At 41.7% G+C, this 144,179-nt stretch overlaps 1 protein-coding gene across 1 annotated transcript; it reads right to left on the reverse strand.

Annotated features, from left to right (window-relative positions):
* Positions 1-30,248: 30,248 nt before the first annotated feature.
* LOC124594355 (outer dynein arm-docking complex subunit 4-like) lies at positions 30,249-90,260 on the reverse strand. Its single transcript, XM_047132723.1, has 6 exons — positions 90,168-90,260; positions 75,402-75,674; positions 67,169-67,301; positions 46,545-46,694; positions 37,185-37,448; positions 30,249-30,397 (listed from the first exon to the last, which is right to left on the reverse strand). Exons 2-6 carry the CDS (start codon positions 75,564-75,566, stop codon positions 30,249-30,251), a joined length of 861 nt encoding a protein of 286 aa, XP_046988679.1. The 5' UTR covers positions 75,567-75,674; positions 90,168-90,260.
* Between the last annotated feature and the right edge of the window lie 53,919 nt (positions 90,261-144,179).

The raw sequence follows: 144,179 nt of genomic DNA on the forward strand, positions 1-144,179 counted from the left end.
GCCCATAGCTGGCCTTCCAGATCTGCACAATTGGAACATCATTACAAAATACCGTTATGTGCCAGTACCTAGCATGAGACCAGTAGTGAATCAAAATATGAGAATGCAGGCCTGGCACCTGAGAATGTCCAACAGCCTGATACAAGAGTGCAATTTATGTGCTATGAGTGGGAGTATCTGTACAGTATAATGGAGTACATTGAGAGGAGGTGACACATGAATATGAGCCATCCCATCCACCAATTGATATCCATATGGAAGGAAGGTGTCCATAGTCAATATGTATGGAGAAGCAGTGCTGGAATGAATGTCAGGAGACACACACATATTTACATCAAACACTCATGTGATATTAGTTCACGGGAACTGTACTGTGCATTAGTGATTGACAGACAGCGTGTCACTGGCATCCATATATCAGGGGTGCATTCTATGACTTTGTACACTATTTATGTAATCATATTGTAGATAAAAGTCAATTACAACAGAGTACAAATGCCTGTATTCATCTACTATCAAATCTGGCTACTGTTGTCCCCATAAGCATAAAATCTGTACAAGCAGAGTAATACTGGCATACTACCCGCATATATAATTGCTCCTACAAGGTTGAACAGAATTCAAGCTGAATTTAAGACATGCAGAAACCAATTATTTGCAAAATATTGTAGAACAGAATAACTGCAATGTATAAAAATAAATACGTAGTCATATATCCTACAAAACTGTTCTTATTTTCCCCCATCCTATTATTAAAATGTTTTATAGCTACACTTGGCTGGAGAGAAACTATAACAATGTTTCCAAAGACACATTTTAGTGTGTACATTGTGCAGCACAGCTGTCCCGTCCACACTTAGGTCATTAAACAAGCATTTAGCCAATGACCACTGGAAGTTGATATGTCCCAGGTAGCTGTCAAACAAGAGAAAATGCCACTGCCCACCTACACACACCATAGAGGGAGGGCTGCTCTGGTGGTAGCCAGTACTCAGATGTGAAATAAGAGATAATATAAGCTCTTAGCTATTTAGCAGACTGCTAAGTTGTGGTATCTATACAAATTTAAAAAAAAAAAATTAAGAAAGAAAGACACATTTTTTCATTTGTCAATTTAATGGGAGGTATTTATCTTTAGCAAAGATGATATGAAATAACTTTTTTAAAGTTGCATGCACTGTTGCTAATATACGTATTTACCGTGGTTAATAAAGTCATGTGTCATGTGAGAAACCTCGAAGGTTAAACATATTAAAATGCATAGCAACATTCCTCACTGCAAGATAGGCCTCACATGAGGAGAAGCTGCCCAACATGAAATTAACACAGTTTAATGTGACATTCAGTCCAGACAACAGCGGGAATCAGTGTGTCAGTGTGGGATGATGTTGGATCCTGCAACCAATTCAGTGATGATTTTCAAAAGTTCCCCACACAGTGATATCAAAATCATATTACCTCTGATTGAGCAATTCGCCTATGTGACACACCAATGCAAATTGCTGGTGTGTTCCACAGAAGTGCTCACTCTTCCTCACTGATCTGAGGACTACTTATGAACAATTAAACTGTTTACTAAGAGAGAGAGCACCTGTCTGCAAGAACACTTTATACTAGGTATGTGATGAAACGTGTTTTAAACTGTCAACAAAGCTGGCAAACATATGTCTACTGATTGTATGATAAAATATGCAGAAATCTATGGGAGTTAGCATGCAAAACTGTTCATCAATCGCAGGAAATCATCATGCAACATTACGATTCACGTAGAAATGCGTGAACAAACTGTGCCATATATAGGCACAGAACTGTGTTTGTATTTAAGTTTGTACATATAATCTGCTATATGTAAGAGTTTATAAATAAAAAATACAGGTATAGGTACATGTGTGTCCCCTATAAAATTCCCTGTATGCTAATCCAAACATGTAATTCTCACCAAGACTGAGGGGACAAAATAGCCCCGCCTTGTAGTAACTGACTCGTTCTGCAATGATATCAAAAACTGGAAGAAGAATCTACATCTACATGGATACTTTGCAAATCACATTTAAGTGCCTGGCAGAATAGATCACTCCTTCCTGCTATAATTATTGAACCATCTGACCATGGGAAGACTAATGTTTTTCTGTCATTGTTAAAACACACCCTGAGGGGGCCACTTTGAACACCCACCCACCCTTCCACCTACCCCCCTCCTCCCCCCCCCCCCCCCCCCCCCACCTCCACACACACACACACACATATATGAAAACCCTTGTTGCACCCAAAATACCAGCTATTATATGAAATTGTGCCTGACATCAATGGAGTAACCTGCCAGACATCCAGCAAAGGCAGTGATATTCCACTGCTTGAAGAAGTAAAGCCTAACAGTGTATTCATACTTGATAATGTTTCAGTGGAAACCTTGATCAAATACAGAACTATTATGGGTAAGATGCCATATGAAGGTTGATGTCTTTTTTTGTTAGCCAGACATGTTTCAGGATTTGAATGCAGCTGAGTTACGGATAATGCAAACATTATTATCATTTTAAAACTGTACAATATGAATTTAAAGCATACTTATGAAGCACTTGTAGATATTGACATAACATCCAATGAATTTATTACCACATGTGGTAACTGTTGGACTCGTAGGCAGTAAGGCATTATGGTTATCAATAAAATGACAAAATGAGTGACAGGCAACACAGACAAAACTTCCAGGAGTTTCTGTTTAACAGATAGTGCATCAGTAGTTAATTGTGTTTGTATATTGTAGACTGTGAACATATTTGCACTCATGCAATATGCACATTCTATGGCGATGGTGCACAGGCAAACAGTCATTTATATGTTTATAGAAAAACAGAAGCAACCAGCACGAGATTAACTTAATTGAATAGCATTATCAAGGCAGCAACTACAAAAAGTGAGATGCATGAATCCAATGTGTCACAGCTGAATGACAGACTCCAGTGGTGTGAGCCATATATCAAGGGAACAATTGGAGTAATGAACAGGTGTCTCAAAAACTCTATTGAATGTATCAACAAAATTCTTAAACATCATACTACAGAAATACAAGTATTGGGAGATGCTGTAGATCTCCATGAAGATAAAAAACAATATCAAGAAATATAAAAAGCACTCCTATAAATACCGCAGAATGAGAAGCTCAGGAAGAAAGGAGAAATCTTTCTGAGGTTAATCAATGAAGTAAATACAAAAGTTGCTATAACTGAGAAAACCTTGCATAGGACTGTATAAGATGCATACTGTTTTACCTGGCAAACTGGTCAGGAGTGATATTTGCAGTTTCCAAAGTGCTACAAACTAACACAGGAACTTAGATCTTAAAAGATGGCAACGGTGAAGAAATTTCTGGAAAATTTTACCTAGAAGAATAACTGAGAAAACCTTGCATAGTACTATCTATATAAGATGCATACTGTTTTACCTGGCAAACTGGTCAGGAGTGATATTTGCAGTTTCCAAAGTGCTACAAACTAACACAGGAGCTTAGATCTTAAAAGATGGCAATGGTGAAGAAATTTCTGGAAAATTTTACATAGAAGAATTACAAAGAAGCTCTGAACTTGTGTTTCTAATAGAATGTGTCATAAGATGTTGAGGGAACAATTAATGAAATGAGTCAGCTCTCCATCATCATACAACAGTTGGCCCCAGAGCAGGAGCATAACATAGTGCAAGGAAGTGCATCAGAGGGGATTGTTTCATGGTATTAGAGGGATTAATCTACTAGATAAGGCCTGCAAGGAATGTGTTTTATCATGCACTGGAAATCAAGGTTTGGCACAGTGTCATGCTGCTGATTGAATTCTAGCTGATAAAGCCAAGCAAATATATCAAAGAAGAGACATTGACATGGGACAACATATTGTGGCATTTGCAATTGATAAGGCAATGGGAAATGGATAGGTTGAATTTAGATATAGTGGAATTTATTGAAGTTTGGTGGCAGCAAGAACAGGACTTCTAGTCAGGTGAGCACAGGGTTATCAGTACAAAATCAGATAGAGGTAGTGCAGGAATAGGTTTAATAATAAATAAGAAAATAGGGATGTGGATAACCTACTATCATCAGTATTGTGAACACATTATTGTAGCCAAGACAGACATGACACCCACACCCACCTTGTGGTACAAGTCTGCATGCCAAATGGCTCCACAGATAATGAAGAGGTTGAAGAAAAGTATGATGGAATAACATAAATAATTCACATAGTTAAGTGAGATGAAAATTTAATTGTGATGGGGGACTGGTATTGATAGTAGGAGAAGCAAGAGAAGGAAAAATTGTTGGTGAATATGAACAAGGAGAAATGAATGAAAGAGGAATCATCACTAACTTTTGGTTTAAGACTCATTAAAGAAAGCTGTATATATACAAGAGACCTATAGACACTTCAAGGTTTGACATCAATTATATAATGGTAATAATGGTGAAACAGAAATTTTTGAACCAGATTTTAAATTGTAAGACATTTCCAGGTGCAGATGTGGACTCTGACCACAATTTATTGGTTATGAAATGTAAATTAAAACTAAATTGCAAAAAGGTAGGAAATTGAGGGGCTGGGACCTGGATAAGCTGAAAGAACTAGAGGCTGTTGAGCATTTCAGAGGGAGCATTAGGCAATGATTGACTAGAACTGAGGAAAGGAATACAGTGGAAGACAAATGGGTAGCTTTGTGAGATGAAATAAAGGCAGCAGAGGATCAAATAGGAAAAAGACAAGGCTTAGTAGAAATCTGTGGATAACACAAGAGATACTGAGTTTAACTGATGTAAAGAGAAAATATGAAAATGCAGAAAGTGAAGTGGGGGAAAGGGAATATGAATGTCTAAAACTGAGGTTAACAGGACATGCAAAATAGTTAAGCAGGACTATCTAGAGGACAAATGTAAGGATTTATAATCATATTTCACTAAGGGAGAGATGTATACAGCCTACAGGAAAATTAAAAGGTCTTTGGAGAAAAGTGAAACAGCTGTATGAATATTAAGAGCTCAGATGGAAAACCAGTCTTAAGCAAAGAAGGGGAGCTGAATGCTAGAAGGAGTATGTAGAAAGTCTATACAGGGGAGATGAACATATGTATTACAGAAAGGGAAGAGGTCATAGATAATAACAAGATGGGAGATATGATACTGTGACAAAACTTTGACATGGCAGTGAAAGACCTAAATCAAAATTAAGCCTCTGGAGTAGACAACATTCCATAAGAACTACTGATAGCCTTGGGAGAGTCAGCCATAACAAGGCTATTCTATCTGGTGTGCAAGATGTATAAGACAGGCAAACTACTTTCAGATTTAAAGAAGAATGTAATAATTTCAATACCAAAGAAAGCAGGTGCTGACAGGTATGAATGTTACCAAACTATCAGTTTAATAAGTTATCACTGCAAAATACTAACACAAATTCATTAAAGAAGAATAGAAAAACGGGTAGAAGCCAATCTCAGGGAAGATCATTTTGAATTCCAGAGAAATGTAGAAACATGCAATGCAATACTGGCCCTACAATGTATCTTAGATGGTAGATTAAGGAAAGGCAAACCCATGTTGACTGGAACACTCGCTTTGAAATTCTGAAAGTAGCAAAGATAAAATACAAGGAGTGAAAGACTACTTAAAACTTGTACAGAAATTGCACAGAAACCATATGGCAGATATAAGAATAGAGGGGCGGTGTTTGAGAAGGGAGTAAGACAGGGTTGCAGCCCATCCCTGATGTTACTCAAACAGTACATCGAGCAATTGGTAAAGGAAACCAAAGAAAGATTTGGAGTGGGAATTAAAGTTCAGGGAGAAGAAATAAAAGCTTTGAGGTCTGCCGATGACATTGTAATTCTGTCAGAAATAGCAAAGAACTGGGAAGAGCAGTGGAATGGAGCAGGCAGGAGGATCCAAGATGAACATCAATGTAAGTGAACTAGGGATAATGGTCTATAGCTAAATTAAATCAGGTAATGATGAGGAAATTAGTTTAGGAAACAAGATACTTAAAGTAGTAGAGGAGTTTTGTTATTTGAACAGAAAAATAACTGATGATGTCTGCAATAGCGAGGATGAAATGTATAGACTGGCAATAGCAAGAAAAGCATTCCTGAAGAAGAGAAATTTGCTAACAATGAATATAGATGTAAGTGTTAGGAAGCCTGAGAGTACTTGTGTGGAGTGTTGCCATGTATGGAAGTGAAACAGTGATGATGAATAGTTGAGACAAGAAGAGAATAGAAGCATTTGAAATGTATTGCTACAGAAGAATGCTCAAGATTAGATGGGTATATCACACAATTAATGAGGAGGTACTGAATAAAATTTAGTATTGGAGTGAATTATGAGTGTTTGTGTGTGTGGGTGGGTGGGGGGGGGGGGGCGGAGGGGATGAAAATTGTAGAGTAAGACTAAGAGGTTACTACAGAAAGCATATTCAGAAGGATGTAAATTGCAGTAGTTATTTGGAGATGAAGAGTCTTGCACAGGATTGAGCTGCATGGAGAGCTGCACCAAACCAGTCTTCCGACTGAAGGCCACAACAATAGGGCAGTGCATGCCAAACTTAAGCGAGGTACCGGGGTGAATTTTCCACATGTTACGAATACATCTCACCATACACTAAAGAAGCAGAAGAAAAAGCCTATGGCAAGTTTAAAAAAGTGTATCCAATCTGCAGTGGCAGTAGCAGCAGCTAAATGTGTCTTGAAGTAGAAAGGAGTAGGAAGAAGAAGACTTGTTAAAACGCCTAGTGTTCAGCCAATACATAAGACATGTAGTGGAATTATCCCATTTCTGGTTCCAGCACTCACAGGATTTCCAGGTCTTCCTGCAATATCTGAATATGTTAAAGAAAATACCATATAATACTTTGACTCATGTGGTGACTTATGTCCTCCCGAAGAATTACATCATTAGTTTGTCAACAGCTATGTTTTCTACAATTTTTTGGGTTACCAAGACTTCAGTTTCTCCAAATGATTGCATAAAACAAGCAGCATGAATGTCACCCCAGCAGTTGTGGTTTAAACATGATATAATGCACTCCACCATTAAAAGACAGATCATCTGTACCAACAGACTTTATCCAGGAACGTTCAATAGGACCACTGCTGGGTTTCTCAATTAATCAAGTTTTGGGGAACAATACTGACAAAGCAATGAATATATTACCAATTAGCGTGATCCATGTCAAGCGCAATATCACAGTAAATTTATATCCAAGCAACAGGTTAATATGTGGATTCCTCCATACAGTCATACCAGGAAATAAACTTACTGAGGTGCTGAGCAGACCATTATACTTCCCAGTGACTGTTCAGGCATTAGACCACCTCAAGTTGTTCATACTATGAGTGTGGGAATCTTAATTGATTTTCAAGGAAAAGAAACTGTGGTATGGCTTCACTTGAAGCAGGGGCAACATGTGTTTAAGGTATGAAACAGCTGTCAGTTTACCACTTTGCAACATAAGTGCAATGTGATAACATGGGAGAAGTCAGTTTCTTAAACTGATAGAACTGAAAGTGCAAAATGATGTCACTCAATATAACACCCCCAGTTCAGTATGATGAGTGGATCACTCGCCACGAGCCTTTCGCTTTGACGATGTTTGATAATGATCGCAAGACAAGGAGTCTCATTCAACACTCGAGATTTTGAGCACCAGTTTCCTATGCTTGGAAGAAACATTTATGTTGAATGATGGAAGCTGTACAGCAGTAGCATCATGACTTAAATGTAATGCCTTCACAAATGCCTTCACCTTCCTGTTTCAAGAAATAACATACAAACTTAATGGAATTGATGTCGACCCCTCAAGACACATTGGGAATCACATCAACCCTCAAAATATACATTCCTGCATCAACCTCAGACTTGAATTGTCTACAGAATGCGGAATGGGTCATAGACAGATTGTTAGGTGATCACTTCAGTGTATGTATCCTACTCAAAATGCTTATGAGATTCTTTGAAGATAACAGATGCATCATCATGAATGGTAAAAAAGCACTGATTCACTAGTTCAAAGTGTGATGGATAATAACTCAAACATTCAAGGAGCACAAGAAGAGAATAAAATTGTGTTGATTAAATTGGTGTGGAAAATGCACCATATTTCTATAACAGATGAGGAGTGTCTGAAATTTTGTGTATACTGACTGCACATAATCAACTACCACTAAATTTATGTTCATGGGAATGGTACAAATACTCACTTCTAACAATTAAATCCAGACAGGCATGGGCCATTAAAGCAGCATTTAAGCTAGAAATGCCTTGATTCATTACTCTGGCACTACAAATAGACAGGGAGGGAAATGTGAAAAAGGATTCCAGTATATTCGAGAATTGTAAGGTAACTAATATCAGTGTTTACCTGTCTTCTGTATTTTACCCATGGGATAATCTGAAGCTTTTTGAGATAGTGACAATATTGGTCTAATGTGTGACATGTATGCAAGGTTTTGCTGCTATTACTATTAGACTGATGGATTTAGATGCATGCTCAGGCCGTAGAAATTTAAGGAATTAGCTCCCATCATGATTTATTGCTCAAAACAAAATGAAAATCTAAAATCAGGGCTGATAGATATCCATACTGATTTTGAATCATAAGACAATCCCCCTCCATACACCTCAGTGTATGCATTTCTGCTGCATGATAAAATGTCTCAAATGACACTAACTGCAATTAAATTAATTATTGGTTGGTTTTCAGCTCCTGCTCTTATGTAAAGTTCTTTACATGGAAACAGTCAATGGTATTTAAACATAGAAGACTCTTGAAAAGAGCTTTTAACATCCATAGCTAGTGTGGTACACCATTTTTTCTTGAGATAATTTACTAAATGGCAAAAACATATCTTTCTTTTGAGTAATGCAGTGATATTACAACTTGCTGAAAAATGTCATTGGCTGCTTGTCGATGATGCTGAAAACTCCTGGTGAAATCTGAGTCTTACTGTATGTCAGTACTCACTCACTGTAGATCAGCCATAATCTGTTGATGATCTCTGATAGTGAAAAATGACAATGAAACAATGAAAAATGACAATGAAAAAGGATGGGAGGTGTGCAAGTAGGATTTCATTAAATACTTTTGGGAAGAGCTATAATCTTCTTTCAAATAAGCATTACCATTTGTGTAGGCTCATACCATCAATCCAGTTTGCATTAATCTGAATGATCTATAGGGCACTGCAGTACTTTGTATGATTGAGTCCCTACAAAATTCTGAACAGTTCCAATGTTATTTCTTGAGTATTATTGACTTAAACTTCCATTAAATCAGAAATTACACAATGGTGATGCACAACAATACTTTTGATTGACAACATACATTCTCTAATAAATCTACTGCTTTCTTTAACGTCTAGAATCCAAGTGAATGCCTCATTCAGTGTGCAGTTTTACATAATACCGCTGCAAGTCTGAAAACATTAAGCTTAGTCGCAGGAATTTCTCTTTGATTTTAAATTAGTATGTAAGTAATTTATTGGTTTTGTAAACAATTATGTTATTGTATCTTGATATGTGAGTTAAATTGTCTGAAAGTTCTAAACAGACATCACATACCTCATTCTGTGCTTTCTGAATGACATATATGAGGGGCAATCGAAAAGCTTCTAGCCTGAGATAGAGATAGTTTCTCCCACAAACAACACCACCTACTTTTATGGCCACCCTTTGTGGGTGTGAAAGTCAAATTTGGTGGCTCCAGCTTTGTTAGTTTTGCTGCTAGGATGTGTTGTATACCATAGCATATGCAAAACAGGGAATATCAAGAGAATCAATAAACATGTTGTGATTGAATATCTTCATTTGAAGGGAGTGACACCCAAAAAATTGTGGAGGACATGCGGAATACACTTAAGGACAGTGCTATGTCTTATGCAACAGTGAAAAACTGGGTGTCAGACTTCAAATGTGGAAGAACGAGTGCAGAAGATGCGCCAAGGAGTGGAAGGCCTGTCACCATTGCCACTAATGAAACAGCGACAGCAATTCATGATACGATTTTGCAGGCTCGTCGAACAACATTGCAGCACATAGAAACCACGTCTGGAATCTCCCATAGGCATGCTCATGACATTGTTATGGATATTTTGGGAATGCGGAAGTTTCATCTCAGTGGGTCCCAAAAGACTTGAATGCAGATCAGAGACAAGAACTGAGCGAGGTGGCGCAGTGGTTAGCACACTGGACTCGCATTCGGGAGGACAATGGTTCAATCCCGTCTCCGGCCATCCTGATTTAGGTTTTCCGTGATTTTCCTAAATCGCTTCAGGCAAATGCCGGGATGGTTCCTTTGAAAGGGCACAGCCGATTTCCTTCCCCATCCTTCCCTCACCCAAGCTTGTGCTCCATCTCTAATTACCTCGTTGTCAACAGGACGTTAAACACTAATCTCCTCCTCCTCCACCAGAGACAAGAGCATGTGCAGTTTTATGAAGAAATCATCTGCCAATCTGAAGCAGATGAAGATGGCTTTCTTGAAATGTATGTGACAATGGATGAAATGAGTTCACCACCTTGATCCTGAGACAAAACAACAGTCACAGCAATGGAAACATCCTTCATACCCCATCCCAAAAAAATTCTGGTTGCAAAAATCAGCCAGTAAGGTGACATCAGTCTTCTGGGTTGCTGAAGGGGTAATTATGGTGGATTACTTGCAAAATGGCATAACTATCAATGCATCATACTATTGCACCCTCATGCACCATTTGAGAGAAGAGATAAAGATAATAAGGCACAAAAAATTGGCGTGCGGAGTTCTCTTGCATCAGGACAATGCGCCAGCACACAAATCCCTTGCATTGTTGGAAACTCTGCATGGCTGCAGTTTCAAATTATTATGTCATCTTCCATATTCTCCAGATTTGGCCATCAGACCTTTTTCTTTTCTCAAACCTAAAAAAAGACCTCAGAGGACAATGATTTGACAATGTTGATGCAGTGATTTGCTGTGAATACTTCATTGGACTCGAAATCAAAGACCTATTATTTGAATGGTTTGCAAAAGTTATCTGAACGTGCCCACAAGAGTATTAGTGTACACGGGTATTATATTGAAAAGTAAACAGGTATTATGAAATTTCAGTCATTCTTTGTTTGTTATGCTAGAAATTGTTTGACTCCCCTTATGTAGTACAATGATATAATGATTATGTGATAAATTATTCCCCACCAACTGTATGTGTACTGTTACTTTTATAAAAGTGGAGGTGCTGCTTCACATCCGAGACATTTCATGACGGCACTTCAGATCAAGGACATCATCGCGGACACACAAGGCTTTTATGATGAGTGTGGACCATTTGTGTTTAAGGATATTGTATTCATCACATTCACGAATGCCGGATGTGTAATAACAACCTTCTCCACAGTCGTTGCTTTGTCCCAGTCATTCAAAACAGTAAAGTGTACCAAGACTCAAAAAAACATGGTATGTTTAATGCACATCCACCACAGAAACTGGTGGGTCAGTGATGGAATGGCATGCAGAAATATGGCAACATTGCTTTGATCACACAGACAGCACTGTTTATGTTGAGGGCAATGAGAAGATGTCCTAAATTTATGAAATCTTCAAGAATGCATTTATTCAGAATCTTGAAACATATATGTGTTCACCTTTTTGACAGCTCAAGAAAATATATTGTGAAGAAGACAAAATTGGTTTCATGTATGCTTTAGGTAATATACAAATTCTTTGAAGGTGGGTTACTAATAAATGAATGAGTTTTTTTATATGTAAGAAATCTTAGTATTTATTATTCAACTCCTCCTCTACTTACAGGCTTCATCACACTCTGCCTATGCAGTTTATCAAGGATGGGAGACATAATTTTAAATGTTTCTTTTATACAGTGCTGGAAGCGGCCAGAATTGATTGCTGCCTGCTACCAGCACACTGTCGGAGCCCCTCTGAATATGGCGAGATCACAATCATTTAATATGCGAACTGAGGTACACCCCTCATCATGGAAGTATACTTTCTTCATGTCTACCTTTTCTTATATGAATGAAGATATGCTCTTTGTAGAGCAGGCTGTCCGTGGCCACAGTGAGCTATTCATGGTTGCAGTGTGCCCGCCTTGCCCATACCCACACCATTGCTGGTTGGTTCATATTGCTTCCCACAGGCACGATCATCACACAGTGTAGGATAAGATAACAATGTGGCAATAAATATAATAATCTTTGAGTGGTGATGATAACAGTAAGATAACAGCATTGGTCTATCATCATATGATGCATTAGCTGGTAGCCACCTCCAACAATGTGTCTTGCTATGTCAGCATGTGCCATGCTCGCTGGTGCACACGACTGCATGATAGCTGGTGGTAATAAATGTAATACAGCATCCTTTGAACTGTGTCACCAACAACAAGGAAACACTGACCACTGCCTACTTGACTCCAAATATCACTTCTTCCCTGCAGGTTCATGCCTGATGCTTCTGTTCTTTTGGGTTTAAATAAGAGACACTTTGCCATGAGATACAACTTGAGTGCCAGTCTGCGATGAGATAACTTCTGAAAAGATGAAATGCCATGCTGTGGATGATGCTGCCACAGCAGGAGCTGGCAGTCATCCTTGATTTGGGGCAAATGAGGCTACACCTCATCTTTAATGCATAACAGTGAATTAGAAGACCCAATGGTGCTAATTAGTTTTTCAGAGGGTGACAGTTTGGTTCCATAATCATTAACAGACAACTTTTATGATGTAAATATGTCTCTCTCTATCTTTCTCCCTGTATGTGGGAATAACAATTATAACAATAATATGGCAACATAATACTTTTTTCTCATTGTTGTAGAATTTTTCAACAGACTTGCCAACCATGGGACTGGAGGAAGTACAGCTTGCACTGACCACGGCCCATGGGCCATATGCAGTGCACCATTGATTTGAAGAAGGCATACCACTGTTATTGTAGTTTTATAATTATCCCCTCCTGAAATGTAGAAAGTGGGTCCTTAGAGAACTTAGTTCTTTTGAACCCAGTTCAGCTGATGATGGGGCAGAAGAACACCAATTCAGAATAAGAACTTGTCTCATGGCAGAATATTTTCGAACTTGCGGCACTTACATAGTCACACCCCTAACTGACTGCAGCCTGCAGTACTAGCAAGTCTGTACACACCTGCCATACACCCTCACCTACATAAATGGTAATACACATAATAGCGTAGAATTATATGTGCTTATAAAATGTTATTTGTTCCCAAGAAGAGCTGGATATGATTATGATATGTGCAGTAGTGTTAATCCCATTTCAGGGATGAGATCCCAGGGTGTGACAGACACTCAAATATGTAAGTAATTTACATAAGAGTGCTATATATATATGCTTATGAAATATCATTCTAGGAGAGTTGGACAATAATACTGTGTTGTGCCATAAGGCAGAGGCACAAATCTCCACAGAGGGGCTCCTACATTAATGACTGCAGTGGTAATCGATATTTCTATGTACATTAGTAATTCACACGTGTGTGCCTTAGTTTGATATGCTCTTGTTTCTCTTCTAAGTGAGGGACAGATATGTAAGGGATAATGTATTCGTTCATTAAAGATATGCTAAAATATAAGTATGCAGATAATACTTACTAGGTGTCTTTTTTTCCTTTTCTAACTGCTCTTGATGGTGATGATGTTGTGAGGTCTAAATGGATTGATGTCAAATCTGCTCACATTGAGATGCCGAGCTGCATAAAATATTTGAATCTATTATTTGGCATGATGTTGATTATGTGAGGTCTGAACACACATTGAGATGAGTGTTGATGCTGAGCTGGATAAAATATTGAACTCTATTGCTCTGGTTAATGATGATGATGCTGGCTTTATGAACACCACATAAGTACTAGAAATTTTTATTATCACTGTTATTACTGATGTTTATGTATGTGTCTTATACACTGGCTACTTATCGATGGTCCCATTCCCCAAATCAACCAACCAACCAACTTATCAATGTTGCTTCTCCCTTCACAAAAGTATTGTGACCATCCAGTGGCGGGCTTACACCAACAACAAAATCATTGAAGATGTAACTGTCACCACCGCTGCGCCCAAGCCTGCCAATGTCTTGTTTGACTCCTACTGGTCTGCCATATTGGTACAGACTGTCAACATCAGTCATTTGCCACGGTCTGGACTACTACAACCAAGTTCCCAGTGCCCTGGCGACATCTCAACATCATTTGGGACCATTTTGATATCACCTAGGACCATTATCAGCATTGGATCTAGCAGCAGCACCCATGGCCCATTCTATTAATGATCACCAGGAAAACAGGACGCCTACATTGGACTACTCTGTGTTTGCTGGTGTTTAATGTGGGTCTGCCATCTTAGAAAGTGAGCTCCCCAAAATTGTCAGTGACCAGTAGCATCCTGCCATTAAATGCAACATTGTTCTATGAGAATATAGTAAGTGTGTTGAGGAAAAGATGACTGTCTACACCAGAGGGAAAATGAGTATGACTCAACTGCAGAGATTGGTTCGGAATTTTTTCCATGATTGTCAAGCTGGGTCATTTTCCCAAAATTCGGGAATGATGGTCTTGTAGGGCACTCAGTTATGTACTTTACCTTGATTTCTACTCACATGTTGTCTACAGTCCAGTAATTGGGAGGTCCAGCTTTATCCTTCTTCCAAAAGATTTTGCTGCTACACAGACATGTATTAATGTTCAGACTCTTGAAGATGTGGATGAATTTTGCTTTGCATGGTCGCTTCTGGCTGGTGATAGAAATCACAAGAATCATCCTCGTCTTACATACCGCACATCTAATGTGTTATAACTTCAGTGGCATACCCTGTTGAACTCCAGGATCTACGAAAATTTGAGCAGCAGAATGTGAACTATTCAGTTTATTTTTATGGGCTGGAGGTACATAAAGGCAAGCCAGAAGAAAACAAAAATGAAGAGTACACTGTGCAGAAGAAAGGTATAAAACATAAAGTAGTTGGATCCCTGTATTTTTCAAAATTAGCTGGGCAGTGCTTCAAACACATAGATTTATTTGTTGCTGTTCTCAGAGGGTGAGATGCAGCACTACATCTGGATCAAAAGTATGTCCCACCCACTTTCTACCCAGTAGAGTATGATCATAATTGGCATTTTTATCATAGATTCCTCAACTCATCTACTAAAAATGAGTATTTGGCATAACATCTAATTGATTGCTCTACCCAGAAAATGTTACGTATGTAAATGCCTATCGGAGCAAGAAATTTCATAAAGTTTAAGAATATCTACAACCAAACATTTGTCATTATGTGGATTTTGAGCGTTTCCTAAATCATCTGACACACTATGAAGGTGATCCCCCTGTCTCCAATAGTACCTTCACAGAATGAGACATACCATATGCATATGTATGCTCACTTGACTCAAGTCTTAACCAATCCAAATCACATGTCAGGAATAATCCTACATGATGGTTGGTTGCTGAGCTCAAAAAACTTGTGTGCCACTTTAATGTGATTTATCACAACAACATTCCCATGACCTCACCATGGGAGAATGATGCCTCATACAAGCAGGCACTTGATTGTCATATTTGTGGGCTGCCTTTGAACTGAAAAGCAGGAATTCCATGTTAAGACCACTTTTACCTAATGGAAAAGTTCTGCAGTGCTACACACAATGAAAGTAACTTGAGATACCATCTGCCATGACACAAACCCATTTTCTATCACAATTTTAATGGGTATGATGCTCACTTCCTTGTTGAGCACTTTGGTGATTTTAGGTTTAGATGTGATAGTGTTAGTGTCCTACCTGATAACACTGAAAAATACATCTTATTCTCCAGACAAGTCATCAAAAACATTATGCTTGTTTGTGTCACAACCTTTTATGCATGCAGCTCTCACAAAAATTGCTGAGACAATGTGTCAGAAGCTTGTGGACTTCACTAGAGTTGCACTTTCCGATGATGCAAAGTTTCAGCTTGTGATGAAGAAGGGGATCTTTCCTTATTAATTCCTGCTTTCAAAGGAGAGACTCAATGAAACCACTTTGCCCAGCATAGCCACATTAACCAGTAAACTTACACACGCTGTTCTAGTATATGTGGAGTATGTGCCTGCTGTGAATGTTTGACAGGGGTTCGACATCCGTACCTTAGGCGAATGTGCTTGACTAATTGTGGACATTGATGCACACTCACTTGAGGATATTTTCACAAAATTCCACAGCGTTTGCATTGGACATGTAAGTTACATGAAGGATCCTGCCTTCTAGTACACAATGGCAGGGCATTTGTAGTACACAATGTTGAAAAGTGTCTAACTATTGACCAATGTTGACATGCTGCTGTTTTTCAAACATGGGGTTCATGAGGGACTGTGCCAGTGTGTGCATGTTTACCCCAAGTTAAATAACCTGTGAATGAGTGAAGAGGAGTATGAGCCTTCAGGCGATTTGAGTTATATCTTAAACTTGCATGTAAACAACCTAAACAGGCATGCCATGCAGCAATCTCTGTTGACTGGAGGGTTCCAATGGCTGTCTGATAAGGAAACTGCCAGACTGGGTAAGTGCAAAGATGGGGCTGTGGATTCTGATGTATGATATGTTGTGTAGGCAGAACTAGCATTCCTATCCATTTGCATGTGTGCACAGTGACTTGCCACTCTGTCCGGAGTGACTAGGCTCGCATGATGATTCTCTCCCCAAGCTGATGATGACTTTGGGAATGAAGAGAGTTACATCATGCAATATAGAAATCTCCAGCAGTACCTCAATTTGGCAGTTGAGCTTATTAGAGTTACCTGTGCCATATCCTTGAAACAGTCATACTTTTTGAAGGAAAGTATACATGTCAGTACTGGAAAGAGGATTTTGTGATGTATGACTTTGAAAAGGATATTTAAAATTAATGAACAATTCCATTTTCAGGAAAACTATGGAAGATTTGAGAAAGCACGATAAAATTCATTGAGTTTACAGTTGGGATTGGTATTATGGCGCAAGAAATTGCATCACCAGGACAAATTTTACGTGGGCCACTATCTTCACTTGAGGGTAGTCAATCTGGAGATGGCTAAGGTTTCAGCAGAGTTCAAAAAACCTGTCTATGTCTGTACGTGTACAATGGATCTCTCCAAACTCTGCATTTACCACTATCTTTGTGAGATTGTGAAACCAAACTTCACTGATCCAAAGTTATTCTGCACTGAAGAGCCAAAGAAATTGGTATACCTGCCTAATATCGTGTAGGGCCCCTGTGAGCATGCAGAAGTGCCGCAACATGACATGGCATGGAATTGACTAATGTCTGACATACTGCTGGAGGGAACTGACACCATGAATCCTGCAGGGCTGTCCATAAATCCTTAAAGAGTACGAGGGGGTGGAGATCTCTTCTGAACAGCACATTGCACAGCATCCCAGATATGTTCAATAATGTGTATATGTGGGGAGTTTGGTGGCCAGTTGAAGTGTTTGGACTCAGAAAAGTGTTTCTGGAGTCACTCTATAGCAATCCTGGATGTGTGAGGTGTCGCATTGTCCTGCTGGGACTGCCCAAGTCCATCGGAATGCGCCATGGACATGAATGGATGCAGGTGATCAGACAGGTTGCTTACGTATGTGTCACCTGTCAGAGTCATATCTAGATGTGTCAGGGATCCAGTATCACTCCAACACCACATGCCCCACACCATTACAGTCCGCAGCTCGTGGTCGTGCGGTAGCGTTCACGCTTCCCGCGCCCAGGTTCGATTCCTGGTGGGGTCAGGGATTTTCTCTGCCTCGTGATGACTGGGTGCTGTGTGATGTCCTTAGGTTAGTTAGGTTTAAGTAGTTCTAAGTTCTAGGGGACTGATGACCATAGATGTTAAGCCCCATAGTGCTCAGAGCCCCACACCATTACAGAGCCTCCATCAGCTTGAACAGTCTCCTGCTGATATGCAAGGGTCCATAGATTCATGAGGTTGTCTCCATACCCATACACATCCATCCATTCAATACAATATGAAACAAGACTCGTCTGACCAGGTAACATTTTTCCACTCATCAACAGTCCAGTGGGTGTAATGGGCCCAGGCAAGGTATAAAGCTTTGTGTCGTGCAGTCATCAAGGGTACATGAGTGGTGGGTCTTCAACTCCAAAAGTCCATATTTATGATGTTTCATTGAATGGTTCACATGTTGACGCTTGTTGATGGTCCAGCATTGAAATCTGTGGCAATTTGGAAAAGGGTTGCACTTCTGTCATGTTGACCAATTCTCTTCAGTCATCGTTGGTCCTGTTCTTGCAGAATCTTCTTCCGGTCTCAGTGAAGTTGGAGATGTGTTGTTTTAATGGGATACACTCATGAAATGGTCGTATGGGAAAATTCACACTTCATTGCTGCCTTGGAGATGTTGTGCCCCATCGCTTGTGTGCTGATTACATCACCATGTTCAACCTCACTTAAATTTTGATAACCTGCCATTGTAGCGGCAGTAACTGATCTAGCAACTGCGCCAGATGCTTGTTGTATTATATAGGCATTGCTGATCACAGTGCCATATTCTGACTGTTTACATATCTCTGTATTTGAATACACATGCATATACCAGTTTCTTTGGCACTTCAGTGTATATGGATACAAACTGGTCCACCAAATGGGAGAAAGACTGCAATCCATAGGAAGTAATAAGGTACCATCATACCATCCCAATGCTTTTGATACATCTGGAAATGTGGATGATAATCCTTATGAAATTATACCTTAAAATAAGTAGGATTGTGGTTGGATGAAAGATGAGCTGAGTGGACTGCAGGTTGTGGATTTTGTGGCGCTCAGAAATGTACACATATTCTACAGACAAAGGCTACCCAAGGGTGTGCGTCATGTTGTGTCTGTGTCTCTACTAATTATCTCAATCTGTTCAATGGCAGTCTTTTGATCAGGAACCCACGTGATATTTTTATACTGTATTGTAGCTGAAAGTCAGTTCATCTGTGAGGATGGGATTGAGACCCTCTCATTCTCACACTATTCGCTTGACACTTGAGTGATAGTGAGAGAGTGTATGTGTATGTGTCAGCTTCCACACAATAATCTGTATGCACATACTCGTGTATACATTCTAAAAAAAGATACACTATGAAGGAACAGAAATCAGTACATGTAACACATTTGTAGACAAACAAATAATTACAATTTCAAAACAACTGGATGATTTATTCAAGAGACAGAGCTTCACAAATTGATCAAGTCAATAATGTGTTGGCTCACCTCTGGCCCTTATGCAAGCAGTTATCTGGCTTGTCATTCATTGAGGGAGTCGTTGGATGTGCTCCTGAGCATCTATCATGCCACATTCTGTCTAGTCAGTGTGTTAGATCATCTAAATCCTAAATGGTTGGGGGCACTGCTCAAAATGCACCAAATGTTCTCAATTGGAACAGTTCTGGTGACCTTGCTGGCCAAGGTAGGATTTGGTCAGCATGAAGAAAAGCAGTAGAAACTCTCACCTCGTGTAGAAGGATTATCTTTCTGAAATCCCAGGATGGCTTGCCATGAAGGGTAACATAATAGGGTGTGGAATATCATTGAATTACTGCTGTGCTGTAAGGGAGCTGTGGATGACAACCAAAGGGGCCACACTATTAAATGAAATAACCCCCCCTGACCGTGACTCCTGGTCGTCGGGCTGTTTGGGGGGTGACAGTGCTGATGGTATCCCACAACCGTATGGATCACCTCCAGACACTGGTCATTGGGTGTGGCATTTTGCTGACTGGAGTGGAATTGTCTTCATTGATGATTACCACTTCAGGCTGAGTCCCATCAACTTTACATGTCAATGCCAGACTGAATAGCTGCTTGCATAAGGGCCAGAGGTAGACCAATGCATTATTGACGTGCTCCATTTGTGAAGCTCTGTCTCTTGAATAAATCATACAATTTTTGTCAAATTTTAATCATTTGTTTGTTTGTGCGTGTATGACACATTTGGTGATTTCCGTCCCATTCAGGTAATTCTTTCACAGTGTGGTGTTTTTTTTTTTTTTTTGTCTTGTGCGTATTTTGTGTGCTATTTACATGTGTGTGTGTGTGTGTGTGTGTGTGTGTGTGTGTGTGTGTGTGTGTGTGTGTGTGTCATTTTACTCTTCATATGATACTTGTCATACCATTTAGTCTCATTCCCGTGTGTTAAAAAAAAACTGTATATGGAAGAAAATTGAATTGAATAATAAAAGAAGCATGTAAATATTCAAAAATAATGATTAAATGGAAGATGTAGTAGTATAAGCTACTAGTATTTCTCTGATTTATGTCTCTATTTGTATATAAGTTTTGTATTAAAGTAAAAAAATTAAAATATGTTGTAAATAAATTATTGTTAATAAACCAGATATTTGTTGTATGTCTGTTATGATTTACAAAGAAAGACGTTGGTTCTTTCACTATGAGGATACAAATGATGACTTGCTCGAGAGAGAGAGAGAGAGAGAGAGAGAGAGAGAGAGAGAGAGAGAAGGCAAATGAGGAGAGGGAGGGGTTGGGAAAGTTATGTTAATAATAAACCTGATATTAATCTGTTATCCATTAAAATATTACCTACACCCTGATCACAAAACAAATGTGGTACTCTCATGATGGAGTGCAGGGGCAGTGGGGGAGCCTATTTCTTATTAGCCAAGGGAAATGTTGTAGCAACCCAAGTGTAATTCTCTCTGTTCCCTATTGACTGTATCAATGTTGGCCTCTGTGAAGTTAAGTCATGTGCTGAAAATACAAATTTCATTTGAAGAACTATGTGAATATAAGAATTCATATTTGATGAAAAGTATGACAAGTATCATCTATACTAATATTATAAATGTGAAAGTAACTCTGTCTTTTACGCTTTCACGATTAAAACGCTGTACCAATTTTGATGAAATTTGGTATTTAGATAGCTTGAACACTGAGGAAGAACATAGGCTGCTTTAGAAAGTATATAGTACAATACATTTAGTGATTTGAAGAATATAATGTAAAAATGGAACAGTAATTGCTCTTTGAAAAAGCTGTGTACTCTTTCACTTTTGAACTCTATTATATTTGTGAAAATGCTTTTATTGTTTGCTGCAGTCTATGTCATATAATTCAATGTAATGAATACAATGCTTATATACCTCTCTACTTGTTTAATCTGTATTTCCGTACTAATATCAGTCACAAACCCATTGCACTTTAGCCACTGACCATCACCCTTATCTTACAACTTCTAAGATTTTTTAAATTTTTTTATTTACACACAAACTTCCATAGGACCAAATTTAGGAGCAAATCTTCATGGTAATGGGATGTGTCAGTACATGAAATTAGAACATAAAAGTATTAACAGATAAAAATAAAATGTTTATGTACCCATAATATTAGAGGGCTTATAATTTACATAAATAAGGGACAGGAGTGGCCCCAACACTGATCCCTGGGACAGCCCCCACTTAACTGTACTAGCATGCATCAACTGTTGGTGGTCCTGAGGTTAGCATTTTTTACCTTCACTGTGGAGTTCCATGTTTGATTCCTGACCAGACAGAATTTTTTCTGCTCACACCAGGATGTGTGTGTTGTCCTTGTCATATTTTACTATCATCCGCATGCATGTTGCACAAGTGGCATCAAATAAAAAGACTTACACCAAGTGCCCAAACTTCCTGAACAGAGTCTCCAGACTGATAAAGCCATACTCACTTTTCACTTAATTTTACTGACATGTGAGTATGAAATAAATAAGCAACAGCAAACAATTAGTTTTCAGCCATTTACTAAATGAAAACACAGACCAACAGACTGGAAATTTTGGATAAATGAATTCTGCCCCCTAAACTACTTAAGCCAACAAAAAGAGAAGTAGATATCAATGTTCTAGCATTGGCCTCCAGCTACTGACACCTAGGATGTGTTTTGTTCCTAACTTCTGTAACAATGTGGCAAGCTTATCTTCCTAATGGCCCAAATGTACCCCCCACAAGAATTGAACAGTTTATGGGCCACAGAAAACTTCTCTTTGGACACTGTGTAAAGATACCCACATTTTATGAGTACTCACCACAAGCAGTGCTTCTCCACAGATATGTGTAAGTAATTTCTAAATATAATTTTATTTATTTTCGCTAATAATATTGTATGTTTTTCACAAGGAATGATCAAAAATAATATTTTTGTGAATATGACAAATGAACAGATTTGTTTAACTAGTCAACTCAGATCTGCTTCCTTCAATTACTGTGTCTTAGCTTATAGTGACTAACAATGTTGGAAAACTATTACTCATGCTCTATATCACAATACTCCTTTTCCTCATGTATGCTTCACTGTTGAAGTCAGTACTTTGCACTGAATTTTGACATATGTTCACAAAACCTTCAGTTTTCACTTAATTTTTTAAGAAATTCAGTTCATTGTGGTTCATTAAATGTATACTAAAATCAGAACCTTAAATCATACCTCACACATTCTTTGTCATTTACGTATTAAATCCATGGTTTATTGAGTACTTGTACTTCAGTACTATGTGACAAACTTTTTATACATATAATAGAGGGAAACATTCCACGTGGGAAAAATATATCTAAAAACACAGATGATGTGACTTACTGAACGAAAGTGCTGGCAGGTCGATAGACACACAAACAAACACAAACATACACATGAAATTCAAGCTTTCGCAACAAACTGTTGCCTCATCAGGAAAGAGGGAAGGAGAGGGAAAGACGAAAGGATGTGGGTTTTAAGGGAGAGGGTAAGGAGTCATTCCAATCCCGCGAGTGGAAAGACTTACCTTAGGGGGAAAAAAGGACAGGTACACACTCTCGCGCACACACACACACATATCCATCCGCACATACACAGACACAAGCAGACTTTTTGTACAGTTACCTTAAACCAGCCCAACACACTTAATGCTTATGACTTTGAAAACGAGCCAGAATGCAAGATCTAATGGTAAAAACAGGTGATGTCACACAAGAAAAAGTATGCAGAGCAATTAAAACACTTAAAAACAATAAAGCAGCTGGTTTGGATGAAATCTAATCCAAAATGCTGAAATTTGGAGATTTGTACTTAATTCATAACCTACTAAACTGTACATTGACTGTCGGCAAATGAGGCAAGCTATGTAAGACTGGAGCCTGGCATCATCAATAAACTATCAAAGAAGAGAAATCTAAGCAAATGTACAATCTGAGAGATATCTGGCTTCTTTCAGTGTCAGGAAGAGCCTGTTGCCTCCTTGTTCTAAAAAGGACACAAGATGCAGTAGATTGCTGACTATGAGAAGAACAGGCTGGCTTTCAAAGTGGGAAGTCCTGCTCTGAACAAATATTTATCTTTGAGATGTAATATAACAATACATAGAATTTAACTCTCCTCTTTCTTGACTTTATATGTCTTGTCATCAAGCAACGGTGCAGAATTAGCTCAAGTATTTTATGGATATGAAAAGTTACTTATACTCTTGCTTTAGTAAAGACAGATAAATTTAAGAAATCTGGAATTTACAAAATTCATTTGTGGGTTTTGCAACTGTGTCTGTGTCTGCCAAACAATTAGGGACTTCGTGGCCAGGTGCAGAGAACATTCATACAGCAGGAACAGAGTTGGTGGTTGCTATTTAAGAGAGGACGTCCATATGATGCAAAGATATGAGAGTTTTGCATGTTGAACCTAATACATCTAACCATTACATCGTGCTTCTTCATGCATAGGACAGGTGTTCTCCATGCATCCTTTCAGTTTGGTGTGTTATACGACATCTCTATTCAAAAATCAAGCTCTCTCTGTTCCTTAGCTTTCTTGGATCGGTTTACTATGTCTGGGTCTTTCTAGGCTATTTATAAGTGACATAGTTCGCATTGCTTTCATTTATATACTCACATTTTCTCTATATTTATTTTACAACATGAGGTTTTCGAAAAACAGTCAAATCTACTATTTTTTAAAGGTAGTATAGTGATGGGCCAATTTGACCCAGGCTTGTGTTTGCCTCTATATCATTTTTAAATTTTTTTATCATTCTGTATTGGTTTTCTTTACATGAGGTATTTTTGTGATATAATAATTTTGTGTAATGTATATCTGTGTATTTTATGTGTAAATGTAATTTAATTGTTATTCTAGACCTTAAAGGAGAATTAGTATCAGCTCTTAATATCAATAACGCGGAGAGAGAGAGAGAGAGAGAGACAGAGAGAGCTGGAGGGCGGTGTAGGGATTTCAACAAAGGTCTAAGACAAAATTGTATTATGGGAAATGCTCACTAGTTTTACTGAGAAGAGAGTTGTTTATCGGTAAAAGAAGGAAGAGTTTTGATCATCGTGCTTTGCTAAAGATATAAGACAAAAACAGTGGTACTGAGAGATAAAGCAACATTTGTATTCCCGATATATTTATTCTGTGGCTTGTAACAACCAATAACGTACAAAGGAAGGTGAATTCGCAAGACGAGAAAATTGCAAGAGGAGGAAGAAGTAGAAGAGGGAAGATGTGGAAGAGAGAAGATATTGGGGAAGATTCATCACAGAAGACAGCACAGTATACTTTTAAAATATTTGAGTACATGTCACAGACAGCTGGTGTTAAACTGGAATAAATCAGCTATCGCAAAAATCATGGGACTGTTTTGTGGGTCGAGACAAGTACAGTGAACTCTTGTCATTGGTGCAGTAAACTGTATTGCATAGTTACATGCAGTCATAATTGGTATTGTATCTATGGGCAGAGTGTCAGATACTGTTTGGCTTTGAGAAGTACAAATCAAAGGGCGAGCTGTTTAGTAAGGGTATGTTAGTCAGCTGCCCATGGTTAATACTGAGTGATGTTTTCTACATTCAGCAGACAGTTGCTTCTTCTCACGTGAAAGTGATCTTTTCATGTTTTGACAGTGTGACTGTACTGTTTGGAGTAGACGTCTCAGAATTAATAGATTCTGGAGTTGCTCCATATGATTTATGGAATGTAGCATCGCTGTATTTGCTCCAGACCAGCGAGCAACGAGACAACGAAGTGTCAGCCCCAAGTTATTGCAACAGTCATCCCAGGTAGGGAGCAGCGAAAAGCACATCTATGCAGTCACATCGTCAGATATTAATTGACATTTGTCAACAAAAAATCCTGGGTATAAACATTTAAAGTGTGTCACTTTTATGTCAGCTTTTGATTTATCTCTTTAGTAACTCCCTCGCTGTAATTCAGCAGATTAAAATTACGTATGTGCCATAAATGATCACTTCAGTGCTAGAAATTCACATAATTTTTCACATAATGAAGTGTATTGACTTAGCGATTTACAAGGAAGACATTAGTTTTACTACTTCATTACTCTGCAGACGTTTCAAAACTGAAGTGTAAAGAATAATTTTTGTAAAATTATTGGAGGCAGATGGCTTCCTCACTTTATTGATACTTTGGAACACTGCCTACCCACATTCCCAGGGACATTTATTATCACATCAACACTTACTCTCAAATATTAGTATAAAGTTTATCTAATTGAGTGAATAACTTACATGTATTCGTTTTGAGTATGAGGTTTTTGTTTTGTGTCTGCAACTTTGGTCAAACGAGTTAATGGAGTACAGAGAAATGACAGATGTTTGTTTGCTTGTAGACACCTGTAGAATATGATGAATAGCTGGGCTACAGCAACATTAACTTTTCATAAAAGAGTCGTAGCCAAACAGTGACAGCAATAGGAACCAGGTAAAGGAAATTAGAAGCATTTATGACAATTACAGTATGGTTGTTATTTTATAAATACATGAAATTTCTTTGCTATACAGAATAAGGCTTTTTAGTTTTAATTTTGTAACAACCTTCTTCTTTACATCTAATTTTTATAAGTAATTGTTCTGTGCACTGCAATTTGATTCTGTCACTTTTTGCATAGCTTACATTGTCATGTGTCCGGTTACGTAACAGGCATTTGATCTACACTGTTCCCTGTGTTCCTAGTGCATTTGTGATACATCCTAATAAATTCACCAATAAAATTCAAGAATGCTTCCACTCTCGGGTGTCCATCATTATTTTTGGTGTCTTACACCTTTGCAAGTCAGCTGAATTGGATTTATTTTACGTAAATCTTAATTTACATTTATGCAATGATTTCATCTGTCTGTTACATATTACAGGACTTCCCACTACAGTGTACCTCATTTTTAAACAAGTGTGTCTATGATTTTAAATTTACTGAATGCGTTTTAACTTTGTTAGTTTCATTCATGGTAGTATTCTGTTTTGTTACTGTATAGTTGTTGGTGTACGCCAGCTGATCTTCACAGATTCTATTGTTCTTACATGTTTTGGGACATTATATTATGGCACCCTTGCCACCTACTCCTATTGGATTGGTAACATTGTTCCCTGTGATTTTTTGTTGGTAAGCCTGACTAGGCTCTCAACAACTTAAAGTTGTTTATCTTTTATAAATAGCCTATATGTAATTACCCTAATATTCTAATAGTTCTTAATGTGAGGCTTTGCACAGCATTGTGTTTTTCTCTGCTGTTTGGTCTTTGGTAACATATTTGTAAGTACTCTCAAGTTAATATTTTGTATTTTTACTTCATTATGTATTGGTGTTTAACGTTACTTGGAAAGCATACATTCCTCATAGATGCCTAGATTACTAGAAAACTCAGTGCTATATGAAATAGTCAGTGGTACCATGGCACCATCCATGAATATAGATGCCTCTCCCCTTTCATGATTTTTTCCCTCAACTATGAGCCCACACGGATGTTTGTGTCAGCTAGTACTAAGGATGAGTTTGTTGCTTTATATTTTTGACTCATTGTTTGAATGTTGTATTAACATAGTTTTTGATTTCCCCAGTACGCGGCTTTTGGCCCCTCCCATTTTCTCTATCCTATTATGCTATCGTCCCATTCCCTACTGGTCCTAATGGAAACATGTAAACTATGTATGCTATATGCAATGTTTTGTTTACATTTTTGGGTTTAATTTTAATGTTTAGGTCTTTCTGTACAATTTTCAATATTTTTGTTATCAAGCTGTTCATTTATTTCTATGAATACTAGTAAGGCCATCATATCCACACATCTTTTTCACCTGGTATCATTTTCTCATAGGTAGGCTTTTGTAATGGCAGCTTTCCAGCATTTGAGCACTGATGGTGTGGACATACATATATGATGACAGTAGTCTGTATCTAGGCTGTTTTGTGTGGTACGATTATTTTGTGAATATTTATGTAATACTTTCCGTATCATTATGCATAACAACTTTTGTAACTTATGCTTGTGCTTAAAACTTTATTTTTTTATCTGCCACATGCTTGGAAGATGGGGTGTGCCTGAAACACCTCGGTATAAACATATTTGAACAGATGACCAGCTCATTTTTAGTGACCCATTTATCATTGACATAATATGTGCTCTCAATTTTTTAAAAAAGCTTTTGACAGTATACATCAAGACTTTTTGTGGAACATTGTAACTGTATATGGAATTCCTGACCATCGCGCTGATGTTTCGGGAAACCTGTGCCTAGACTTGAGTTGCTGTATAAGAACAGAAGATGGGAAAATTCCTTTCTTTAGCATTCTGACAGGCATCAGACAAGGATGCATTTTGTCACCATTACTTTTCATATTAGTCATAGATTTCACGATGAGAAAACTCCAACATGAACGTAACTTGCAATGAGCAGTCTAGGTTTAGGAACTTGGATTTTTCTGATGACATCGTTCATCTGGGAGAAACACCTCGAAGTTTACAACTAATTTCTACTATATGGATGGAGTGACCAGTTCTGCAGGGCTAAAAATAAGTGGTTAAGACAAACACAATGTTTATAACAAGTGAAAATGTGTCTACTTAAACTGTACTACAGTTTTTGACTGATTTCGATCCCTCGGCAGCCTTGTCTATAATAATGGGGATGTAGATGCAGATATTGGGAGCAAAACTAGGAAAGATTCTATCGTCTTCCAACGAATGCGGTCTGTTTGGCAATTAGTCTCTGTAAGCAGGTCTACAAATCTTCGGCTGTACTTTAGTATGATCCTAGGGATGAACATATATGCACGTGAGATCTGAAAAATGCCAATAAAATCAGCACAGCAAAATGTTTTTCACCAGCGATGCTTGAGGTGAAATTCGATCAGTTATCACGATCACGTTTTAGATGATCATGTCTTGAGAAGTAGTAGTTAATACAGCCTACACAAAATCGTTGCTGAAAAAAGACTGAAGCTTGCAAGACATTCTATGCATTACAGATGGAATGATCTGTAAATCAGCACTGTCGTGGGAGCCAGTGGATGAATATATGAGAGTAGAGGAAGACCTCATTACAGCTCAAAACGAACTTTTGCAAAAGATCTCCGTTGCACGAATATGAAGTAGGAGTAGTTCACTGAAGGGGACTTGTTGCTCAATAACCTGCTTTGCGTTGGAGAAACTAAGTCCAAATAATTTGAAAGGTTCATGTAAGGAGGAAGCCACCTACTTTGCATGACGCAGGAACATTTTGTGAAAGGATTAAAAAGAATGAGTAATGTTATTAAATAGAGTTTAAATGTTAATCTGCAACTCTGAGAAAATTAAGTAAGTACTAAGAGCATTGTTAGCAAATATACAGAAGATATGTCAATTTTCAAGGTTCCTTCTTTAGAATTTTCGAAATTTAATAATTTTAATTTTCAAACAATGGAAAATCCAGGATAGAATGTAACAATGTTATGTAAGGATGTGCCGAGTCGCAGATAGGCACAACAAAAAGACTGTCAGAAAGTGAGCTTTCAGCCAACAAGGCCTTTGTCGAAATTAGACAAAACACACACACACACACACACACACACACACACACACACACACAAACGCAACTCACACACACATGACCAAAGCCTCTGGCTTGCACTGTTAGAGACTGTAGTCAGGTGTGTCCGTGTGTGTGTGTGTGTGTGTGTGTGTGTGTGTGTAACTTCAATAAGACGGCTTCAATAACGGTACAAAATTATGATGCATTCACACCTCTCCAACAGAATGAAGGACCCAAAAGAAAAAGCTTTGTTGTGGATGGTGGTCACCTGCTCCATAAGGTTGTTTGGAACATTTAAAAAAGGTCTGAAGTCTTCCGAATGAAACATGAAACCTATTTGAGAAAGCGCTACAGATCCGAAATCACAATTATATTCGATAACTATCCAATTGATGCTTTGCAAAGGGGAACAAAGTCTTCTGAACGGTCTTGTCTTCTAAAGACACAAGGCTCTTCACCACATACCATTTTCGATAAAGATACAAATGCTGCAGTTGCACAGGAGAAGTTTCTCGCAAATAAAAAAAAAAAAAAAAAAGAGCTGCTTGATTTTGATACTCATGAGGAAATTTGAGGATGGGGGTACTCCAGTGCTACAGGCACAGGCAGATGAAGATGTTACGACATTTGCGATATACGGTCGTGTGAAGCAGCACCCCAATCCACAACTGTGGTATGCGACAGACATACTGCTCCATATACATTCTTCATTTTCTGATGAATATCAACCGGTGTTTGTCCTCCTGTAGTGAAGAAAAGAATGACAGCACGCTGGATCGGTGGGATGATCACTATTGTCTCAACGATCGCGGTTATTTTGCATGAGTGACACACCGATGCATACCGATTCCACACTGAACGGCCTTCGAACGAAACTTTTTATCCGCTCCTTACAGTCAATTGACTATTATTTTGTTTCTGTCATTGTTAGAGTTTGTAACTATGAAAGTAAGCAGTAGTTTACATGAAAGTTGGAACTCTTTTTTCCTACAACAACAATAACAATAGTAACAACAGACATTATACTTTTGTTTAGTTAGTTTCTACAAGTAAAAAGTTACATGATCTGGTAAGAAAATAGGAGATGTTTCATTAATCACTCAGAGTTTTTCTGTATGCGCTGTACATCGACAATATTTGTTTTATATCTTTTATTGGTAGTTGCATTCAACAAACCTTTATCGTCTTCGTAAACACTTGCATAGTGGTGACAATTACACAGAAAGGGAACCATGTTTTTCAGGTAGCGAGGTGATAAACATGCAGTCATGAAAGTTGATAGTGCCAGGTATATTCAACATGGATATTAAATTTATTGATGAAAATTGTATGACAAATTTGACTTATTTGTTAATTCATTTAGTAATCCAATAATTTTGTTTCTTTTGCACTGGAGAGATACGTTAAGATTGTTGAAAACATAGGCTAGTTTCTGTGTGTTTTCAGTTTCGATGCGTTAATGCTGATTGGGTACTGTTGTCGCCAGAACTCCTGCCGCGTTTTTAGAAACGAGACCGCCTCCTCAGCTTCAGCAGCTATGATGCTGGCACCGTTCGGCTGCAGACTGTTTATATCTGCAAAATAAAAGCTTACGTTAATTCGTTGAAACTTTCGTAATAGGAAAAATAAGGACCGACTCCGTCTGTACGTTCGAAACATCTGTCGTGTGAAAGCCTTTGTGTATCAAAATTATTGTGTTTGATTTTAAAAGCGCAAAATGTGGAGAGACGCGCCTCCGCAGCCCAAGTCGCTAACGCCGCCTGTGCGGTGGCTCTCGACTCGGAGATAAGCCGGTTCAAATCCTGGTGGTGGAAACTTTTCACTGCCAGTGTTTGGCCGGCTAGGAGAGAAGAGGCGGTGGCGTTAAGTTCCTGATCACCAGACTTTGAACCAATATTATGTTCATCATGTCATTTCTTCTTGACAGAGCGTAGGGAACGATGAGGGAGACCCGCACCGCCGTACTAACAAGGGAACCTCCCCATCGCACCCCCCTCAGATTTAGTTATAAGTTGGCACAGTGGATAGGCCTTGATAAACTGAACACAGATCAATTGAGAAAACAGGAAGAAGTTGTGTGGAACTGTGAAAAAATAAGCAAAACATACAAACTGAGTAGTCCACGGGTCACATAGGCAACATCATGGATCATGTGAGGTCAAGAGCGCCGTGGTTCCGTGGTAGCGTGAGCAGGTGTAGGACGAGAGGTCCGTGGTTCAAGTCTTCCCTCGAGTGAAAATTTTACTTTCTTTATTTTTGCATAGTTATTATCTGTCCGTTCGTTCATTGACGTCTCTGTTCACTGTAATAAGTTTAGTGTCTGTGTTTTGCCACCGCATCGCAAAACCGTGCGATTAGTAGACGAACGGACGTGCCTCTCCAATGGGAACCGAAAACATTTGATCGCAAGGTCATAGGTCAACCGATTCCTCCACAGGAAAACACATCTGATATATTCTATACGACACTGGTGACGGCATGTGCGTCACATGACAGGAATATGTTGTCGACCCACCTAACTTGTACACTTGGCGAATGGGTAAAAAGATTTTTCTACCTTTCCCGATTTAGGTTTTCTTGTGGTTGTGATAATCACTCCCAAAAAAGTGGTGAAAACATAAGAGTTTGTCACATAAACTGAAAATAAAAAATTAAATTTGTCACTCGATGGAAGATTTGAACCAAGGACCTTTCGTTCCACATCTGCTCACGTTACCACGAGACCACGGCACTCCTGCAGTCCAAGTCTCCTTGATGTTGCATATCTTCACATGACCTACTCAGTTTGTATATTTTGCTTATTTTTTCACAGTTCCACACAACTTCTTCCTGTTTTCTCAATTGATCTGTGTTCAGTTTTTCAAGGCCTATCCACTGTGCCAACTTATAACTAAATCTGAGGGGGGTGCGATGGGGAGGTTCCCTTGTAAGCAAGGTCCTAGTGGAGGTGGTTTGACATTGGGGAATGAATGATGGTGATGAAGACCACACAACACCCAGTCATCTCAAGGCAGGTGAAAATCCCTGACCCCGCAGGGAATCGAACGGGGACCCCATGCTCGGGAAGCGAGAACGCTACCGTGAGACCACAAGCTGCGGACTGCGCCAATATCCTGGATTAAATTCCAAACTTCCCTGCAATTTCTCATGAAGAGAGGGCTTGTGGTACCGATGATGGTGATCTGTCTGTCGGAAGAGGTCTTAAGGTTGGCGGCCCCATGATGCTATTCCAGGTTATGTGCCGGGCCTGAATTTCACCTTCTCCCTTCTGTTCGTCCATAAAAACATAAAATCTACACTGCACTGCACGCGCACACATCATAGTCATGCACACGACAAAGATAAACACTTGACTCCTCGTATCAGGCCAGAGGAAGGCAACGGAAAACCAACTTTACTACGACCTTGCTACGAACAGTGGTGCAGAATTCCTGCATCTGCTCCCCTATGCTTATTTCCTTAGTATGGTGCTACTTTCATTTGAGATTGTGGAGACAGAATTTGTTATCTCAATGGCTTTGGAGTCTGCGTCATGTCACGAGAAAAAGTAATACGAGATTCTATGCGAAACTGGGGAACTGATCCAATACGATAACTTTAATACAAATTTGAAAATTACACAAATTTCTGTTGTTGAGAAACAGGAGGTTAGTAAATCTACAGAATGTAGCGTTTTCTACTAAATGCATGCTGATGAGCTGTGTCGTAGACGTTCACCATAAGAAGACTGATAACTAGCTGTGGCTGGCCACAGAAAGTGTACTTTTGAAGCACTTTACACGTGACTTAGCTCCTACAGTGATTCTTTGTAGCAATATCAAATCGTTATGTGGCTGTGGCAAGTCAGAAGAATCGTACCAAGTAAGCACTGAATGTGGTGGGATATCAGGAATTACTTACATCATAAGGTCGCTTGGAGAGACTGCCGGTATTAGCATCCATGAATTTTATCTTCGTGCGTAAGTCACTTTCAAAGAAATAGATTATACTATGTAGACTACACAAGTCTACACAAACTGTGCCACAGGCAACTCCACGTGTTTTACAGGATGTAAACAAACCAAAGAATCTGACTAAAGCTAATGTTCAAAATTTTGTGTTGTAGCAGATATTTTCTTTGGTCAACTCTCGCATTTTCGAAAGTTGGACATTAATTTTATCGATTTAAATTACATTCATTATTATAAAGGTAACATGTATTCATTATTACATAATTAATATAAGGTATTTATAAAAGCTCTAAAACTAGAGTTCAAGATGATACTCCTACTTGTATATATTTCTTGGTACTGGAATTACGATTAACAGGTATAGTCTCGCTTAACACACATTATATATTAATTGTGAACTTGATATCAGAATGTAGCATGTTGATGGCTTCATTTAATCATAATATTAAGTTATGTGGCGTTTGGGAGGATGGTGTTGGGGTTTGTCTGAGTATCTGCAAAGAGAGAGAGAATTGTGGGTAGCACTGCGAATGAAAGGGGTTTTATGAGGAAATGCGTGTATGTACCTCTGAAGATGAGCCGTCAGGCAGCCTGAAACCGCCACAGAAAAATAAAAATTAAACCTTCATAAAAGTTGACTGGTTGCAGTAAATTCTGAAAAATCTTCATTAATCACAGTCGCAGTATTACGCATCCATCACAGATCAAAGTTTTATCCCTTGAGGTTTCCCAGGTAGAGTTGGGCAATTCAGGAACCCATTTCTAACACATGCTTGGTGTTTCCGAGAACTGATATCGAATATTCGAACATCAGGACCAATTGAGGTTTGGCTCATGACAGCAGCACGATTTCAGTGGCCCTATGCGATTAGCGGCCCAGAAGACATGTTGTTCGTTCGACCATGCAACATCGCATGGTCTTGCCACGTACTGTACACTGATTCGTGAAATGGGCTAGTCTACAGCAAGACAATATTCACACGGAGAGGTGTTCTAAGACCCCCGCGCACGCCAACTCACAGCAGCTACTGCGACTGATGAACTCGGGCATTGCGTTCAATTAGCATGGAATGACATACCTGCACCTTTTATCCAAGCTCAGTTTGGCGGGTTGGAACCGTCGTTGATGCCAGAGGTGGCAGCTCTGTGTACAAAAGTTTGCAACCCGTACAACCACAAATCACATACCAATTTAATCATCTAGTTTTCCTATTACGCTGTACACGCACAAAAAGTAAATTTATCGTTTGATTCAAATTTATTGACAAGCAGTGTAGAACTTACATCAGATCACTATCATCTTTTGTTTTTTATCTTCTTTAAATATTTTATGTTAATGAAGAAATGTTACACAGGCTGTCAGAAACAGCGTGATAAACTTTTAAGGGTGTTGCAGTGTACGTTTTGCTGAGAAATAATTAACAAAAAAATTCAATACGTTCGGCCGTTTCCGAGTTAATAGGGAAGTTAGTAAATCTGGCCGTTGCGCGCGCAAATTCTGCGGCCCGGCAGAGACGGTGTCGCCAAACGTATCTTTCATTTGTTTTCCTAAAAGCGAACAGGAGAGCGATACAGAAACTGGACATGGGGCGTTAGTAAGGATCGAACACGAGCCGAAGGGTGAACTGTCTCGTGCGCCATCATCTACGTATGAGTACAATCAACACAAATTGTGTCTGGTGAGCCGCTTGAATCTGCGCTCGGAACAGCCTGATTGCCAAACTTGAATGCTAATTGACTCGGAAACGGCCCAGCGTACCGAATTTTTTTCTTGACAGTTACTTCTCAGCACAACATACCCTGCAACACCCTTACAAGCTTTTCAGACTGCCACTGACCACACTGTATAACAAATTGACTGAAGAATGGCAACTCTGTCGTAGCTAGTTCTTACCTATCAGGGGGATCGTGCATAACTGTCCATCAGTCCTCCTTGCAAATAATCATAGGGAGGGAATATCTATGGAGAGGGCGTAGCGTACTGCACGTGTCGTCAACATGAAACCAAAATAGTCACACGAATTTGGCATAACGGTGTTGTTTAAATTTTACGCTATGACCGAACAAATATTTGCCCTGTTTTCACACATTTATTTATTAGTAACAGCAATTGCGCTGAACTGTTGCTGTTGCAACTTGAAATTCGTTAAAAGAGGAAAAGTTATGTTTCGTAAATTAGTACTAGAAAGATCTAATGACAGTTATCATAGAAGTAACAGATGCTTTATGTGTTGATTAATGTCGTGACACAGTGTAAGGGAACCAAAATATTTTGGCCTTATTTATGAGAGAAATACTGGATGCATTCGGTAGCGTCGGTGTGTACTCTAAGTTAATCCGTTGAAAGTATATGCATTTCGAGCAATGCCCACTTGTAGATAAAACTTGTGTATGACAATCTGCATAATTTACCCTGTTATTCTGTTTTGAAAGTAACTGTGTTTATTTTACGGTAATAATAAAATTCCTACGACATGGCGAACGCTTATGAGTGCTTAATATTTTATCTTCCCAAAGAATGAACAAAAATAGTACCGGGAAGTAAAAACAAAAGAAGTTCGTAGCTAAAAATACTTCAAAGTGTGACAAAACTACAATTTGAAGTTTTTTGGAACAGATTCACTTTGGCGTACAAGGAAACCATTTAGAAACGCCACTGAAGCATTATTGAGTAAAATAGCTTCGGGAATGCAACAAACAGCAGTTGAAGAAACATTACTAGTAGCGGTAACGCTTTGATAGTTTGAACATAAAGAGCGAGCAGCTTTGTTGTTTAACTTTTCAAATTTCAACTATAAAAACGTGCATATGTCTGAAAGACGCAGAAATAAAATTTTACCACCAGCATTTGACACATGTTGTGAATCCTTAAACAGTTGAGTCGTACAGGCCCTATTTTTTCATTTGAATTTTAAGCAATATACAGAGTATTTCAGAATTCTATTTACGCCCTTCTAGAGGTTGTAGAGGGGACTTAGTAGATCATGTTTTACCTAGGAACTCATATACGGAACGACATTCAAGATCGCTACGGCGCCTGTAAATGTAAGTATATACAGGGTGATTCCGTAATGACGTTACATACTTTCTAGGATGGTGGGGAAGGATAAATGTATCAATCTGGGGTAAGGGTAGCTTTACCGGAAACAAACGAGTCGAACGTCACAAGATAAACCCCTCTGATGCTTCTGAAAGTGGGATACATGTACTGGTAGTGTTGTTCCTAAGATTGTAGCCTAGGCAACTTCCAGGGGTGTTATATGGACCAAAACGAGAAAAAAAGTGCAGTAAACATGGGCTCTAATATGCGTATATGAGGAGCTATGAGTACTTGTTCATCTTCGCTACTGTGAAAAACATCTCCCCTATTGAACAACTGCTCATAGATCTTCAGCTATGCATTTTAGAGCCAATGTTTACTGGGCATTTTTTTCTGTTCTGGTCCGTACTGCCACCTCTGAAAGTTCGCTACCCTACAATCTTAGCAACAACACTACCATTACATGTATTCCACTGTCAGAGGTATCAGAACAGTTTTAACTTATAACTTTCGACTCGTTCGTTTCCGGTACAGGGGGAAAGAAATGGTTCAAATGGCTCTGAGCACTATGGGACTTAACTTCTAAGGTCATCAGTTCCCTAGAACTTAGAACTACTTAAACCTAACTAAGGAAATCACACACATCCATGCCCGAGGCAGAATTCGAATCTGCGACCGTAGCGGTGGCGCGGTTCCAGACTGTAGCGCCTAGAACCGCTCGGCCACTCCGGCCGGCCCGGTACAGTGAAACGTACCTCAGATTGAAACGTTTCCCCTTCTCCATCATGCAAGAAAGGTTCTAACATCATTACTGAATCATCCTGTATGTACATACATTTACAGGCGCTGGCGCCTAAACTTTGACGCTCTGTAGCGCCGTTGGATGACGATTCGGACATAGGATTGTACGTAAAACTTGATCTACTAAGTCCCTTCTACAATCTCTAGGAGTGTGTAACATGAATCGTGAACCTCTCCGTAGAATGTACAGTAATACGAAGTCATTCACTGTCTGGCGCTAGTATTTAAATATAAAAACTTTATGGAAGAACAAACTCCTTTCCGGCTCGTATTGATCCAAAGGTAACAACAGGGTTAAGCCAGGTACATTCCAGCTATCGAATGCAAATTGTTAAGACTCCTACGAAACGTGTGTACAAAACGGTCGGTAGATATTAGTGATGTTATGGCATTTAAAATCTGCAGAGAGCTTACGGACAGACCTTCCACCAGCCAGCAGTCGGTGTATTTCGGCGACAAAAATTCTGAATGTACACCCCATAAATATTCCCCCTGCAGACACGGACAACGCCATACGGCTGTACTGTACTGAAACAAGTGTCGGACGGCGTGTGGCCGAGGCGCACAGACCGGGGTTCTGCAGCAGCTGCTCCAGGTACTCCTTGTCGACGCAGAGCTCGCCCAGCAGGCGGCGGCCGCTGGGGGACCTGGCGCGCTCCCTAGACCGGCTGCCGCCCCCGCCGCTGGCCCCAGAGCCGGACCTGGAGGCGGGCCCCGTGCTGGTGGCGCCGCTGCCGCCTCCGCCGCCCCCGCTGCTCGCCTCCTCCTCGGACGGACGCCGGGCCGACTGGCAGCGCAGAGCCCGTCTCGCTTCGGGGCCAGTCAGCGCCTGTCCTGTACGTCACCAACACAAAGTACACTGACGGGAAAGGGAGATGCTACACCGCGAAGCGCCAGTCCGATTCTTATCAGAGTTTGTGGAACTGCTCTCCACATACCGCGTATTAAATGACATGTTCACTCCTTTTGAAACTGACATCGATCATCAACTTAAAAACAGGTGTAACCCCGACAAGCACGAATACAGACAGCCCTGTGTTCATTGTGGCAAACAGTCTCCGAATATCATCTTCAGGAATTTCTTGCCATAAAGTACTTCAAACATATGCTGTTTCAGTTCTTGAATAGTGCTCTGTGGAGGCTGGTATCCTAGTATACGTTTGGCTGACTGATCAGGAGCCTGGGCAGGTCAATCGATGAACGGTACATTCCTCAAGGCATCTGTGGTGTGAACTACAGTGTGCGGTCTTGCATTATCCTATTGGAAAATCCTGTTTGGTACCCTCCACTTTATAGGTTTGACAACAGGGTTTACCATGTGACTTCGTAGGCTTTCCCGACGTAATAATACTTGATAGGTTCCTCGGGTTTGCTGCCGCATCCTAAAATCGGCATGATTCGATCTTTCGGCAATCCATCTATCCACGATCTTGAGGAAAACGTTTCTGCTGCTGAGTCCCGCTGAAAGCTGATGCCAAAGCTGCAAATCGTGGTCCTATGTAGGCTTGCGTACCGTACATGGCGCGTTCGCCGCCCACTACAGTTCCACTTCTCTCAAAGTCCGTAAACTGCACGTGCTCGTCCTCTGTGCATGACATGGTTGGGTTGGGTTGTTTTGGGGAAGGAGAACAGACAGCGAGGTCATCGGTCTCATCGGATTAGGGAAGGACGGGGAAGGAAGTCGGCCGTGCCCTTTGAAAGGAACCATCCCGGCATTTGCCCGGAGCGATTTAGGGAAATCACGGAAAACCTAAATCAGGATGACCGGACGCGGGTTTGAACCGTCGTCCTCCCGAATGCGAGTCCAGTGTTTAACCACTGCATGACGTGGTGTCAGCTCCACCAGAAAAGTTCCAGTAACGTTAGTCAGACCCAATAGCCATCATGTACTTATGTTATTCTTCATCTGTAGGACTGACTTTTCTGTACTGAAAATAAGTCCACCTAAGGATGAAATTTTAATGAACGTATCCCCAAAGGCATAAAAAAAACAGTCGTATCAGTTTGGTGTTTACGGTGCAACACTTTCCATTTCAGTCAGTGTATGCGTGATTATGTTCATACGAGTATATGCAACTGACAACCACTGTATTAAAGCGCGTGACGTAATACACAGTTACTACAGATTTTTTCAATTATGTACTATAGCTGTGCTTTTCGTCATAGTATTTTGAAATTTAACAGCCACATCTTTTGTTGCAGAAGTTTGCGGCTTCTTCTACCAGAGTGCAGCAGTTAGTAAATATGTGGGAAAGGTGCTAAGAAAGCGTATGCTCTGCATGAAATTCATTCATGCCAATCTGTTACACTAATACAACGACACTTCAGAAACAGGTTTCACATGGACGCACCAAAGTGCCAACTCCATTTGGTGACAGTTTGCAGTAGTCTCCAAACAGAGCAAAAAGCGAGCTGGTCACTGTACAAACGACGTTCGGAAGATCTTACAGACAAGATTGAAACAGAACCGCTACTGACTGGAGTTGCTACAAGCTTTGGAACTCGAGGACAGAATCGGTTTCAGCCCTCTACTCGCATGGAACAGCGTATGGGAGGATGATTTTGGCGAGTAATTTATTTGTAGTAATAAAGCAACTTTCGTGAACGATGTTGTTAACAGACAGAAGGTGAAAATATGGGGCACATTAACGTCTCTCACTTTCGTGCAGTACCCTGGCGACTTACGACAAGTAAATGTGCAGCCCAGGGTTGTTAATCCTATACGCGGATTAGATCCGGCTCTGGTTCACCCCTGTGTCTCGGATGCTGGCGCACAATGATTTATGCTATACGAACAGATCTAATAATGTTAGTTTGATACTGATTATGAAAAAAGCTAAAACAGAAAAAAACGAGGTTGATTGAGGAAATCCTGTTGGATACAAACAACGATCAGTCCCAAAAATACTACTGATTAATCACTACTCAGAGTGCAGAAACAGGAAATAAAACTTAGGAGCCGGCCGCAGGTGGCCGAGCGGTTCTGGCGCTACAGTCTGGAACCGCGCGACCGCTACGGTCGCAGGTTCGAATCCTGCCTCGGGCATGGATGTGTGTGTTGTCCTTAGGTTAGTTAGGTTTAAGTAGTTCTAAGTTCTAGGGGACTTATGACCTCAGCAGTGGCGTCGCATAGTGCTGAGAGCCATTTGAATCATTTTTGAAAACTTAGGAAGCTTATTCAACTTTGATGCCATCTGTAACACTTTCTTTATCTTACAAAAGTTAACATTTTATAATGTTATGGATTTATTGGATTATTTTCACAGCTTCCTTTTTTTAATTTTGACTGGCATAACACAAGTTGAAAAATGTGATTTTTAAGCTAATTTTTGTTGTAGTTAGCGTAAAGTGTAACTCGCAGACATCGTTCTATGAGATGACTGACTGGTTAAACAACTCTTAACAGCCTAGGACTAAACCAAGATGGCCCCTGCCTCCTCAGTTTGAGACGTTATTGTGCAACCATGCCAACTGTACTGCACAGTTCATGAATCTACGACTGTATGGTTCAAATGGCTCTGAGCACTATCAGACTTAACACCTGAAGTCATCAGTCCCCTAGAACTGAGAACTACTTAAACCTAACTAACCTAAGGACATCACACACATCCAAGCCCGAGGCAGGATTCGAACCTGCGTCCGTAGCAGTCGCGCGGTTCCGGACTGAAGCGCCTAGAACCGCTCGGCCACCGCGGCCGGCTACGACTGTGTGTTGCGCAGTGTTGCACCCCATGCAGTTTATTTAGGTTACAACTCCTGGAGAGGACATCTTTTCAACCTTGAATTCATATACAGTTTTGCTCTATTCCAGAGGGGAAAACCGCATTTCATCTTTCTGGTAGATGATTTTGGATCCATAGATGAGATAACTGACGGTTCAAATGGTTCAAATGGCTCTGAGCACTATGCGACTTAACTTCTGAGGTCATCAGTCGCCTAGAACTTAGAACTAATTAAACCTAACTAACCTAAGGACATCACACACATCCATGCCCGAGGCAGGATTCGAACCTGCGACCGTAGCGGTCACGCGGTTCCAGACTGAAGCGCCTTTAACCGCACGGCCACACCGGCCGGCTGAGATAACTGAATACGCACACTGTATGCCATGGCCACGTTCTTCAGAGTCCGCTACAATCGCTTGACTGTGTAAAACTGAGTGTAGTCTCAGTAAGAATTGACGGGTCTTGTTTGTGCAAAGAAAAATAGTAAACTACGGTGTGATGCAGGGGGGGGGGGATGATAATTATGGTCATGATTAATTTGTGTTGGCTGCTGGAACAGCGTTAACGGCTGTACGACGAAGTGACAGAGACAACACAAGGCACCCTATTTCGGCAGAGTTCTGTAAAGGTTCGCTTACGCTACGACTGTAAAACAGTAGCGAAAGCGCCGTCGACCGGTATAATTTATCGTGAACGTCCTGAAAAAGTAACACACCCAGGTTACACTGGCTGAAATGGGACGTGCTGAACCGTGAACACACAGATCGGACGCTATCAAATTGATGCTCCACTATTTACATGTCTGTAGGATATGTCGATTGCGATTTAGTCGTTACGCGAGCTTGTTTCCAATACAGAAAAAAAAACCGTTTCTGCATTCTTAACGGTTCAAAATCTGCAGATGTAGAGGTAATTTCGGGAGTACCGCAGGGAAGCGTGATAGGACCTTTATTGTTTACAATATACATAAATGACTTAGTTGGCAACATCGGTAGCTCCGTGAGGCTATTTGCAGATGACACGGTTGTCTACAAGAAAGTAGCAACATCAGAAGACTCGTACGTACTCCAGGAGGACCTGCAGAGGATTAATGCATGGTGCGACAGCTGGCAGCTTTCCCTAAACGTAGATAAATGTAATATAATGCGCATACATAGGGGCAGAAATCCATTCCAGTACGATTATGCCATAGGTGGTAAATCATTGGAAGCGGTAACGACCGTAAAATACTTAGGAGTTACTATCCGGAGCGATCTGAAGTGGAATGATCACATAAAACAAATAGTGGGAAAAGCAGGCGCCAGGTTGAGATTCATAGGAAGAATTCTAAGAAAATGTGACTCATCGACGAAAGAAGTAGCTTACAAAACGCTTGTTCGTCCGATTCTTGAGTATTGCTCATCAGTATGGGACCCTTACCAGGTTGGATTAATAGAAGAGATAGACATGATCCAGCGAAAAGCAGCGCGATTTGTCATGGGGACATTTAGTCAGCGCGAGAGCGTTACGGAGATGCTGAACAAGCTCCAGTGGCGGACACTTCAAGAAAGGCGTTACGCAATACGGAGAGGTTTATTATCGAAATTACGAGAGAGCACATTCCGGGAAGAGATGGGCAACATATTACTACCGCCCACATATATCTCGCGTAATGATCACAACGAAAAGATCCGAGAAATTAGAGCAAATACGGAGACTTACAAGCAGTCGTTCTTCCCACGCACAATTCGTGAATGGAACAGGGAAGGGGGGATCAGATAGTGGTACAATAAGTACCCTCCGCCACACACCGTAAGGTGGCTCGCGGAGTATAGATGTAGATGTAGATGTAGATGAAGAATGGTGTGAGTGGATATTGGATGCCGGGTTTGTCCAACATTACTGGAACGTTTCAGCTGGGGATCGCAGCGCTACATGACTGGAGAACAGGCACGTGCAGCTTATTGCCTTGTTTCAGGTGTTAGAATGGTCGAATCACTGGCATGAGGGACATAGGGGCATCATACCGCCAGGTCGCACGGACAAACGACTGCAGTCCACCGACTGCAGAACGAGTGACGACTAGATGGGATGGGTACAAAGGTGCAGCTAGAACAGTAGGCGCGGTACTTCCAGAAGGATTACACCACGGCAATATCGTAGGATTGTTCGACTGGTTCTGAATGAATGACAACAGCTGAAATCCGCCCAGATTTTATGTTCAGAATGTCGCCACGAATCTTTGGGAACAGATTACTGGAAGCTGGGTCCAGATGTCGAGATGCAGTGAGTCGTTTACAGCCGATACCATACATCAGCCGACGCAGATTTTTATGATAAAGTGCCAGAGTCGATTGGGACACTGAGTAGCATTCTGTGAGACGTCCAGCGATAAGTCAAATTACTGCTTGAGGCAGCGAGATTCACGTTAACGCGCCCGTGAACGATCTGGTGAGAGATCACAGGAAGCAGCAATTCTCGAGAGCCACATCCTCCCAGCTCCAGCAATCATGCTGTGGGGAGCTGTGAGACCTGACAGCAGGACCGATTTGGTAACTGTTGAAGGGAGGCTGTCAATAATAGCAATAATGATAAGCCACGTTGTTCTATCCTCCTTGTCGAGCGTAAGATATGCCACATTCCACCACGATAATGCAAGACCCCATAATGCAGTTCTCAACACAGACGTCTTGAGGAATCCACGCATCCTTGACTGACTTGCCAGGTTCCGAAGTTTTCCACCTATAGAGTATTTCTTGGATTCGAGAGGAAGATGTATAACTTCATATCCACTTCCAGCCAACTATGTTCGTGAACTGTCTCACATGTGATTCAGGTACGGCAAGAAATTACTCGAGTTGACGTTCAGAGACTGTTTTATTTTCATGCCACAAGCAATACAAGAGTGTATTCGTGCCAGTGTATTCATCTCATATTGACATTGGTGACGAACTTCCGTTTCGAATAGAATGGTACTTTAACGTCAGCACGATGTTCAGTAGAAGTGGGACTGGTGCATCATCTTACATTTCCGTGAGTGGATGCAGAGGGCGGTGAGAAGTGCCAGTATGTATCTTGACTTCGTGCAGTTGAGGAAATAAATGGCTGTTTTATTGGTATCCCTACTTTGAAGCTGACGAAAATAACTGTTCTGATTATTGCCTTGTTTTGATCGTGAAGCAATGGCAGATATGAGCGGACACAGTTACACTAATGAGGAGTGTGGCGTGTGTGGGATGCGCAAATGTCCACACACAGTGCCAAGATTGACAGAGATAATGAGTGTGCTTGGATATCGCATGGTAAGATCCCAAATGGTAAAGCAAACCAGCTTGACTGGGAGAACGTGCTTTTGTTTCAGGCAGTGTCAGAAACACGCTACGTTGTTAACGTAAGAAAACGCGGCTGGAAACCTGTGGTGCCGTTGCTCAGTGAGCGGCCTCCAACGAAATCCATTCGCAAGAGAGCAGCCGTACTTCAAGTATCGTTTTCAACTGTTTACGACCACTTTAGAAAAATATTTCGCAATCAAAGGATTGAGACCAAAGTTTGTCGGTGAATTATTTTAGAATGGCATGGAGTATCGAGCTGAGGAAGTTCTTATTTCGTGCAAGAGTTGGAAAGACACTCACCACATGTTTGATATCGGTTGGGATGTCATCTTGATTTCTGTTACGATCATGTTTTTTTAATGATATGTGAATGGGAATTCTTATTTGGACATGAGGTTAACATCTTAGGTCTAAGACAAGCGGATTATGGATTGCGCATTTTAATAGTAAGACGCATGTGCGTCTTGATGCACAGTTATGAGGCCAGTGGACTGGGCGTGCATAAGCAATGTCTTAAAACCCTTTGAAATTGCTACCGGAAAATCCGGACCGCACCATCTCAGACAACTCGCTATGGGAAATAATCAAGTCCCATGCGGCTCAATGGTGGTTCAAGATTATCAAGTACTGCGCAGAAGTGTTGAGGAAGCCTTTCAAAGCGTAACTTCTGAGATACCCCAAAAGGTCTCAAGGAGGGCATGGAATCGCATTGATCTCTCTGTAAAGCATCGTTGTGCGCTTACATATCAGCCTGATATAAGTTTCTGTATGAAAGTACTCCAGTATTCAATACAGGGTTATTCATAAGTACCTCTGGAATCTCAGAAGTTGACAGTGTTACAACTAAAAGATATACAGAAAAGAAATGGAGTATCTCTCCAAGCCTTTAACTCGCACTACAGGTGCTCAGCATAGGCACCGTTTGTGATGTAACGAACATTAATACATGAATGAAATTCATTACAGTCATGACATTAATTGCCTGGGAAGGGGCGATGGATGGTCACTTTGCAAATCTGTTTATTGGGTTACCTATCCGTCGGTGCGAGCTATTTCGGTGCTACAACACAGAAATGATGATTTGTCTACAGAGACTCAATGATCAAAAATATCTCGACAGCCCTATCGAATACAGAACTGACACTAGATGTCACAAGAGGCAGACTCGCTAGTGTAACAGGTCGCGGGAAGTGTAGCGTTATAACAGCAGAATGGGTTGGTGAGGTTCAAAATGTCTCTGAGCGCTATGGGACTTAACATCTGTGGTCATCAGTCCGCTAGAACTTAGAACTACTTAAACCTAACTAACCTAAGGACATCACACACATCCATGCCCGAGGCAGGATTCGAACCTGCGACCGTAGCAGTCGCGCGGCTCCGGACTGAGCGCCTAGAACCGCGAGACCACCGCGGCCGGCAGGTTGGTGAGGAGAGCTTAGTGATTTTGTACTTGGACTTGTCACTAGACGTCACCTGACTAAGAAAGTGTCAGGGACATTTCAATCGTTCTGAGGCTGATGTAATTGTGAAGTGGGAAGGAGAAAGAACAACCACAGCCGAAGCAAGACTAGACAGGCCTCACGCACTGACAGGCAAGGATCGCCGAGCATTGCGACGGACGGCTGTAAAAAATAGCTTGACATCAGTGGAATGAATAACTCGTTAATTCAAAAATGCTACCATCAGACCAGCTAGCACAGTTGTGTTCGTAGGGATTTAAAGAGAATGGGGTACAATGGTCGAGCACTTGTTCATGAGACACACATTTCTTCTGTGGTAAGCGACACTTTAGTCGGGGTAAAGAGGAACGCCACTGGACAATGAATGACTGGAAACGCATGATTTGCACTGACGAATCACGTTATACTCTGTGGCAATCCAATGGAAAAGTTTGAGTTTAGAGAATGTCTAGAGAATGTTACTTGCGATCATGTGTGGTGTCAACAGGGAAGTATAGAGGAGCTGACGTTTTTCGTGGTTAGTGTGTGGCTCCCTTATTGGATTTAAGAAAACGCTCAATGTGGAAGAATATGAATACATTTCACACAGTTGTGTACTGTGTGCAATAGAGGGACAATTTGGAGGCGATGCTTGTTTGTATCAGCGTGACAATGTACTCTGCCTGCATCTGTGAGGCAATGGTTTGTGGACGACAATGGTTTGTGGACAATAACATTCATAAAATGGACTGGTATGCCTAGAGTCCCGACCTAAACCTAATGGAACACCTTTGGGATGAGTCAGAATGTCGACTTCGCTCCAGATCCCAACATGCATTGCCACTACCTGCTCTGGGTTCGAATCTGTAGGAGAAATGGGCTGCTGTTCTTCGGCAGACATTCAGATACCGCAATGAAACTGACCCCAGCAGAGTTCAAGCCGCCAAGAAGACGAAACGTGGACACATTCCACATTAACCTTCATTGCTAAGTGACCGGATACGTTTGATCATATAGCGTATTCTGAAAGACCCGCCCCCTAGTGCAACTACACTACGGAGCGCATTACGAATAGAAACTCGGAGAGATGCTGTATCTACTGATAAGTGTTATTTGTCTGTATGTTTGTATTTTTTACGCGGTATCTTATGGAGCCTTGGAGGAACTTATAAATGACTCCGACAATGTTTTGACGTAAGGGGACAGAGATTTCTCGACACTCTGCAGTATCTGCTAAAGCCGCAGTGTTTCTTGCCTCATTCAGCCGCGTTAAAAGTTTAAGTAGAATCATAGACAATCGTTTCTAGATATGCTTGAGAATTAAGCAAGGAATAAAGAGAGTACCCCAGAGTCACTCCTCCCGCCTTAGCCTATGGTACGGTGGCGTGCAGAATACAGATGAAGGTTGCAGATGTAGGCGAAAGAGGACCTATAAGAGGGAGCAAGGCAGCTCACCGATGGTGTTCTGGATGGCCTGCTGCGTCTTCTGCACGCCCAGCCGGAAGGCGTCGAGCTCTGGGCGCAGGCGCTGTCCGCGGTGGTAGAACATCAGGCTGTGCTCGAAGTCGCCCGTGTTGTACAGCGCCTCCGCCTTCTGGAAGATAGCTGCCGCGCCACGGGCACTGGGTCAGCGCTGCTGTCAAGTGCTACCAACTACTTCGTGTGGCAGGAAACATATTTCTAGCACCGGGTACGATAAGAACATGCGTGAATCTGCACGGAATTGTAGTGGCTGGCACTTACGAGGACTGGTAGTGGGGCGATGCGTAGCAACAAGGGGCGTTGTACCACGTGACTTTCTAGCCAGTAGCGCCATGGTGCCAAGCGTGTCTGTAGTGGGGATTTCAGAGTGCGAGTAGAACATTTAGCTTAGGTGTGGAGGAGGCTCTTACCTACTATGGTGTTGGTGGCTAGTCTAGAGCAAACAAATCGACTGTTGCAATAAGAAGCGACAGCGACAGTTGTCCGACAACATAAATTCTTGCACGGAGAGTGAGAAGCAGATAAAGAGCCTCAATGTGGCTGTTACCCCAACGCTGACAGTTAGCAGGGTAGGCAAAAGATGGGCCGTGCGGAGTGGGTCAGGGACAGAGAGCACACTGGTAGCGGAGCAAAGTATTCTTCGCCTCTAACTGTGCAGAGCGCATCAGCAGCAGCCTTCTTACTTGCGGACGATTATAGTAATATTGCATTTAAATCGCGGACGCTCTAGCCTGGCAGTTTTAGGAGAGGGTTGTTTTTGAACTGTAATTGCCTTTCTTTAACCATTCCAGGCGTCCTGTACTCCTGATCTCGAATTACGGTAAGCTCCCACTAATCTCAGTAGTATACCCTGTAGCACTATTCCGACTAATGGATTCCCAAGCTGCGATCTGTGGGCCTGTGAAGCTAGCTTCATTAGTCGCAAGAGTGCAGCGAGAAATAAATGGGGGCCTACTGTTTGCCCCTGAATGATGTATTACTGGTAATTGTGAGCCTATGCCTGTTGCATTTGGAAATCAAAAACAAAAGAGCCCAGTATTGGTTAAACAGAGGCAATCAAACAGAAGTAGGAAGGATACAGCGGAACCTCGTTTATGCGGCCCTCATTAATCTATACGCAATGGCGGTAACAATCTACGACGGGAATTATTAAAATTAAGTGCAACTAATCGTCACGAACAGATTCGGACAAACTGTCAGTTGTACTGGACAGAACTGTATTGCCTACGTTTGTTCGGAGTATAAAGTGACATCAAAGAGAGAGAAGATGGTAGTGTCCATGAAAAAAATCATTGCACACCATGAATACAGATAAACAGTTGAAAAACATTGCAGCTGAATTTGATGTTGAGACTTTTGCAAAGATTTGAAGACTCTCAGACATTGGTGTTATAGACGTAAATGACTAGCTGCCAAATGACCATAACGGTGTCTCCGAAATTGTCGCCGTTTATTCGTTTGTAGACAAAGACAGTAGGGGTGATGATGACGAAATTGGCGCTCAATCGCAAGACGTTATTAGACGCACAGAGACTACAACACAGTTGGGAAAAATAGTGCTTTAGTTGGAACTCCAAGAGGGAACACCATCCGATCTAATGCTGCTGAAACGCTTCCTTGGTCGTGGTTCACGTAAACGACATAGGAACGTGGCTCATAGGTAACGTATTGACTATTTCAGTGTATTAAACACACATTTATTCAGTATATGGTTAAGATTTATGTGAATAATGTGATATTAATAATTTATTAAGAGAAAAAAGACGAACCACAAAGGAAATATCCGAATGGGACGGAAATCGGTAGATGTGATGTACATGTACAGACAAAGAGAATGATTTAATTTTTGAAAAACGGGATGATTTATTCAAGAGAAACAGCTTCAGAAACTGAGATATTCAATAACGCGTTGTACACTTATAGCCCTTATGCAAGCTGCTATTCGGCTTGCCATTGATTTACAGAGTTGTTGCATGTCCTCCTGGTAGATATCGTGCCAAATTTTCTCGAGCTGGCGCGTTAGATCGTCAAAATCCCGTGATGGTTGAGGGGCCGTGTCTATAATGCACCATGAGTTCTCAATTAGGGAGAGATCTGCGACCATGTCGGCCAGGGTAGGGTTTCGCAAACACGAAGACAAGCATTGGAAACTCTCGCCGTGTGCGAGCGGGCACTACCTTGCTGAAATGTAAGCCCAGGGTGGCTTGCCTCAAAGGACAACAAAACGGGCCGTGGAATATCGTCGAAGTACCGCTGTTCTGGGACGGGGCCGCGGATGACAATCGCAGAGGTCCTGCTATGAAATGAAATGACACCCCATAGCATCACTCCTGGTTGTCGGGCCGTTTGCCGGGCAACAGTTTGATTGGTACCCCATCACTGTATCGTGCGTCTCCAAACACCTCTTCGCTGGTCACTGGAGGTCAATTTGAAGTATGACCCATCAATGAAGACAATTCTACTGTAATCAATGGAATTTCAGGTCGATGACCAAGAAAGTCCACCTGAATTTACTAGAGGGCGTGAGCTTGCAGTTACACCCATTCATACAATCTAGCAATCATTCTTGCTTAAGAAAGGTGGTTAAACGTAATGGCATGCTCAATATCGAACTCAATAAAATAGAAAACATGGACAGAGAAAAGACCCTTTGCAGAATTTGATGAGAAATCACGTGAAAGGTGAGTGGGCTGCTGCCTTTCAATGTAAATTATAGTTGTGACTGAGAAAGTGTGGGCACCAAAGTGCACATATTCCGGGTCTGTGTGCTCTACGAGGACGTAGCGAGTACCTGTAGTCAGGTATCAAGGACCTTGGATCCAAAAGCAGCGCTGAGGATCGAGTCGTCCGTGCGCATCTGTAATGGTACAGCAGCTGCTGTATCCAGAAGGACCTAGGAGGATTTCAAAAGCCCATCCGCACATCAACAGGCCACCATTCCGTAAAGACGAGTTTCTGTACACATTGAGAGAAGGTACCTGAAGTCTGTGACAACTGAATGGAAATGCACAGTTTTCAAGAGTGTCTACCGCTTGCTGCAAGTGATTACACAAACACGGGTTATAAGAAGTTACAGTGAATAGCGGAATCAAGTGTCACAGTGGAAACGCAGCTGAGGTACTGCCGTACGCCCAAGGAATCCAGCCGACAGTAGATGGTGGCAGCGACAGTTTGAGGGCGCATCCTTTTGTGGAAACAACATTCTGTAGAAACTTCCTGGCAGATTAAAACTGTGTGCCGGACTGAGACTCGAACTCGGGACCTTTGCCTTTCGCGGGAAAGTGCTCTACCAACTGAGCTACCCAAGCACGGCTCACGCCCCGTCCTCACAACTTTACTTCTGCCAGTACCTCGTCTCCTACCTTCTCATTCTGGAAACATTCTGTAGTTTAGATCAACGCCAGTGAATGAACAAGAAAAGTCTACCGATATTACTCATAGAGGCATTAAGATCAGCAGCAGTACTAATTGTTGGTTAAGTGGTTGAGAGTTGATAGCAGTTTTGTAGAGACAGAAAGTAGAAGTTTTTCATATTTCTATCCCTTTGGTGTGATATTAATTTTTATTGCAGTATTAGGTTGTATTAAGGTGTCAACGCTATAAACCTTTATGATGCCGTATTTATTTGTCAATGGTATAACATTTTGAGAAAATAATTGTTTTCATATTTCTTTCGAGTTAATGGTGCTTCCGTAAGGTAATGAAATATTTTTTAAATTTATTTCTAGTTATTTTAAAAATATAGGATATTTGTCAATAGCAATTAAGTACTTCCATTGTTTCAAATATTCATTTATTTTTATGTATAACCATCTTTATTTTCCTGTATATATTTTATGAAACTGAACTGAAAGAGCATGTGTGAAGACGTTTCCTTATTCGCTAGAAAACAAAAAAGAAGAAAATAAAAAGCCGGTTTATGCTTCTCATGCAATTTAAGGCCCTAAATAAAGTATAAGAAATACTACAGCTGCACGAGTGCAGCAGCTAAACTGTTGGGTTCGCTTGGTAGCTGGGAAAAACCCAGTGGCGCTCGGCCATTGGAGAGGAGTGTGGAGGGGCAATCCGCCATGACAGAAGTAACTCAATCCAAGACAGCCAGAAAATAACAAAGCACGTCCACAGAAAGGGAAAAAACAAGACGAGTGAATGCGTGTAAACGCGCTCTAAATCAGATTAGTGGTTTTTCAGTTATCAGTTATCTAAGTTTTGCAAATAAAATTAGTTTTAAAAATTAATATCTTTCCAACGCCTTGGACAATTCTGATAAACTAAGCGTCAATGAATGGAGCTCGAGAAGCCCTATCAGAACATATCAGTATACTTTTTGTAAATATTTTGAACTATATGCCAGAATATCTCTCACAAAATAATAATAAATTGACCAAAGTAACGGCAATACAGCAAATTAGATTAAGGTATTTATATATACATGTACTTATTTCTAAATATTTATAATTTTTAAACAGCAAAATACTGTATACTAACTTTTACGCTGACAATTTATCAGAAAACTGAAAGACTCAGCTAGAAACCAAAGACGTTATTGAAAAGCTGAGAAAAATTTCAGGCCAGTCTGATACTTTGTACATACAATGAGTTGGCAAAAGTCATGGAATGTCTCCTAACATTGTGTCAGATCCCCTTTTGCTCGGGGTAGTGCAGCAAATCGACGTGGCACGGACTCAACAAATCTTTGGAGGCCCCTGCAGAAATAACGAGCCCCGCCGCCTCTGCAGCCGTCTGTAACAGCGAGAGCGTTGTCGGTGTAGGATTTTGGGCACCAACTGACCTCCCGATTATGTCCTGTAAATGATGAATGGCACTCATGTCAGGAGATCAGCTTACCCAAATCATTCACTCGAATTGTTCGGAATGATCTTCAAACTAATTGTGAACAATTGTGAGATGGTGACATGGGGTAATGTCATCCATAAAAATTCCATCATTGTTTTGGAACGTGAAGTTCATGAACGGCTGCAGACTGTCTCCTAGTAGCCGAACACAATCATTTCCAGTCAATGATTGGTTCAGTTGGATCAGAAGACCCAGTCCATTCCATGTAAACACAGCCCACTCTATCATGACATCACCACCAGCTTGCAAAGTGCCGTGTAGGCAACTTGGTTTCGTGGGCTCTGCGCCGCACTCGAATCCTGACATCAGCTTTTGCCAACTGAAACAGGGCCTCATCTGACCAGTTCACAGTGGATACGGAATCGGATTTTGGGTTAAAAAAATCGATTTTAGTTTTATTAACGTATTTTATTCCTCCAAGTTTCCTCTTTAAAATGACGTATCATATATTGCTCTGCTAGAATTATAACTATTTTATTTTTATAGACTTGTGAGATCGGGTATTGCGCTTTAGTTATACACGTCTCTAATGGCTGAACATAAACTTTTTGGCAGTACATTTATGTGACATGAATTCAAACATCCTGCTTTCCAGCGACTCTTTATACACTATTTGTCCGAAAATGTTTCCCTCTGCTTTCCTCGACTTACTCTTTGACTTTGTGACGGGATTGTTTGTAAACAGTGTGCTATATGGAAGTTGTTGTTGTCGAGTTATTTTGTATTTAATGCTTCATTTTTCGCAGTGAAAATACCTAGAGCTAGAGCAAAAGTGTTTGAGGAACGTGTGAAATGGCAAAAGAAAAGAAATGATGATTCATTAGCAAAGCAAGGCAGTTCTTCATCCTCACTGTTGGAAAATGTGAGTCCACTTATTACTAATTTGCCGAACGAACTTACTACAAATGAAAACAGTGCTTCTCATAAGAAACTAAGAATTTGGAAGAGAAATATAATTTACTTGATAAAGGAAAAGAAGTTTTTGAACTCATTGATATGAGTATATTGTGCGAAGCTCATGAAAACAGTGTGTGCAGCAAAAATGTCAAGGAAACGTTTCTCTGAAAGTAGAACTCCATGTTCGCCTGTCTGCCCAGTTTAATTTAGTATGCAGTGTTTGTGAGTGCAGCTGTAAGTTTCTAAGTTCTGTTTCAGTAACTGTAAATAACGGATACAAGAAAACTGAATTTTATAGTGTAAATATTAGCTTAGTTTATGGATTACGAGCGATTGGCAAGGGCAAAGCAGCTGGTGATATGCTATGTGGTGTTCTAAATCTTCCAAGTGTACCGCCAAAGTTTGATTCTTACAACTATGTACTAGGATCTGCAGTTGAAGATGTAGCACAGAAGTCAATGCAGGTAGCTGTGGAAGAAACAGTGAAAGAAAATGATGGCAGTCGTGACCTCCCAGTAGCTTTTGATGGCACGTAGCAAAAAAGGGGTCACAGCTCCAACAATGGTGTTGTAAGAACAACTAGTGTTGACACTGGCAAGGCTATTGATGCTGCAATAATGTCTAAATACTGTAGATGCATGGACAGGCTGACAAATGAACATAAAGATGACTGTGTTGCTAATTATTATGGTAGTAGTGGTGGCATGGAGGTTGATGGGGTGAAAAAAAATTTTTAATCGCTCTTCAGATTGGCATAATGTTCGCTATGTTAAGTATCTGGGAGATGGTGTCTCTAAAGCATTCAAAGAAGTTTTGGAAAGCAAACCATATGGGCACAGTGTAAATATAAGCAAACTTGAATGTATAGGACATGTGCAGAAGAGAATGGGTGTCAGGCTGAGAAGGTTAATATCAGTTATGAAAGGGAAAAAACTAGATGATGGGAAAACGTTGCATGGCAAAGAAAGATTGACTGATTCCATAGTAGACCACATTCAGAATTGCTATGGCCTTGCAATCAGGCAAAATACAGTCAATCTTGAAGAAATGAGGAAAGCTATATGGGCTTTGTATTTCACACCGCATCCACAGATGAGCATCGAGAACATGATTTGTGCCCCAAAGGTGAAAAAAATGGTTCAAATGGCTCTGAGCACTATGGGACTCAACTGCTGAGGTCATTAGTCCCCTAGAACTTAGAACTAGTTAAACCTAACTAACCTAAGGACATCACACACATCCATGCCCGAGGCAGGATTCGAACCTGCGACCGTAGCGGTCTTGCGGTTCCAGACTGCAGCGCCTTTAACCGCACGGCCACTTCGGCCGGCCAAAGGTGAAAAGAGCTGGTGTAAGTACAATAGGGGACTAACAAATGGAGAGAAATACATTCACCACCACAGTCTACCATTAGCCATCGTGGAAGATATAAAACCCATTTTCAGAGATCTGGCTGACAGAAGCCTTCTGATGAAATGTCTTCATGGAAAAACGCAGAATCCCAACGAGTGCTTGAATAGTGTGATATGGCATCGTCTCCCAAAAACAGTGTTTGTTGGAATTAATACACTACATTTTGGGGTGTATGATGCTGTGGCAACCTTCAATCTTGGGAATATAACAAAATGCCAGGCACTTCAAAAGTTGTGTTTGCGTGTTGGTTCCCGCACAGTACGTGCTATGTTGACTTTAGATCAGCACAGACTAAGGCTTGCTGACCATATAATCAAGACATTAGTGAAAAAAGCAAGACAGCTACAGAGGGGTGCGAAAAGAAGACTTGAAGATGATTACGAAGACTGTGAAGGGGGTATTAACTATGCATCGGGAATGTTTTAATCTTCTTTCTCCATTTCCGGTAAGTTTGCTTTTTACTTATCCTGGAACATTATCTCAGGTACTGGTGAACCTAGAGGTCTGAAATTTTTATGACTTAGTCACATGGGTCTCTTTTACACACTGAAACAACGATTTTTTAATTACTTGATTTACAAAAGACTTAGGGATGATAATCTAGAAAAAAGTGATGGAAAAAATTTACTTAAAAATAAATATAAAATATCCCTGTAAGAAAATACTTTAACAATAAACAGTTGTTTCAATATTGTTATAACATATCAATGCATATTCAGTAAAAATTTTATCTCTCTGTCTCCAGTAGTTTGTGAGAAAATGTTCACTATGGTAGGCTTATTTTAACATTGCGGGGATATGCGATTCCGTATTCCCTTAAGGCCAAATTTTGCTGCACTGTTCCAAGTTATACATTCGTCGTATGTCCCACATTGATTTCTGCGCTTCTTTCACCCAGTGTTGCTTGTCTCTTAGCATTGAAAACTGTACGCAAACGCTACCGCTCTCGGTCGTTAAGTGAAGGCCGTCGACCACTGCGTTGTTTGTGGTGAGAGATAATGCCTGAAATTTGGTATTCTTGGCACACTCTGGACACTGTGGATCTCGGAATATTGAATTCCCTAACGATTTCCGAAATGAGATGTCCCATGCTTATAACTCCAACTACTATTACTGAGCGAGGTGGTGCAGTAGTTAGCACATTGGACTCGCATTCGGGAGGACGACCGTTCAAACCCGCGTCCATCCATCCTGATTCAGGTTTTCCGTGCTTTCCCTAAATCGCTTCGGGCAAATGCCGGGATACTTCATTTGAAAAGGCACGGCCGACTTCCTTCCCCATCATTCCCTAGTCCGATGGGAACGATGACCACGCTGTTTGGTCCCCTCGTCCAAATCAACCAACCTGCCAACCAATCCAACTACCTTTCCGCGTTCAAAGTCTGTCAGTTCCCGTCGTGCGGTCATAATCACGTCGTAATCCTTTTACATGAATCACCTGAGTGCAAATGACAGCTCCGCCAATGCACTACCCTTTTATAACTTGTGTACGCGATATTACCGCCATCTCTATATGTACAGTTTTGTCACCTCAGCGTGTGTTTGGCATTACATAAATGTTTGTTGAAATGTATGATAGATATTGTATATGAATTTTAGCGATGACAATTCGAGAGCTTAAACAGCCAGCTGGCATTTTGGTCTAAAAACAGCTGAGCTTGAGAGGTAGAGTAAAGTAATGTTGCGTCTGTATTAGAGACGAGTAAGTCGAGGTAAGTACGAGATTAGGGTCTTGTGAAACTTCGCACTTTGGTCGCGAAAACTTAGAAGATTTTTGGGAAAAGTTCGAGTGAACATGCAAATTTCTACTTGTTAGCGAGTACTACCAGCTTGTAATAACTGTCGCAATTTGGAGAGTTTTAACCCAACATGTTTGTCCTAGTTAGCGAACATTCTGACTTGTAATAATTTTTTACATCTTGGGAAGAGTTGAATTTGGAATATCTGAGTGAGTTAACACGAATTAAACTTCGATTAATGATTAATTTCATGCTGTTTAGTTAATGTGGAACTTAATGTTTGTACACAAGTGGTTGCATTATGAACAGTATTGGTTGTTTATCGGATCTAAATGTAGTTAATGTGATGCACTGCCCTGGTCTATAAATTCAAGAAACATTTTTTAAACTCTGCCTGCATTTCTGCATAAACTGTTAAACAGAAGTACGATGATTAGTAGAATGTTGTGACAAATGAATTGATTGTTCCCTACACAATAAACAAAGACAAATAACTTACAGCAACCATGCACCGAAAGCCCTCGATTCTGTTGGAATCTTTACCGTACAGTAGCTGTAAATATAGCGTTAATTTTAACTTGCACATTAGAATAAAAATCCTACCTTAGTGCCCCTTGTAAGTCTCCGGTTCACGTAGCCTCCGCTAGAGGACTCCCTCGTTCTTTATGCAAAGCGCCTCGAGTCGAGATGGCAATAACACAGCAACAAAATGTGCCTTGCTTTCTCCTTTTCAACAGGGTCAATTGAGACAAAACTGCGCGGCGTGATTTTGATCAGTAATCCAGCAATGCACCTCCTGCAGTTCAAGCATTCGATATGGAACCAGCAGTTTCAAGACCCTGGTTGTTTGTGTGAATTCGCCTGATCTTACTGCACGTGTTTTTTTGCTATCATTTTTACATTTTTGAGAAAGTGGGCATTGGAATGAGCACGTCTTTGTGCCTCCCAACAACTTTGGGGGAACTGCATCGCCGTATAGCAAAGCATAGAATGCAGTAACTCCAGACATACAAAAGTTGCAGCATTTCCACTCGAAACTGCTTTCAAAAACGTGACGATGTTGACTTGTCGTTACAGCCTAATAGTTCACGTGGGAGTTATGGTTGGACGCGTTCGTTTCAGGGACATGTCGCAAAAGATTTGTTTATTCTTGTTGTATTTTGTCATCGTTGGTCCCTGTTGTAGAGGATCTCTCGAGGCTGTAGGTCTGTCGATTACACCTGTTGTGAATGTAATGAGGATTGAGGATTTTCTAAATCTGCCGAATGACATCGTAATTTTCAGGGTTGCCAGAACAATTTATTACCGTGGTGCAATGTGAGCCACTACACTTCACCACAATCACAATGTAAATATTATGCACGAAATAGAAAAGCACTGTCTCACAATACACATATCAGGGAGACCTTATCGTCCTAACTCTACTTCCGAACTTGAACTTCCAAACTTAGCTGCCAAGTCTGAACTGACAAACCCAGCCCTCAGACCTGAAGTGATCCCACGATGTTCTGGAGTCTCTGTTCTCAACTTTCAGCCGATCAGAGGCCGCAAAAGGCAACCCTTCCTTTTAAGGGATAGCCGATGGGAGACGAGAAAACCTGTTTCTCTATTTTTCACGTGATCTGCCACGGACCTTCTCGGTCGTCACCCGTTGTCACTCACGTACCCATCGCGTGATCACGACGTATCTCGAAGCAGTTTGTGTTGCCTAGGTGGTTTTATGTCACGGCCGATTAGCCATAAATATTACAAAGTACAGGATAAGTCTGACTGCAGTCAGTGCGCATTTGTCGTACTTTTAGTCAAGGGCACACTGACTATCCTTGAGTGATAAATGATAACTTTGGTCCTATACGTAATTGCAAAATGTGCCCCGATGTCATATGTGCATCTGTGTGAAAGATACACCCTTGCAAAATGGGATAAATCTTTTGAAAATAAAATTTTGTTGTCCTGCGCGTAAGTTAACCTCCAGTTTTTGTCTTCATTCGTGTACAAGTTAAGGTCAGGTTCTCATTCAAAACAGTCGAAAATCGATTTTTTGAAAGGTATGTGTGTTTAGACTATTAGGATGAAAAGATTTTTTAGTCCGCGCGTTGCGAAAGCTGCTACAGCCCATTGTTTGAAGCCGTGTCACGTCCGCCGTGGGACGCTCTCAACCGGAGACACCCGGCTCGGGTAGAAAATTTGTCGTGCCGTGACGCACGTTCACAAAATTATCTATATTGCAGTACGCATGCAAACATATTCACCGAAACAGCTGACGAACAACGTGTGCACGCTGCCGAACGCAGCGTATTCAGCTCCGCCAGATCGGCTTTTCTCGGCAAGAAGAACTAGGGAATTACTCTCCAGAATTAATTCGAGTTAGAGGAAGGTTTGATGTAAGGTCCTGGAATTGCAGACTAAACGTAAGTAACGAAAACTCTTCTTTTTTTGTTAAATGTTGGTCAAAATTGGTCAAAACATAATTTTTGGTCCGACATATTGGATTATGTTTTTTGAATTTTGAAAATCTAACTTCAGATTTGTGTTTAGTGAGATCAAATATATGTAATAACATGTAGTTTTTGTGCAAATTGAACTAATAATACGTATGAAAGTTTTCACTAAATTTTAAACAGGTTTTTCTCGAAAAATGATACTGCGTGTAGTATAAAATTAAAACGGTTCAATCTGTTAACTTGTACCTTTGACCCACGAAAAGTAAGCACTTTTCTTGGGAACTTATACGTATACGATACGAAATTTGTTAATATTAACTATTTTTTGTAAAGCCATAAAGAGTGAAAAAACCCAAAATCAAAAATTAATGTTAATACCATATCGTTAAATTTAAGGTTATTACATCGTGGTTAGGTATAAGCTCCCACAAATTTAATGTAGTATGGAATGATATTATCCATTTTTGATTTCAGAAAACTCTTGAGCGGCTACATTGCACGAACTCTGCATACTTCAAACTCACAGATCCTTGATAAAACTATAATTAAGGGCGCCATTTTCTTTTTTTTGTATTGAAAATCTAAAATAAAGTTCAGAGTATGATAAAGCATAATCCCCAAAAAGATCCTTTGTATGTCTTTTCTTGTAAAAAAAAAAAAAAAAAAAAATCCAAACTTTGCCTATTTTTTGCTCATTTGAATGAGAACCTAGCCTTAAAGTCCTGAGAAATAGGATGAATCTTTTCGATTCACATAGGAGTTGGGAAACAGTTGCGAAGAAATTACTGAAGTTTGTTAGCCACGTTAATGTACAGATATTAATGCGAGCATCTAGGCGAAAGGAAAACATTTTTATGTATTTTGAAGCATTTTCTTTTAATATAACTTGTACTCCAAGTGAAACTTTATATTTTATCTTAAATACGTTCCATTTTAGAATTTAGGCTTTACAAAAGCGTTAATTACCTTTGACTGCATGCAGCTTTTTAAAAATGTTGCTTGTTACTTTAAGTGACATGCAGGTGTGCAATTCATATCCTGTTGACGTGCACCTGTGAAGGAGAAGAAATAGATGAAAGTAATTATTTTTTTACTATAGGAGAAGGTTGTGGATAGATAGTTATCCAAATCTTGGACCAACACGCGTACAAACTGTGATACTCAACGGGGACAACCAGTCTGCAGTAGAATCAAATAAAGCTAAGCAGTAATCACGAAATGTTAACAATAAACTGCTTATGTTTTTAATCACTCTTCCTCAGTTTCTAGATAAATGATTTTTACGTTGTAGACAACAATAACTTATCATTTTTGGAAGTGAATTTAGGCTTCAGGTGCAAAGAACGAGTAACAGACATTCTTCGCTGCCAGATAAAGTGTTTAAGATTATTACATAGCATATCAGAGACAGCATATTAGGAGTGGTAGGGAGGGACGGTCGATACTTGTCAGTAGTTGTTGGAACGTCATGTCTGTGTCAGCCAAGACCATAATTGATATGCCACGCTACTATGCCTCTGAAGATCAACACATAAATACATTTCAGCCATCAGTACCAAAGGATGGTGCGTAGCAAGATGATGTTTCTGTTGTGTAACAGATAACGAATTGCGGTCATTGTACTTTACGTGGCACCTGGACCCACCAGTAACTGCCATTCATACACAACTACTGAATACTGCCACGTCCACTGGGTTACAGCAGTGGTTTTCAACACCACAATTATGTTGATACTGCAATGCGTGCGCTACATTTGTACATGTTGCAAAAGAAAAACATCTCAGCATGATATCTTAACATAAGAAAAATGAAGAATACAAGCAAAACAAATGCACTCACCTTCAAAGTAATCTCTGTTGGCCAAAATGGACTACTAGCGAAGACTATATAGCTGATCTAACCACCAGCGAAGATGTCTTTTGACATCGAACGATGTGCCTGACCATTCTGTGGTGGTTAGTACACTGGACTCGAATTCGGGAGGGCGACGGTTCAAACTCGCGTCCGGCCATCGAGATTTAGGTTTTGCGTGATTTCTCTGAATCGCTTCACGCAAATGCCGGGATGGTTCCTTTGACAAAGGGCATGGCCGATTTCCTTCCCCATTCTTCTCAAACACAAGCTTATGCTCCGGCCTCGTTGTCGAAGGACGTTAAACACTAACCCCTCCTCCTCCTACTAGCATTCTGTATGATCGGTATACCCGCAGACTGACTGTCTTTCAGGAATCCCTTAAACAGGAAAACAAAATAAATCTGCTGGTCCCAAATCCGTGTAGTACGGTGGACGTTTAAGAGGAGTGTTGTGATGCTTAGCCAAGAAACTACACACATGGATCTCAGTGCGAGAGTGGGTTTTCTCATGCGCCGGACTTGCCCCCTCCCCTCCTCCCCAATTCTGTGTAACTGAAGGAACATAAGAATGCGTGACAGGAACCTTTTGTTAAACTGACTGTTAGAAATCGGAGTTGACTGTTTAATCTTTAGGTAAATATTCCTCACGAACAATGCCGTTGCAATTGAAAAAGGTGATCGATTTTGTCTTGATCCTGATTTTCAAGAAACGAACATTTTGGTATATGGGGAAGGTAAAGAACGCCATTCCATTGCTTGTAGTTTGGTAGATGCGTCTAACTGGCAGCTGCAGGTCGAGTCCTAGCAATTGTAGTTTGTTTTGCAGGTAATATGAGCTTTGTGCACGTGTCAGGAACGTCTCCAGAATTTTTCTTACGTCCTCCATTCTACCCGACAGCTAAGTTGCTTTTTGTAAATCGAGAACGGATATTACCTAAATCTTAGTGAATGCTGGCGTCAACATGACTTCGCAGCCTCTAATTCCAGCGATATCAATAACAGAGGTTGTCACCGACTTTTCTTGGCGTTGTTTATGACATATCATCAGAATATTTGTTTTCCCATCCTGAAGTGTTTTATCAAGACCTCAATGCTGAAATGAAATGATGGTATGGTATAGATGACCGGAAGAACCCATATGACGTTGTTTAGTCGTCTGGTGCAAGTCGTACTACCCGACGCCACTTCGGTTGCTTGCGCGTCGATCGAGGTGAGATTAAATGACCAGGACAACACGAACACCCAATCCTCTAGCACTCTAGCAACGAAAATCTTCGACTGGACAGGAAACCGAACTCGGGACCCCACGATGTGGAGACAGTGACAATAACCATTTTTTACCAAACTTTAGATCACGAGTTGGGGATGTCTTACACACTGTCGGATACGCACAAGGTTTCGCTTACCTGTGCGGACGGCTCAGTGGGGGGGGGGGGGGGGGGGGGGGGGGAAGAGAAGTGTTGTGGGGCTTCCCCTGTGAACAGCCACGGAGAAGTAAGGGCAGCGCAATTCGACAGATGTAAGCTACACACATAAATGCATACCTAGCGTAACTTGTAAGCTACACATAGCGAGTCCACAAACGATGATGTTAACATGTTATGTAAATGCGACTATACTTTGACAAATGTAGACATTCGAAGTCAACAATTTCTTATTAGAGTAAAGAAAAAGAAATACCTGCATAAAAAATAATCAGCCAAAGTAGAAAAAGTCTGATTACACATTTCCAGAAGGAAATCCTCTAAAACAAAAAATGGAATATAAAACGAAGAACGTGTGTGACATAAAAGTGATGTTTCACTTGCCTGATTACCAAATTATTACCTAATTATAAAATTATCATCTCCTTCTTCTACGTCTTTCTGGAAGTACTTGTAGCTGTGTTTTCCCTCTCTTTTATTCTCTTTACTGTGCGATTGGAATAGTTAGTGGTTCCTGAAATCTTTTAAAGTACGCACTGTAATGAGATTTTAGTTTCTTCCGATATAAATTTAGTGGCATTGCGCCAAATCACACCTGCCTGATTATTAAGAACTTTCGATGGATCTCTGGTGCCAAAGATAGCTACGAGAACGGTCCAAGTGTGCAGGTCGGCAGGCAGCCGCTCCTTCAGCACAAAGGGATAGACTTGTTCAGCACTCAGGACAAGAACATGTTTCTGCATCGGGCCACGTTCTCATCTACAGTTTCGAAAGCCCGCGCCAACAATGCAGAACTCTCCGACGGCTGACTACGGAACGAGACCTTACACTCGGTGCGTTCGAGTTTCGTCAGCAGGCAAATCTGCTTTACCTCTGTGAGTTACAGCGGCAGGTAACACTCCTTGCTGTCTCGAACACGTCCGTGGAAATACATGCGCGCCTTTTTAATACAGATTACCGTTTAGACACCCAATCGTCAGCGAAATTTTCGTGTTGATCCTCGCCTTTTCACGACACTACGAGTTCCAGGACACGAACAGCACGGGTAATAACACAGTTTCCTCGAGGATTACTGAAGTTACTTCTACATCTTTTGATAACTTTCCAAAATAACTTGCTGCATCCTCCCTGCCGATAAATCTTAAATCTAGTCACAGTTTTCGTTTGATCCCCGATGTGATTGTACTTCCATTAATAAATGCTGCTGTAGTCAACTGCGTTTCGGAAGTCAAGGAATATTGCATCCACCATACAGTCTCGATCCATGGCTCTTAGGGCGCCACGTAAGAAAAAGACGAATTGGGTTTCGTATGACCAATGTCTTTGGAGTCCATGCTGATTGTAGGCGGTCGTTCTGTTCGAGATGCCTCATTATCTTTGAGTTCAATATTCTACAAGAGGTGGATATCAAAGACATTCGACAGTAGTTTTGTGGATTACTTCTGTTAGCCTTCTTGAAGATGGATGTGACCTGTGTGTTCTTCCAACTACTGGGCACAATGTTCTGTTCGAAGAATCTACGTTATATTATGGTTAAAAGATGGGCTAACCGAGGCAGAAATTCTTCGTAGAATGTGATAGGGATTCCATCGAGCCCTAGAGCTTCGTATCATTTTTAGCGAGTTTACCTGTTTCTGAATGTCAGTGGCACATGTAACTACATCACTAATCTTTGTAAAGGTGTGAGAGTTAAGCAGGACAATGCTTCCGGAATCTACTTTGTAAAGAAAAATTTGAAACGTATTTCATTCCATCCATATTTGCTCTGCTCTCCTCAATTTCAGAGTCTGGACACTCTACGGCGAGGAACTTGTGCTATTTCAGAAGAGTCCATGAATATCTATGGAAATGGATCACTTCTCTCGGTGTCGAAGGAAAGAAGGAAGATTTGGTTTTACGTCCCGTCGAAAACGAAGTCATTCGATACAGAGCACAAGCTCTAACTGTTTCTTTAATGATGGGGAAGAAAACCGGCCTAGACCTTCTAAAGGATACATCTCAGCATTTGCCTGGAGGAATTCAGGGAAATCACCGAAAACCTAAATCTGGATGGTCGGATGCCGATTTGGACCGTTGTCCGTCCAGCCTACTGACTACTGCGACTACTCGCTCAGTGTTTGGTGACGGACTTTGATCAGGACCCTACTAAGAGAACGTTACCCCTCATACTTCAAGAACAGACAGCAAAAAGTCACTCTCCACAGGAGTGAGGCTGATAATGAAGGATGTAGAGTGCAATATAGACAATGTATGAAACAGTGCAGTTAAAGACATAAGTTCATGTCTTGCAAAAAGTAAATTGACTCTAAATCACAGTGAGGCTCTGTTTTTATTTTCTAACACACAATTCAAATAAAACTGTCATTTTGATAGCAGACAATGGGCATGTGATTAGAGAGTCTGAACAGTTCAAATTCCTAGGTGTTCAGATAGATGGCAGATGACATGGAAAGCCTGTGTTGTGGATATTGTTCAAAAATTGAATGCTTCTATATATGGAACTAGTTGTAGTCGGCCGCGCGTTGCAGTGGCCCAGTCTGGTTAGATGGAAAAGTAAGAAAAGAGAAAGGACATGTTTCTAATATGTATGAGAATTGGATATACGTCCTCATCTCCTTCTCCCTCCTCTCTCTGTCCTTGTCCTCCTCTCCCCGTCTTTGTCCTCCTCTTCCTCTTTCGCCTCGCTCTGTCCATCACGTCCTCCTTTTTTCTCCGTTCATCTTTTCCTCCCCTCCCTCTCTCCATCTCAAAAAAAGTTCAAATGTGCGTGAAAGCCTATGGGACTCAACTGCTAAGGTCATCAGTCCCTAAGCTCACGCACTACTTAATCTAAATTATCCTAAGGACAAACACACACACCCATGCCCGAGGGAGGACTCGAACCTCCGCTGGGACCAGCCGCTCTCCATCTCCTTCTGTCCCCCCTCCCTCCCGCTCTCACTGTCCATCACCTCCTTCCCCCTTTCTCTATGTTCTCCTCCCCCCTCACTCTCCATCTCTTTCAGCAGTTTCTCTCTGACCATTACTTCCTCCCCATTTCTCTGTCCATCCTCTCCTCCCCCATCTCTCCATCTCCACCTGTCCCCTCTCTCTGTCCATCTCCTCCTTTCCCATTTCTACATCCGTTTTCTCTAACCCCTGCACTTCTCTCTTCTTCACCGCTCTCTCTGACATTGAGCCTTCTTTATTGTTATTATAAATTCAGATTCTGCGGTAATATTCTAATCGTATGCCGATAAACCACAAATAAAACTTTCCTGTCTGCTGAGAAACTTTCACTATACACGTGTCCAAACGTTTATTACAGTATCAGGCAAAAATTTGAAGTAAATCGGTCGAGTATCTGCTGACATTTAAATCGGTCGAGTATCTGTTGACATTTTTGGTAACAGTATTTCCCCTTTACACATTACATGTACATTTATATATCATATAGCTTAAAGATATATAACCTATGTTGGTGTGAATGTGCGTTAGGGTATTGTGTAAAAATTTGAAGTAACTTAGGCAAGAACTTTTTGAAAATTTTTGTTAATAACCTGTACCCTTTATTAATTAAAAGTTTATTTATATATTACACGTATTAAAATTAGGTATACAAAAACAAGCTGGCATTCGAACGCACCGTTTTGTCAAAATCTGAAAGCAATTGATGAAGAACATTCGGAGATATACAATTTTGAACAAACTAATATTTACATTTTTATTTATATAGAACAGAACAGTACATACAATAAGCAGCAGTGCAACACGAAAATTAGTCTACTTTGCTTATTTTCATTCGCTCATGACATACGACATTGTAATTTGGGGTAACTCTTCCCATTTGCAACGGCTATTTTTGGCTTAGAAACGGGCAGTTAGAGGAGTATGTGATGTCAGTTCGCGAGCGTCCTGCCGACCCTTGTTCAGGAACCTGGGCATTTTGATATTGGCCTCTCAATATAGTGTAGTGTAGTTTGTTATTAACAACATGAGCTAATTCCTGAGAATTAACAGCTTTCACTTAGTTAATACTAGGCAGAAAGTCAATCTGCCTGTGGATCGATCTCCTTGACTCTTGTGCAGGAAAGCATGCAGTATTTTGCTGCGTCTGTTTCCAGTAAGCACCATAACAATTTAAAAATGTTAGCGGTTGTCCTCGCTCTTCCAAGGCTAAACTCTCAATCTTATTCTGTCGAAGAGTTCCTGGAAAAATTGTTGGTTATGATAATACCTACTCGCAGCCTATCGTCTGCGTAGGATTCGTGTAATTTTATTTTGTCTAATCGTTTCTGATGTTACATTCATGTACGGACTCGTTCGATGACCATGGTGCTACAGGAGTAGACGTGCAAAATAAAAAAATCAAAGGAATCGCAGCATTGGAAAGTGGTTGTGGCAACGGTAAGAATGTGCAGTGGAATAGGAGCTGTAGCCACTACGTATGGGAGGATGGCGTCTGGGATACTCTGATGGCCAGCACAAGTCATTACGAGAGCCAGTCGCAAAGTTTTAATTGTTGCCTCGAAAAACTCAAACTGTGACCTTGTAATTTGATGTGATGTTATTCTTCTCTCAATATTCACCTTTGAACGGTGCAGTTTTTTGGAAAGGATGGATAACCTGACGCAGACTTTTCTTGTAGAAGCCTGCATTTTGGCTGTTGAGGGAATGTTACACGTCGAAACTCACCTTTTCGTCATTCTGGAAATGCCTGCCATGCACTGGTTGCTTCATCCGAAAGAAGAGGAAGAAGTCACTGGATACAAGGCCAGGGGAGTGAAGGGGGTGTGAGGCAAAATTTGATTGTCCAGAGAAGCAGCATATATGACTGTGTCTTGTTGCAGACTGTCAGGAACGTTATTATGGATCAAAACATCCCTTTAGACAGCTTTCTGTGACGCTTCGTCTAGACACTCTCCCCTAACCTCTGCAGAAAACTTCGGTGGCATGTTTCTCTAATAGCTTATTTCTTACGAGTAATATCCGTCACCATCACACCATGACAGTCTACAAAAGTCTCAGCATCACCTTTCTCGATGATGGTTGGATCTTCGTCAAGTTCGGCGGATGTGAGTCGACTTGTTTCCACTGGTTGGTTTGCACTAAAATGGCTCAAATAGCTCTAAGCACTATGGGACTTAACATCTGAGGTCATAAGTCCCATAGACTTAGAAGTATTTAAACCTAACTAACCCAAGGACATCAATAACATCCATGCCCGAGGCAGGATTCGAACCTGCGACCGTAGCAGCAGCGCGGTTCCGGTCTGAAGTACCTAGAACCGCTCGGCCAGATCGGTTTTTTTTTTGTCTGGGGTCATGGTGATACACTCAGCACCTGTAAGCGATGATTAGGCAGCTAAACAAGTAATCTAGATAGGCCCGACAGAGCTGCAAGAATTGCACTGCTGCTTCTTTTCAGCAGATTTTTTCAACGGACCTGAGTAATCGCTGAACCCAGCGAACGGGACCTCTGTCATGTCGCAAATGTGGAAAACGTCGGAAACTGATGCACGACTGATTTTTCGAGTGTTCCGCTATCGCTCCGAGTATGCTACGGCGGTCTTTGATATCTCGGCCTCCACTTCTCTTGCATTTCCCGGTTCTTCTCAGAGAGATGGCCTGTCACCTCATTCTACACCACTAAAGACTCGTTTGACCACACTGGAAGCGTCTGCGTTACTGACTGTGTGAGTTTACTGTGCATTTTTGCTATACGCTTCCACCAAATCAGCACTAGTTTGTTGCAATGTTACTTCAAATGTGACAATGAAATCACCGCACGACGCTCCACTTTTTATAGGTGCTCTGATGGTGCGCTACGGTACTGTGGCGCAGAGATTTCAGAGTGTACGAGGGCTGCTGAAACTTTCGCCAAAGAAAGAAAACCACGAATTACGTAATTTTATTTTTTCGAGGTGACAATTACAACTTATCGACTGCCCCTGGCACAGCAGAGCGGGCTGCAGACAGGTCGTGCGGTTACCCTTGACGAAGTTCTTGTCGATGCGCAGCGCGGCCTCTGCGTCGTGGAGCGCCAGCTGCGGCTCGCCCATCAGCAGGTGGCACTTGCTGCGGCACACCAGCGCGTTCTTGTCGCGCGGGTTCAGCTCCAGCGCCTGCCGGCACCACACACCGACGCCTCACACACCGCCACGCACTCCTCGTCTCTGCATTTCTTGTGACACACAAAATAAGAGCACAATGTTCCCTCAGCTTGTGCAGGGCTATACACTACTGGCCATTAAAATTGCTAAGCCACGAAGATGACGTGCTACAGAGCCGAAATTTAACCGACAGGAAGAAGATGCTGCGTTATGCAAATGATTAGCTTTACAGAGCATTAACACAAGGTTGGCGCCGGTGGCGACACCTATAACGTGCTGACATGAGGAAAGTTTCCAACCGATTTCTCATACACAAACAGCAGTTGACAGGCGTTGCCTGGTGAAACGTTGTTGTGATGCCTCGTGTAAGGAGGAGAAAAGCGTACCATCACGTTTCCGACTTTGATAAAGGCCGGATTGTAGCCTATCGCGACTGCGGTTTATCGTATCGCGACATTGCTGCTCGCGTTGGTTCAGATCCAATGACTGTTAACTGAATATGGAATCGGTGCGTTCAGGAGGGTAATACGGAACGCCGTGCTGGATCCCAACGGCCTCGCATCACTAGCAGTCGAGATGACAGGCATCTTATCCGCATGGCTGTAACGGATCGTGCAGCCACGTCTCGATCCGTGAGTCAACAGATGGGGACGTTTGCAGAACAACAACCATCTGCACGAACAGTTCGACGACGTTTGCAGCAGCATGGACTATCAACTCGGAGACCGTGGCTGTGGCTACCATTGACGCTGTGTCCCAGACAGGAGCGCCTGCGATGGTATACTGAACGACGAACCTGGGTGCACGAATGGCAAAACGTCATATTTTCGGATGAATCCAGGTTTTGTTTACAGCATCATGACGGTCGCATCCGTGTTTGGCGACATCGCGGTGAACGCACATTGCAAGCGTGTATTCGTCATCGCCATATTGGCGTATCGCCCGGCGTGACGGTATGGGGTGCCATTGGTTACACGTCTCGGTCACCTCTTGTTCGCATTAACGGCACTTTGAACAGTGGACGTTACACTTCAGATGTGTTACGACCCGTGGCTCTACCCTTTATTTGATCGCTGCGAAACCCTACGTTTCAGCAGGATAATGCACGACCGCATGATGCAGGTCCTGTACGGGCCTTTATGCATACAGAAAATATTCGACTGCTGCCCTGGCCAGCACATTCTCCAGATCTCTCACCAACTGAAAACGTCTGGTCGATGGTGGCCGAGAAACTGGCTCGTCACAATACGCCAGTCACTATTCTTGATGAACTGTGGTATAGTGTTGAAGCTGCACAGGCAGCTGTACCTGTACACGCCATCCAAGCTCTGTTTGACTCAATGCCCAGGCGTATCAAGGCCGTTATTACGGCCAGAGGTGGTTGTTCTGGATACTGATTTCTCAGGATCTATGCACCCAAAATGCGTGAAAATGTAATCACATGTCAGTTCTAGTATAATATACTTGTCCAATGAATATCCGTTTAGCATCTGCATTTCTTCTAGGTGTAGCAATTTTAATGGCCAGTAGTGTACATAAGTACCTCTGGGGTTCCAGAACACGTCAGTGCAGAAACTACAAGACACACAGGAAATAGACGCATATCAATGGAAAAAGCAACTCTACAAGTTTTGAACTCGCATTACAGGTACACAGCATTGACACCATACGTGACGTGGCCAACGTCAGTACGATAGTCAAACTCATGCCATACACATTCCAACATGTCACGGGAGATACCAGCGATTGTATTAATTATTATTCCTTGTAACTTTTCCTGATGACGTGTGAGTAGAAGCAGGAATACACTATCTTCGACATAGCCCTATCACAGAAATCACATGGTGTTAAGTCACGTAACCATTGGGATCACTTAGGGCCATCCTATACTGAGGAAGTTCAGTTGTGAGATAATCATGAAGGTTTGAACAAAGCTATGGTGGATTACCGTGTTGTTGCAGAATGAATTCTCCACTGTCTTGTTATAATTCTGGCACGTGCCTTTACCACAGCACATCCACACTCGTGAAACACGCACATTATGACAATTCACTTCTCAGACAACTGAAACTTGGCTTCGTTACTGAATACCAGCTTTTGCGAAAGGCCGTCTTCCTTCATCAGCCAACACAAATCCGGCAAAAGTTAAAACGAAGTTCATTGTCCAAAATAGCCAACGCATTTAGCAATGGCAGCAGGCATACTTTTACAAATAGACGTTTGCGTAGAATCATCCAGACATTTGACTGCAGTATCTGCAGTTCTCTAGCTCGCAAGTGTCGTCCATTGCTTTGGACTCCTGAAGACTAATTCCAACACACGCTCCACCTTCTCTACTGGCTGCCCTGCCTCCCCCGTTTGCCTTGCCTTGTTTCGTGTGCTGGAGCTTTCACCCGATGTTTGGCATCAAAATGTCGCTGAACCGTTATATTTGACTCATATTTAGGGAAGTCAGGGAGACCAAACGCACGTATCGACTCATTACACGCCGTGTTTTGATATGCCTGCCCGCCCCCTACTGGAGGGCCCAGTAACTGTGCCACGGCGCGTATTACCAATAGAAACTTTGTACTCTTTCTGTATATCTTGTACTTTTCGCGCAGTTGTCTTCTGCAACGCCAGAGGTTATTACGAATAACACAGTATAAATTGGGAACACTAGAACATTACCTTCTCACCGTCTTGTACATCAGCAAAAGCCATATCAGTTCCAAATTTCGCCTGAAAATGTCACCTGGATATCTACATCCTCAAAATCCCACAAACCTCTTCAAATCCTTGAATGCCATCCACTCCATCTCACTTTCTGCATTCGCCTAGCCTCTCAACACGAATCCTACATCACATTATCCGTACTGAAGTACATAATGTTGTTTACCAGTCCTGTTAACTTGATACCAACCACACCGTTGTTTCTACTTTCATCTCTTGATAAGCTCACTAGACGCTGTAGTTGTGCTGAACTGGTAATAGGCGGTAATGTCGACCTCAACTGCTGACTTGTGTCATGGAGTGAAGTGTAATAGCAAGTCGGTTTTATGGAATCTGCGCAGTAAGGTGCATCGACCAGCAGACGTCATAGACTGGTAGTAAAGAACTACCGTGTATGGCTGTACCCATAACCACACCGGTAATGAAGCTGCCCCTCTTGTTGGTGAACTACTCACAGCCAGTTACACGGCGTAAGAAGCGTAATGGTACGACGAACTTCAAAATTAAGTTACATATTATAATGTAGACCAAATAACTTTTATTGAATGCTGCACTACACTTAAAAAGGGATACACACACATGACACTATTTTTCAACGCAGTCAGTAAGTTTCCACATACAGTGGTCGGAACATTCTACGAACTGCTCAATTACTCGACGTTATAAATCCTCTTCTTGGTCATTGAACCATTCATAACTGCTGTGCGAATGTTTTTATAGTTGGAAAATCTGTTTCCCCCAATGTTCTTTCAGCTTTCCGGCAAGATGAAAATATTTTAGTGTACAACTCACATCTGTGCGGCCTTGGTCAAATTATTGACACCATTTCAACACGACTGGACGCAAGTGTTACCAGTGAGAACCGCCGCCGCGCTGTCTGTGTTCTGCATGAAGAGAACAGGAGTTAACACACCATTCGTCGGTGACTGAAAATTATTCCAGAAAATGTGTGAGGCAGTAGACAACAGCAGATCCCCACCAGCTCCACCACAGGGATCAATTACAATTAAGTTTCCCAATTCTTTTCCCACAAGAGACTAACAATGTAAACTTTTTTAAAAATTGTGACGGAATGTCATTCTCAGTACAGCAGTCATGACAAAATGTAGTGGACTCTGTTGTAACCACGGGCGAAGCGTTGGTTTCATCAGTGACAGTTATTTGTAATATGACGCGGTGCCATACCCGGAAAACTTTTATTTGACTCTGGCCGCAGAGGCCCACGCTGAGTAGAGATGTCTGTACATTTACTGTTTTACCTTCCGATCAAGGTATATAGTTCTTCATATCTCTCCATCATCCAAAGCTGAACAGCACGGCAAGATCACTTGCGCCCATTAGAGCAGAAAGCCTTTCCGTCTCCTTCAGTCAAACAGCTGTCTTTTCCAAATCAAGTTGACCTACTCTTGATGTATCTTCCTCATAGTACCATGGGGCTTACAGTTGCAGCTTCAGAAGAATCTAATGACTTATCGATTAGAAAACAACATTGTTTTCTCTCGATTTGAAAGTCACACTTCACCCTGTTACAAATAATTACAACGTTTTACCATCGGACATTCTCCTGTGCCCAAGCCCCCTGATGAATCAGTGTATCTGCATTCCTCTTTCTTAAAACTCAGTAATTCCATATGGATATTTTTTCTTCGATCCGTGTCATCTTTCCTTTACCATTATCTACAGTTACTATTATAACTTTTATTATTATTATTATTATTATGCTAATTATTATTATCATTATTATTGTCCCAAACAACATTAATTGTTGCACTGATACGTGAAAGGACACAAGATATCAAAGGATAGTCAGTATGACTTTCGAAAGTAATCGGCTGGACATAAAAGTGCCTACATCTACAGTGCAAGCCATTAATATTGCAACATGTTATTTGTCTTAAAGTATCATAACTGAAGATATGATGCCTGAAGACACCGTGACAATTTTTAGTGGAATGAAGAAAGGAAGACACATTCTAAATTAGGATAAATGAACGTAGAGAATGACACACGGTGTCTGTGTTTCTTCATCGCACGAACTGTACTATGTGATTGGATACGCAGCTGTTTAGCACATCAGGGAAATCCCACAAAGTATGTAGGAGGGACAGTATCTACGTTCTGTATGCAGAAGAAAATGTTGCACAGTGAATATTTCTTTCCGAATTCTTGTTTGAAAGTGGTTTGTTTGATAGAAGATCGTGTAAGAATGACAAACATCTTGCAGCACGCGTTGGAGGTCGACAGCAGCAGGATCGTTGTCTATGAAGAGAGCAATTTCTCTTTTCACAATATTGCTGCTCGAGTTGGTCGGGAGCACAGGTCTGGTATGTGGGTATGGAATATTGATGAGTTCACAACGATCCCAGTTCACGCCATACAACGTCTAAATGGCCCAATGCAACTAGCATCCTAGAGAACAGGCACATTGTTCGCTCAGTGTTGCAGGATGGTACAGTCACGCGGTACATCACAAGTGAAGATGTGGAATCTTTTTTTAGAAAAACAAATGTCCAAACGGAGTACGCAATAATGTCTGAAGCGCTACAACCCGTCCTCAGCGAGGCCACCGTTGTGGCTTCACTCGACGGGCACCAGACTGAAGCCTGCCGACAAGTGGTGCGCAAGAACCCAATGCTGAACACAGTAGTCGCACCACGCCATGTTTTCCGATGAGTCCCACATCGGCGTACAGTGTCGTGATAGAAGAATCCGCTTGTGGAGGCTCTGAGGAGAGTGAATGTTGGCAGACTGCATTCACACGCGCACAGCATCTGGCCTGACGGAATGGAGTGCCACTGACTATATAAAACCATCGCCTTTTGTTAGCATAGCTGGTAATTTGTACAGCAAGGGCTTGTTTTCTGACGTGTTAAGGTCTGCGTGAGTGCGCTATTTTCGAGATCTCCGTGACGTATTCCCTCAACGAGATTACAGGAGATAGTATGTTGCCTGTGCTGACTTGACTTATCGCCATAGAGATGATGTTCGGCTTTTGCCCTGGCCAGACGTTCCCCAGATCCTTCACCAACTGAGAACGTCTGACCAAGGATTGGCTAGTGACTGGAAATCTACCACTCGCCTCCGACTAGGATTGATGAGGTGTGGCGTACAGTCTAAGCGGCTTGCAGTGACCTAACCATGTATGATATCTGAGCTCATTTTGAGTTGATGCCCAGCTGGGTTAGAGCTATTGCTGCTGCCAGAGGTGGAAGTCCTGCACACTAAATTTTGTACCTTGTATTCAACCGAATCACTTACGTATTCTTCCTGCTATACTGTGCACGCACAACATGTACAATTCCGTTATTACCTGTCCTTTCTGACATTGGAATCTTAATGGCAGCAGTAGAGGGTTACTAAAAAGTATCGGCGGGATTTTACAAGACGAATTCGTGAAAAACACATTACGTATCAGAAAATAAAAACATAATACGGATAGAGCATCTGACCAAGTTTTTGACTCACATTACGGGTGCTCAGTATGGACAGCAGTTGTGATGCAGCAAACATCAATATTTGCTCGAAATTTATTCAAGTCACTGACACGAATTACGGGAGAAGGCGCTAGTACAGCTCACTTGGGAAATCACTTCAATGCGTCGCCCATCATCAGGTGTGAACTAACTGGATGCGAAAGTACGGAGTATATAATTTGGCTACAAGTTCTGACAAACCTGTCCCCTAGTGGCGACTTCTGTAACTACGTCACGTCTTGTATTACGAATCGAAACTCGAAAAGATGCTCTGTCGATTTGTATATGTCATGTATCTATATGTCTGGTAGATTTCGTAGAATCATCTTCTGAGCTCGAGTAGGTACTAAAGCCTTCGGCACACGGACCGTGTATTGTGAACGTCAACGTTGAGCGTGCCGAATTCAACGTACTACTGAACGCTCACAAACGATGCGACTTGTGCACACGGTACGTGGGACCCAACGTGGTATCCGCGATCCCAACGCACTCCTGCGGCAGTTGCGGGATGTTTTTAGTTCGAAAATCACACTGTTTACTAAACGGGCGCGCGTAAAATTCCTACATTAGCTCTATTAAAACGCACATTTCCTTCACTGTCCATATGCTAGTCACGTTGTTCTATATGTATTATACACAAACAAAAACTCCAATGTCTATGTACACGTTTTCAGACAAAAAGGAAAGTACGATTTCCAATCAATAAGTATGCAGGCTTAGAAAAGTACCACTATAAACAGTGCGACAGAAATTTGCAATAGTTCTCCACATAAGATAAACATTATTTTATCATTCCCACATTTTAGTGAAATCCCAAAATCATTCTTACTCGATTACTCTTCCTACCCAGTAGCAGGATCTTTACAACATGTGAATTGCGAAACTTAAAAGAAAAAGGAACAAAATATCTTTAGGCAGGTAGCGCGAGCTGTCCTATAGATTAACCCAACCGGACAAACTCACTTCTCAAAAAAAGGTGAATTTATATTTACATAACATAAAATATTGTAGTATATACTTACATTAAACTAATAATAAAGCAGCAGAACCTATTAAAAACGGGAATGTTAGGAAAAAATATTTTGATGTGGCGGGACGCGAACCACCACCACAAGCCGCAACACGTTTATAGTCAATTACGCTACTCACTTTTTTTTTAATCTCATTTTGTTCGCTTTCGTTTGTTGCATCTGCTCGGGGCGGACGTCGAAAGAAATCCCTTTAAGTTCGTTGTTGATCGATTAACTCAGTTTTTTTTTTTTTTTAATACAGAGGGCTGCTAACCCTCTGACAGAGCACGCTGAGCTACCGTCCTGGCAAACACTGCACCAAACAGATAACAGATTTGCTATCGCCAATGCTAACGTGTTTCGAAATCCTAGAAGCTTTAATCTTAGCTATGTTGCTAACTGAAATTTAGTTATAACAAATTGTTCCAAGAACAATGTGGTTTTGGTAGATCCTCAGAGTGTCACTGTCTTAAAATGGCGTACTCTCATAATACGTAAGTCACAGTAATTCTTTTGTCACGAATATGATGTTTCTCTTTTTTGCAACGAATCGCACAGTTAAAAACCGGTTTTTCGAGTGACTCTCAAGTTGCTGGTGCTCAGAAACGGCATATATACATATAGGCTTCAAATGAATGCCAATATGGCGCCTCACAATTCTGTGCTGAAGGGAGGGGGCGTGCATGTGACGTAGGTGGCGTAGTGCCACCTCATTGGTCAACGCTCAGAAGCACGCTCACAATATCTGACATGCTAGATATTGCCCTGCACGTTCGGAAAGACTCCCGAACGTGCTATTCCACGCTAAGACGTCAGAAATTCGCCACGCTCAACGCTCGGATACACGGACCGTGTGCTGTCGGCTTAAGGAATAAGCGTGTGTATAAAAGCACGCGCAGACGCGCTTCGCGTCGGACCTTGTGGACGAATCCGATGGCGGTGCGCAGGTTGCCGCGCCGCATCTCGCGGCTGCCCAGCGCGAGCAGCGCGCCGGGCCGCGCCTCCTCGGGTATCTGCAGCGCGCGGCTGCGCTCCTGCTTGCGCTTCAGCCGCAGCGACTGCTTGATGTCGCGGGAGCCCATGTTGGCGGCCGCGGCGCGGTCCTTGTCCGTGTACTCCTCCTCCTGCACCACGCGCCGCGACCTGCCCGCAAAGCACACCGCAGCTCCAGCCACGTAGCAGGCACTAGGCTGGCGTACAGAACATTGTTACAGAATAAAGCTAGAAAAGCCAATATACTGACATATTGCCATTAGTTCCACGAGGAGCAATGAGACCTGCGTACATCTACTAAGGTAGCTGTCTCCCAAAATGGGCACACTCACAGTTCCATCTGTATACCTCTCAGTGACTACGAGAGCATGGTAGTATAGAACAACCAATGTAAATCAACTTTATTTCAACTGAACTTTGAATTTTTTTTCTAGAAGTACCCACATCAGCAGCTGTATATTAAAAATAAATAAATGAAATAAAACAAATGAACAACATCAGGCATTAAAAATCCCTCCAATATCTTTCAGCACAGCACTTCCATAAGAAATAATGAGTCAGAGTTCTTAAAGTTCTACCATACGTACGAAAATATTTATATGAACGTGCTGACTACTGTAAATATGACATTTAATAATGAAATAATATTCGTTGCATTGGATAAAAGCAAAGCAGTCTGCGTTCTAATTCTATAGGCAGCATGTGGGAACCAAAACAAAAAAGGTAAATAAATGATCCAGACCGCGCAGAAAATTTTCTGACTGAGAATTTTTCAACTATTCCAGAGAACCTATAACAAGAATTCGTATAAGGAAATATAACACAGGTAAATAATTGTACACTAAATACAATGATCTTGTTACCTACTACAGAGCATGAAGTCAGTAAAACTAGAGGAAACATTAAAAACAGAAATTCAGCAGCCTGGATTGAAGTATCAATCCGTTTGCTGATGCAATGCATTCAGCGCATACAAACTACCTTGATAAACATAATAAATGAGTCATACATATCCACAGTATTCAAAACAGGTAAGTGTTGTGTGTCTGCTAAAGAAAGACTATGTAAAAGACAGAAAATTATACACCCATTTCCTCACTGTCAACACTGTCAAAAATTGTAGAATCTGTTATCAAAGACAGATTAATGATCTGCGTCAAAAAATACAACCATTTACGTGAATCATAGTTTTCCTTTTGAAGCGATGTAAGTACGTTGTCATCCATTAAAAGAGGATGAGTGCAGTACAAGTATATCCATAAATGTTTCGATACTGCTGACCATACGATAATTAAGGATAAGGGGTGTACCTAATGACTGGATCCAACCATACCTAGCAGATACAGTTCAAGAACAACGTTGTAGGATGTAAGGTCCTCCAGTTACGCAAAACACCGTTTTTTCCAAGTTCCAAAACATGTTTAGCACCACTGTGCCATCATCAGTGGCCTCCCGTTTTATTTAATCTGTAATGTGAACATTTTTATTAAATGATTACAAATTCATGTGGATGTTTAGTTTAAACAATAATTCGTTTCTTTTTGTTAATACCTTTACATTTGGTGTGTATGATTATTCAGGACGACTTGTGTATTACTTATTACAGGTAGCTTGTCATCTGCAACCAAACGATGTCGATGAGAAATTTTGTTGGGAGTTGACCTATCATCTAAACGTATTTTGTTTGTCGCGATATTTTGCGCCTGTATTCGTTTTTACTTACGTTTTCGTGTGGCAAGGCCTTTCATTCTCAGCATCATGGTGAGGTGTCGTGATGCATATGTAAACATAACACGTATTTCACAAATAAGGCCGTAAAAGCACTTTGCACTTCACCAAAACACAGTTTTATTGTGGCTGTTGTGTGTCCCAGCCCAGTCAGTGTTCATTTGTTCACCAGTGAATTTGGCGCCGAATTTGAATTTTGTGTACATTTTATCTTTGTATGTGTGTGTGTTTTCTGTGCGCTTCTTAGCTGTATGTGTTGCTTTTTGCCTGGTGTTCCATTTGTCTGTAAAACGGCGAGTCTTTGCATAGTGTATCCATTTTTTGTGTGCGTGTGTGTGTGTGTGTGTGTGTGTGTGTGTGTGTGTGTGTGTGTGTGCGGATGGGTAGACTTTATATGTTTGTGTTGTCTTTTTTGTAAAGTTCCTTTAATGTGTCAAATAGTGTGCCCCTGCGCCCCTGCAGAGTGTAGCGTATTCATTTATGACCTGAGTTCCTTCTGCTATTGCCTTCTGTATGTGGAAGTTTCCCCAAATGGTCAGTTTGCTGTATAGGCTGTGGCTGGGTTTTAGTATTCTTGAGTCTGTTTCTCTTGTAGTTGGGTGGTCAGCAAATCTTTTATGGGAGCTATTGCTTTTTAAAACTCTGAGATGTTCTGAATATCTGGTTTTGAAGTTTCTGCATGTTTGTCCTATGTACACTGACTGGCAAGTGTTGCACGTGAGTTCATGCATTCCTGATCTGTTAAATTTATCCGTGGGTGTTTCTTGTGTTCTGATGTTTTTCCGTGTTGTGTTCTCTGTCCTGTATCCTATTTGGAATCCCTGTTTCTTTAATATGTTACCCATTCTGTGAACAATCTTGTTATTGTAGGTGAGTATGTGTTATTTCGTTCTGTGTGTGGGTTGTTGCTCTGTTGTGTATTGTGTGTGGTCATTGTTTATGTTTTGTGTTGTTCTGGGTCGGGTGAGGATTTATGTGTGTGGTACGTTTATTTTTGTAATGTTTACGTATTTTTTGATTTAACTTGTCTACCTTATGGGTATCATAACCATTTTTACTGCTATTTGTTTTGTTGTGTTTAGTTCTTGTGTGTAATTCTGTTTGTTCATGGGTGTTCTGTTGAATCTATGGAGCATGAATGTCAACCTTGCTTGCTTATGTGTCAGTGGGTGGTTTGATAGGTTGTGAATGGTGCTGCTCATGGTTGTCAGTTTCCTGAATGTTGTGAAATTGTGTGTGTTGCTTGTTTTTTGTATGGTGAGATCTAGAAAATGTAGTGAGTTGTTAGTTTTTGTTTCTAATGTGAAGTTAACTTTTGGGTGTAAGTTGTTTATTTAACTGTGTAGCTGTTCTATGTGTGTATGAGGTTCATCAATCAGGCATATTATGTCAGCGACATAACAGTACCAGTAAATAATTTTGTAGTTTTGTGGTTTTATTATGTATCTGGAGATTGTGTTCTCCATGTTGTTCATAAATTTTAGCTAGGAGGCCACAAATTGGATATCCCATCGGCAGTCCTTCATGTTGAGGTTAAAATTCTTTGTTGATCACAAAATAATTTTGTGATGTTATGGTCTTGAGTGTGGTTGTTATTTCATTGATGTGTATGTTCATTGTGTTTCCTAGTTGTTGTAGTCTTTGTGTGATGATGTTGATTGTTTCATTTAGTGGAATAAAAGTGTATAGTGATATGATGTCAAATGATATGAGGGTTGCTATGTCTAGCATGTGTATGTTCTTGGTTCTGTCAATTAATTCCTTTGTGTTTTCCATTATCAAAGGAGTACATTTTTTTTAGTAGTGTATGTGTCTGTTGGGCTAGGTGATAGGATGGAGCATTTCAGAAGTTGATGATGGGCCTTATTGGGATAATATCTTTGTGAACCTATGGTAGAGAAGTTAGGGTGGGTCCTCTGCAGGGCACACTGTTTAACACATTAATGGAATTTTACAAAAAAGACAACACAGACAGATAAAGTCCACCCACCCACACAAACACACACACACACACACACACACACACACACACACACACACACACATGCTTCTTAGCTGTTTGTGTTGCTTTTCGCCTGGTGTTACATTTGTCTGTAAAATGGTGAGTCTTTGCAGAGTGTGGTGTATCCGATTTTCGTGTGTGTGTGTGTGTGTGTGTGTGTGTGTGTGTGTGTGTGTTTGTTTGTGAGTGTGTACTTTGTATTTGTCAAGAAAGAACAAACAGAAGCTCAAAATGGAATTTTCTACCAAGGAATGAAACTGTTCAACAAATCGTCCAAGGATATTAAAGGCATTGTTAAAACAAATAAAAAATACTTGTTGTGTCATACATTCTACACAGTGAAGGATTAGTGTATTACTTAGTAACAAAGAGCAGAATTTTTGTAAATAAATGTAACGCAAGTTGATAGTAATGATAATAATAATAAAACATCTCCTTCATTTCACTTAAGACATTGCCACTGCAATTCTTTTTCCTCTGCAAATCTTATCCCCAGTACTCTGCAATGTGAAAGAACAATGCCTTATTCTTCTGAGTTCAACATCAACTCATTATAGAGGGAAGCTGACTCAATATTTCAGGCAAACAAATGGGAAACTACAGTACACAAAATAGAAACCAAACACTGTCACTATCGTCCTGACTTCAACTGGTAGTGTGTGTAGTGTTACATAGTGTATGACGTGATCGGTAGTGAGAAATGAATGGACAGTGTGAATCTACAATTTTGCATTAATAAGTAACTTCTTTGAAAACAGTAGTGTACACTAGGTATAAATCGAATGAGGTTGAGCTGTTGTAAACAGACTGGTCTTGTATTTGGAAGGACGGAGACTCCAATCCGTGACATGGGTTTTTGTGGTTTTCTGGAATTACTTTAGAAAATACTGAGATGGTTCCTACTATACAGCCATGGTTGACTATGTGTCCCACCCTTGTCAAAAAAGAACCGTGTGTATGTGTAATGCCAATATACATGAACTATGATTTCTTTCTTATCTTAAATTGTAATATGAAGATTTGTCCAGTATCATTTTAAAAGTAATCCATGAATGAGTAAAACAACAACAACAATAAGCAACTTCTTCTTCTTCTACTAGTACTACTACTACGACTACTACTACTGTTACCTTAATATTACATTTATTAAAGTTTTTATGTTTTTATGACACCACTGTCCTCAAATCAAATTTGACAGGCCATAGAACCAATCTCATTCCATGTTGTTATTTTGATCTTTCTCAGCTTTTCTTTTGGATGAATTACAGGTTAATCAAGTGTCTCTATACCCTTCCAGTAAAACAAAAAATAAAAACTTTATTTGATTTCTGATAGATCGCCAGAATCTGCATAAAAATGCACGCTTTCTCTCCCATACAACTGGTCCACTTGCTCCCATCAGTGATCGTATCTCATTGTCCCTTCAGTCATACACATTTTCCCACAACCATGCCATCATATGACCCACTACATCATACTTTCTGTGGGATCTTTCATAGTTTGTCTGTCCACCTCTTTGTCTCACATACTGGTAGGTCTCTTCCACAACTGACAAGACACTTTCATCGGTGAAGCATACAAGATGAAAGGAATAAGGCACCACTACCAGCTGTTGTGTTACAGAGTTCCAAAGTAATACAAACAATGAAAAGGATTTTTCTACTTTCTGCAATCATAAAAGTAAATTGCATTAATAAACATTTTTTATGTTACAAAACAATTGAAATCTTTGTAAGAATACATAACTTCTGCCATGGAAGATGTAATATTACTGTTCTTTCAAGCTAGCCTTTATTTCAAACTGATGTTGAGTAATTCCCTTTGTTAGGAAATATCTTAATCACAATCTGACACATTGTCTTTGCTTGGATCAGTGGTTATAAACTTTTGAGTGCTAAGTATAAGAATCTCACGTCTTCTCTCCATTCTAGAAGTTTAAATCATTTATTTGGCCACCATTTCCAGGTTTTTAAAATTCTGTTTATTGATATTTGTGAAATACCTAATTTTTTGGCTATTGATTATTGTGTGTAAGTCTTTTCAGTAAGGAAACCCCTTACTGTTGCTCTTTTTCTTGGAGAATGAACTCACTTCTTCCCATAACCTCAACATATTTGGCACAGTGTTGCAGAACACTATTGTATCCTCATGAAAAGAAATCTGATACAGCACTTCGAAATAACTTCTACCTCAGATTTATTACAGAATAAATTTATAAATTGGAGTATAAAATATCAGAAGCACAGAAGCTACGAACAGCTGGAAAACACAGCTTAGCAACACATGCATGTCATCATTCATTTGTTCCTCATTCTTGTCAACTGTTGTCAAAAAAAGTTGCCTAGAAGCACAAACATACCAAATACCATTATGCATATCAGAATTAATCAACTAGTTGCCTATCTAAGGGCATGTTTAGAAATCTTAAGCACCTCAGAGGTTAAACTGAAATTTATTCTAGGAACATGTCTACAAGTGTAAAATTTCTATTTTTGGGTATAGCTCATTTGGTGAATGTGAGATGGTGCCATGACTTAAGATCTTAACTTGGCTAGAAGTATATAAAACTTACTGCATATCAAACTTTTGTTAGTTATACACGCAATAATTAAAAGTTGCATTGGTATGTAAAAGGTAACCATACTTCATTAGTATAAGCAAAGCACAATTTTTGATGTCAGTATTGTGGGTATTGTTTTTGATTTAACAGCTTGAAATTGGATCCTCATATGCAGCGAGTTTTATAGTAAAAGTATGATATTAACAGAAAATTTGTTTATATACTATAATTTTACAAGAATAATGAAAATTAATTATCTGAAAAAGAAAGAAAAATTAGGCTAGTAGAAGAAGAAATCCATTCGATTTCATTGATAACTTACATTTGTTCTGTTTTATGAATAATATGCACTGAATAGTTATGTGACAAATTTTATTGTCTATCTAAGTCACATATATTTTAAATTTTCGACCGATTTAAGATCTGTCGTGTCATCTTCAATTTGAAGAAAATTCTGAACCAGTGGTTATGACACAAATTTTTTTGTATACACTTTCTCGAACTGAGAGATATTCGAAAGCTATAGCTTATTCTTTATGTCAGCTACAGTACACTGATGTTAATTTGATGCATGAAAAAGAACATATTTTCTTTGCCCCTCATAAATTATTAATAGTGCATAAATTACTGATTAGAAATGAATAGTTGAGAAAATATTCCATTCCAGGCACAGTTCTTTTATAACAATTTTACTTTGAATTCCCTTGCTTGGAGCGAAGAAAACTCATTGATTATGTCATTGGAGTTAAGTTCAGCAGTTGTGTCTTATTCTGTTGATAAGACCATCTGTCTTCACCCATACTGGACCACACATACTATTTATCATCTTTAGTTTTCTGGTCAAACTGGCAACAAAACATACACTTATTTACATAAAGGTTCAACTCAAATGAACGGAATATAGCTATCTATGGACAGTCACCTTGCCTCAGGTTTCTTTCTATTTTGCTTTTACCATTTTATGGAGGAGAAAATGTTATACGCCTTGAGTAATTTGGTATTATATTCTTTCTACTAACATCAAACGAAAGTATATGTGATAATACATGTTCAGTTTTAACTGTCGAATATTTCTAGCCAATTTTGTGGGTCTGTTTGTTGCATTCTAATACATTGTCTCTCTTTTCAGAGTCTTGACTCCCTTATGTAAAGGACATGGTCACCAAATACTTATGAAGTTAAGTGTAAACGCCCAACACATTGTGCAGTTGTATCTCCAGATATCATAGGGGTCTAACGAACTAATGAAAAATATTTGTGCACTAGTCAATTAATAACTATCATACTTGTTCAGAAATAATGTTGTTGCAATAAATGAAATTTGAAAAAGTGGGAAGAAAGACAGAGAATGGGCGTGAAAGTGAATTTAAATTTAAAATCAAATTCGAATAATTAGAAAGATGTAGCATGACAGGAGAGTGTAAAGTCATTAACTTAGACTGCACATTTGTTTGCAGAAGTCATACCGAAAGTTTCTATGTGAATGATGATTCCAAGAGCATACCTACCATTTTATGGAGGGAACTTTTACAAAATTGATTCAGTTTAAACACACCAGCACATGAACTCCCATAATATTACTAATTAATCACAGAACTCTTATTCTTGAACACTTTTTCTTTACGCTACAGATAGTATCGCTCGAAACTTCGGAGCAGCAGTACTGGCCCGAGCAATAAGTAAATTACAAATTCCGTACACCACTTTTCCTGACTTACTCTACTGTCGCATCTTGCTATAGTTCTCAGTTGGCAAAAATAGGAAGCCTTCTGTCAAACATAAAATCTGCCTCAGCATCCGCTCGCCGTCCCTTGTGACCTTATAATACCGTAGCGAAGGAACAGCAAGAACTCCACTGTAGTACAACGCGAGCTGTGGAGGCATCCGCTGTTTGAATCAAGCGCACTGCTGCCACATGAACCATGTTAGCGAAAGACTTCTGTTCAATAGCAGTCGTTTGTTTATGACGTTGTTTGTACGAGATGCCACTGTGACAACAATGTTCGTTTACGGTAGTGGGTCGACAGAAAGGCTTCTTCTCATGGGCAGAAGATAGAAAGAAATGGGATAGAACCCACGACCTCTACGGGTTAATTCTCAACCAGTCTCTTTTTATCGTATTTTTTGATCAGTTTTGTGCCCGTTCTGGGTCTGCGTCTTTGGCGGGTGGGTATCTCAGCACCTTCGCAGTACAGTCATGTGTTTTTCAAAGGCTTATACTACCATTCTCCAGTGTAAAACTGAATATACTTTCAGCAAACCTTGATAGTTATTCTTTGTCTACAGAGGAATATTAAACATTTGTTGTAATTACCTTGTGCAGCAGGGGAAGTGGGTGTCGTTTAGGGAATCTAAGACAGGTGTCGTGGACTTATAGTACATCCAAGTTTACATTGTGCTCGGCGTTGGAACGACTCCTTCATGCAGCTTGGTAAGGCTTATATGAGGCAGCGACAGAGAGAAGCGTGGGACTGCCAGCAGGCTGACAACCAAACAAATACGATTTACTATATGTTGGTTGCTAAAGTCACAGTGCTTCTTGTTCCAACAGTCGATGTTAAGCCTGCGTTACAGTAGGATTCACAGACAATCATATTTAGAAATACGTGAGAATTCGGGATTGAATAAAAAGTCTGTACGCAACATTCTAGAGAGCGAGGGCTACCTCTTGCGCCTTTCTCTCCCATCCTCATACCCTGCACCAGATACGTGTCTCCATCCTCAAGTAATGCGCCATTTTGCTTCTTCTTTCTTCTTCATTTTTCTTTTTTTCCGCTGATGCATTAGCTTCAGTTTGGAACTGCCCTTAATTTCCGTCTGACATAAGCCAATATAGCTGATTCATAGCGCAGTACACACACAGCCGTTGCTATCTCATATTTTCTCCGTACTTCAAACTCTACGACATAGCTGCGATTTTTAGCGTACACATAACTCCGTCTTACCTATCAAATTCGTTTTCCTTCCACTACAGCGATCCTTCATCATCTCATTAATGTCTCATCCCTCCACTCTCACACTCAACATCTCCTCATATCCCGCAGTAAGTGAGCACCCAACTCCAATAATCCCATCGTTTCACCTCTAATTCCCAACTCTGGTTTGCTGGCCGTATATACCAATACATTTTATTAAACCTACACGTATAAAGCATGCACACCCTGTTCTAATGAGAATTCAACAGGGTTCTTCTCCAAGACAAATTTACCCCTATATTCACCTTCTTATCAGCATTAGCTCTTGCATCCGTAAGCATGCTATTTCGCATCAGAACTCTCCTCCTTTGCTTGGTTCTTTCTTCTTCATAGGGTCACCAATAAAGTATTAGTCATTCCGATTAAACAGCACACTGGTCGCATTGGTGCGCTGTAGGTGTTGTAAAACTGCTACCAGACGTACATCATGGCAGTAAAGTGATAAGTGATGTGTGTTTGCCAAGCGTTTGTGGTTTGTATGGAATCAGTGCAGTGAGATGAGAGGAGGAGAAGAAGTATCAGAATAGCAGAAAGAAGCCACCACGTTTGCGTATAATTATTAGCGCACCCTGAATGAAGTTGCAGGATTAGTACGTGTGTCAACGCAGACTGTCAAAAGTGTCTACAATATATAGTGTACCACTTTAGCCACGTAACACGAAGTAAGAACACTGGTTGCTAAAATGTCCCAATCGACAGTGACCGGAGACGGCTGTTATACCTTCTCAATGAAGATCAGTTTCAGACGAGACTGGTGTTGTTGCTGTCAGGGCCATCTCAACCAAGTGCCCAGCGGTACACCTCAGAAAACGTCACTTATCAGAGCGGTACATGAAGCTGCAAGTGTTCAATGGGCCAAACATCACAGAAACTGGAAATTAGCTGACTGGAGGCGTGTAGTCCGGTCCAACGAGTCAAATGATGCAAGGCGTCGACTACACTGACGGCCAGGGCCGCTTTAAGGAGAGAGAGACACAAGCGGGCGTTTGGGGTGCCAAACTGTGGAGCCTGCCAGAGGCGTCCGAGTGCAAATTTTTAAAAGTCTGAGAAAAAGCACAAGGGCAGGCTACTCGTCAGAGGGGGGAGACGAATACTATGTCACTTGTGTGTGTAAAATGTTCTCGAACTGGCCCTGCAGACAGCCCAGCACAGTCCAATGTTGCACTGATCCCGCAATTTGTACAGGATATATAGTTCAAGCTGAAGGTGGTTCTATCATGTTGATGATGATGAGGTCCCATACTCCGAGGAGCGTAGTCGACGATGCGGGAGACCCGCACCGCTGTACTGGGCAAGGTCCTAGTGGAGGCGGTTTGCCATTCCCTTCCTCCGACCGGAATGGGGATGAATGATGATGAAGACGACACAGCAAAACCCAGTCATCTCGAGGCAGGAAAAATTCCTGACCCCGCCGGGAATCGAACCCGGGACCCCGTGCGCGGGAAACAAGAACGCTACCGCGAGATCAAGAGCTGCGGACTCTATGAAGTTAAGGGGGTGTTTTCCGTACCATGAGTTAGGCCCACTCATTCAGGTTACCATCAATATGAACCAGTTTATTTATTTCACCATTCTTGGTGATCAGGTGTTGCTCTTTCTTCTAAATAGACAGGATGGGTATGCTGTGGACGCTTTCATCTTCCAAGATGACAACGATCGTGTTGATAGCGATGCGCGCATAGATTCCTGGTTGGACGTACACCTAGATTTCCTACAGCATCTCAGCTAGGCCTCTAAATTTTCACTGAAATAGATTGGGACTATTTGGAAAAGAGAGTGAAGTATAGCAATCAATATCCCTCTAACTTGTTAGTTCTACATGATCTAATTATCAGGGAACTATTTCAGCTGCATATTGAATTCCAGAAGAACTTCTGACCTCTGTTCCTCGCCCTTCTGAGGCCCTTATCAAGCATACACGCGGTTTCGCATGGAATTAGCATGGTGTCTCCTGCGGGTCCTATGTGCTCAATACATCCCATTCTATACACTAGTGTCTCAGTCCATTTCTCTCTCCTGCAGTCACCGACCCTCCCTTCTACACCTACCTTAATCCCCATTCTACAACAACTGAATCTCTTTTCTAATTATCACATTATTTCATCAGTCAGTCTAATGTTACCATTATATTATCATAGAAATTTCCGTACCTGGCCGTTCAGCTAACGAGACCGTTATTACCCAATGAGTTCCGGATCAGTACTACGTTTCACCTTTAGATTCATATCAGGGTCTTTACTACGATGGCGTGATGAATAGTACTGCCACCGAATTTTTATGTTAAACCTCTTAGAGATTTTTAAACATAACAAACGTTATTAACATTGTACATTTTTGGTCTTCATGTCTACATAATTATTTCTCAATTTAGTCACCTCGATCGAAGAATACATTTGTCCTAACAAGATGCCAGTTTGTTAGTACCGTCACTGTAGAGTCTTTGACTTCATCGACGGAGCCACGGCCTCGCCTCTGTTTGCACCCCCTCATCACTATCGATATGAAGTCCTCGAAGGCGTTCTTTAACTTTTGGAAACGGATGTAAATCATATGAGACCAAGTCGGGACTTTATGGAGGATGATCGATGACTGTGAACCCAAGCCGTCGGATTGTTGCAGATATCGCAGCGCTCGATGTGTGGTCTGGCATTGTTATGCTGAATGAGAGGGTGCTCCTTGTGTGGACGAACTCTCAGAATTCGAAACTCCATTATAGTGCGCTCTTTCTCACGCACTGATATACCTACGTTACACACCGCCATGATCGGAGCCATCTATCTGCAGAGCTCTGCAGATATGTAGACATGAAGAACAAAGATGTAGATTGTTAATAACGTTAGTTTTATTTAAAGGGTTTTCACATAAAAATTAGGACGCATTACTTTTCAGAGTGCCCTCGTGCATCTATAATTATCGTTCCACCCGACTCTTAAGATTTTCAGTACTGTCCACAATATTCGTACTTCTAGCATTTCATGCTTTATACCGCAGAATGGGCCCGTAAGTTCCATTCGCTCTCCTCTTGACAACTCCCTTTCGAGCTGTTACTAGCCTGAAAACCCATTAGAAATCACACGCGTCAGAACAATAGAGGTTGAAAGGAAAAGTAACAATTCACATAGAGAAAATGTTAATTCGCTCTTATACAGTGATAAACACTAGGAGCTACACTATAAGTTACCTGAATATAGAGCGTAGGTGCAATTATTTTGCTGTCTATATGATCCAAGACTTTAAAAAACAGCTTTTGTATCGGTCAGTCACATAAAGGAGACCCAAATTAGCCGTAATTACTCTCCCTTAATACGGTGTTTGCTGATCACAACTGGCACCTCTGCTTCGTGCCTGTATGGCGTGGGTTAGGTGAGATTGTTAAGAACTTCCTCCGAAAAATCCGTCTGATATGATGATCTGACCTGGCTGCACAGCATCTTCCAAACTAATCCTAACCAGTTGAAAGGATTTAAATCTGAAGAGTGCACCAGGCAACAGAAAAGGTGTCCACACTAGACAGCAGAATGCCTCTAAGAGCGAACATTTTTGGTTATACATTACCGTGACTGCTATTGATATCGATTGAAACTAAAAGTTTACGTAGGTTCTTATACAGATTGTGGAACACTTGGTAACTATTCCGCAAGTGTGGTAATGGTTTTGATGAAAATGTCTCAGCACCTGTTGTGCTGTTCTGTTTCTTTAAAGCAGTCAACCTCCTGTGCCCTCTGAGGACGCCTGACTTATACTTCTGCATAACTGCTTTGGGAACCGAAACCGGTCGTGGTTTAAAAAGAAAAGAAAAGTACAACTGGTGCTGTCATTTTCTTCAGAATACAAGTTCACTGTTACCAATCGCATGGGTATGATCAATGTTTTCGATCTCCATGTTCTGCTTGTTATGACGATGCATGCGGGATGGGAGCGTGTGTCGTATCTATATCGAATCGGGTCGGCGGGTAGTCAACTCCAGGTCTAGTACTTTGGTCATCCTGAATGTGGCCTCTAAGTAGTTTCCCACGCCGTTTTACGCAAATGGTAGCCTGGTGCCCAAACTCCGCTTCATAAAATTCACAAACAGTTAGAACACAATAACATACAGAACAAAGTTTACATGAGTCGCAGACAGATGACGCAAACAAGTTCCCTCCCTTAGACTAACTGACAACTGGGCCGCCATAAAGGTTGCCTAATGCAGAAGTTGACAAATTATCAGAAATAAATTGTGGTTAAGGAAGGGTACAGCCTTCTGGTAAAGAGATCTGCGGTAAATTATGCTTAATATTGGAGTTAATTCACTCGTCAGTTCTTCATAGAATCTGAGATGGACTCCTTCGGGACTTGAGGCCCTGTATAACTATAGCGGTGACCTCAACTTTTGAATGTTTTTGGTCCCATTTACTTCCTCATGTGTATAGTAGTAGAAGTGAATGCTGGCAACACTGTTTGATTTTCCCTTGCGGAGTTTTGTTTCAAGGCGGAATTTAATAAACACAACGGACAAAAAATCACGCTGATACCCTGTAATACCACCTCTGGCTACGATAATGGCTTTATTTAGGCAAGGAAGGGAGTCTGTTCACTCGACGCCTTGTGTCATTTGAAAAGGGGCAAAATCGCGACTCACAGGACCATAAGACGCGCTTCCCGTCAGCTACTGCCTGATGTGTGTATCGCGTGGACCCCTGGAGAAGTGCAGCTTTATACGCCGCTGTGAGAAGTGGCCTTTTGCGAGGTATCCGACTCCAAATGTCCAGAGAAAGCCATTCCCTTCGTAGCGTTCGCTCGAAAAGTAGCTGAGATCGACCAGCATTCACTGACGGGAGCAACTGCTGTCGGCGTTGAAACTTATTTTCATTGTCAATGTTGACCCTCGTCTACCATCCCTGTCACGTAGGAACTTTCTACATCACGTATTACATGGCTGCGAGTGACAGTTCATTCTTGTGACACTGGGAAGTCCACCAATATTCACCAGTATCTGGGGCAACTTCATTCACGGTGAGGTCGCGGCCACGTCGAAACACGATAACTTCTTTGTGCCACTCTATAATGTCTCGACGTCGACCCACAGTTCTGCGCTGATTCCGTTATGCAGACTGGCAGAGATAAAACTCTTCAGCACAACGGCTTTGACGCTGAACCGTCACCTGGCACCAGCTCTACATCAACTACAGTGCTCCGAAGCGTCTAGTTCGCTCCTTTTCAGTCTAATATTTCATCCACTGATCTTATTGGCTGTAACGGATAGGACAGGTGGTAAATCATACACTTTGGAAGACATCTACAGACATTTCTGTCACACAAATGTATTGGTTTTCTGATCCTCTTAGAAACAGACGAGGCTGTAAATTAGCAGCAGCTGTCTACGAGGCTGAGGAACTACTGACGCCTAGACTAGTGCAGAAGAAAGGTAACAGGAAACACTGACCTCCTGGAGCGCGAGGCGCGCGAGTTGGCGGCGTTGCGCTTCATCTTGATCTCCCGCATGATCTGCTGGAAGGGCGACAGCTTCTTCCCGCCCTCCATGGGCACCGGCAGCGGCTGCGAGCGGGGGCGGCGTCTCGACGCTGGTGCGGCCGAGCCAGCCTACCAACAACACACTACACATTGCCTACCTACTTCGTCATTTCCTTTTCCACCCAAACCGACTAGCTGACAGCCCAGTACACTGAAATACCTCCCTCTGCCGTCCTCCCAGAGCTGATGATATTGGCCTCTTCGCCACAATACATCCATCTTTTCCAACGTCCTCACAACAACTTTCCCTAGCATTTCAGTCTGTATTCCACCTAACAAGGCACACTTCATATTTAACTGCTTATCCACCCTAATTTGATCCACCCACTCTTACATCCTACCCTATCCACTTCGACGACCTGGGAACAGAGAACATTTCCTGATCACCCATGGAACCCACTGATTCTATCAATCATGTCCTTCCCTCAGCCATCCTACCCACTGAACGTTCCAACCCTTACCTACACTCAACAAAACCCACCCGTGACGTGACACCACCACTCCATCTATTCAATCCCGTTACACGTACACACCCTTGTTCAGAAACCTCTGGAACAATTCTGTCCGCACCTGGAGCACTCACATTCCCATCATCACATATCATAAAACTAGACACATCGTGACTGCATCAAACATTTATTATGTTTAAAAAGGGACGTTTATCTTGTCAAATTAATATAATCTTTGGATGAAGAGCGGAATGTCGGGCCTCTGCGAGTCCATCCCCACCCGTGAGGGTCAAGTATGTGAAATAACGAGAAAGAATAATAAAAAATGTACCATGCATACTGTAACGACGTGCAACGTACCAGTTTTACGAAACCTCCTTACACGTGGTCTGAATATATGACAGTTCCGAGGCAAGCGAAGAGAATAAAGAAGGAAGAAACTATACTGTACCAGTTCGTGGTTCTGCTGGTTTTCTTCTTGCACGGCATATAACTATCCATCAAACCTCTTTTGTGGAACCGATGTGCTCGTAAACCACATTCAAAATCTACTTGTAGGCAGTAAGAAGCAAAGATTGTGTGATCTTTGTCTACCTATTTATGTCGATAATTTCATATATAAAATGGAAGGAGCAGACGTAAAGAATTAAAACAGAATTGCTACCTGATACACATTAACATTCATGTCGTAAGTGGTCACAATTTAGTGACCGCATTATTAATTTCTTTCTAAATAACATGAAAATTTAACGAAAAGCACTAAACATCAGTTACTGCCATTTCGCATTGGTTTGCGGTCGTCATCAATGATAAACGTCCAGTTTTACTACATTCTCTAATGATAATTGTTGATTGGTTGTATGAACTGAGAGTCCAACATTGAGGTCATGAGCACCCTTACTAAAGTAATTTAAGACGAATGTCCCTAAAAAGTTTAAATTTGCGATCTAAAAGGAAAAATATGATTCCCGAAATCTGATGCACTGCCCTCCATTCTCATTCAACATGACTAACATATTTGTTAGTCATAAAACTATTTAACACCACAGATTTAGAAGAGGAATATAAAAACATGAAAAAGATCAGAACTAGACAGCATACAATCAGGAGCTCTGCTGAAACAAAATATTGTTTTTTATTTTAATATAAAACCCTATATAAACGTTATAGATGAGGAAACCCCTAGTATCTATGAGGACTTATCTTCATTTAAAGTAAAATGTCACGCAGTAATCTATGCAGTCCAGTAAAATGCATATTTACCGCCTAGGTACTATCACAACTGGTGACGTAAGTAGTTGTCAAGCATCAAAAAACAACTTGACGCAAAACCCAACGGCAGACAACATATCAAGAAAAAAACAGCATGCGAAGAGCACGCTAAGAATATTCACAAATACCTTATGGGCTTAGGTTATACAATAAATCGAAATAAAAAGATATGATTTGGTATCCTTTATATCACTTAACACTTCGGCGCCCGTCCGGTTAGCTGTGCGGTCTAACGCCCTACTTTCCGGTCGGGAAGGCGTTTCGGTCCCCGGCACGAATCCTCCCGGCGGATTAGTGACGTCCTGTGTGCCGGCCGCTCTGTGGATGGTTTTAAGGCGGTTTTCCACCTCCCTCACCGAATACGGGCTGGTTCCACTTATTCCGCTTTAGTTACACTATGTCGGCGATTGCTGCGCAAACACCTTTTTCAAATACGCGTACACCATAGTTACTATACCACGCAAACATTGGGGTTACACTCATCACGTGTGAAAAGTTTTCGGGGAGAGGGGGGCGGGGGGGGGGGTCCACTGGGGGGGCGGAACCGCACACAATAACCCTGGGTTCGGTGTGAGAAGCCGGTGGGATGGGTGGACTGCTGTAGCGTGTTGTGGGGTTGTGAACCACTGAGGGACGAAGCCTCTCCGTCGTTTCTAGGTCCCCAGTTCAATACGATACAACACGTCGGCATTGCCACTGTGAAATAAACCAACAAGGATCTGAAGTCCTGCTTAGCTAACGGCAGTCCTCCATGTTCTCAGCCGACAATGTCATACTATTTCCTCGGGAGTGTAAGGAAGTATCCATAGATAACGAACCCGTCTAAACAGTAAGACATAGCAAGTTGTGTCGCGATAGGTAACGTGGGTACGGAAAAAGCTAAAAGACAAGTGAGTGTGCGAAGACCACCATATCAGCCGGCCGGAGTGGCCAAGCGGTTAAAGGCGCTACAGTCTGGAACCGCGCGACTGCTGCGGTCGCAGGTTCGAATCCTGCCTCGGGCATGGATGTGTGTGATGTCCTTAGGTTAGTTAGGTTTAAGTAGTTCTAAGTTCTAGGGGACTGATGACCTTAGAAGTTAAGTCCCATAGTGCTCAGAGCCATTTGAACCATTTTGAACCACCATATTATATCAGTAAATGAGTAACGTATTTGCTTGTCGAAGCGGCACGAATTCTGCGAGAAAAAGAGTTTATTAGCTGCAACAGTATTATAAAGTACTTGTGGAGTGAACAACACTACTCAAAGCATGGCCAGTATCTGAGTAGCCCAAAGCAATGGCAGAAGGTGTTAGTGCCAGGCTAAATATGTACAGAGTCTCAAGTCGATTATGTTAGTTATAAAATTAATTATAAAATTTTCGAGTTTATGGGCTACCACTGTGGGACATAATCGGCCTCAGTTAATAAACTCCTTCTCGGGCACAATCGGTGCCCGTTTGGCATGCAAATACTCATCTAGCGGGAGTCATCTTTGACGATGTATTCCTTGGCCCTGTTCCAGATAATCATTTCCTAATGCTTACCTTGGAACTCTCAAACCTAAAATCTATTGTTGAAGCGGTTGTGAAATCAGATCATTAGTTGACAGATGTTACACAGTACAACGTTACAATGAAATAGTAACTGCTTCAATAATGATGTCAGAAAGATAGTCGTGGAATAGTGCAGGGAGTGGACAAATATGTGGAGACACAAAACATTACCAAGCCTAATACGGTGTAGGAAAAACGCCGGCGTTCAAAACAGCTTCCAGTCGTCTCGGAGTGGATAAATACCTGTCGTGTATGATCCTCAAGGGAATCTTATAGCATTACTCCTGAAAAAAAGTGGCTAGTTCACGTAACAATGATGGAGATGGATAGCGATCGCGCACTCTTTTCTCCAACGTAGACCACAAAGGCTCAATAAAATTGAGATCTGGTGAAATTGGTGGCCTGGGGAGATGCGACAACTCATCCACGTGTTCACAAAACTATGCGAGCTGTATGAACAGGGGCCCTGTCTTCTTGGAGGACAGCATCACCGTGGGGGAACAAATATTGTACCAAGGGTGGGTCTGATCAGCAAAAATGGATACGCAATCGCTGACAGTAATGCGCCCTTGCAAAGTACTCATGGGACCCATGGAACACCACGATATGTCTGTCCAAGTCATTGCCGAATGCCTACCCTATTTCACTCTTGGAACGTAAACTCGGCCAGAAGCTGGAAACAGTGTGAAAGAAGACTCATCCTACCAAGTGACATTTTTCTGTTGTTCCATAGTCCAGTTTTTGTGGCTTCGGCACCACGTTTCCCCGTTACAGGCACTTGCATCAGTTATATATGTTTCTGAAATGCCTGGGTGTTCCCGCAGTACCCTGCTTACGGAGCTCCCTTCATGTTGTTTTGATGCTGACCGGGTTCGTGAGAGGGACATTTAGTTCTACATTGATTTTTGTAGCTATCGTCCTCTTATTTTTCGTCAGAATCCTCTTCAATGACCATCGTCACGATCACTCAACACACACACTTATCCACGTTTGACTTAACGATTGATGTTCTTCCTGTTCCCCTGTATGCGGTATAAATTTTCGCTACGGTGCCTCTTGAAACACCAAATACTTTGTCTACCATGGTTACGGATGCACCCACCATACGAGCAACAACAAATTGTCCCCATTCGAATGCACTCATCTCCGACATAACGCACTCACATCTACACAGAACACCGTTATGACCACTACTGACACTTAACAACGTATTGAGTATATTGAGGACATTGCAAAGGTACCGTACATGGTCAAATACAACACCGCAACCTGCAGCCTTGGTTAACATCTGCATTTATGTTCAACCATGTATTTCTCGCGGTGTTTCCACACTTTTGTTCAACGCCTTAATGAAGCGTTGACTTATATACCCACTTCGTCTTTGGTATGTTCTTATTGAGGACTTCTGTTCGCTGGAGGGGCGTCAGTAGGTTCAACATATGTTTTGTGGAGATTCAAGTACAGCGATGTTCTCTGTGCTAACAGTTTCAGTTCCTCTACAAATTTTCTCAACCTGTTCATGCTCCTCTGAACAGGAGCAATTTTTGACTGAGGTTTCTGTCTCTCACTTTCTCTACTACTTCTTGGAGAATGCAGTTCAAAAGGGAGAGACCTTGACGATTCGCCGAAGCAAATATCAATGTGCATGACCGAGGCATCGTCATCTTAGTCCTGAGACATCTAATGGTCTACTTTCTTTCAGTTTTCCTGGTATTACGTTAGTCTTTAGTTTTCTCCTTCGGATATGATGAAGCCCATTTAAGATGAAGCACAACATTTTTCAGTACTTTTCCATCCAATACTGATTATACGTCAGTGGTCTACGCGCTACGATCTTTGTTTCTACTGTAAAAACGAGGACACGTTAGCAGCTAAATCTCGTCCTTCGCGGAAGACAAAGACGTCTTGTGACAGAGCGCAAGTGCACAAAATTCAGCTTTAGCTAATCGTGACTCGGGCAAGCCACACAGACAGTTAACTGATCTCCGTATATTATAGGGGGTAGTTCGAAATGGCGGGCTCACACGTTGTCCAGGCTGTTTCGACTACGTTGCGGAAGTTTCGCTGGAAAGCCCGTACACATCCTCCGTGTAGTCCCCACACGCGAATTCCATATTTTTGCAGCTCTGAAGAAAGACATACGTGGCCATCGATTTGCTTCAGACGAAGAGGCGCAAGCCTAGGAATAATCACGGTTGCGTAGGCAACAGCAAAAATGTTTTCATGAAGGCACTGACCGTCTTGTTTCACAATGGGATAGATGAATTAACAGTTATGGCGATTATTTTTCAAATAATAAACAGTTCATTTATTTAATTTCCATCTGTCTCGTTTTCATTTGACTGCCCGTTACATATTGTAGCACACTTGAGTGTGTCATTTTATGATCTGTTGGTTTTATATTTGAGGGTGCCTGCTTAGAAATCTAATTTGACGTATTACACAGAAATGATGAGCTTAAAAATGTAATGAAACATACATTCTTTGTTAAATGGCTGTTCGTTATTTCCAACGGAGCTCCCAATCTTCTGGAAGCGAGTTTTGAGAATTTATGAATGTGATGTAGGGTGGCCCTAATTTTTCAGATTTCATTTTTCCTTCGTGCTACACCATAATTTGGTTCTATTGCACTAGGAAATGACTTGTATATAATTAAAACTGTATAGCAAAATGTGAAATCGTGCTCCTAGGCCCCAACACGAAAAAAAGTGAAAAAATCATATAAAATTTCATTTACCTTTTATCTGAAAATATCATATTGAAGTTGTTGATAAAACAGTACCTTTCAACTTAATTATGATGTTTGTAGTATTACCTTCAAGAATTAATTGTGTAACTACTGCAAACAGTATTTGTGAGTCAAATATTATGAAATACATCTTTTTCTCTCAAAAATCATTAGTCTTTGATAAAGTCACATATTTGTGTTTTGGAAACTTAGGGCGTTACTCGGATACAACCTGAAACTCATATTGCTCAGTTTACGTAAATCATGCATTGCAGCCCTCCATGAGCTTGATACCGCTTCCTTCCAAGGTTATTTACAACCTTCAGTTTAATGACTTCACGTAGAGCGGCGATGAAATGTTTATTTTCATCTCTCTTATGTAACTCAAGTCAAAATTTGTACAAAATAGTCTTGTTTTGTTAGAAACAAATGGTCCGATCCCATTGTTGACGAAATCGGGGTTCTGTTGACTGCTGCTTGAACTCTTTTAGTTTTCACTTGATGGTTCTGTCTCATGGTTCAAGTCACTGCCCTTTCCCATTTTTCAAACAGAAGACAGATTTCGATCAAAGAATGCAGAGAGGACCTATTGAGGAAACCGATAAGATAAATGACTTTCAGTTTTGGAGAGCTACATGAGGTATATCAAAAAGTCAACCTTTGAAAGAATGTTGAAATCCACTCGTCGATACTTTATAATTCCATCTAGGTTGCTATTCCCTCAAACTATTTCAAAAAGTCAGCTAAACAGGCTGCACAAATTTCATACAAGTGTTTCTTGGCTTTTAAGTACTGAGTTCCAGCTCGGAATTAATTAACACCACAGATCAAGCATTTAGAAATTTTTTAAAGATTTTTACTTTCAGACTTGTGTTTCTGCAGTGAGTATTTTCCTCAAAAGTACATTTTCAGAATGATTCCACATATGTTATGCCAGCAAGACAAATACAAGAGGTCTTCTTTCTGTAAAAGGGTATCAATCGCAACACATGAATATCTAAAATTTCCGTATTTGATACTGTTGTGTCAAAAACTAATGTTGTAATATAGAGCTGAAGACTTTATTCAATAAGACTTTCAAACACAGCTGTAGACTGCTGTTTTCCAATCGCAGGTCACAATGCAGGCACTCCAAGAAGTTGCTCAGTACCAGAATTTGAAGCAATGAAAGTCCTTTTACCGTATTGTTACCTGTTAATGCTGGTAGTAATTTTCCATTCCAATGGGCAGTAGCAGCCTGCAAATTCTTACTCCTAAATTTATTCTTGACTTCAATAATCTTTTCCTCCGAGAGTTTTTCTGGGAACTTGTGAACAGAACTGTTCACTGAAAAATCATCTACGACGGTTGTCCAGAAAGTAAGTTCCGATCGGTCGCGAAATGGAAACCGCAGTGAAAACCAGAAACGTTTTATTTGCAACAGTTAGGTACACCTTCCACCTACTTCTCTATATAATCGCCGCTCCACCTTCGAGTTTTGCCGTAGTGTTGTATCAGCTTTCCAATATCCTCGTCTTAGAAAGCAGCTGCCTGTGATTTCGGCCAGTTATCTGCACTGGTCTGCAGCTCGTTGTCTGTGGAAAAGTTTTGTCTTTATTGCCAGCGGTTCTTGTGAGCAGAGACGGAGCTCAGGGGGAGCGAATTACGGACTGTGTTGTGGATGATCAAACACTTCTCATCAGAAACGCTGCAGGAGCGTCTTCATTGCCCCTGCAGTGTGCGGCCAAGAATTGGCATGAAGAAGGAACTGCTCGACAGTTGTGTTATGTGGGCTACGTGACACAGACGAAATCTCTAGCCAGGCCCTCATACTTGGCGGGAGACGCTATTCCCTACGCATCTTTACGTGCTCACTGTTCACTCAAAACTGGAAAAAGCGACGCGAGACGATCGACGGGCATACTAGAGACACTGCCCAACACATGTGTGCAAAGCTTTAGCGGATTTTCCCAGTGGTTTCCATTTAGCGACCGATCGGAACTTACTTTCTGGACAACCCTCGTATATGTAGACCTAGAGCTTTGATTGTAGCTATCAGGATGTGAACTGCTTTCTTGTCACTGATTCCATACGTATCAATGGCAGCAGGAAGCTTCTGAGTCATTACTGCTTGACGTCCTCTTCTCTTTTTTGCTTGTGGGATTTTTGACTCAATATTACCAGTAGATGTTCCTGGAGCTTTCTCGAATTCAACTAACTGCTTGAACTTGACGACACCTATTCGGCAAACTGGTCTAAGAAAAATGATAAGAATGATCTGGTCTGAACTATAGTAAGTTAAACGACTGAAATAATAGTAAATTCTTAGCGTTCAACGAGGAATAGATACTTCCTTTATTTAATTTTCAAACGTACGTAAGTAAAAAATTTCAGTTGTAAACTCATATAGGTGAATAAATGACTTGCAAAACTGTTGATTTTCGCTTTGTTGTCGTCTCTTTGCAGCTGCCTCTGCTCGTTTCGTTCCTCGGAACTCTCTCATAGCAGAGGAAGATCGACCTCCCAAATGAAAACGCTCATCATGCAGTTGCGTAAAATTATTTATTCGCCATATGTACAGGGAATGGACGGAAACACGGAGAAAGATGTATGCATGATCATAAATGCAGTCGCTAGCCAATCCTGTAAGTTCCGCTGTTGTATACGACCTAGAACGTCACCATTGCAGTGTCCGCTATATATTGGAATAGTGTTCTGTGTAGCTGCGAGTCATTATGTCATAGCCAAGTGAATTTGAACATGGGCAAATTATTGGTGTTCGAATGGTGATTGCATCCGTAATCAAGAGCCCCTAAGCGTTTGGTGTTTCATGTGGCACTGTATCGAATATTTATGCTGCATAGAGGGAAAGCGGGGAAACATTACCCGCTAAATCACAACGCGGACGATGTTGTTTGTGAAGTGATCGTGAGAGGCGGTCATCGTATAGGATTGTGGCGAAAAATAGGCGGACGACAGTCGCAAAAGTCACTGCAGAACTACATGCCGTACTCGCAAACTCTGTCAGCACCGGATCCACACGAAAGCAACGTTATAAGCTGGGAATTACAGGGCGCTCTGGAATGCCAAAACCACTCCTCAGTGATGCAAATGCCCGTAACAGGAAAACGTGGTGCTAAGCCATTAAACCTAGACTACGGCGCAATGGAAGAAAGTCGTTTTGTCGGATGAGTTTTGTTTCCCACAATTTCCAAGTTCTGGCAGAATTTACGTCCCAAGACAGGAACATGGTTGATGTTCGGCGATGATTTGGGCAGCCTTAGCCTGATATTACACGCAACCTATGATAAATGTTAGCGCTGTTACAGAGTCGAGATGTTAGCGCTGGTTCAGAGTGGAACGCTAGAGATACAGGTGAAAGTGGTTCGATGAACCATCTTCCAGGCGCTTAAAAGTGAATTGCGGAATAGTCATTTAGATTGCGAGGCCGCATTCGCTGTAAATGATTATATGTCCACTTTGCCTGATCGCTCCATGGTACAATGTTTGTTCTCCAGTGGTGATGGTGTGTTCCAAGGCGACACATCCCCCTTTTCAAACCGCTCGCATCGTCCAAGACTGGTTTTCTGAGCACGAGGGTGAACTGCCGCATTTCCCCTAGCCGCTGCAGTCATCAGATCTCAATATTATTGTGCCTTGTGGTCTAGCTTGAATGGTGCACGATTGCTATCCACCTTCATCATCGTTAGCCGAACTAGCCTCTATTTTGTTGGAAGAATGGTATAAAATTTCCTTGAAAACAATGCAGGACCTGTATTTATCTATCCATAGACGACTGGAAGCGGTTTTGAAAGTCAACACTTTTCCTGCACCATACTAGGCACGGTAATGTGTTGTTGTTTGATGCTTCTATATTTTTGTGTCCCCCCCCCCCTACCCCCTCGCCACCGCTCCTTGTATACAAGGTGATTTTTTCCGCCGTGCACAAACTCTTGGGATTGATCGATGAGAGGTTACGGAACCAAAAAGTTCTAATGAATTTATGTCCGGAAATGCATGGTTTCCATGCTAGAGACCATTTACTTAATCATACTTTGTCACACAGACTGTGGCCTAATATGTGCTCTACCACGCAGCCATAGTATTAGTTCGCATGGTTTCCTCCTGGAGGGTGGTGTTGTTCCGCATACGTCAAGCCCTAGCGCCCTCTTCTGCCATAGTAATTGGTAATGTTGTGTCCGATTCACTTCTCTTGCTGACTCACCTTGTAGTGGATGTGATACAGCGTTGTACACAGTGGTTCCGTATTCAAAACAAGAGCTTGCCGTCATGGTGTTTATTAACGGAATAGCAAATGGCAACGGACGGCGGGCAGCAAGGTTGTATCAGGAGACCTATCCCCCCCGACAGTCACCACAACATTCAATTTTTACAACAGTGTTTCGCCGTCTGTCTGAGACAGGGTCGTTTCAGGAAGCAGGAAATCATAAAGGACAAACCCCAAATGTTCGGACACCAGACTTGGAGGCAATGTGATTAACGCTGTGGAAGGCGACCGCCGTGTCAGTACCAGGGAGTTGGCCCGCCAATACAGGGTAAGCCAGACGACTGTGTGGAACATTCTCAGTGACAATTGTTACTATCCTATCACTTACTGCGTGTGCAGGGCTTACTAGCGACAGACTTTCCACGTTGGGAGCAGTTTTATCACCGATTTCTTCACCAGGCAACCACGATCCTGGGATTTGTGTCATCCGTCTATTCATAGCTGAGGCCACCTTTCACCTTTCATAACAGTTATCTGTGGGACAGTATGCAGAACCCCCATGGTATGGTAAAGGCGAATCATCAGCATCGGTCCTGCCAGAATGTGTGGCCCGGGATAATTGGCGACCGTATTCTGAGACCAGTCTTCCTTCCACGTCGCTTAACATCCTGCAACTATCGATGTTCCTTGTGGTTGACTTTGCCTACCCTACTGGAAGAAGTACTATTGATGTTTCGAAGGGTTATGTGGCCGCTGCATGATGGTGCTCCAGCCCACTTCGCCGTTAACGTCGGGCACATCACAATCCTGTCCTCCCTTGGTCGATGGATGGGACGAGGGGATCCAGTTGCATGGCCTGCTTGTTCACTGGATTTCAGACCGTGCGATTTCTCGTTATGGAGCCATCTCAAAAGTGTACGGTATGCAGAGCCCATTCCAGATGTGGAGACACTGGAGCAGCGTGTTCATGCTGCCTTTGACGCTGTTCGGATGCTGCCTGGCCGATGTGAACGTGTGAGACAGAACATGCTACAGCAAGTACACGCATGCGTTGAGGCACATGGAAACCGTTTTCCACACATAATGTAACTGTGGCTACATGGTACAGCTCGTATTAGACCGCAGTCTCCGTAACAATATATGATTGACTAAATGGGCTCTAGCACGAAAACCATGCATTTCCGGACATAAGCTCTTTAGACCTGTTTTGTTCCGTATCCTCTCGTCTAACAATGGAAAAAATCACCCTGTATATCCGATCCAACAGAATCTTTCTCCTGATCATGCATAGCAGTGAGAATTAAAGTGACGTGTTAAATGACACGATTTCAGAGACTTTAGTGGCCTCATACAGATGTGAGTTTATGTACGGGAGTTGGAATTTAATAATAGCAACTATTTATTTACAGCTAGTACAAAATAGATACGTGTTTCAAAGTTTTACTGACCTTCAAAGTAGTCACCAGCATTGTGTATAGCCCGTTACAGCGATGTGGAAGTCGTAGGATACTCTTAGCAGTGCCAGTTGTGTTGACAAATAAATGGCTCTGAGCACTATGGGACTTAACATCTGTGGTCATCAGTCCCCTAGAACTTAGAACTACTTAAACCTAACTAACCTAAGGACATCACACACATCCATGCCCGAGGCAGGATTCGAACCTGCGACCGTAGCAGTCCCGCGGTTCCTGACTGAGCGCCTAGAACCGCTAGACCACCGCGGTTGTGTTGACAGTTCGTTGCCCGACGAACTTATAGCAGTTCTGAAGCGAGTGCTGTGAAGTGTTTGCTTCAGAATAGAAATCTAGTTGAACTCACGATGGCTTAAGTCAGGGGAGTGCAGTAGGTGGTATAGCACTTAGCAGCCCCATCAGCCAAACAAATCCTTAACAGGTTGCACTGTACGTGCTTGAGCATTGTCCTGCAAAATGATGCTCATGTCCTGCAGAAAGTGTCATCACTTGTGTCCCTATGCTGTTCTGTTTTGGAACACAACCTACGACCAGTTTGGAGATAGGAGTGATGACACTTTCTGCAGGATCTGTCCATCATTTTGCAGGACAATGCTCAAGCACCTACAGTGCAAGCTGTTACTGATTTGTTTGACTGATGGGGTTGCTACCACCTATTGCACTCCGCTGACTTAAGCCATCGTGAGTTCAACTCGATTTCTAAACTGAAGCAAACACTTCACGGCACTAGCTTCAGAACTGCCACAAATTCGTTGGGCAATAGACCGCGCCGCTCGAACTGTCAACACAACAGGCACTGCTAAGAGTATCCTACGACTACCTCATCGTTGGCAGCGGATTATTCAAAATGCTGGTGACTACTTTGAAGGTCAGTAAAACTTTGAAACATGTATCTATTTTGTATGAGCTGTAAATAAATAGTTGCCACAATTCAAGTTCCAACCGTCGCATATAGACTGAAGTACCGGGTGAAAATTTATACCAAGGCCGCTTCAATCTAGATATATGAAGTCATTAATGTAACAATTTATTGAGAGCGATATACAGCGACCAGTGCAATCACGACCGCAGTGACTTAGACGAGCTAAAGAATTTATCAGCCGTTTCGTCAATGATTAATTACCGAGGCGCCGCTATCGTGGTCTCACCCAGTATGCATAGCAAGTAGACGCAAGGAGTAGGTGCAGGTGGCGAGTGAAATCCAGACCAAAAGAGCCACGATTTTTTTTCCGTCGTGGAGGCTCTAATCAGCACGGTGCAGCAGTCTTCCCGGCAGCACGCCCACACACACGCCGGGGTTCGAATCACAATCGCGACGCAGCAGCTGTCACGCAATGCTCGCACCGCTCGCCTTCTCATCAACACCAGGTAGCGATCGCAGAAATAAGCTAAAGACCGCAATATTTTCGACTGATTTAATACATAGCACGACCGAGTCGATAGAAGGGTGTCTTGATTTTGTGGAGCACATGGGTGACGCCATGTGCCACAGAAGGAAAGGGAACAGGTCGCAAAGGAACAATTATTGTCGGGCAGAAAGGAACTGGCGAGAGTTGCACGATTCCTATAGGGACTTGAAGGAATATCACCAAATACCCAACAATCCCAGGAATCAGCAGCGAAACGAAAATGTGGACGACAGTAGGCATAAAGCCAGTGGGCTGCGAAACGAATCCCAATCGAGGCTGCAGCCGGGAAATTAAAATTCTTGCCGACTGGGGTCAGAGAAGGTAGGAGAACGAATTTGGCAAATAATAGGGCTGCAGAAGAAATGAGTAAAACAGGCAGCAGTAACTGACAGGCCAGAAAAAGAGGCGCAGATACTAATAATGTAGGCAGTAAAAGGAAATGAGAAATTGTAGAAAGACTGGAAAAAGGACAAATGTTCTGGCATCAAAAAGCAGAAGCAGTCAAAAACGTCGGTAGATACAAGTTTGAATTTTTTATTCAGTCACGAAGATGGTTATGATTGTGACTTTGTCGGTTTGGCAGTGCCAGAACTAGAAAACCAAGCTACTGAATCAGTAGCAATAACCGTCGGTAAAGGCGACGTCGATCCCAAAGGGGTGGTGTGGAAAGCGGTTGGTATGGAGCTGTAAATTTTACTTGTTATCGACTACAACATAGAACCTGCGGCCGAAGCTATGAAGTTCAGGCATGAAATGGCGCTTGCATGCGCCAACATATATATTAACACTGTACAGTTGGTTTTTGCGATGAACTTAATTGCAGATTCAGTAAGCGGCGCGCTGGGATTTGATCGTCGTGAAAAGATGAAAACATTGTTGGCAGAACTAAATTAAACCATTCATTGTTGTAGACGTGAAGGAACGACTCGTTATCGACGACGATATTCACACTCGTTGGCTATATGCTGTAGAACAGTAACTGAGGATGGCTGAACTATAGAGGATGTTAGATGCAGACTGACAGCAGCATGAAAAGAATTTCTGAAAAAGACGAATTTGTTGACGCCGAATATAAATTTAAGTGTCAGAATGACTTTTGTGAAGGTATTTGTGTCGTGTTGAGCCTTGTACAGAAGAGAAATGTGGACGATAAACAATTCAAACAAGAAGAGAACAGAGCTTTTGGAATATGGTGTTACTGAAGAGAGCTGGAGATTATATAGCTGGACTGAAGTACTCATTACGAGCTGACGCGCTGAATTGGTGGGTAAGGAAATTTGTGGCATAAATTGTCTAAAATAAGGGATAGGTCGTAGAAAATACCGTGAGACACCAAGGAATCGTCAGTTTGATGCTGGAGGGAAGTGTGAACGGTAAAAATTGTACAAGAAGACTATATTAAGCAGTATCAGACGGATATTGGCTCCAGTAGTTATACAGGGACGAAGAGATTTGCATAGGAAAACTACCGCGGAGAGATGTGTCAAACTAGTCTCCGGAATGAAGACCACATCGACAATAACATCGTCCCCATTACTATGCACAGTTTTTTTTTTCAAAAATTATTGCGAGTAGTTGTTTGCCTGTGTCTGTTATTCAGTCATTGCAATGAAATGACTTACAGCCATCCTCATAACCCTTGTCATGTGACTGAGGAGTCAGCTGATGGAAATATTTGTCACTTACAGTTTGATTTGCATTCATTTACAGATATTGTAAATTAGTTTCTGGAGTGATACAAAACAATTTTCCTTTTTTATGGCTGAGGTTCATCACTGAGAGAAATGTTGACCATTTTCCCCATATTGTGTCCTTTGTATAGCTGTTTCCCAAAATGAATCAGATTTGTTATTTAAAACGAAAATACGACCACTTCTAGATAATGTGTCTCACGTAAAACAAAGATATAAATTTCAGATAACTTTTCTGATACACTATATTTTCTTACGAACGAGGACATCTTCTTCTTTGACTCTTAGTTTTTTACATCGAAAACACAGGTTATTAATAGTGACAGTCTCCAACCGACAATGCCCGATGGACTCTTGACAAAAAGTTCGTGGATCTATAATCACGTAAAGCGACTGGAAGCACGAGATGATTTTATTCTGTCATATCGCCGCGAGACTATGCATTGATATTGACTTAACTGAAATTGCCAAAGAGCTGTGAGGTATATGAAGCCTGGATGATAACCTTGAATGGAAATGAAACGTTGGCATGTGATGCAGAAGAAGATAGTGGCAACTTTTGAAATGTGGTGCCATAGAATAATTTTAAAGATTAGATGGGTAGATCGACTAAAAAACAAAGAGCTGTAGAGTTCGAATTGAGGAAAAAATTTCTTGCAGAACTTGACTAAAAGAAAGGATCGGTTGATGGAACACAACCTGCGACATCAAGAAATTGTTAGTTTGATAAGGAAGGAAGTATGGGTGGTAAAAATTGTTGAGGGAGACCACGGCTCGAACACAGTAAACAGGTTAGCATGGATGTAGGTCGCGGTACTTATACAGAGACGGAGAGGCTTGCACACGATAACTACCATGGAGAGCTGCATCAGGTTCAGACGGAAGACCATAATAACAACAGGACGACAACAACGAAAATAAAGTAGGAGGATCAGTTTCATCGTAGCCGTAGAGACCTTCATGATGTGATACAACGTTGGTCAACTTAGGTGCCAATATCAAAGTTTTACCAAAAGTGAGATTGCGCTCTGGAAGCACGAGAGGTTCTCATAAAGTTCCAAATTACAGCGTCGAAAAAGTGAAGCTGCAACCCCGAGATCTGGCGATGGTGTCCTTCTCTACATATTCACATTTTAATAGAACAAATTTTTTCCCAACGATGGATGCTTTGGTGGAGATCCTTCTTGTAGAAGACTGAATTTTTGGCCGTTGAGGGAACATTGCACGTCGAAACTTACCTTGTCCTCATTCTGGTTTCTTCATCTGGAAAAAGCGGAAGAAGGCACTAGGTGAGATGTCAGAAGAATACGGGAGGGTAAAGCAAAATCTGACACCTCAAAGAAGCAGTATACGTGACTGTCCTGTGGAGAATGGGCTGGGTCGTTATCGTGAAGCAGAAAAAATCCCTTGATTAATATCCTTCGCAAACTTGGCAGTTTCCTGTAACCTCATCAGGAGTTTGCGGTAATGTGCTCCAGGGACAGTTATAAGGTTTCTAATTTATTTTTGGTATTCAAGGAATATGACGTAAGCACTATGTTTCCATTCGATGTGTCATACCTCATATCTGTACTGTGGACACTTTTCAGACAGTAGTCTTCAATTGTCGATATGTTACGCCACAAACGTTGTGAGTACAAGCACTGTGATCTTTGGTTGCCAGTAGCACTGTCGTTGCTGTAGCATTCTGTAAGAAATTAGTGAGAGAGTCAGGTGTGGTCACACTACTGACATCTCTCAGCTCGAACAGGAATCTGTATTTAAATATTTGTGCACAGACCCACCTCACGTTTCTAACGACGCCAGCGACGGTGTGTTATTGTGTTTCTTTTGGCTTGTTCAAAACAGCGCTCGCAGTCTCGGAGGAAGGGGAGGGGTAGCTAGAACGCCAGTCAGTTACGTCAACAAGGGGTAGCTAGAACGCCAGTCAGTTACGTCAACAAGCAGTTGACATGTTTACTATACGTGTGTCAGTACTATCAGTTTTAAATATCGTGGCATCCAAGTTAAGAAGGCGTTTTCCAAAAGAAGAAAGCGTACACAGGATGATGACACTTTCGCGATGTTTTTGGTGAATCTGACTGTTCAGAAACATGAATAGTCATTTGACTGCTCAACTGAAGTTACATTGGACAGAACAGTGGCCGAAGAAAACGACTTCGTAGACGAAAAAGCAATTAATAGCATTCAAGATTCTAGTGCTAATGGCAGCGGCGAACACAGTACTCCTCAGAGAGAAGTTAACAGCTATGATGACTATGAACCTTCGCCAGAAAAGAAATCCAATACTGTTACTATTTTAATAAAATTTTTGGAAGAAGGTCTTGAACGTATTTATGATGATTACTGTGCACCTCCACGTAAAAATGCGTCATGCAGCTCGTCATTGAAGAGACATCTAAAAAAAGCACATCGATCATCAAAGTAATATTTGATTATGCAGAGGAAGAAAGACGTAACGAACATCCATCTCGAGGAAACAGGGCAATCAAAACACTGCAGGTAAAACAACACATTCTGTCCCAATTTGACATACCAAAGAATGAAGGAGAATGAGTCTATTACTGGCATCTGGAGTTTTGCTCATAAGGGAATAAGGAAGGTTATTTGTTGACATGGCTTGCACTCAGAAGTTATAGATTTACCACTCCTTTATCAATTCACTAAATAATTTCGTGGCATAATCATATTTGTAAGAAGAAGTAATGATTTTTTTGTAAAGATGGTTGTAATAGTTAAAGAAGGAAGCAGAGTTGCAATATAATTTTTGAGTGCTACTCTCTTTTACATCACTCAGTAAATGCAGAATCCTCCATCGTCTCCCCAAGAAAGTTTGGGTTTTGCATTACGTGTTCGTGCATTGCACTAAGTGGAACACAGTTGCTTAAAAGTGAAGCGTGGTATACTTAGAATGGTTGCATGTCCTTGCACTGCACTTGCGCAGGCTTTTTTATCTTTATTTGGCTGGTTTGCTGCTGCACTGTGCTTTTTGCGTTCATCGCTTGGAGTAGTACCGACTTTCCGTTGCCACAGGTAACCACACAGATTTGTCAGGGCCAGTTTAAAATTACAGTCAGGACACAGTTAAATCATTCACAATGGTGTGTTGCATTTCAAAATTATTGTCAGGTACCGCTTAGCTAGACAGACTTATTCTTACAGTGCAGTGCTACATTTGAATATATATGAGCTAGCGTTTGTACGTTTATTTAGTCAATTGCTTACGTAAAATTACAGGCCAGTTTTTGGCAAACATTTTTGGTTACTTATTCTTTCAAAATTAGTTTTGTAATTTCATGAAGCATTTTTATTCTGTTAATTTTGCCTGTTGGAATTGCAAATCACATATCATAACCTCACGCATTGTAGCAGTTTACTGCACTGCACAATACAGAGTTTTCAGGACAGCTTTTTAAGGTACAGTTTCACGTTCTCTCGTTAGTTTGGTAAATATTAGTTCAAATACAGATATACAATTTGAGATAGTTCTGGCAACTCATTCTTATCAGACAGAGTTTCACTTAGTTATGCCACTTGTATTGTCCAGGGTTGCAATGCAGACACGCAAGAAGTAAAAGGTAGAAAACCAGTTCAGTCCAGTACAGTTATAGTTCACATCAATCGCTATATTATTTATTTTTATACAAAAAGTTGTACATTTTCCCCTTACGGGCATAAACCCTTAGCACCGGTTCCTGACAGTCCCAGAAACCTATCAGCATTACCTTGCTACATGATGGTTGGATCTTCTCGGTTTTCGGCGTAGGTAACTCCACATGTTTTCTCTGCTTCCTTTGCTTCTTTGTCTCTGGATTATAGTCATGCGCCCAGCGCATGTCCTTGGTGATTAGGCGGCTAAGGAAGTCATCTGGTTATCCTTATACAGCTGCAATGTTTCCGCTACTTACTCGATTAGGCGCGAATTTTGAGTGGATGAGAGCAGTCGCAGAACCAAGCGGGCGGCGACGTTTGTCAGGTTCTAAATGTCGTGTTTAGATGTTGAAAGGTGATTCATGACTGATTTTAGCTTTTCTCATTATCGCCTACATGGCGATACTCCGCTCTTGGGAAAACAGTGCGTCCACTTCTCTTGAGTTTCCCGGTTCTTCACTGGGAGGTGATCCACCACTTCGTTCTTCGTCATTCAAACTCATTTGTCCACAGTGTAAGCTTATAAGCCATCTAACAACTATGTTATATGATCACTTATTGTTGCCGTACACGTCTACCAATTTAGCACGAATCACTGCAGCGCTGTTTCCTTTTGTCTAGGTGATAATTAAAACTTTATGACTACACGTCGTAGAATTAACAAATAATGTGGCACTAATACAACAGGAGTTCAGAAAATTGCGAGAAATAAAAAAAAAAATGTAGGTAGAGATTATATTAGGAAATAAGTTTTACATAAAACAAAAAGTTTATAATTTTCAAGGTGTTAAGCTCTCACAGACGTGGTGCAACATGTGGCGTGTTAAGTAGTTATTAGCTGCATAGTAATGCATTCCTTCTCTTCCTTGGAGGCAATTTCAGGCAGCGCCGGCAGCTAATGTGGCCGCCCTATCCTCGTAGACGTGAGTTTCGTGGCAATCGACCACTAAGGGCCGGCCTGGGAGCTGCAGTCGATTGTACGGCTGCGTAGCACGCTTGGTTTGCGCGGCTTGTGCGGATAGCTGAAGAAAGTCGGTGAATTATCGTTGAGGACCGACAGAAATAGATCTTCAAAACGTGCTGTGTGAAAGATATTTCGAATTTATCAACCCTACAAGATTAAATAAAGAAAGTAATCAAAACGTGCTGTGTGAAAGGTATTTCGAATTTATCAACCCTACAAGATTAAATAAAGAAAGTAATTCGTATTTTCACAACTATTTTAAATTAACTCATTGTAAATAAGACAATTCTTTCCTGCAAATTCCCTCGTTTGTACGCCTTACCTATTCAAGACAGGACATGTGGGCTGGTTAGTTGTTATAACGTGAATCACCCTGAAACTCAATGAGGTCTCTCTTTTAACTTCAAACAAATGTTCAAATGTGTGTGAATTCGTAAGGGGCCAAACTGCTTAGGTCATCTGTCCCTAGACTTACACACTACTTAAAGTAACTTAAACTAACTTATGCTAAGGAGGACACACACACCCATGCCCGAGGGAGGACTCGAACCTCCGTCGGGAGGGGCCGCGCAGTCCGTGACATGATGCCTCAAACCGTGCGGCCACTTCGCGCGGCTAACTTCAAATACCAGTTGCTTACTTTTGGCAGCTGCATACAACGAAAAAACCTTCATAGCAAGAACAACAACTTAAATATACTACATGTTGTATCTGTTATCTGTGGGCCTCTTAAGCATGGAAAAGTTTTAAGACAGTTAAAGTATCTTGAAATCTAAATCAAGTTTGAATATCATAGATGTTTATTTGCTCTTTACGATGCACACAGTTCAAATAAAATTGAAAGAGAGCAAAGTTCTGTAAAATTTCTGTATAAATTACACGAAATGACACCAACACGGTGTCTGGGCGATGGGGGTGGTACCGGAATACATGAAAGACTATATCGAGATACGTAGGAAAAATTCCTCATCTGGGCAGCTCGCGAATTCAAGGTTAATGAGACAAGACGAGACGAAAATTATAATGAAATAGGCAACAGAAATTGTGGGGCAGAACAAGAAAGTTGCGAGATTAGGACACTCGCTATTCCCCAAAATAAGCTAGATTGCGCCAATCAGCACCAGTCGGCGGTGAAGAGACGAACAACTCAGGAACTTCATTCTCGAAAACTACCAATTTTTTTATAAAAAGAAAAGAGAAAAAAAGAACTTCACATGGAGGTGGCGACTCAATCCTGTTAGCAGTCCGACAAACGAAAATGCCGCTTACCTCACGGAAAAGCGGAGGAGTGGAGCAAAAACTTCCGCACCTTAACAGACAAGAGTATGGTACTGGCCCTTGGCACTGGCCCTGAGCAGCGGACCAACGATAGGTCATCCTCTCTGTGCTGGGTACGGTGGCAGCGGCGACTCTTTTGATTGGATACGCCAAAAACTTGTAACAAAAGCAACCGACATTCTTATACTGCTCGTTCGCCGCTACGGCATCCCGTCCTTTGATGTCCATAAAACTGTTCTGTGGAGTCGGCAGTGGCGGCACGGCGGTGTCTGCCCTCAGCGAGGACAGACTCTAGCTACTGCCACTACGAGCACGGAGCGAGCAGCAGCCACACTTCGTCAAACTACTCTATTCCCTGGGGATACTCGTCCCTCCTAACAGGAGTCACTAACCCCCCCCCTCCTCCACCCATGAACCATGGACCTTGCCGTTGGTGGGGAGGCTTGCGTGCCTCAGCGATACAGATAGCCGTACCGTAGGTGCAACCACAATGGAGGGGTATCTGTTGAGAGGCCAGACAAACGTGTGATTCCTGAAGAGAGGCAGCAGCCTTTTCAGTAGATGCAGGGGCAACAGTCTGGATGATTGACTGATCTGGCCTTGCAACACTAACCAAAACAGCCTTGCTGTGCTGGTACTGCGAACGGCTGAAAGCAAGGGGAAACTACAGCCGTAATTTTTCCCGAGGCCATGCAGCTTTACTGTATGGTTAAATGATGATGGCGTCCTCCTGAGTAAAATATTCCGGAGGTAAAATAGTCCCCCATTCGGATCTCCGGACGGAGACTACTCAAGAGGAAGTCGTTATCATGAGAAAGAAAACTGGCGTTCTACGGATCGGAGCGTGGAATGTCACATCCCTTAATCGGGCAGGTAGATTAGAAAATTTAAAAGGGGAAATGGATGGGTTAAAGTTAGATATAGTGGGAATTAGCGAAGTTCGGTGGCAGGAGGAACTAGACTTTCGGTCAGGTGAATACAGCTTTATAAATACAAAATCAAATAGGGGTAATGCAGGAGTAGCTGTAATAATGAATAAAAAAATAGGAGTGCGGGTAAGCTACTTCAAACATCATAGTGAACGCATTATTGTGCCCACGATAGACATGAAGCCCACGCCTACTACAGTAGTACAAGTTCATATGCCAACTAGCTCTACAGATGACGAAGAAATTAAAGAAATGTATGATGAGATAAAAGAAATTATTCAGATAGTGAAGGGAGACGAAAATTTAATAGTCATGGGCAGCTGGAATTCGATAGTAGGAAAAGGAAGAGAAGGAAACGTAGTGGGTGAATATGGACTGCGGATAAGAAATGAAAGAGGAAACCGCCTAGTAGATTTTTGCACACAGCATAACTTAATCATAGCTACCACTTGGTTCAAGAATCATAAAAGAAGTTGTATACATGGAAGAAACCTGGAGATACTGACAGGTTTCAGATGGATTATATAATGGTAAGACGGAGATTTAGGAACTAGGTTTTAAATTGTAAGACATTTCCAGGGGCAGATGTGGACTCTGACCACAATCTATTGGTTATGAACTGTAGATTAAAATTGAAGAAACCGCAAAAATGTGGCAATTTAAGGAGATGGGACCTGGATAAACTGAATAAACCAGAGGTTGTACAGAGTTTCAAGGAGAGCATAAGGGAACTATTGACAGGAACGGGGAAAAGAAATACAGGAGAAGAAGAACGGGTAACTTTGAGGGACGAAGTAGTGAAGGCAGCAGAGGATCATTTAGGTAAAAAGACGAGGGCTAGTAGAAATCCTTGGGTAACAGAAGAGATATTGAAATTAATTGTAGAAAGGAGAAAATATAAAAATGCAATAAATGAAGCAGGCAAAAAGGAATACAAACGTCTCAAAAATGAGATCGACAGAAAGTGCAAAATGGTTAAACAGGGATGGCTAGAGGACCAATGTAAGGATGTAGAGGCATATATCACTAGGGATAAGATAGATACTGGCTACAAGAAAATTAAAGAGACTTTCGGAGAAAAGAGAACCACTTGTATGAGGAAACCCAGTTCTAAGCAAAGAGGGGAAAGCAGAAAGGTGGAAAGAGTAAAGAGGGTCTAAACAAGGGCGATGTACTTGAGGGCAATATTATGGAAATGGAAGAGGATGTAGATGAAGATGAAATGGGAGATACGATACTGCGTGAAGAGTTTGACAGAGCGCTGAAAGACCTAAATCGAAACAAGGCCCTGGGAGTAGACAACATTCCATTAGAACAACTGACATCCTTGGAAGAACCTGTCCTGACAAAACTCTACCATCTAGTGTGCAAGATGTATGAGACAGGCGAAAAAACCTCAGACTTCAAGAAGAATATAATAATTCCAATCCCAAAGAAAGCAGGTGTTGACAGATGTGAAAACTACCGCACTATCAGTTTAATAAGTCACAGCTGCAAAATACTAACGCGAATTCTTTACAGACGAATGGAAAAACTGGTAGAAGCCGACCTTGGGGAAGATCAGTTTGGATTCTGTAGAAATATTGGAACACGTGAGGCAGTACTGACCCTACGACTCATCTTAGAAGATAGATTAAGGAAAGGCAAACCTACGTTTCTAGCATTTGTAGACTTAGAGAAAGCTTTTGACAATGTTGACTGGAATATCAAATTCTGAAGGTGGCAGGGGTAAAATACGGGGAGCGATAGGCTATTTACAATTAGTACAGAAACCAGATGGCAGTTATAAGAGTCGAGGGACATGAAAGAGAAGCAGTGGTTGGGAAGGGAGTGAGACAGGGGTGTAGCCTCTCCCCGATGTTATTCAATCTGTATACTGAGCAAGCAGTAAACACCAAAAAAGCAAAACGAGGGTAATGGAATGTAGTCGAATTAAGTCGGGTGATGCTGAAGGAATTAGATTAGGAAATGAGACACCTAAAGTAATAAAGGAGTTTTGCTATTTGGGGAGCAAAATAACTGATGATGGTCGAAGTAGAGAGGATATAAAATGTAGAATGGCAATGGCAAGAAAAGCGTTTCTGAAGAAGAGGAATTTGTTAACATCGAGTATAGATTTAAGTGTCAGGAAGTCGTTTCTGAAAGTATTTGTATGGAGTGTAGCCATGTATGAAAGTGAAAAAATAGTTTGGACAAGAAGAGAATCGAAGCTTTCGAAATGTGATGCTACAGAAGAATGCTGAAGATTAAATTGGTAGATCACATAACTAATGAAGAGGTACTGAATAGAATTGGGGAGAAGAGGAGTTTGTGACACAACTTGAGTACAAGAAGGGATCGGTTGGTAGAACACGTTCTGAGGCATCAAGGGATCACCAATTTAGTATTGGAGGGCAGCGTGGAGGGTAAAAATCGTAGAGGGAGACCAAGAGATGAATACACTAAGCAGATTCGGAAGGATGTAGGCTGCAGTACGTAGTGGGAGATGAAGCAGCTTGCACAGGATAGAGTAGCATGGAGAGCTGCATCAAACCAGTCTCAGGACTGAAGACCACAACAATAACAACCACCTCCTGCCGACGAACGCGAACTACAGATCACCCTGGGAGCGCACCTTCTCCGTGAGAAAAACGCAAATCTTCCCTCTGAAGAAAATATGTCCAGGATTCTCAATAAAATAACCACGAAATAGTGGCAGAAAAACGAAAAGCTATCGCATAGCAATATGTGACAGTCATGTCACAACTGGATCAGAACCATCGGATGCAGAAAGATGCTACCCACAAAGTGTTTGCATCAGTATCGGTTACAAATCAGAGTACGGGGAGACCCACAAGTCCATCAAATTTTGAAAATACACAGTCACAGAATAATGTAGGTAGGGAGGTAAACCACATGGCTGTAAGGACATGTGGTTTCATTGAAACCAAAACCGAATGCAAAAAGCGGTCATCAAATAGCACTGGACATCATCACGTCAGTGACACCGCATGAAAATAGAGTATAAAATGAGCTGTAATAAGAGAGGAAGTGAGATACATTAGCAGTCGCGGCATGTTGAGTTTGCCACAAAAGGTATTGTTAGTAAAGCTTAACTATCAGAGTACAGAATCCGCTACTGCAACTTTACTACCCTGTCATCATAAGAAAGGTATTTGAACGGTCAGTCGGCGATCAGACACAAGTACTAATGCTGCTCGGACAGTTCAGGGAGAAATGGAGTCTTTAGTGGGTTCATCTTTGCATGTGAAGTCTCTGCATCGTGAAATCAGCGCTCGTGAAATCGCACGCCGCACCGGCATTCCACGCACTAGTGTTCTGAGAGCACTAATGCTTACCCTCCAATACTATCCGTATAATGCTATTCGTGCAAAATCCAGCGTCATCGTGAATTGTTAGCCACCGATTTTGTGACATGTAAAGCATCTGCGATGTAAACACTTCAAAAATGGGGCTGTCTAATTTAGTTTGGGCCGACGAGGCCCATTTCACACTTCAAGGGTCTGCCAACACCAACAACTGCAGAATTTGGGCTATCGAAAATCCTAGAACTGTAGTGGAAACCACAGCGCATGGCTGGGAAAGTAACGCTGTGGTGTGGATTTATCACATCAATCGTGATTGGACCTTTTTCTTTTAGGAAATGCTGTGATTTTCCGACTATCAGCGTCACAGGTGCGAAGTATACTGCTACGTCGCAGAATCGCATCACCCGTAGCTAGGCTGATAAACTCCCGCTGGCAGGTGTAAGCTTTATGCAGGATGGCGCTCCACTTAATACTGCTGCACGTGTGAAAGATCTGTTGCATATGTAGCGTGTAGGGGTTTCGTGACACTAGATATTGAGCGTCAGTGATAGAGGGGAGCGAAGGTCATTATGTTGTAAGGAATGGCGGGAAGGAAGCGACGCTTTGTGGGCGGCGGAGTGGGCTCTTTCCTTGGCTCAGTGGGTGAGGTGTGAGCGAAACATTGCTGGTTCCAGCAACAGTCATTTATTGAGACATAAGACCCTTTAAACAAACAGAGTAATACAACGTGTTTTAACTCGCTTAATTCTTCGCGCCTGCGGAGCGTCGGAATCGTAGCGTGCAGATTCCAGTGACCGCTGATAGGACGACGCCTCGTGTTGCAACGGCGGAGGTTATTCTTCCATTCAGTACCATACCCCTGACGCACTGCGGCGGCGGTGAGGTCTTTTCCTTGTGAATTCGCTCGTTGTGATATCAACAAGCGGCTATGTCATGGCGCGGAGTGCTCCGTCCCGGAATCGAACGAGTGACCCTCAGGTTCGGCGTCTTCTGGCTGACTTCGTCAACCTCTAGGTTCACAGATGACCCATTTGGCGAGACCGCAGTCCCTTTGTCCTCACCGGCCACCTGGGTAAGTACCACACGAACTTCTTCCTGGTAACATACGGGATGGCATCTTCTGCGTTGATCTATTGGCATGATACCGACATCTTCTGCCGAGCAGCGTACCGGCTAAGTCGTTGTAGCGAAGTATGACGTCCGCTGACTAACAATCGGTCCATCTGTCCAGGCGTCGTTTCTTCCTCTCTCCTTTCTCCCCTCAAAGGACCACGCTACGCCCATTTGTCGGAGGTATTTATACGGTGTTTTTGCTAATGTCGCGACTGACTCTTCGGTCGTTGATCTATACTTCTCATGCTGGGCAGAAACGTGACCACACGTACGTGTGTCGACACGTGCCGGCTTTCCATTTCTTTACCTCTATGCTGGCGTAGTCGGGCATTGCTCTGTCGTTCTCCTCTGTATCGCCAGATACGTCAAGCACGTGAGTTCAGTATGCTGACAGTTCCTGGAGCATTGACCGCTGATGTGCCAACTGCGCTGGTCGTTATTCTCCTTGGAAGCGTTGCCCGTCTGCTAGTTCGCTGATCTGTCGAAGTGCTGACTAATGCTGCACAAACTCCGTTAGTCATCGGCCTTCTCACGTTGAGCAGAAACGTGACCAATGTCAACACACGTGTCGGCTTTCCTTGTTCGACTGCTGTTGCTTCCGAGTACTTTGGCTAAACGTGTCAAAGTCTATAAAATGTCCACTTAGCCTATAATAAATCTTTACGTATTTTTCTGCTTTGAACAACCATAAATAACACATAATTATTACACTTAATTATTGTACACCTTACACATACAACGTTTGGTGAGGATCGCGCGCTGGGCCGCCACGTCCGTCGTGCTTGGCCTCCCAGGTCTCCAGACCTCAATCCGTGTGGTTATTGGTTTTGGTTTTACCTTAAGCCGCAAGTGTGCCATGATCGTTTGATCTCATTAGGTACGTTAAAAGACAACATCCCACCGCAATTTCTCACCATACCTACTGATAAGCTGTACAGTGCTCTTCACATCATTCTCTCTTGGCAACCAAGTATTGTTGATCAATGACTAACGATATCTTGAGCATTCGTTATGAGGAACATCATCTTTGCTCAGAATTAATTGTTATACTAATTATTGCTTTTGTATAATATGAAGCGACTTCTGTTGGTGATTTTGTGCACTTGCTTTGGTTTCAATAAAATCCGAAGTCATTTATAGTATGTGTGTCAGTTTTTACCTTTCTGTCTACGTTATTCCGTGAACGTTTACCTTTCAAATGTTAACGGACTTTTGGGTCAACCTGCACAATGTTGGCCATTAAAATGCCGACATCAGGAAGGATGGCAAATACCGAAACTTTACTTATTGTGCATGCAAGGTATTGTATGAAGAATACATGATTATACAGAGTGTAAACGGTATAAGGCGCCAAAATTATACAGATGGCACATCTCGCAATGTTTGACAAAAAATTCTAGTAACATGTTTGCGTATTTCCTACGGTTGTCCCAGAAAAAAAAACAGTTCGTCTCACGATAATGGTTTTGGAGAAATAGATACTTGGCCGTGTACGTACGTAAGCAATCGGTTCCTGTTATTGCCCGCTGCGCGTATTGACATCGCGAGCTTAAATCGTAAACACATAGGCAACTGCGGCCTGAGTGGCTGCGTCACTGTAATACACCGAGCGACGACAGTAGGCGAGTAACCTGTGCAGATGTTATTGCAACTCTGTTAACTGTTAGGATGGAAAGGAGGTTTACTATAGCTGAACTATGCTATATGCATTTAATTTATGGTGAGGCAAAAGGTGTTGCGAGGGCAGCTGTACGCATTTATTGAGAACGCTTCCCACAACGACGACTTCCTGCACGAAAGACATATGCTGCTGTGCACCAAAGGTTTGTGTCATTGTAATTCTCTACTTGTATACGATTATTATGCATTTACATCTGCACCTTTGTAAATTTTCATTCGTATGCGAAACGTATCTTCTGTTCTGATATGCTTTCCGTTTTTGTTACATCATGACAGAATACAACTGACGAGTACGTATTTAATTTCCTTAGATTGAGAGATACTGGCTCTTTACTGTCCCGCGCAGAAGGCAGAGGCCCGCAACGGGCCGATCGTACATTGGAAGCTGAGGAAAGAATTCTGGACCGCATCCAGGAGGATCCTCCTCAGAGCACTAGAAGCATCGCCCGCCACGTGGGTAAATCGTACATTGTCGTTCGTCGCACTTTGCAAGAGGAGCGTCTGAGGCATAACCACATTCAACGCGTACAAGCATTGGAAGAACAAGCTTTCCCTCCACGACGTCAATTCTCAGAGTGGTTTTTGTTACACAGTGCGCAGCATGATTTTGTCAACAAAATACTCGTCACAGATGAAGCGTGTTTCACTCGCGACGGAACAACTAATTTCCATAACATGCACACGTGGGGTGTACACAATCCTCATCACGTAGTGGCAACACATTTTAGCGACGATTTTCCGTAAATGTGTGGGCGCGTATGCTCGATAATTACGTTATTGGGCCCTATGTTTTACCTGCACGTTTGACAGGTAACTATTACCGAACGTTTCTAGAGGAAACATTGTTACCAACGTTGTTAGAAGACATTCCGTTAGGCATACGTAATAACATGTGGTTCCTCCACGATGATGCTCCACCCCAAATTGATTACAGAGTACGCAGATTTTTGGATAGTCGATTTCCAGGACGATGGATCGGGCGTTCGGGTCCACGTCGATGGCCAGCACGCAGCCCTGATTTAAATCCACTGGATTTTTACTTTTGGGGCCATATGAAGGAACTTGTTTGTGCTGAGCCAGTAAATAATGTGGACGAATTGACGCAGAAGATTTTAGATGCTGCCAATTCCATAAAGGCCAATCTGCATGTGTGTGAGCGAGTGCGACGAAACTGGGTTCGCTGTAATGAAGCATGTGTAGAGGCGAATGGTAGTCATTTCGAACATTTATTGTAGTATTGGTGTAAGAGGAAACGAAGTAATGGGTTTTCTTTTCGTTACGATGTTGTTGTACAGAAGGAAAATAAAGTGAATTTAGTATTCGTTATGGCATTGCCGTAAAAAGGTGAAACAGTTGATTGTAATTAATGCACAACTATCTACTTAGTGATTGATTGAATTTGTACTAATGGAATTACATTGTGTTTGATATTAGCTTGTCATTACTACTACGACCTTCGTTATCGACTTGTTGAGAAACAGACTGGTTGTATTCAATTCACGTAAAGTGAATTACACATTTTTGACAACCCAAAAACCGTTTACATTCCTTTCTTCGGTACCACCTGATTACCACACCACGTCGTTGTACACGTCTAATGATTTCAGTCCTCTGGTCGGCTCGTTGCCTTTCTCTGGCCGCCCCGTCATTGAAGGCAATAAGCTCGGTACGCCGTGTACTGTCGGTTGACTACGTAAACAGAAATGCGTATACTATCCATCCTACGAACATTAGGTTTTAATAATACAAAAATAATGTACATGATACAAGAAAATGTCATTAGACTTTTTTGTCAAGCATACCGAGATGTACGATCTGTATAATTTTGGCGCCTTATACCGTTTACACCCTGTATATGTAGGTGGTTTATGAGTATACATGGTGTGAATACAGAGCTGCCATCACTGGAAGCGACGTTGGTTCCAACCCAGCTGAGAATCGATCCTAACTGAACTTGGATGACAGATACAGGTAAGCCATAACATGCTGCTTCAACCCTATGCCCATGAAACGCAGTGAATGGCAAATGGGGTTGTATCAGTCTCTCGATTACCTACGACCAAATGTTTTCTCCGGGTGAGAGGCCTGGACATCGTCCTGACAAAGAGGTAGATAAACATACGCCGTCTGGAGGCAGGGCAGGACAACAAGGGCAACACGTGGTCTTGCATTATTTTTTTGGAAGATAACATCCCGAAGACGTGTAAAATAGTGCACAGCCACCGAATTAACTCGTCAGAAATATAACGCCTGCTGACCAAATTACTGGCTATTCAGACCAGAGGTGATGGTGTTGTGTAACCAATAGCGCCGATAACATCACGCCATGTGTTGGGCCCATATAAAGACGACTAATGCGATCTTACATTCGTTCTCCTTGGAGCCTGCACAAATGGGCACGTCCCTCTTGACTCTATAAGCAGATACGGAATTTGTCTGCGAAGCCGACATGGAGCACTTCTGTAACCAGTCGTGTCGTTGAACATTCCACTACCGGTGCGCCTGTTCCTGCTGCCACATCAACGGAAGTCGCTACTGCTTTCTCCGTGCTGACAGTCCGTGGCGCATCAGACGTCGCCTCACTGACCGTGTCGATAAAGGTCTAACTGCAAATAGGCCCATTTCCTGACTGCGACATGGCTGTGAGATCCCGCATGATGGAGCGAACAATATCTCTCTCCTCTCAGGCGCTTGTCGCGGGAGGTCGTTGAGACACTGCCTGGTGACGTGAATGGCCCTCCTGAACTGATTCCATATTCGCATAAATGTCGCGGAAACCATAAAAATCAGCATTAAAAGGCCACGATTCTTCTACAGTCGTATTTCGACACGTGGTGGAAGACGTTTCTCGTTCTTAAACACAATATTTTCACAAACAACCAACATTCAATTGCGATTTATGGATGAGAAAGGTAGTATGCAATATTTTCTTACTTACAGATTGTACAGGCCGTTACTCCAATCTGCTTTGTGCGGCTGCACTGAAACGTACGTATTAAAACATGCAATACACTTAATGTTAATTTGATGTTACTTACATGCTTCCTTTGTGATGTTGCAATTTTGATGGCCACAAGTATATTTTGGACGCCATTTCACAGCTGTTGTAAGACGTCTACAGTTTCGAAAAGATATAGGTAACTGAGTTACCTGAAGCCACATGCACCGTTATTACGAATATTTACTCCTGTGCGTATGTTGTGAGTTGATCGGAATTTTAATTAAAACGAACGCTGATTTGAACTAACGCAAGGCAAACGCTCCCTGTGATCGAACTCCATTACACTTGGATTATGTGAACTTAAGGTCATCTTTCAATATTACACTGTCTTTCACTAGCTTTTCCACTACCTTTTTACGGAGGGATAACGTTTTAGAGAAGGGAAGGAAGTGACTTGAGGTGGATTTACTCTCAGTAAACGGATTTCATTAATTCTCAAAGTTTATTGCTGGAAACAACAATCCGCATTGAACATACAGGATTACATTGAACACTTAAATAAAATATCAGTCCTTACTGATAAAAATTATTGAAGTGGAGGGGGATGGTAAGCGAAGAAACCTGCTTATGAATCTTATTGCGGGGTTAGGAGAAAGGCGGGCAGGTTCACGGAAAATGGTTCCTGTATTACAAGGGCGTGTTGAAAAGTAATGTCTCCACATTTTTACGTGAAAACTCTTAAAGCTTTTTAAATAAAACCAACGTGATTAACATTTTACATAATTATTCTTCATGTTGACTTATTTGTAGCCCTCCTGCCGCTAGAGGGCTCCGAACTGTAACGTGTAACATGGCCGTGTGTAACGTAACTGCGTCGGTGCGTGAGACACAGCGAGATGTAATCGAGTTTCGAATTCGAAGAGTTCGTCCATACATGGAGTACCCTCACGGATGTTCAGCATGACAATGCCAGACCACACACGAGGGCTAAGACATCTGTAGAAGTCCGATGCCTTGGGTTCACTGTAAACGATCATACTCCATGCAGTCCCCGGTCCGGACTCATCCGATTTTCATCTGTTTACAGAACTTAGAGGACACCTTCGAGGACTTCGCTATGATACTGATGAAGCTGAGCAAGCACAGGTGAGGTTGTGGCTTCGTCAAAAATGTCAAACATTTTACCGTGACAGTATCAACAAACTGGTCTCTCATTGGGAGAAATGTGTGCGTCGCAAGGGTGACCGTTGAGAAATACAGTAGAACCTCGCTAGTCCGACTTGCGATTGTCCGAATCATCGCTTAGTCCGACCACCCCACTTACGGTGTTTGTTTACGCTGCTCCAACACTTGTCGATGACTGATCGTCTGCGATATGGACCACTATACAGTCGACCACTGCTAGGTGCGATAGTTCGATCAGTTTTAGTATGAAATAACTTTTACTTAAACTGATCAGTAAGTATTACTGTGCAACCATTTCTTTTATAAATTAGTGACAGTCTTCTTCTTTCATATTAATGTGCGCCAAACTCAATCATGGTACCAGGTAAGGGCAAATATGTGACACTGTCTTTACCACCAGATGTTGAACCAATGACGTAAGTGAGCGGATCAGTATAGCTGACGTTGACTGCACAACAGCAGCAGGATTAACTGACGACCAAATTATTGATGCTGTAACTCGAACAATCGAAGAGAACGAGAAAGGTGATAACAACGAAGGCAATGAACCTACGGTTCAAGTATCACGGACAGGTGTTGAAAATGTATTGTTATAGCTCTTCAGCACATCAAACAAAGCACTGTGCCTACCCCCAATAGACATTTTGTGGATTAGGAAACGGCGGAACATCGCAGCAAAATCAAGGTTGTCATCTGCTAAGCAAAAGACTGTTTTCGTCCTGCTTTAGAACAGAACACTTTTTACCGTATGATTCCTCATGTTTTGCACAGTTCAGTGCTAATCACTTGGGTATCAGTGCACTACTGTAATGAGATATTGTGAAGACATCGTTATTTGCAATAGATATATATTTACCTTGTTTTTTTCCTTATTTTCCGTCTGTTCATATATCTTTGATGTTGTAGCGCATTTTTCGTTTGTCCTGTAATATAGAGATAAAAGTTGTTGGTGGTGGTGGTTAGTGTTTAACGTCCCGTCGACAACGAGGTCATTAGAGACGGAGCGCAAGCTCGGGTTAGGGAAGGATTGGGAAGGAAATCGGCCGTGCCCTTTCAAAGGAACCATCCCGGCATTTGCCCGAAACGATTTAGGGAAATCACGGAAAACCTAAATCAGGATGGCTGGAGACGGGATGATAAAAGTTGTTTTCTAGATGTAATATGTAACTGGAAATTATTTCTTTTTTGTAAGTAGATAAATATGTTTAGAGTTTATTGATTATGGAAAGCTTTAATTTTTTGTTGTTTATCGTTTACTGTAATAAGTTTGGTAAAAAATAGTTGCGTAAAGATATATGTAATTTACTTTGATGTTGTATAAACTGTGGGCGAGAGTATTGAGAGAGAGAGCAATATCGATAGTCGCTCCAACAAAGCGGGCGTGTGTTGTTGGGTAGCTAGAGAGGCGGACACATGTTTTACTGTGGGAGTCGTGACTTTTACGAGCTGGTGAAGATAGAATTCAGTGGCAAGCGATGTACGTTTTTAATGAATGTTTTATACCAGGACGTGATATGATAATAGTGAGTGTAGAAACTGGGCGAAGTAAATACTGAGACTGTGCCGTGAGACGAAGTACTTATGACAATGCAGTCGAGAATGGACGGTATTGTAGCTATGTGTCTGTGAATTGAACTGCGCTTGTATTTTGACTGTGTTTTCGTACACTCAAGTACTGTGAACTTACGTATTTATTCGCGTTTCGATGAACTACCGGACGCCTATAATCAGTAACAGTTGTTCTGAACTTACGCGAACTGTCTACTGCGTGTGAGTACATTCCCGCCCAGGACGTTTTTTCGCGATCGCGGCACTCATAGTACGAATTGACTTTTTACAGATTTCGCGGTCGGCAAGTTTTATAAACTGTGTGTGGCATAAGTAAACTTAAATTGTGTGCGCCAGAAACAGTAAAACTGTGCACATACGGACATATGTAACAACAATTACATCGACCAGCCTGTGGCCTGTAAAACGCCACTGTAATCAGATTTGCAGCTTAATGAATACCACCGCCCGCCCGATTACGAGGAAAAAATCATCAGCTGCAATCACACGACCATGGGAGCAGATCTCAGCGTTTCACCAGGACCAGACAGCTGCCGCCAATATCGCGACTATCGTCACAACACACAAGACAAGATTTAAAAGCAGCGCTCTCCTCTCAAAGACTCAAAATTATTGCAAACAATTTTAATTTGTAATTACTTTTCCTTTTGGCTGACATTCACATTACGTTAGTCTTTAGTGTTCTGGGTAGACAGTGTTGACTTTCATTAGCAGTAGCCATTTCCCTTTTAATTATTCCCATTTTTTTATTTTTTTACATTTTAAATCCGCTGCCGCTGCATGTATATTTTTTATAACTTTTGGAGGGTATGTGTCTAAATTCGTGTGCCGTAACATTTACCAGAAGTATTGTAATGTTTTGCTATTTGGACAAGGGCGCCCGCCATTAATTTCTTAAACGTCGACCAATGACAGTGAAGCTCGCTTGCTATTGGTGCTAACATTCTATAGTGGGTAATTCAAAGGTGGGTAGCTGTCATACCACACGGGCTGTGATTACTTTGAATGAGAGCCGTGTAAAATTGTGGGTTCATCACTTAACTTTGGTATTCTTTTGTTTATTGATGTTAGAAGCAAATTTTTTGTCAATGTCCTTAAATCTTATTTAATATGGTTATTCTATGCTAAACTGAGATACATGCACGGTCAAATATTGTGTTGGGAAGTAAAATGTGGAGAAATGTCTATTTAGATACGACTTGATTTTGACTGCATTAGTTAACACGGTACTTTTCGGGTATTTTGGCGATACTTAGTGACAGGGTAGAATCGCAGTCGTCACAGTATGTACACATGTTAAACGTTCACTCACAGTGACAACACCGTATCGTACGACACAGGCGTATTTTACAGAACAGGCTCTACTGTACATTACACTTTGGTGTAAATTTTTTTCGCTTGTCGACATTTTCTTTTCGTTTCGTTACTGTTTTAACATGGAACAATGTTTCAAACAGTATTTCCAGGTGAAAACTAAAGTTGTTCTGTACTGTACTGAGATGTTACGGGTTCAATAAAAGTGTTACACTAGTAATCCATCCATTTTTGCTTTCCGATCATGCTCCCAGTTCCATAGCAAACAGATAAGCGAGGTCCTACTGTATTTAGACATGAAGAATAAATATGTAGAATGTTAATAAAGTTTGTTTCATTTAAAACGCTTTAAGTTTTCACATTAATAAGTCGTAGGCATTACTTCTCAGCACGCCCTCGTAATAATCTACCTGATTCATTCATGACTCCAGAGAGGCCTCGAACATGATATTCCTCGCCTTAGGTAGTACTTGGGTAAGCTGAGGAGTTCAGAAGCCACGAAACAGAGGTATTTCTATCAGTTGTTAACTTTTATCTATCAGTTTAATCCAGGGGAGTTATTCGAAGTAGAATTCGTTTTGGAACTCACTGAGAAAGACTCATACACAATGGTACTGCCTGCCCGCCTATACTCATGCTTTCGGTAACACGTGGAAGTGTGTGTGTGTGTGTGTGTGTGTGTGTGTGTGTGTGAATTCCTTAGGGACCGAACTGCTGAGGTCATCGGTCCCTAGACTTACACACCACTTAAACTAATTTACGCTAAGAACAACACACACACCCATGCCCCCAGGGAGGACTCGAAACGTCGGCGGGAGGGGTAACGCGATTCGTGAAATGGCACCTGTAACTGTGCGGCCAACACATGGAAGTGACTCTGCTCACACAACCGTTCTTCAAGTACAAAATACACTTCCGAATTGAGTAACAATTTCATTTGAACTCCAGTTATCACTAAGCACAATGAACTCGAACTGTCAATCGGGCACTGATTCTTTACACGTGGTTCATATGAGCAAACTAAACTAAAGATTGGTCAGAAGCACTGAATAATGTTTCAGATCGGGATACGACTTCTGCAAATTTAACATGTGACACCATAATCAAGTAAACGCAGAATTTTTGTTTTGTTTTGAGATATCAATCTTCTAACTGGCTTCATGAGGCCCGCCACGAATTCCTCTCCTGTGCCAAACTATTCATGTCAGAGTAGCACTTGCAACCTACGTCCTCAATTATTTGCTGGATGTATTCTAATCTCTGTCTTCATCTACAGATTTTACCCTCTACAGCTTCCTCTAACACCCTGGAAGTCATTCCCTGAAGTCTTGACAGATATCCTAACATCTTGTTCTTTCTCCTTGTCAGTGTTTTCCACATATTCCTTTCCTCTCCGATTCTGCGCATCTCAAATGCTTCGATTCTTTTCTGTTCCGGTGTTCCCACAGTCCATGTTTCATTACCATACAATGCTGTGCTCTAAACGTACATTCTTAGAAATTTCTTCCTCAAATTAAGGCCTATGTTTCATACTAGTAGACTTCTCTTGACAAAGAATGCCCTTTTTTTGCCAGCGCTATTCTGCTTTTGATGCCCTCTCTACTCTGTCCGTCACTGGGTGTTTCACTGCCTAGGTACTTCATGACCATCAATCCTGATGTTAAGTTTCTCGATGTTCTCATTTCTGCTACTTTTCATTACTTTCGTTTTTCTTCGGTTTACTCTCAGTCCATATTCTGTATTCATTAGACTGTTCATTACATTCAGAATGTCATGTAATTCTTTTTCACTTTCACTCAGGATAGCAACGCCATCGTCGAATCGTATCATTGATATCCTTTCACCTTGAATTTTAATTCCACTCCTGAACATTTCTTTTATTTCCGTCATTGCTTCTTTGATGTACAGATTGAACAGTAGGGGCGAAAGACTACATCCCTGTCTTACACTCTCTTTAATCCGAGCTCTTCGTTCTTGGTTGTTCACTCTTACTATTCCGTCTTGGCCCTTGAACACATTGTATATTACCCGTCTCTCCCTACAGCTTACCCCTACTTTTCTCAGAATTTCGAACATATTGCCCCATTTTACATTGTCGAACGCTTTTTCCAGGTCGACAAATCCTATGATCCTGTCTTGATTTTTCTTTAGTCTTGCTTCCATTATTAACCGCAACGTCAGAATTGCCACTCTAGTGCCTTTACCTTTCCTGAAGCCAAACTGATCGTCATCTAGCGCATCCTCAATTTTCTTATCCATCCTTCTGTATATTATTCTTGTAAGCAACATGGATGCATGAGCTGTTAAGCTGATTGTGCGATATTTCTCGCGCTTTTCGGCCAATGCAATCTTCGGAATTTTATGGATGACGCTTTTCCGAAAGTCAGATAGTATGTCGCCAGACTGATACATTCTACACACCAACGTGAATAGTCGTTTTGTTGCCACTTCCCACCAATGATTTTACAAATTCTGATGGAATTTTATCTATCCCTTCTGCCTTATTTCACCTTGAGTCCTCCAAAGTTCTCTTAAATTCTGAATCTAATACTGGATCCCCTACCTCTTCTAGATCGACTCCTGCTTCTTCTTCTATCATATCAGACATGTCTTCCCCCTCATAGAGGCTCTCAATGTACTCTTTCCACCTGTCCGCACTCTCCTCTGCATTTAACAATGGAACTCCGATTGCACTCTTAATGTTACCACCCCTGCTTTTAATGTGACAGAATGTTATTTTGATTTTCCTATATGCAGATTCAGTCCTTCCCACAATCATTGCTTTTTCGGTTTCTTCACATTTTTCATGCAGCCATTTCGTCTTAGCTTTCCTACACTTCTATTTTTATTTCATCCCCTGCGACTTGTATTTCTGTATTCCTGAATTTCCGTAAACACTTTTCTACTTCCTTCTTTCATCGATCAACTGAAGTATTTCTTCTGTTACCCAAGGTTTCTTCGCAGTCACCTTCTTTGTACGTATGTTTTTCTTCCCAAATTCTGTAACCGCCCTTTTCACAGATGTCCATTCCTCTTCAACTGTACTTGTTACTGAGTCGTTCCTTCTTACTGTATGTATAGCCTTAGAGAGCTTCAAGGGTATCTCGACATTTCTTAGTACTTCCGTATCCCACTTCTTTGCTTATTGAATCTTCCTGACTAATGTCTTAAACTTCAGCCTACTCTTCATCATTACTATATTGTGATCTGGGTCTATGTCTGCTCCTGCTTACGCCGTCCAATTCAGTATCTGATTTCGGAATCTCTGTCTGACCATGACGTAATCTAACTGAAATCTTCCCGTATCACCCGGCCTTTTCCAAGTACACCTCTTTCTCTTGTGATTCTTGATCAGAGTATTTGCTGTTACTAGCTGAAATTCATTGCAGAACTCAGTGAATCTTCCTCCCCTCTCTTTCCTTGTTGCAAGCCCATATTCTCCTGTAACCTTTTCTTCCACTTCTTCTCCCACAACTGCATTCCAGTCCCCCATTGCTATTAAATTTTCAGCTCCCTTTATGTTTCGTATTACCCTTTCGATATCCTGATATATTTTCTTTACCTCTTCATCTTCTGCTTGCGTCGTCGGCATTTATACCTGAACTATCGTTGTCGGTGTCGGTTTGCTGTCGATTCTGATAAGAACAACCCTGAGCTCCCAGTTGGTGCACATCGACAGCGCAGAAAGATACGTATATAGCTTCTTTTCTGTGTTTACTTCGTAGATTCTTACTTAAATTGCGTGTGGGTTTCGTATAGGAGGTGTAATTTCGAGTTTTAGTTACTGTAATCGTAAATTCAGGCAGATTGTATCGCAGTCATTAGGTGTTTGTACAGGTTAGTTCATACATTCTTTGCGTGTTTCCCTTGCATTATCTAGGCACGGACTCGTGTTTCAGTAACTGTTGTTCAACATCGATTAGAATGGACAGGGACTGTGATTGCTGTGTTTGGATGACGGCTGAGTTGGCATCCCTTCGCTCACCGCCGCAGGCGGCGCTGACTTCGGTCGCACAGCTTGAGGCTGTTGCCAATGGGCACCACTGTGGGGAGCCGGACTTGGGTATCACGGGGATGTCAACCTTGTCCTGTCTGTCCCCAGATAGGTCTGCCGCTGTGTTTGCCCCGGTTGCTGCCCGCAGTGGGGCTGAGCTCTCGCCTGTGGTTGATAGGGAGGTCGTTCCAAGGCATGGCAGGCAGCGAAAGACGTCCTCGGAGGCTGATCAGAAAGCCTTCCCGGTGCGTCTGACAAACAGGTTACATGTATTGTCTCTGGCTGAGCCAGATGCAGCTGCCTCCCCTGTTTCAGAGGATGATTCTCAGCCTTCAAGGTCCGAGCAATCGCAGAGGGTGGGCTTATTGGTAGTTGGGAGCTCCAATGTCAGACGCGTAATGGGGCCCCTTTGGGATATGGCGGCTAAGGAGGGGAAGAAATCCAGTGTGCACTCCGTGTGCATTCCGGGTGAAGCCATTCCTGATGTGGAAAGGGTCCTTCCGGATGCCATGAAGAGCACAGGGTGCAGCCAGCTGCAGATGGTGACACATGTCGGCACTAATGACGTGTGTCGCTTTGGATCTGAGGAAATTCTCTCTGGAATTGACCTGGGTGACAATCTGAGCAGTTCTCTTAGGTTGTTCGCAGATGATGCTGTAATTTACAGTCTAGTAAGCTCATCCGAAGACCAGTATCAGATGCAAAGCGATTTAGAAAAGATTGCTCTATGGTGTGGCAGGTGGCAGTTGACGCTTAATAACGAAAAGTGTGAGGTGATCCACATGAGTTCCAAAAGAAATCCGTTGGAATTCGATTACTCGATAAATAGTACAATTCTCAAGGCTGTCAATTCAACTACGTACCTGGGTGTTAAAATTACGAACAACTTCAGTTGGAAAGACCACATAGATAATATTGTGGGGAAGGCGAGCCAAAGGTTGCGTTTCATTGGCAGGACACTTAGAAGATGCAACAAGTCTACTAAAGAGACAGCTTACACTACACTCGTTCGTCCTCTGTTAGAACATTGCTGCGCGGTGTGAGATCCTTACCAGGTGGGATTGACGGAGGACATCGAAAGGGTGCAAAAAAGGCAGCTCGTTTTGTGTTATCACGTAATAGGGGAGAGAGTGTGGCAGATATGATACGCGAGTTGGGATGGAAGTCATTAAAGCAAAGACGTTTTTCGTCGCGGCGAGATCTATTTACGAAATTTCAGTCACCAACTTTCTCTTCCGAATGCGAAAATATTTTGTTGAGCCCACCCTACATAGGTAGGAATGATCATCAAAATAAAATAAGAGAAATCAGAGCTCGAACAGAAAAGTTTAGGTGTTCGTTTTTCCCGCGCGCTGTTCGGGAGTGGAATGGTAGAGAGATAGTATGACTGTGGTTCGATGAACCCTCTGCCAAGCACTTAAATGTGAATTGTAGAGTAATCATGTAGATGTAGATGCATGTAGATGTAGATCACTGAACTGCTTACCACACTCTCTGCCCTACCTTCCTATCCATAACGAATCCTAGTCCCGTTATATCATTTTCTGCTGCTGTTGATATTTCCCTATACCCATCTGACCAGAAATCCTTATTTCCATTTCACTCCACTGACCCCTACTATATCTAGATTGAGCCTTTGCATTTATCTTTTCGGATTTTCTAGTTTCCCTACCACTGTCAAGCTTCTGACATTCCACTCCTTGACTCGTAGAACTTTATATTTCCATTGATTATTCAATCTTTTTCTCATATTAACCTCCCCCTTGGCAGTTCTTACCACCTGAAATTGGGACTCATCCGACCAGCCCACGGCTTTCCAGTCGCCTAGGTCCTTCGACATGGTCACGAGCCCAGGAGCGGTGGTGCAGGCGATCTTGTGCTGTTAACAAAGGCACTCGCGTCGGTCGTCTATTGCCATACCCCATTAATGCCAAATTTTGGCGGATGCTCCTTACGGGGACGTTCGTCGTACGTTCGACACTGATTTCTGCGGTTATTTCACGCTGTATTGCTTGTCTTCTAGCACTGACGGCTCTACGCGAACGCCACTGCTCTCGGTCGTTAAGTGAAGGCCGTCGACCGCTGCACTGCCCGTGGTGAGAGGTAATGCCTGAAATTTGATATTCTGGGCACACTCTTGACACTGTGGATCTCGGAGTACTGAATTCCCTAACGATTTTCGAAACGGAATATTCCATGCGTTTAGCTCCAACTACCATTTTGCGTTCAGCGTGCAGCCATAGTCGAGACGGAAAACTTTTCAGATGAACCACCAGAGCTTCACCAGTGCGCTGCCCTTTTATGCGTTGCGTAAGCGATACTATCGCCGTCTGTGTATGTGCATATCGCTATCCCTTCAGCGGTGGCTGATCAGAGAAGGCAACAGACGTTGGGCCTCCTCTCTTTTCCGCGGCGGAAGTAGTAGCAGCAGCAGCCATAATAGTTTCTACAATAAATCTTTGTGCACTTTTGTCAGCGAGAGTTAAAGACATTGGTCGTGTTATTTCTCCCAAATCGCCAGCAGTAGAGACTGCATCAAATTCGAAAGCTTAATCTCAATGTATAATGTAGCCTGATGCGCGAATCATATGGCGAGGAAACGAGACTCATGCCAGGCAGGGCAGCCTGCAAACGCTCGGTTGCCGTGTAAACAGACGTCACTGCTAGGAATAGCAGAAGGGGTACAGGCTGTCGTAGCAATCTCTAGCTCTCTCTTACGTTAGTTGTCCTGTGTGCAGGCAATATGAATGAATCCCAGCCTTGCAGAAGGACTGAGGTCACGTTTTGGAGTGAGGACATCGTTACTTCCTAGCAAGAGCTTTCGTTTTCAAGGAGATGTGAAGCTAACCGACATAAAATTTTGAAGAAAGGACGTCCAAACACCGGCGCTACACCTTCAAAAAGACAAGTGCTTTCCGAAGTTTATGGTATGAGCAGCACAAGTAGTTATGAGTTAGCCCTACAAAACTAAATTACTCTGCTCCCCATGTTTGCCCGTAAGCATAAAAAAACCATAAAACTGTGTAATTTGTTGAGGGTTTCGACTATCTGAAGAATCTAGGTTTAGCGTGGCTTGCTTCTTCTAAAGATCATGTAAGTAATTTTACTTCATATAAAGAACTATGCAAACAAGTGTTTAGTATTTCAGACCTATTTAATGAACATCATAAACCGATGAAAATCAGACAACAATGAAGTGAAAGTTAACAGAAAGTCATTAAAAATCTGACGTCACTACTCTTTTGTGTAAGCGGGAGGTAGTTTTCAGAGGTCATGATGAGACAGAAGATTCCTTGAATCTCTGAAATTTCAGAGCCATTTTTTAACTTGTGCTAAACAGAAGCGAAGATTCGAAAGCAAACTGAAAGAAAATGGGCTATTTCCAGGGATTTAAAAAACTATACATGACGAACTGATTGAACGTATAAATAAGAAGATTTGTGAATATATTCATTCAAGTTTGGACTGAACTTCGTTTTATGTCTGCATTGTGGACGAAGCAACAGACTTTTCAGACAATGCTCTACTGTTCTGAGACGAGTGGATTCCAACGGCGGCATTCAAGAATATTTTTTTGGTCTTGATGATGTTAATGAGGTTAGCCAAGCTAGGACTGCCGCTGCTTTATTCACTGTAATGAGTGGCGTGTTTCAGAATTGTTATATGAAGAACAAACGGGTTTGCCCGAATCTATGATGGTGCTTCCGTTCTAGCAGGAAAATTAAATGACCTGTGAAACCGCCATTCCCCCTCCCCAAGCTCTTTCTACTCACTGTTTTGCACATCGTTTAAATTTAGTTATGCAGGAGCACTTTTCTTGTATAATACCAGTATCTAAGGATTTTTTTATCCATGCTTCAGGGTATTCCTGCTTTCTCCCACCGGCCTTCCAAACGCACAGCAGTTGTCAACAGTATTCTCAGTAAACGCATTCCTTCTGACAGTGAAACGAAATGGAACAGTAACGCCAGTATAATATATGCCATTCAAGAACCGTCCGGGGGTAAGTGAGATTTTAAATGGAGTAATTGACAGTCTAGACTTTAGTGCAACGACTGCATGAGAAGTTTGTGGGTTCGAAACTAGCCTCCTATACTTTGACTTTGTTTTTCTTTTCTCTGGTTTCCAAACTTTTTTAAAAACTGAATTGCTTTTCAACGTTCTTCAGAAAAAAACAATGATGCACAGTTTTGTAACAATGCTCTCTCAGAATGAATAGTTTACACGAAAAAAACTTAGGAAATGAAGTTAAATTGATCGACTTTGTAAATCCCACGAAACGCTCGGCTGATAAGCAACCTGAAGCTTCCTTGAATAGAAGCGAAGTGATGGATGAATGCACTGGCAGTCCATTGATGTCAAAATACAAACAGGTGTACATCGAGGTATTGGATAATATTGTAACAAAGCTGGGGAAGCAAGGCTTTCACATCGTGATAAATTGCTCTTTCATACATTAGGTGATGTTACTCAGTCCGCCAATTATGCCTACTGCGTTTGCCTGTAGGCGGTTTGGATTCATTATAGTGCGTCCTACAGCCGCTCTCGGTTGCGTGTAGAACTAGAGACCATTTTCTTCCCAGCAAAAAGAAACATTTCACTCTGTTAGTTTGGGAGAAAATATCAGAAGAGTGATTGCGAATGAAACCGACCAGATTATTCTAGCAGCTTTCAAACTGTTTTGTCTAACTGCCACCATTCTTGCAAGCGTTTCAAGTGAAAGGAATTTTTCTCGTCTTAAAGGCGTAAAAGCGTATTTGAGAAACAGTGCACCCAGGATCGCTTATCAGCTCGTGCTAGTACCTTAGCTGAGAAGCCACTACTGCGAATACTTGAAAGCCGAGAGAAATAGTATGATGACGTCTTAGAAAGTTAAGGGAAGAAAAGGATCATTGACTAAACTTGTTTTACAAGTAATAACACACAAATGTCCAATATGGCACTTCGTTTGTAAATAAAAGAGAGTATTATTATTATTATTATTATCATCAGCAGTAGTAGTAGTAGTCGTGGTAGTTCTGATCATCGTCTTGGTTAAGAAAATGGTTCAAATGGCTCTGAGCACTATGGGAGCACTATGGGACATGTGATGTCATCAGTCCCCTAGAACTTAGAACTACTTAAACCTAACTAACCTAAGGACCTCACACACACCATGCCCGAGGCAGGATTCGAACCTGCGACCGTAGCGGTCACGTGGTTCCAGGCTGAAGCGCCTAGAACCGCTCGACCACAGCGGCCGGCCGTCGTCTTGGTAATAATAGTAGTAGTAGCAGTACTAGTGGTCGTTAGGAGCGCTAGGTACCCGTACATTAAAAGGGAAGGAAAGGAGATATTCCAGTACATCTCCTCGCTTCCCCCTAGAATTTAGCCCCATGATTCTTCCCTGTATTTAATGAATTCTGTCACCTCAGTGTAAATGAGCCACGGCTGTCGCAGGCAACAGCTGCAATGGAGCGTTCCTTAGGGACATCCGGCGGGTATGGAGATTGCGAGACGGAGCTCTGAGGACGACTTTTACAAATACTCAGTAAGGTGTTCTCGTGTGTTCCAGCAGCTAGAAGCGTGTAAATCGTTTGTTTATACATTATATTAGGAGCGTCTATGTTACTAAACCGGTACATGGTCCTATGTTTCATAGACCATGGCCCGCTGCCTAATTACAAGCTGCCTATCTAACGGCTTCCAGCGGTAATATTATGTTTTAAATATTTCATTCTAAAGGTTTAACACAGTAATACAAGTATTACAATTAGAAACTGTGTATATGTCTTGAAGTACCATAAATCACTAAGCGCAAATTATCCTCACTATATTCATCTAGTATTTGAGATCAGAGCACTTAGCGACTTCCATAAATCTTTAAACATTGCTTCAAACCTTTTTGAAACTTTATTACGGTGACAACCTCCCCTTTACGCCACCCCCAAAAGGATGAAAGGGGAGAAGTTTATCGTTTACTACATTTTTGTTGTTCTTGCAGTAGAACTTTAGCATCAGGCACGACATTTCAATTTATTACTTCCTTGCCACCAAATCTATTCGCAGCGAATTTTGCAGACAGTATCGACGTACAACACTGAACGTACCTCCAAAATTATATCATTCTACGGTACATACTTCAAGAGATACGTCATAAACATTGAGATGTGTGAAATACTAGCTTTCGTTAAAAATGGAGCGCAAATCATCCGCTGTTTCATAATGAGAGCGCTTCCAACAACCTTTAAACATAATTTCAAACCCTTTCTAAACATTTTCTCCCTTACGTGCTTAGCGTCAGATATTTAACATATTAAGTCATTTGAAAAGTAATCAGACGTTTGAAGTTTTTTGTACATGGGAGTTCCATTCTTTAAAGAATCGGCCCTTTACTGGTCTGAGTAGAAGAGAGTTACTTACTTATCTATGTCTGTGAGCTTCCGTCGTTTAATCTTAAATTTATTGGGTGTTTCTGTAGTTACGAGGTATTGTATCTCGTTTTGGTGACTGTAGCGTAGATTTACACCGTCTGTAACCAGTTGTTGTATGTTTTGAAAGGGACAGCGGCCACTGTAGACATCTCAGCAAGGGGCTCGCCACCAGTCGTGTATCAGTGTTGATATGATATGTTATGTTGATATGATATGTTTAAAATTACTAAAATTGTAGTTGCAAGAATAAAAGCACGGCAATATGAAGTGGAATTTTTCTCATTGCTATTCATTAACGAAGCGAATGGTGAAAATGTTTTTATTTTTTATGAATCCTTCCAGGGTCCAGCTTGAAACGTATTATTTCCTTAATAGGTATGACTGAAAAACAGTGTTGTTTTATTAATTACGCTAAATAACTCCCATCTCTAATTCGTGCCACCCTGCTCGTAAACAGTCTTCTGGTGTGCGTCCCTCTGACAGTAGTCTTGGGTGAATACTTTATTATTATTTGCACTTTCTCTGTATTAAAATGACCTCGGTTGAGTAACTAATGACTCACGTTTAGGCCAAACGCGCAACATTTTCAGAACACATACCTTATGTGATGACAAATGGCCTGGTTATCAAGGTGAACGATGAGGCTCGTCTTCGTGTATCTTGGTATGTTAACAATCAGAAGCTCCGCTGTCGGTTAGATAAAAACCGTTGAGACATGCATGAATGTCCTCATCGTAGTGACAAGTGACAGTATGGTTCGCAATTACGAAGAAGTGTATCACTGTGGCATACTTCCTTGAGAGCAGTAGTGGACAAATAGCTATAGCGTGGACAAATAGCTATGGCGACTGCGAAGCGTTTCTGGCCATGGCTTGAAAATTTACTGGCGCCAATTAAGAAGAAGGCTAAATGACAACATAACGTGATGAATTCTATAAGGGTTCAAATCCCTGACTGACAAGTTTTTCGTAATAGTATCTGTCAGATCTGTGCAATTTTTTTTTAAAGAGATGTATACCTAGAGTCTAGAGGGCATATCAGCTAAGCACAGGCACGGCGAATATAAAGGGGCTGTACGACTGTACGCCAGGGAATTTCTGAAATATCAAATCTAGCATTGTCCGTGTTTTTGGCAGCTTCGGCAAAAGATTTAAAAAGTAGATACCGCAAAATGGACATAGAATCTGTACTACAATATGTTGTATCGACAAACATGTTAATCTGTCATATTAATGAAACAGTTATTATGGAGATCTTACTGCAGCACCTCGTATTTACTGTTGATACTTGTGTAAACCGCACTCTGATGTAGAGACGCCAGATGGTAGCACATCGAGGCGCAGAACAACACCAGAAAATTTCCTGGTAGATTAAAGCTGCGTGCCGGATCGGGACTCGAACCTGAGACCTTTGCCTTCCGAGGGCAAGCTCTCTAGCGGCTGAGCTTTCCAAGCACGACTGAGGACCCGCCCCACAGCTTTACTTCCGCCAGAACGTCGTCTCTTACCTTTCATATTTCACAGTTCTCAACTTTAGCTTGGAGCACTAACTTTCGTGGAATAAGGGATATAAGTTGTGAAAGTAGGAGATGAGGTACTGGCAGACGTCAGCTTGTGAGGGTGGGTTATGAGTCGTGCTTGGACAGCTCAGTCAACAGAACACTTAACGAGAAAATGGTAAAATTTCAGGTTTGAGTGCCCGTCCGGAACAGTTTGAGTCTGAAAGGAAGTTTTATCGCAGCATGCACTCCGCTGCAGAATGAATATTCATTCCGGAAATTGAATGCTTTATCAGCAGACTGTTGCAGTTGGCCACGAAGACATTTCACGCGATCACTTTCGAGGCTTGTATTCTGAAGTGAAATGTAGTTGTACGTAGTCACACGACAAATTAATTACTGCTACTGCCAGGTGTATAGTTCACTATGTTGAGTAACATAGCCCGTGGCCCATATGGAATATTGCTCGAGACACGGAGTGGGCCGGCAGAAAGCAGCACTGATATTGCCGGGAACTCAGAGGTAGGGACTGTGTACTGGCTCCCACAACAGGCGGCGCCACATACTCGCAATCGGCAGCGAGTATACTGCAAAGTGTCAGAGACACGCCTCCCTTCGCCACTTCAAGGCATATGGTGCAATTCTTACGCCTCCGGGGTGGTAAAGAGCTGTCCGCACATTGCCAACTCAGTATAGTATTCACTTCAGATTGCTTATCAGATACCCACTGAACACAGACTACGTTTGGTGTTTGCCTCTACATGGACAGCTTTACGATAGACTTGTGCCTAACAGAAAGATTGTAATATTTCACAGATATCATCTTTTGTGTAGCTACAGACAGGCAGAAGCTTTTGAGAAGCGTTAAACTCATAACACTGCGGTTGTGTAAGTGTTGTGCATTATAGGTTTAAAATGATATTCTTGTATTGTGAATGTGCATGTAGATACCAAAACCTGCGGAAAACAGCGCACCATGGTCTCCCTTGTACTACTCAAGCGTTAACTGACCGCCACCTACACCTTCACCTCTATGCCCTGCAGCACAACGGATAAAGTCTACGCTCTGGGTACAGTACGTGGAACGACCTTTTTTTTTCTTTTTAGTCTTTGACGAATTCCTCTCCTGTGCCACCCTCTTCATCTCAGAGCAGCTCCTGCAACCTACGTCCTCAATTATTTGCTGGATGTACTTCACTCTCTGTCTTCCGCTACAGTTTCCACCCTCTACAGCTCCCTCTAGTACCATGGAAATTATTACCTGATGTCTTAACAGATGTCCTACCATCCTGTCCTTTGTCCTTGTCAGCATTTTCGACATGCTTTTTTTATGTCCGATTCTTTGCAGAACCGTCTCGTTCCTTACCTTCTCAGTCCACCTGATTTTCAACATTCTTTTATAGAAACACATCCCAAATGCTTCGATTCTCTTCTGTTCCGTTTTTTCCACAGTTCATGTTTCACTACCATACAATACTGTGCTCCAAACGAACATTCCCAGAAACTTCTTCCTCAAATTAAGGCCTATGTTTGATACCAGTAGACTTCTCTCGGCCAGGAACGCCCTTTTTGTCAGCGCTAGTCTGGGAATGACATTGGCAGGAACTAATAAAAAAGTGAAGGTAGTCACAGGGTCCCTAACCCATAATAAACAAAGCTAACTCAGGATGACACTGTTATTACTGCAGTTTTCACACCCCACCATCAATGTACTTTGAGTAACATTTTAGAAGCACTGCTCATACATTACGCTAATTATGTGTACTAAAAAGCTGAGGCACGAATAATGTCTGGATAGGTAAAACCAACGCCATTGGAGCAAAGTAATCGATACACAACATCTCGCAAGTGTTGTGCGCCACTGTAACCAAACCCATCCACCATCTCACAAGTGCTGAGGAAGACGTCTTGCACTTACGTTTGTAACGTAGCAAACTATTACGAGTTGTCACCTTGCAGTGGAAGCGTAGCTTGCCGTGGTGCCGGGAGGAGAGCAGACGTTGGTTCTCACGATCGCACAGCTGACACTGGCTACTGGGCGGGGCGAGCCGTCCACGTGACTATGCTGCGTGCAGTAGGTCACACATACTCTCTATGAATCTGATAAGCAATATTAAATACTAATAGATTTCTTCATACTTAGTGTATCAAATTCTATGGATAACACAACCATACAGCTAAAATTTCAAATCAATAACTTCAATACTTTTGGAGATACAGTTTTTACCTGAAACACACAATAACCGTGTTGGCATTGCGAAACTTAAGCTTGGGACTATAATGTGTACGTGTATAATATCAACTGAAACTACAACCAAGAGCATAGGTACACATAATCTAATATTCTGGCATTTTCTTTAGTAATTAAAAATAATCATCTTGGGGTTGAAGCGCATTTTTTACGTGTTTGCTTTAACAATATGTATGTTTTTGCGTAGGGTCCGCCTTTAGCAAAACACAATTTTGTTTTTTAACCCAGACATGTTTCACTGTAGTTGCAACATCTTCAGTGGGCTTTTATTTTTTAATCTGTTAAAGATAAAGAGTGTTCTTTGCTGTTGGTATACATGTAGCTATTAGTTTTTAAATCGCAAATTACAGACATTTGAAAAAAAAAAACACATAAATTATGAATTCATATCTTTTTACCACATGGTGTGGTTTTTCAAATGTCTGTAATTTACGATTTAAAAACTAATAGCTACATGTATACAAACAGCAAAGATCACACTTTATCTTTAACAGATTAAAAATAAAAGCCCACTGAAGATGCTGCAACTGCAGTGAAACATGTTTGGGTTAAAAAACAAAGTTGTGTTTTTCTAAAGACGGAGCCTATACAAAAACATACTATAATTTAAAATAATTTAGAAAATTACCGTTTCATCGTATTTTGGTTGTGAGTGATTTGGAGATACTGAGAGAGTAAATGGAGGACATAAAATGAAAATGTGATATTGTATTAAAACTATGTAAATGTATGCGTGAGAAAGTTGATGTGCAATAGGGGAATTTGTGACGTACGTCCGAGTGAGCTTGATCTTGTAAAAGGCAGCCAAAAGAGGGGATTGAGTATTAAATTTATTTTGTGGAATAGAATCGTATTTTGTTATCATTATACGTTCAAATGTTTCAAATGGCTCTAAGCACTTATGGGACTTAACATCTGAGGTCATCAGACCCCTAGACTTAGAACTACTTAAACCTCACTAACCTAAGGACATCACATACAGCCATGCCCGAGGCAGGATTCGAACCTGCGTCCGCAGCAGCAGCGCGGTTCCGGACTGAAGCGCCTAGAACCGCTCTGCCGGCTCATTATATGTTACTTAGTTTCAGAATTACGAGATTTCTATTCTAAACTAGTTGTGGTAATCTGATTGGCTGACATAAGAAATACCGCGAGTATAGAAGAGCTCGTGATGATCAGATTGGCTGCTTAACGTACTAGTCAATAGGAATTCAGCGTTTCCCGAGCGTTTGAGTAGGTCTTTGTGCCTCAGATCTATGAACCGAGATAGTGGCTCGGTAGTCATCTTCTAGTAAACACCTATGTTAAACTGCACTGCTCAAATTTGTATCAAAATAAAGAAATTCACGCGTTTTATTGGTTCTCCTGTAGTTGACGAAAAGCGAGTACTGTATTGAATATTTTGTGAAAATTTGAACCTTGTAAGTGATTTATTTAAGGAGAGATTCGCGTCGTCCATAAACTCCGCGTGGCGTGTTTAGTGCAGATAACGAAACATTTTAGCGAGCATCTCTTTACAGGAGGCCTACTGAACGACTGCCTGTGTTCACTCGCAAGCAGTCGTGGGTCAGTGACTGTTTAGGACGTTTAAAATATCGGGTCGGACTAAATATTTTGTGGCTGTTTTCGGATGTGGACTTTTAACAGAGACGTCAGTAACATTACCTAATGATGTAGGGATATTAAATACGCACTTGATAGCCATTATCTGTGTTTTAAAGACAATAAAACAACTTAAAGGAAACTATAGACCTTTTTTTTCAAATGAGTCATGCAAAACTCCAGAATGCTCGATAGTCTAACTAGCTTTCAGCAACCGCCCATGGACTGGAGTTATGTGAGCTTTGCGTTTTAGGTATTTAGTGGAATTTTCATGAACCACTGCTTTTGTTGGCTAAACCAGTATCTACCGTCGCAGAGTGAAATGATAAACCTGAAACCTATCTAGTTAGGTGGATTGATTGCTTAAAGGATAGGGAGAGTCCAACCCGCCCCTCCGCACGTTGCTCACGAGTGTCCAAGACGAAGTAACTTTTACATTCGGTGTCGTTTTCTAAAAAGCTCGCACAAGTTACGTTTGTGCCAGACAATCAGAGGCGGATACGTCCTTACACGCTGCTATAGATTTTAACGTCATTTTACGTTAAATGGTGCTTTGAAAAATTGTGGTAATTATTTTTTCCAGTTGACTCGGTGGGCGACGGACTCTCTTTGCCTGTATGTCTCGAATTCAAAAAGCATCTTATATATTCAACACGCATTACTTAATTTAAACCCAGGGCTGTGATTCATTAGCTCAGTTTGTGGCGCATTCTAGCAAGCCAGCGGCAGTGTTGACTCCTACCTCAAAGTGATCAGACGGTTTCGCCTGGTGCCTGCCAATCGCTGCCCTTCCACTGGCCAGCGTTCCGCCGGACCACACACAGGCTATTCTCGCTGTGCAAATCTTTTGTCGGCATGTATCTGCTTGCCTGCTACGTTCCACTTCTGAATCTGAAGCGACACTTTATATATAACCTCACGCTACACCTAACATTATATTTGTTGTCTCCTTAGACATGTGCTCTGTTCCATTAAATTGTAGCCTGCCCAGGGTAATAACTAGTAAATGTGCTTTTGAATATGTTTTGTCTTGAGCAAACACAATTTTTATTCTTTTTTACTCGGAAATACCTTGCTGAAATTGTGGCACCTTCAGTGTGTCTTTTTATTTGATTTCCATCAAATAACAGTAACTGTACACACTCGTATAGAGTTTCAGTTTCAAGTAGGGTATTCACAAACGGAAAAAAAATACCTAGGTAACATATGCTGTTGTTTCTGTGGTTTTGTGTACTTTTGATATTCTTTTATACGCACATAAAAAAAAAAAAGATTTGCATCACTCCGGTTCCCAGAACTCCTGAAGACAGACGTTGACTGTGGATATTGCATGACAGACACAGTCCCTTTCACTGTTCAGAAATGTCATTAAACCCTCTCAAAGACGTAAGCGACCATGCATGAACAGCGCCTAGTAGATGGAGGGCGTCCGACAACCGATCAGTTCCAGTCATTCCGCCAGGAAGGAGTTACACGGCTCGTGTTGTGTGTAGTTCAACCATGCCTAGATGGTCAATGCCGCGGTTCAGTCGCGTCCGCGTTGTTACTTCGTGCCAGGAAGGGCTCTCAACAAGAGAAGTGTCCAGGCGTCTCGGAGTGAACCGAAGCGATGTTGTTCGGACATGGAGGAGATACAGAGAGACGGGAACTGTCGATGACATGCCTCGTCGGGCCGCCCAAGGGCTACTACTGTGCTGGATGACCGCTACCTACGGATTATTCCTTGGAGAAACCCTGAGAGCAATGCCACCGTATTGAATAATGCTTTTCGTACAGCTACAGGACGTCGTGTTACGACTTAAACTGTGCGCAATTGGCTGCATGATGTGAAACTTCACTCCCAACTTCCATAGCGACGTCCATCTTTGCAACCACGACACCACGCAGCGCGGTACAGATGGACCCAACAACATGCCGAATGGACCGCTCAGGATTGGCGTCACCGATGAGTGTCGCATATGCCTTCAACCAGACAATCGTCGGAGACTTGTTTGGAGGTAGCCCGGTCAGGCTGAACGCCTAAGACACACTGTCCAGAGAGTCCAGCAAGGTGGAGGTTCCCTGCTGTTTTGGGGTGGCATTATGTGAAGCCGACATACGCCGCTGTTGGTTATGGAAGGCGCCGTAACGGCTGTACGATACGTGAATGGCATCCTCCGACCGATAGCGCAACCATATCGGCAGCATACTGGGTAGGCATTCGTCTTCATGGACGACAATTTGTGCCCCCATCGTGCACATCTTGTGAATGACTTCCTTCAGGATAACGGCATCGCTCGACTAGAGTGACCAGCATGTTCTCCAGACATGAACCCCATCGAACATACTTGAGATAGACTAGGAAGGACTGCTTATGGACGACGTGATCCACCAACCACTCTGAAGGATGTACGCCGAATCGCCATTGAGGAGTGGGACAATCTGGACTAACAGTGCCTTGATGAACTTGTGGATAGTATGCCACGACGAATACAGGCATGCATCAATGCAAGAGGACGTTCTACTGGGTATTAGAGGTACCGTTGTGTACAGCAATCTGGACCACCACCTCTGAAGGTCTCGCTGTTTAGTGGCACATCATGCAATGTGTGGTTTTCACGAGCAATAAAAAGGGCGGAAATGATGTTTATGTTGATCCATATTCCAATTTTCTGTATAGGTTCCGGAACTCTCGGAACCGAGGTGATGTAAAACTTTTTTATGTGTGTAGTTCATTATTTATAACGTTAGAGAACGTAACACATGTCTCCTATTTACATATTGTTTTGACACACACAGATACACCTCTCGAAGCTATAGTCAAAACAGGATTCATAACTCCTACTCAGAATTCATTCACCTGTTCGCAATCTTGTTTTCGTATTTTGTAAACAGCGGTACATTGCAAGTTACACCTGCACCTTCGCAGTTTCAACTTGCAGGGATAACTTTCGGTACAGATAAGATTTTTCTATAAGATTCTCTACGGTTGCAGATAATAAACTAAAAGAATAACAGCTAAATTGTGAAGCACAGAAAGTTACGGAAACAGCAGCTTTACTTTTGCCAGTATGTCGTCTCGTACCTTCCAAACGTCAAAGATCTTCAGATAGGGAATGAGGTTCTGGCGGAATCAAATGTCGTGAGGACGGGTCGTGACTTGCGCTTGGGCAGCTGTCTCCCCTGAGCAGTAAATAAAGCGAGCACGCCTCTTTTTTAGCCCAGTCGTCAGTCTCCCTTCGGCAGTAAATAAAGCGAGCACGCCTTCTTTGCGCCTCGCTTGTTTTGCTGCTTGCGAGCGAGCGCGTATTTGTTTACTTCCGCTTGACTTTGTGTTCGTATTCATTGACCATCCCGGCGCTTTCCTACCGCCAAACCACGATTAAATTATCTTTCCCGTTAGATCATGCACGACCAAATATTATGAAGTCGAACGGTTTATACGGGACGAAATGCGTCTCTACCGCAAGATGTTCTCGGGATTAATTTTTA

The sequence above is a fragment of the Schistocerca americana genome, chromosome 2, assembly GCF_021461395.2.
Source record: "Schistocerca americana isolate TAMUIC-IGC-003095 chromosome 2, iqSchAmer2.1, whole genome shotgun sequence".
NCBI lineage: Eukaryota > Metazoa > Arthropoda > Insecta > Orthoptera > Acrididae > Schistocerca > Schistocerca americana.

Coding starts and splice junctions, on each gene's coding strand:
- LOC124594355 (XM_047132723.1), bottom strand. CDS start 75,566: ATGGGCTCCCGCGACATCAAGCAGTCGCTGCGGCTGAAGCGCAAGCAG. Junction 46,695..67,168: donor CGACAAGAACTTCGTCAAGG/GTAACCGCACGA, acceptor GTGGCGCGGCAG/CTATCTTCCAGAAGGCGGAG. Junction 37,449..46,544: donor GGCCATCCAGAACACCATCG/GTGAGCTGCCTT, acceptor GGTGACGTACAG/GACAGGCGCTGACTGGCCCC.